The 144,179-nt window shown below is 38.3% G+C and overlaps 10 protein-coding genes, 3 long non-coding RNA genes and 1 pseudogene across 22 annotated transcripts in view; 6 read left to right on the top strand and 8 right to left on the bottom strand.

Annotated features, from left to right (window-relative positions):
* The window catches only part of LOC136259577 (uncharacterized), a 14,031-nt gene extending 3,352 nt beyond the window's left edge, over nucleotides 1-10,679 (bottom strand). For 3 of the 4 annotated variants that reach the window (XR_010703304.1, XM_066053054.1, XM_066053073.1), the window contains exons 1-4: nucleotides 10,590-10,679; nucleotides 2,200-2,304; nucleotides 251-1,458; nucleotides 1-46 (exon numbers count right to left, since the gene is read on the bottom strand). The exon at nucleotides 1-46 is cut by the window's left edge and continues 105 nt beyond it. Coding sequence is in view for 3 of the 4 variants with exons in the window: in XM_066053054.1 (XP_065909126.1) it covers nucleotides 1-46; nucleotides 251-1,458; nucleotides 2,200-2,304; nucleotide 10,590 (1,360 nt within the window). In the remaining variant the exon portion in view is untranslated. Of the gene's footprint in view, nucleotides 47-250; nucleotides 1,459-2,199; nucleotides 2,305-4,578; nucleotides 4,648-10,589 lie in introns of all 4 variants that reach the window. The other variant, XM_066053062.1, reaches the window with a different exon arrangement.
* A 728-nt stretch (nucleotides 10,680-11,407) lies between these two features.
* LOC136259567 (uncharacterized) lies at nucleotides 11,408-13,589 on the top strand. Its single transcript, XM_066053042.1, has 3 exons — nucleotides 11,408-12,487; nucleotides 12,535-12,661; nucleotides 12,712-13,589. Exons 1-3 carry the CDS (start codon nucleotides 12,072-12,074, stop codon nucleotides 13,579-13,581), a joined length of 1,413 nt encoding a protein of 470 aa, XP_065909114.1. The 5' UTR covers nucleotides 11,408-12,071; the 3' UTR covers nucleotides 13,582-13,589.
* LOC136268840 (inhibitor of growth protein 3-like) lies at nucleotides 13,588-14,436 on the top strand (annotated as a pseudogene).
* Nucleotides 14,437-24,136: 9,700 nt separating this feature from the next.
* On the bottom strand, nucleotides 24,137-44,311 carry LOC136259559 (ABC transporter G family member 20-like). Its single transcript, XM_066053032.1, has 22 exons — nucleotides 44,074-44,311; nucleotides 34,827-34,986; nucleotides 34,620-34,774; nucleotides 34,374-34,481; nucleotides 34,227-34,320; nucleotides 34,095-34,169; nucleotides 33,962-34,042; nucleotides 33,217-33,298; nucleotides 33,070-33,160; nucleotides 32,261-32,370; nucleotides 31,745-31,827; nucleotides 31,592-31,695; nucleotides 31,442-31,530; nucleotides 30,954-31,003; nucleotides 30,825-30,890; nucleotides 30,688-30,758; nucleotides 29,891-29,979; nucleotides 29,730-29,833; nucleotides 29,431-29,503; nucleotides 28,414-28,500; nucleotides 24,593-24,697; nucleotides 24,137-24,344 (listed from the first exon to the last, which is right to left on the bottom strand). The coding sequence occupies exons 1-22, from the start codon at nucleotides 44,226-44,228 to the stop codon at nucleotides 24,235-24,237; spliced, it is 2,142 nt and encodes a 713-aa protein (XP_065909104.1). The 5' UTR covers nucleotides 44,229-44,311; the 3' UTR covers nucleotides 24,137-24,234.
* Nucleotides 44,312-47,829: 3,518 nt separating this feature from the next.
* Nucleotides 47,830-51,297, bottom strand: LOC136249077 (uncharacterized). Its single transcript, XM_066040988.1, has 2 exons — nucleotides 51,066-51,297; nucleotides 47,830-49,338 (listed from the first exon to the last, which is right to left on the bottom strand). Exon 2 carries the CDS (start codon nucleotides 49,329-49,331, stop codon nucleotides 47,958-47,960), a length of 1,374 nt encoding a protein of 457 aa, XP_065897060.1. The 5' UTR covers nucleotides 49,332-49,338; nucleotides 51,066-51,297; the 3' UTR covers nucleotides 47,830-47,957.
* Nucleotides 51,298-57,024: 5,727 nt separating this feature from the next.
* Nucleotides 57,025-68,522, bottom strand: LOC136259541 (uncharacterized). 3 transcript variants are annotated; one of them, XM_066053009.1, is made up of 3 exons: nucleotides 68,360-68,522; nucleotides 66,899-67,041; nucleotides 57,025-58,572 (listed from the first exon to the last, which is right to left on the bottom strand). In XM_066053009.1, exon 3 carries the CDS (start codon nucleotides 58,559-58,561, stop codon nucleotides 57,197-57,199), a length of 1,365 nt encoding a protein of 454 aa, XP_065909081.1. In that variant the 5' UTR covers nucleotides 58,562-58,572; nucleotides 66,899-67,041; nucleotides 68,360-68,522; the 3' UTR covers nucleotides 57,025-57,196. The 3 variants fall into 3 exon arrangements, with proteins under 3 accessions (XP_065909081.1, XP_065909095.1, XP_065909086.1); XM_066053023.1 differs by having other exon boundaries at nucleotides 66,938-67,041; XM_066053014.1 differs by lacking the exon at nucleotides 66,899-67,041.
* A 2,428-nt stretch (nucleotides 68,523-70,950) lies between these two features.
* On the bottom strand, nucleotides 70,951-79,615 carry LOC136259536 (uncharacterized). The gene is made up of 4 exons (XR_010703280.1): nucleotides 79,241-79,615; nucleotides 71,729-71,884; nucleotides 71,378-71,617; nucleotides 70,951-71,256 (listed from the first exon to the last, which is right to left on the bottom strand). It is a non-coding gene; the product is annotated as an uncharacterized lncRNA (long non-coding RNA).
* Nucleotides 79,616-91,440: 11,825 nt separating this feature from the next.
* On the bottom strand, nucleotides 91,441-92,824 carry LOC136259492 (uncharacterized). The gene is made up of 2 exons (XM_066052988.1): nucleotides 91,902-92,824; nucleotides 91,441-91,844 (listed from the first exon to the last, which is right to left on the bottom strand). Exons 1-2 carry the CDS (start codon nucleotides 92,089-92,091, stop codon nucleotides 91,477-91,479), a joined length of 558 nt encoding a protein of 185 aa, XP_065909060.1. The 5' UTR covers nucleotides 92,092-92,824; the 3' UTR covers nucleotides 91,441-91,476.
* Nucleotides 91,492-95,574, top strand: LOC136268692 (uncharacterized). Its single transcript, XM_066064150.1, has 7 exons — nucleotides 91,492-92,830; nucleotides 93,460-93,832; nucleotides 93,898-93,995; nucleotides 94,251-94,449; nucleotides 94,530-94,818; nucleotides 95,040-95,074; nucleotides 95,132-95,574. The coding sequence occupies exons 2-7, from the start codon at nucleotides 93,499-93,501 to the stop codon at nucleotides 95,572-95,574; spliced, it is 1,398 nt and encodes a 465-aa protein (XP_065920222.1). The 5' UTR covers nucleotides 91,492-92,830; nucleotides 93,460-93,498.
* Nucleotides 95,575-98,322: 2,748 nt separating this feature from the next.
* LOC136259501 (uncharacterized) lies at nucleotides 98,323-109,210 on the bottom strand. The gene is made up of 2 exons (XM_066052993.1): nucleotides 109,086-109,210; nucleotides 98,323-99,779 (listed from the first exon to the last, which is right to left on the bottom strand). Exon 2 carries the CDS (start codon nucleotides 99,766-99,768, stop codon nucleotides 98,425-98,427), a length of 1,344 nt encoding a protein of 447 aa, XP_065909065.1. The 5' UTR covers nucleotides 99,769-99,779; nucleotides 109,086-109,210; the 3' UTR covers nucleotides 98,323-98,424.
* LOC136259517 (uncharacterized) lies at nucleotides 109,154-115,636 on the top strand. 3 transcript variants are annotated; one of them, XR_010703279.1, is made up of 5 exons: nucleotides 109,154-109,489; nucleotides 110,290-110,462; nucleotides 114,715-114,920; nucleotides 115,389-115,449; nucleotides 115,508-115,636. It is a non-coding gene; the product is annotated as an uncharacterized lncRNA (long non-coding RNA). The 3 variants fall into 3 exon arrangements; XR_010703278.1 differs by having other exon boundaries at nucleotides 109,159-109,489; nucleotides 114,715-114,777; XR_010703277.1 differs by lacking the exon at nucleotides 114,715-114,920 and having other exon boundaries at nucleotides 109,164-109,489.
* A 2,000-nt stretch (nucleotides 115,637-117,636) lies between these two features.
* LOC136259488 (uncharacterized) lies at nucleotides 117,637-123,329 on the bottom strand. Of its 3 annotated transcripts, XR_010703258.1 has the most exons (8): nucleotides 122,958-123,329; nucleotides 121,761-121,933; nucleotides 120,163-120,244; nucleotides 120,048-120,114; nucleotides 119,879-119,996; nucleotides 119,141-119,201; nucleotides 117,820-117,874; nucleotides 117,637-117,761 (listed from the first exon to the last, which is right to left on the bottom strand). It is a non-coding gene; the product is annotated as an uncharacterized lncRNA (long non-coding RNA). The 3 variants fall into 3 exon arrangements; XR_010703269.1 differs by lacking the exon at nucleotides 119,141-119,201 and having other exon boundaries at nucleotides 122,962-123,323; XR_010703257.1 differs by lacking the exon at nucleotides 119,141-119,201 and having other exon boundaries at nucleotides 122,958-123,320.
* A 626-nt stretch (nucleotides 123,330-123,955) lies between these two features.
* Nucleotides 123,956-129,144, top strand: LOC136249070 (uncharacterized). Its single transcript, XM_066040976.1, has 6 exons — nucleotides 123,956-124,330; nucleotides 126,580-126,678; nucleotides 127,629-127,700; nucleotides 128,103-128,161; nucleotides 128,836-128,911; nucleotides 128,977-129,144. The coding sequence occupies exons 1-6, from the start codon at nucleotides 124,082-124,084 to the stop codon at nucleotides 129,061-129,063; spliced, it is 642 nt and encodes a 213-aa protein (XP_065897048.1). The 5' UTR covers nucleotides 123,956-124,081; the 3' UTR covers nucleotides 129,064-129,144.
* Nucleotides 129,145-131,332: 2,188 nt separating this feature from the next.
* On the top strand, nucleotides 131,333-133,255 carry LOC136249060 (uncharacterized). Its single transcript, XM_066040966.1, has 4 exons — nucleotides 131,333-131,595; nucleotides 131,663-131,890; nucleotides 132,479-132,730; nucleotides 133,031-133,255. Exons 1-4 carry the CDS (start codon nucleotides 131,359-131,361, stop codon nucleotides 133,160-133,162), a joined length of 849 nt encoding a protein of 282 aa, XP_065897038.1. The 5' UTR covers nucleotides 131,333-131,358; the 3' UTR covers nucleotides 133,163-133,255.
* Nucleotides 133,256-144,179: the final 10,924 nt, after the last annotated feature.

Raw genomic sequence — 144,179 nt, 5'->3', positions numbered from 1 at the left:
GTGTTCTACGCTCTTCCTTTGTACACAGTAACATGTCAGTGTAGGACTACAAAAGCAAACAACAGACATTGCAATAATTGAAAGTTATCGTTAATGTGCAAAAGTGAGAAGGAAATCAAATTGTACATCAGGCTTCAGGACCACAGACATTCCATAATTAGCATATACAGTACGTATGTATGTGCATGCAGCAAGGTCTACAGGTTCTCCATTTAACCAGGCTAACTACAACAAGTAGTTATCTACAAACCTCATAGCATCCTTGGCTTGGTGAATAGGAAATATCACATGTTGGAGTTTGAGGAGCAATCTCGGCTGGATAGAGCTGTTGCACATCATCCAATACTGGGGGCCCACCCTTCATGGGTGAGGTTGCAGCAAATGCATAGGCTTCGGTACCAGATACCGGCAATGTGAATTCAACTGGACCATGGTTAAACAATCTCTCAGAAGTCTGGTTACTTGTTAAAGCACTTCCGGTTGAACTGATCTCATTGTGATCCTCAGTAGTGGAGTCCTCTTCATATTCTATAGCAGTTGGACAAGTATAAGCATATTCTGGTCTTTGGTTAGGGTTCTTATCACCATCATCATCACCATCATCCCCACCACAGCTGCCAATACGACCAGAGTTCCCTGCCAACCTGTTTCTACTGGTCCTGACACTGCCACCATTTGTACTAGATGTACATTTACCATTACCACTGGAGGAACCTCCTTTAGATCCATTTCCCTTGGCTGCACTATTTCCACTCTTGCTACATATTCGGTATCCGCCACTATTAATAAAATGTCCATATAGCCATGACCAGCGCATGAACGTGAATACTATGTTCTTGTAACTGTTACAAAGCAGATGCTTCAGTTTAGTACAGGCAGGACCACATGTCAACTGTTGTAGTAAGTAGTACCTGGAAAGACCTCTCCAAAATGTGCAAAATTCCTCACCACAGTACCAGTAGTACATCAAACAAGACACACAGTACCGGTAGTACATCAAACATAACATACAGCAGTGTAGAAGAAGCATGGAAACTGACGGAGCATATGCATTCTTCACACATGATGCCTCTGACATGAAAACGTCTTCTTTCACAGTCCAATATGACAATGCAACATCACAGGAAACAGCAAACACACCAAGCTCCAACTGAATCACATACCGGTAGGATTCTATCTTATTCAAAAGGACCGGCTCATGGCACGTAATGACCAAGGCAATCTCCTTCACACATGGTAAACGAGAGACAACCCAGTTGACAAAACACAGCAAAACACTGAGCAGGAAACGCTTCAGGCCATCACCACTGACAACAACACTGTTATAGTTTACATGTTTTAGTGAATACCTCTTGCACCAGATAGCACAATTATCTCCAGAAGTACTAGCACCACTCATAAGTTGAGAGGGAACAGGATGGTTGTTATGGTCATTAATGACCTCTGCTTGGCTCTTTCCTAACAACAGAGAACAACAGAAAGTAATAAAATTTATACACATATACGTATATTTATGTTCAAGTATAATTTATGTACTTTACCACACAGAACACAAAAGTGAATAAATTACTTTACTCTTCTATACAACACTCCAGGTATATTTATTAACAATACAACAGCTATTATGTTTGCTTGGCTGTAAGTTTCAAAGCATTATCCTATACCTTCTATAGGTACATTACTTTGTTTATGTTTCAGTAAGGAAGTAAATGACACATACTCGGGGTTTACTCTACAATGGAAATACAGTATAGGAAATCAACTTCGGATATACGCATAACTAGTAGCCAAACGTCCTAACAAGTCATTCAATTTTCTATTCAATGCATGGGCAGTTATATTATACACCCCTGTAGGTGTAAATTATAGTTCACATGAACCCAACCACATTATAGAATCTACAGTGTAACACCAGGAACATGATGGGGTTGGTCAACTGTCATATCCCTATGATACATAATTATACAACCAATAATAGTAGGTGTTAAGGATTCTCTTCAGCTATGGTGGGAAGCAAAGTGTTGCGTTAAAAAGGTTTGTAAAGGTCCCTGGACACATATGGCATGGTGCTGCATATGGTATTGATCCAAGGTGACATAGCTTAAGGTGACATAGCTTATGATGAATGACATATGACCAACCTCCTCTGGTGAATCGCACTACCATACTGTATGATGCTATTATAGTCAGTTTACTCACTTCCAAAAAACAAGTTTTCTCCAGAATCACTTGTAGGTTGAGCAGCAACAGGATCATCACTGTTGTTTAGGTCATTAATGATCTCTTGCTGGCTCTTACACAACACTAAAAACACAATACAATGTAAAATGTGTATACATTAATACCACAGGGGCCTGCCAAAGGCAAGGAGTCAGAAATACAACATTGAACACTTATTGAATACAGAAAAGAATCCCAGTCCAGGTGGTGGTCTGATTGCAAGACAACTTAAAATCTAGGAGCCACCACAAAGGTCCACAAAATCAAAGATACTTTATGCATAAAAGCAGCTAATAACATTACATGTTATTGCAATACTAATCAATATTTGTGACCGGGCCTGCGAAAATAGGGCATGTGGGCACAAACTACACCCTGTCACTGTACAGGTCATATCTCAGTACTGGAACAGAATATTTGTATTCTGTAACTTGCATCATAAAGCCAATTAAATGCTTACAAAGTGCTGAAAATTGCTTTGCCATAGCATAATGGTACAAAACGTTATGAACAATAAAAGTTTGAAAAAGTAGGCAAAAATCATGTGCCCACATGCCCTATTTTCGCAGGCCCAGTCACATTTATCACATAACTTCCATGGCCAGTCATAGATTAGCCATGGGCACAGGGTAGGTAAAAACAGTGGACCCAGGGACCCACGGAAATCCAACTCTGCTTGGAATTTTATACACCTCACAGTATTCTATACTTGTACTATGTACCTTTGCAAGTAGTCTTGCATGGCCAATCCACTTTATCTCCCCTCGCAGTGTCTCGCACGATGTTTACACCAATTAGAAATTATAAGCACCTCTAAAAAGTGTCTGAAGCTGACAGCATTTATAGTCCACTACCTGCTGCACAGTAAGCATACTAGTTTATTATGCCGCCTAGCTACTAGAGTAGTTGTGTAAATGCACCATGACGTATGAAGAGCTATTGGAACTTGCTTAGCTTGGCTTAGCTGGTAATTGTTCGCCTGCTGCACAATGAGCATGCTAGTCTATTATGTTACCTAGCTACTAAAGTTTAGAAACATTGTGCAAACAAATATTCTGGGAAAATAGCGAGTGACCTGTAATTAATGCAGTCAGCCTCAGGCACTTTTTTCAGAGGCACTTATAATTTCTAATTAGTGTAAACATCGTGCGAGACGCCGCGAGGGGGGAAAAAGTGGATTGGCCATGCAAGACTACTTGCAAAGGTACCTAGTACAAGTATAGAATACTGTGAGGTGTGTAAAATTCCAAGCAGTGTTGGATTTCTGTGGGTTCCTGGTCCCTGGTCCCCAGGTCCACTGTTTTTACCTACCCAGCTACAGTTGGTTGCAGAATAATTATTCTCTTGGTGTAAATATTCCATGGTTGGAAAACTTATTTGTAGTGACACTGGAACAGACAGACTGAGGAAAATTATTACTGTGATTCGATTATATGAAATCATCATGTGTCTGTACATACTGTACATGTCTGATGGTACCCAATGAGCAAAAACATTGAAACAATATATGTTTGATGTACATACCTGTTCTTGGAGCAGAACACCAGCACAACATTCTCAGAGCAGGCCACTAACACGACTTCTCAGAGCAGAACCTCACTATGACCTTCCCAGATCAAGCAAGACACCGTGACGTTCTTGGAGCAGAACACCTTCCCATTCTCGGAGCAGAACACCTAACTATTCTTGGAGCAGAACACCTACCCGTTCTCAGAGCAGAACACCAAGACACTCTCACATGCTAACACACTCAGCATGGGGGAGGTCCCCATCACCTACCTGGAGTCGCAGAAGGGAACAGTCCAGAAGTGGAACAAGATGCTCTACCTCCCATTGTGGAAGCCAATTCAAAGGGCAAGAAGGTGACTCACAATCAAGGCTACAACTGCAGCAGTGGAATCGGTAGGAAATGTAAGTGCTCACATATCTCAACATAGAAGGACAAAGATTGTCAACACCTTAAACAGAACACTGCTGCAACTGATAGATGAGGACAAAAGTTTTGAAGGTGCAGCACCATCGCTATTTGGATCTGGATTTGCATAACAGCCCAAGGACCTAGTTGACCAAGTCAAAGCAACAAGATCTTCAGCTGGATATCTCAACCCCCCCCCCCCCTCAATTCCAAACTGAACCTCCAAACAGCAGTGGAGGGTATAACTCTAGAAATGGGAGAGGCCATGGTTTCCAGAGAGGAAACTACTCAGGTCCGTCAGGATAGGGTGCCCACCGATACTCCCAGTGGAACAAAAGCTAAATTATGACTGCTAAATGTTTTAATAATACATTAACATGTAAGCTATGTTAACAGTTCACTCTCTAAGCAAGGTATTGCATTCCAGGAAGTATATTCCTCACTTCCAGTGAAAGGACTGGCCTAACACATATCCGCAGCACTGGTGGATCATCGCACCTGGGCCGGTGGTCCTAAACATATATAAACACAATAAGGTAAACAAAAAAGGTACCTACATGTTCCACCAACATACACACAAAGGTGGTATTTACAATCAGATCATTGCATAGGAACAAACCTCAAAGTGTAAGATTCAGACCCCTCCTCTTGACCCATACCTGGATTCACTCCATACCATTAGATATCCTTGGAGTCATAGAATAACTATGGTAAATCTCATAAGATGTTTGTGGGACGTATGTGGTACCCACTCGCCATTGTCTCAGAGAGAAGACGTTTCTCTTACCATGCCTTTGTAACCAAAGCCCTAGTTTAAACTACACTACCACATTCTAGGAACTGATATGTGTTCAAACAACTAATGCAACATCCTTGCTGCAGTAACACTTTCTGGCTTTTACAAGGACAAACATGACAAGGCTCCTTGGTAGGAAGCCACGTACCAAATACAAAGGATCAGAGCTACCTGAGAAGTTGGAATAAGATAGTCCAAACAGTACATAGCAAATGAGGAACCACACCACACACACAAGACACATTTATCTATGAACTTCAGGGGGAGTTCAACACTCCTCCTACAAACTTTATCTTGCCACAACCCTGCAGTGGCGTAGCCAAAGGGGGGCAAGGGGAGGCATTTGCCCCCCCCGTCACTAAGTGATGTTTTTTTTAAACTTCCGTCACAAGCTTTGCAGTAACTGACACGCATCCCAAATTACTGTTTGTGCACTACTACGCGAGTGCACACAACATTCAACTCGTTTGTGAATGGTGATAATAATACGATGATTTCTTGCACGTTACAAGCAATTAATAAAACGATGCGCTAAAAATAAGGTATTCCCGGATCCCCAGGGGTTCTCCGTATAGACACTAGGACTTCACCGAACGAAAATATTAGACACAATTCTATATTTAGCCTACACTACTCACGTGTTAGTGCATTTTTCGAATCTAAAGACAGATGACCCGCTCAAAGTGACTTCGCAAGAGTCGCAACTCAGAAGTGACAAGTGATATGCAATGATGCTACAAACCTACGAGGTAATAGTGTTAAGTGAACCAACTTTATTTTCCCGAGTTAATTACACTGGATCTTCTTACAGCGTAGTGGCATGCCAGTTTAATTTTTTTCACTTCAGTGTCAGCCAGTCAGATGATCCGTCACAAGCTTACAAATTCTGCTAACAGGAAAGGTTGGGATTTCGTGCCAATACCGGCATGGCGTTTGAATTTCGCCGGCTGAAGTGAGTGAGCTCGTCATACTATGCCAGTGTGCTAGCACAGACTGTGGGTACGTAAGTAACTGTGACACATTGTATTTGTACTAAAATATTAACAATATAGTTCTACTGGATTGTGGGCGAATTTGTTGGAGTACAGTTGTGGCATGTGCGACGAAAATATTTCCATTGATAAGTGATAACTGGTAGCAATCAGTAATGAAGTAGTTATGTAGCTAGTTAAATAAGCTGTAATAATACAACACCGTAAGTTTGGCTAGCCCATCATTGGGTCATTAGCCTTTTGTGCAATTACGAACAATGTCGAGTGTTTGTGGGGGATGCCCCCCCACCACCGTCTGGCTAGCTACGCCCCTGCAACCCTGGGTCAAGTATACTGTACATGGCTATAAGTACAAGATTGTTGTGTGATCCAAGGTACTCTTCAAACACCCCCTCAGTACTCAACACAATAGAATAACTTCTCATAACCTCAAGCTGTTACAGAAACAGCTGCAAGATATTACAATAGTGCTATTGCTGTAGCGCAAAGGTGGGGAGAGGATGACATCCTCATGGAAGCCTTGTGCGAAGTTGTTGTAATTAAACCTTATGGTCTAGTGTTGTACCTATCACTGCTCAGTCTCATGGGTACTTACAAATCCCTGAACTCAATAAGTATGTGTAACAACTTAGTGAATAGTAACACTTCTGCAGAGAAATCGAGAACTGAGATGACCACCTGGTTGGGTACAAATTAATAGGCATAACAGACACATCGAATATTCACAAATATAGCCAATGGGACATCTCATGTAATGGTAATCAGCGCCTAAACTCTCAGATGATCTTAACCTATCATTCAATACTCTGAATGTGGGCATATATAGCATAATCAACACCCTGAAAACAGCCAACTAGTCCTCAGAGTCAGAACTCCAAAAGGTTATCAGATTACTCAGTCTATGGTGGAAGGGTGCTCTCATCTGGCTGCAGCTACAAACCTCACCATTGATATGTGAGAGTGAGCTCTCTGAATTCATAAATAACTCAGACCACAAAGTGGTTGCAAGCTATTTAGAATTGTATGACGAGGGTGAGGTTGAGCATATCAATGGTCCCACCCTCCCACCCAAAGTAATGCACGAGTTCAAGCTACTCAAAGACCGAGGTGGGATTGATTGTGGGTTTCTTTTATACTACTGCACTGGGTGTGCAATAGTTTGAGCTGCAAATTTAGCTGTTTGAGAATTAAAACTGGCCATAGACCATTGATATGCTTGACCTCACCCTCTTCATACAATTCTAAATAGCTTGCAACCACTTCGTGGTCTGAGCTATTTATGAATTGTGCAACTTAATCACCACAGGTAAGTAGAAGGAAAAATTAGGAATTTTAGAGATCATAGCTATTAAAAGTAGTGAAACAAGAGAGGTTGCCTACACATGCAGATATACTAGCAGTGTGCGAAAATAGCACTCACCAACAGAAATACTGTCCTTTCAAGGTGTAGCAGAGTTTATAGTGGGCTAGGAGGGAGGATGGTATTGACATGTAATTAAGTTATGTGTTTTTGGTTTGTAGTGTCCACAAAGGCATGTCCAAGATAACCTCTGAGGTTAACAACTTCTTATGTGTGCCAGCCTACTTGCATCAGTCAATAGTAAAGTGTATTTATAACCTGATTGCTAGTACTGTAGCTTTTACTTGTGGTCACCTGTACAACTAGACCAAAAAGGAGGCTCTTACTCTAATAGAACACACAGGACAAACATACAGACTGCACCTAATTGCCCGCCCATGCCTGCCCTATACTTATCAAATGTGCTACTGTATACTTTTCCAACAGTCCATATGTGGTGTAGCAATACCAGGATGCTATGAACTTACTATGAGAAATAAAAGTTGAGTTAGAACATGTGTGCACCAAAAAGGTGTATAAAATGAAAAAAAAAGTTTTTGTCACTGGCGGGATTCGAACCCACACCCTACACAGCAGTAACCACAACTCAGGGAAGCTCTTTACCAGCTAAGGTGTTTATCGTGTGGTTAGAAATGGAATGCAGCTGAAGTTTTCTCTACATCATGATCTTCAACGTGCTGTAGCAGATGAAGGAACACATGTAGAAGCTTGCAATAAACTTTGGGACATAGCCAGATGGTGAGCATTTCATTTCGCATGTGAATCGTCTTGATACGTGCACAGATTGCCGAGTAATCATTGTCAATAGCTGAGATACGAAAAAGTATGCCACGAAAAGGTGGCACTGAAAATAAAAGTTGTCATGGGCTGGAATCAAACCCTGGACCTTTGGGTTAACAGTTCTATGCAAGGTTCTATGCGCTAACGCTTTGGCTGTTTGTTCGTGGTTTTGACAGGAATGTAGCTCAAGTTTTCCTCTACACCAATGCCTTCAGTGCTTTATAGAGAACGAACGGAAGCAGGTAGCGATTTGTAACAACAAACTTGGAGTCGCCGGATGATGAGCGCTTAGTTTCGTCAAAGTCCCATCTCGATACGTGCTTTGGTTGTCAAGTTAGTGGCGTTGAAGACGGACAGATAGACAGAGAGACAGTTTTTCAGCTATATATATAGAGCTACTATTACCCATGGCAGCATAAGCAACGTTTGACCATATACTGTAGCTATATCATTCCAAAGCAAGTAGAAGGCCTTGAGAGAAGTCCTTATGACTCCTTTCTCTTACAAAAGCCCTTGTAACAACAGTGATTCCATAAAAGTCCTTTCACGTGACCAGTAACTATACCTTAAATTGTTGCACTATCAGTGGTTGAGTAGTCTAATCAGCTGCATGTACAGTACATTGGTGGCCCCAATGTTTGAAACAAACATCCTAGTTAGTAGAAACACAGGAAAGGAGAAACAACAAAAGTTAAAACGTCCGGTAAAAATGCTAACTGTCCACTCAACTTTCACAATGTCCTGAAAGTACGTCAGCACATGTCTGAAAAGTTATTTCGCACACTGTACTAGTGGACATTTAATCCAAGAATGTGCACCCCAACTATCAGTTATTACTGAATAGTGAATATTATGCTTCATATTAGCTGTGTTCAGTCCATTACACAGTGTTACAAATGAAGAACACTACGTGAAGGACCTCTGCAATTAATCCAGCAGAAAACCTCATTATGTAGGAAAGCCATCATGCTACGTTACCGCAAATCGACACCTTTCATTATCAGCAATGATAATTGGGACACAAAGGAAAATCCATGATGTGTGCATTGTACGTACTGCAGTATGCCAAAACGCATCAGTCGGGCTGAAGTGAGTGAAAAAATCATGTCCGTAGCCTTAGCAGTAGTTGAGTTATGCTTGTCCGAAGGCACAGGCAGGCAGCTAGTCAGTCAGTAGAAAATTCTGCTAAATAAAGGCAGTGAATACCGATGGTTCAATAAGCCGTACTGGCTATTGAATTGACAGTAAAACTTGGACTAAAGGGTTACTAAAATGAAAAAAACCCACAAAACTCATTAAGGGCTCGAACCCTGGACTACCAGTGTGTTGGGCTGGTGTGCTAACCACTGTGTTACCTATCTTATAAATGTGACTCAAGAAGTAGTCTAAGCTGTATATAGTAAAAGAACATAACCTAAAGGTGAAGAATTAAGAAACCAAAGCTGAACCCGCCCCTAACCAACCCTAACACTAATACTACTTTAAAGTTGAATACTCGGGACAACTACAAGACGCATGCCCTAAACTGAAACACTCAACTCGGGGCAACTACTAGATGCGTGCCCTAAAGTTGAATACTGGGGTCATACCAACCCTAGTTGCTTGATACTCATGTAGATGGATGACTGTCAGTTATTGTGCTATCTGCACAAAAAAAACTTCCAGTTCAAAAAAATTTTTAGTTCCGTAGCAACTTATTGGAAGCTTTCCTGGCCACTCTGTAGACACTTTTGGGCTTGCTTATAACTCCCACGGCACCATGGAGGCTGGTTTTGGGATATTTTGGTCAGCAAAGCCCAAACCTTAATATACATGTACAGTACTACAGTACTGTATGATATGCCCAAGTTTACGTGCACCCCTTCCCATGTAATTGGCCACAGAAGCTAAGTTGTTATGAAGATCATTGAGTATTCTGTACTGCAAGAAACTTGGCAAGTTGAATTGACTTGACCTATGGCACAAAAACTTGTGTCCATTTGGTTCTACTTGGGGTACTTAGAGATAATGAGTTACTCTCTAGAATTCCTATGGATATAATTACATGAAAATAACAAGGAGAAAACATCCTGACTGCCTGGTAGACTCTTGTAAGCGTTCGAGCATAAATCGGATGGCTGCAGGTTCGAGGCCACCTAGGTCCAGTCATGGATTTTTTCTCCTTTCTCCAACTTTTCAAACAGCCCTTAAGTAGCTAAAGTCTTTGAGCAGGCAGACCTTCAGCATAAAGCATTAAAACAAAAAAACTGGGTATCTGTATCAGAATGTGGTGTAGACAGACCATGACCATAACACCATATAAAGGTGAAAATCAGGGAAACTCTGAATGGCTATGAAATCAGTCTGTTCAGTCGGGTAATCACGAGACCACGCCATGTATGACCAAGAGTACATAATAATAGAAGAGGGAGGCTCTTCTATTATTATGTACTCTTGGTATGACCTTGTGATAGACCTCGTGATAGACAGTTAGGCGGTATTACAACACGACACAATGTTATTACACAATATTAACAGTACACGTACTTGTAATGTACAGTGTCTAAACTGATGATTCACGTTCGATAAAGAAACTGCTGACGCTTCTCGAGTTGCCTGAAATCCCCTAATATGACGTAATATTCTATTAATAGGCATTCCAGTATCCGAGATTTTTTAATAAAAAAATTCTCCGTATATTCCCCAATAGAACCCTGGCACAAAATAATAACTCGTGTTTAACTTGGGATTGCTCCATCATCCGAGCTCCAATGAAGATGAAAATCGCTGTGGGGTTTGTCCACACGCTGATCATCATGAAATGTGTATGTATGTTTGTTTGTGTTTTTTTTTGTATATTATTAGTTATTGTATGTGTCTATTGTATGTTTGTTCAGGGCTCCACTGAAAATCAGTTTTACTGAGTGGACTCCCTGCTTAAAAATTACAATTACAATATACAATTACAAAAATACTTAGTTTCATCCTGCGCGTTACAGATAAGTAAGTTTTGTGTTGTTTTGTAATCTTTTCAAGCCTTGTAATGTATGTAGAATACTTTAAAACTTTTAAAAACGTACTGTCGGGTGGAAGGTAATCACTGGTGCTTACTTTAAAGTGCGTAGTTACTTCACTCGGGTTAGCGATTTTCAGCTCCAGAGCAATTTTCTGATGGCTGTGTCATCAGCTCAAAAGTATAAACCACTTCAAAGTCGGCATAACAATGCCATAATTGAAACCACAACTCCACCTTAGATATTGTGGCACCTCCACTTTAGTTGTTTACCTTTATAAGTTGTTAACTTGATGTTTTTGTTAACTTGATGTTTTTGCTAACTTGAGATAGCCACTTGCCTATGGGTATACACCATTGTGTCGAGAAGTGTGCAGTAGGTGAAGCGTATTTGCTCACCATAAAACATACAAAGATTGCTGAGATCCAATAAGACCTGAAGTTACTCTCATTACATGTACAAACTTGCAGCTAGAAGCAACTGCAGTTTCAAGATAGTCCAGATTGCTAGATGGCTTTCTGATTCAATTGTGCCATTTTCCCCTTTAAAATGTATGGGGAGCCCCGGAGAAAAAATGTACCTTTTTTCAGTTTTTAAGCACTGTGCATGCCAAAGTAGCTAATTCCAACCCAATAAACTATATATTTCTGAGATCGGCAATCAATACTCTATCTATTGAGCATATAAAAAGCCCATTTTTCCAAAATTTAAAAATCGGGCTGGAATGCCTACTATTAAATAGTTCAGGCCAGCTACTCTAATAGAATGTTCAAATTATTGTCCACTGTAAAACTAATAGTCTAACAAAGCTTGAATCTGCACTCAGCCGAATTCAGCTATACACAACATGCAGTCAACTTTTACCCTATAGCTATAGCCTGAGGGCTGTGCAAAGTCAATTAGCTATAGAGCATGTGCGCGCTAAGGCGTGGCACTTTATTACATCATCAAAATATTACAGGAAATACGCATCCGCCATTTTTTGAGGGCAAAAGACTTAGAAGGTGACTCGAGAATGTCTTCAGAATATTTCCATTCATTGGAATATTTAGCTCAAAGAGTATATTTAGAGAAACTTAAGATCGATGACGAAGTTCTCCCCAACCCGTTCTCCATTTCCCAGGATTTATGGAAGGATGACATGACGCAGTGGCCAGATTCGCTGTATGGAGGTGTGTACTCGTATTTGATAGAAATGAAAGAACCATATACCAAGGAGAAATTGAGAGCTTATAAGTCTCTTGATGCATTTAATTATTTCGTTTGTGGACACGTCCGCACAGTCTACTGCCATTGGTTGGAAAATTATGTTGTCCTAAAGGCCTTGGTGAATCCTAGTCAGAAGACCCCAGATAAACCCCACTCAGCCTGGCTGGTTGTGCATAAGGAAAGTGCTGAAGTAAAGATTGGTCACTACACATGTATGGCAGGGTAAGTTTTGCTTGTTGTGTTTACCATGAATCTAATAATTTTTGCAGTCAAGGTGAAGTGTGCAGCCATGTTGCTGCAATACTTTTTAAGATTGAAACTGCGTGCCGATTAGGACTTAATAAGCCATCTTGTACCTCTACAAGCTGTGGATGGAACAACTGGTATAAAGAAAATGTTAGTTTATAGTTTTAATATGTGTGCATTTTAAATTTTTGCAATTCCAGATTAATCCAGCTGAGGTCAGAAAAATTGATTTTGTTAAACCAAAACATGCGTCTAAAAGAAAAGGACAAGTCAACAGCCAGCCAGATGCTGTGGCTAAGCATATGAAAACAAATTCACCACAGATTCCCTCAGAAATTATGTACAATGCCGTGTATGCAGTACCTAATGCTTGCTTGTTTACAATTGTCCCTGAACCAGATCATATACTTGCTCAACCAGCTACCCTCTCTGTCACCCTGTCATCAACTGTAACAACACCATCATCACCGCTAGTCATTCAGTCAACTGTTGCTTCACTGCCCGTCACACAGTCAACTGATACTTCACTACCCTTCACTCAGTCAACTGTTACTTCACTGCCCGTCACTCAGTCGACTGTTACATCACTGCCCGTCACTCAGTCGACTGTTACATCACTGCCCGTCACTCAGTCGACTGTTACATCACTGCCTGTCACTCAGTCGACTGTAACATCACTGCCCGTCACTCAGTCAACTGATACTTTACCACCGGTCACTCAGTCAACTGATACTTTACCACCGGTCACTCAGTTGACTGTTACATCCCATGTATCTACTATGTCCAGCGTGTGCTTACTTCCCAAATGTCTTATAGATTTATATGATACACAATACAAAGTGCTGAATAAGGAGTTGTTGCTAAAGAAAAGCCAAGAAATATTTAGAAGTATTTCTTTTACTGTCAACCAATGTAAAATCATTGAGCAGGTGACAAGGTCTCAAAGGCAGAGCACCGAGTGGTACAACCAAAGAAGAGGCCGTATCACTGCTTCTTTATTTCATGACATTTTTGCTTTTAAAGAAAAAGAAGATCCTGTTAATCTTCTGAAGAGACTGCTTCAACCTTAGGACATTTCTCATGTCCCTGCTATCAAATGGGGAATCGAGAAAGAAGATCTTGCAAGGTCAGCATATGTTGCAAAGGTGTCACCATTGCATCAGGGCTTTGAATGTAGTTCTAGTGGATTGATTGTTAACTGTCGTTATCCACACTTGGGTGCAAGCCCTGATGCATTGGTTAGATGTGATTGTTGTGGTGAGAGTATACTTGAAATTAAGTGCCCATTTTCAGGCAGAGAATGCCATCCAACTGAGCTTCAAAACAGAAAGAATTCTTTCTTGACTGAGTTTGGACTTCTGCGTAGTCACAAATATTTTACACAAGTACAAGGGCAGCTTGCAATTTGTGGCAAACAATACTGTGACTTTACTGTGTGGACACCACATGGAATCTTGGTGCATAGAATAGAGGAAGATACTAACTTTACAGAAGGTTTGCTTTAAAAACTGACCAAGCTTTATGTTGAGCACATGCTACCAGAGATTATGACACACTCTATTGTGGATGTGGGTACTGATGAACCAAATAATTCCCAGTCTACTTTTGCAGCTAGTGGATCATCAGATGTAAAAGAAAAATATTGCTATTGTCGTAAGGGAGAAAAGGGAAGGATGACTTGTGAAAATGATGACTGCAAGATTTCTTGGTTTCATTTCAGTTGTCTTAAAATAAAGCGAGCTCCAAAGGGTGACTGGTTTTGTCCGGACTGCAGAAATTAATTACTTTACCATGGGTACAGTTTTTTGTATATACACACATTTTTGCTTACTGTAAGATTAGTTGTAGTACAGTATATAATTTATTTGCATTTCATTATTCTATGATTCAAACAGCATAAACAAATGTCAAACTAAAGGTGGCTGCATGTTGCAGAGTGCAGCACATACAAATAGAATATTGTCTATGGTAGCAAACTCATTGTCTTGATGTGCTTTAACCAAAGTGATAGGTAGTGTACATTGCAGTATCATGAAGTTCTTAAGTCTCCCTATTGTGCATTCTACATGGATTCTTACTCTTGATAGTGCTCTTGTTGTTTCAACTTCTGTGAAAGTTGTGACTTTCCTTTGGTAAAAGGGGGGATTGCCAGGGAAGCACCACGAATCAGTAATGTCGAATCCACGATCAGCAAGAATTAAATCACCATGCATTAGTTTATCAAGGAATCCACTATGTGCAGTAATTTGTTTATCACTGGTACGTCCTCCCCAACATCTTGAAACAAAAATAATTGCTCCTGTTGGACTGATTGCAATTAAAAACTTTACAGTGTTGTGATGTTTGTAGTTAGAGTAAGTCTCGGCTCTTGCTGACAATGCACTTGGATGCTGTATAAAAATTTCGGAGCAATCTATAATACACATGGTACGAGAGTACAATGGCTTAAAACAGTCTGGTAAAGTGCTCCGAATCATCCCTCGATCTGGCCATTTCACAAGTGGGATGAGCTGAGTGGCCATTGTGTCAATCCAAAGCTGAAAAGTTTTGGATACACGAGTCATGTCAATGTTAAATCTATATCCCAAATCTTGATTAGTCATTGCTTGCCTTAGCTTCATCAGAACCATCAAAAGTTGATCGCTTGGGTTTATCCCACGTTTCTCATAGGGTGGCATAACACTTGACAATAAGCTAAGCAAGGTGGTAAAGGCTACATATGATGGCAGACCAGTATAGAAATGTATTTGCTCATCATCGTCTTTCATCTGTAGAGAAGGGCTGTGTGCTCATGATGCAATTTTCAATTCTTCTTTTATCATTGCATTGATCTCCTGCTGCTTATGAAGACTATTCACAAGTGACTCATTCTGTTCCTTCAGTTCTTTTATTACCAGTTGGTGGTGGTGAAGACTATTTACTAGCAAATCATTCTGTTGCTCCAGTTCCTCAATAGTTTTCTGTTATTGACAAATGGTTGCTGCAAGCCTAGCTGGCTGATGTCTAAGATAATTCAGTGTTAATTCCGATAACTTCATTGGTTGATGTAAACAAGCAAGTTGGTTGCTGTCTTGAAGCACTTCAGTATCATAATCCACTACCATTTCATCTTGTGCCATATCTACTTGATTCTCCATTTCATTTGCAGCTGCACGTCCGCGCCTTGGATTCCTGCGTTTCCTCACCGTCTCAGCATTCCTTGGGATCTCATTATTTTGACTCTCTTTCATTTGCAACTGCACGTCTACGCCTTAGATTCCTTCGTTTCCTCACCGAAGCATTCCTTGAGATCTGGTTTCGTCTTTGCAGCCTCCTACTTCTAGCTTGCTTGCTGTTTTCTGTTGTAGTGTCTCTCTTTTTAGGCCCCTATTTGGTGATTATTAGTTTCTCATCCAGCCTTTCTAATTATTATGATGCGGGCGGGAGGGTATTACCATTATGCTATTATTTTATAATATTAACACACTGATGTACAAACCTTGTCCAAATTGTCTTTCTTTCTTACTACAAACATTTCCTTCAGTAGCTGCTTCTACTTTTTGTTATCACCAACTGTTTTTCGACAGTCAACTGAAAGCCTGCTTTGATGAAGTCGATAGAACACGATTGCAACTGGCACTGCAGCAATTTGCTAAGGAAAACAACAGTATACTGCGCATTGTAGCGTTCATCAACAAAAAATTATAACAGTTTGGTATCACGTGTTCTTCTAAGCATGCACAGAGTAAATAATGGCTTACAGGTGGTTTCTTTGTAGCTGAACTCTGTACAAGTCCAATTTTTTAGTAGAAAGTCCATTAGCTGTAGTTTACTAGAATACCACTAATAAGCGGGCGGTGGATGAGAAACTAATAATCACCAAATAGGGGCCTTAAAGGTAAATATAGATGGCACATAATCTGGATCCCATTTCAACCTGACAGGTTTTCCTGTAAAGGCAGAAGAATAAAACTACTTTCACAAAGATATAAAATGCTCCCCACAGAGACGGGAATGCTCAGTAGGCTGCCATGACTCACGACGAAGTGCTTGTATCCACAGGTTCCTCCGTTCTGAATTCTTAGGAAATGTGTAAAGTTTCACTTTCTTCAACCTACTACAACGATTAGTACAGTCTATAGCGCTGCAACTTGACAGTATTCTGCAGTATTACTCTAGTCTATTCGCCAATAAGTCTTTTGCCCTCAAAAAATGGCGGATGCGTATTTCACGTAATATTTTGATGATGTAATAAAGTGCCACGCCTTAGCGCACACATGGTCTATATGTTTCTGGTCCTACCAATTCCCCAAAACTTACCAGGTGACCAGGCTTTTTTTTTTGCAACTTTTTGATGTGGTAGCTACATTTGACATAGCAGTACATGAAATTTTATAGGAATAACAAAGTCAATATTAATGTATAAAGTTAGCAAATCTTTGAAAAGAGTGTGAAACTTTCAACATATATAAATTATTGTAGCTATGGTGATTGCACACTCTTCATTCAGCAAAAAATGACCAGGAAGGGAACCAGAAACATGAATCTAATTAATTTTTTGTGGCCTAGTCTGTTTTGTTATTATAGTATACATAGCTACTGTGCATGTAGTTGGTTTACGTCTGGAGGTACATATTAATGGTTTCACCAAAGTTTAATTGCAGAGACTGGAAAAAAATTTTTACTGATCCCATGATGAGTTAACTTTTTGTTTAATTCTCACTGCTAGGTAGTGTTTTGGGTCTTTAATTCTACCAAAGTTATTATTGTAAAAAAAAACGTGATTAGCTTAATTCATACAACAAGAGGTAGTGTTAAAGAACTTCTGAATGAGATGTGAAAGTCACTACTAAATGTAGTAAAGGTCACTACTACTATTATGAACTGAAATACCTCATTAATTCCTTTTTATTGTGGTGTATACCATGTTTCCCATTATGTTTTTATTAGCATTCAATCCTATACTGCTGAACTTATAAACCATGCATGGCCATGGAAATTCCAAAATTCAGGAGATATTTCCTCATATACAGATTCTGCAATGCATGTATAAATTGGGTGGAGCAGAGAGATGAACCCTCTGGTTGGTATCATGATACAATTTTGAGGATAATTTTGTTATGGTTCCATCTAGCTATCAGTGGATGCTATCACTAAAAATGCCATTAGTAAATTAGAAAATTGGGTGATTTTCATCACCTTTAATTAGAAGTTCCCAGAAGTTTGACCCATGCTATGTACTCTACTACCCTGCCCAAGTATCTCACAGGTGTCAATTGTGCCTCTTTCCTGTAACTGGATACCCCCAGCTCCAGCTGTTGGGCCTGTGGCTGTATTTGGGGGATGCATACATACAGATTTAGGTTTCAGATTATCACATTTTGACATATCATCCTGTCAGAAGATGTTATGATTAATGAACACTCTTGCTATAAAGACACTTTGTGTGTTCGGTGTAAACTCAAAGACTTGGTATGCTTGGAAACTTGCTGTGGTACTTGGTACAGTTGGGTTGTTATCCAAACCAATTCTTATTATTTTACGTATCTTTTGTGCTGTAGGCTAGCTGATACCCTCCCTACTGCATGCAGTGAACTTAAAACATAGGCATGTTCATTGTGATGCAAAGTGCTCTCTATACTCAATCTCTTTGTGGGTGTACTTGACCCACTACAGTTTATATCTTCTGAATCAGTGGCTGCACTGTTGCCTTGTTTAAAGATCGATTTGTGACCAGATTTTACAAGACCGATCCAAATCGCACATCAGGCAAAATCAAACTAACACCACCAGTGGATAGCTACACTATAGTAGTTTTGATACTCAGTACCACTCAAACTACTCGAGGCTGGTTTCAACAGATGGCTTTTCTGGGGAGTGTGTAGAGCTCGAATGGCAGTTTTAGGCCTTGTGGAGTACCTGGCTTGGCAAGAATCAGTGGTTTACTGGTGGACAGCCTGATAATGTAGACCAGACATTTTTTCTGTGGATTTTGCTACATATCAACCACTAAGGTTCCAGCACAGCCCTGTAGTCTCGTCTCTGGACTCCAATCGCGGTCTGCCTCCATTTTGAGGTCTAGCCCTTGCCCACCCCACCACCCCCCACCCCCCCACCCCGCTACCCCACCACCCCCCACCCCACCACCCTCCAACCCTTTGTGAGCACTCGTGATACTACTTCGCTCGTCCAACAGCTCAGATTTTCTATCTTATTTGGCGGGTAACTCTACAGGCAGCTACAAGTACTGGAAGTGGTCTGAAAGGTAACAGATTAATGCATCTCTATTGTAAGTTTCATATGCGTGCTTTGGAGAGTTATGCTGGCTTGAATTCTTTAAAACCGTTTATCTCGAAACTTCTAATGTGCGATTTGGATCGTTTCTCCAAAATCCAGTCACATTTACATATTGACATGATTAATTTTTTACATTTTCTGCATGGTTTCAGGAATCTCAAATAACATTGATATATGAGAGCTAGCGAGTCTGCAGTGGTTATACTATTGCTTCCTCTTTAATGATACACTTTACCATCCTGGCATATTGTTATCTACAATAAAATATGTAATTCTGTGGCATTACTTAATTTAACATTAATCTGTCCCCTGGATTCCTTGCACCTTGAATCTGCTAGAGATCACAAACAATCTAAGGAAGAATATTTTCAAATCTTGTCTGAATTTTTGTAATTATGAAGTTTGGTGTTCTGGGCCTCTTGACTCACAGCACTGTTTCACACTTTCATCAACCAGTCAGTTTCATAGTCACAGTACTGGAAACTTCTTGATGATTGATTGATTGTTAATTTATGCTCCACCAATCGGCCATGGCCATTCCTCCTTGGCAGAGACATACATACAATAGTAAACCACACAATACATACATACACAATACAATTTACAACAACAAAACTTGCATTTAATACACATACATAGCACTACAACGTTAAACAAGGGGAAAATAATACTAAGTACGTAGATGTCCATAAAGAGTATGTAAAGTCACCAGACAGAGTAAATAATACAGATGGCAAACTGTTCCACCACATGGTTGCTTTACAGTGGGAAAAACGTTGGCCAAAACTAGTCTTGTGATGAAAAATTTGGCAAACGTGTGGTGGTGTACAGGTCTCATATAAATAATTTGATCCAAACTCAAGTGGTGGCTCAAAAGAAATTGGAGTATGATTAAAACACTGGTGATGCATCATGATGAGTGCTCTTCTTTACTGCACTAGCAGGGTAAATAGTAACTACCACCCAAGATGATGGCAACTGTCAGAAACATGATCAAACTTCACAAGTAACTCTAACTGCCTGATTGCATGGACGTTGTAAGTGAGATATTAAATTACCTTTTACACAGGAAGACAGCATACAACTGAGAAAATACAAGAGCATCTTCCATCATCTTAAGGATATGTGATGGTAACAGATGATGGTGATAGTTCATTAAATACAAGTAATAGCTCATCTTCTTGCAAACATTAGCAAAATGAGCATCCCAGCCCAAGTGTGAATCAAACTAAATTCCTGAATACTTGTGATACTCTATACATTTTAAAGGAGCGTCATTTAAATATACTGGCATAAGTGGAACTCTAGGTTTTTGTTGTTTCATCTTAAACTTGACTTGTTCACATTAACCTGCATCCTACTTTCAGTGATCCATTTACAGTAGATAAGGATATAGGTCATCACTTAATAACTGGAGGACACTCTCAGTAGCAGACCCACAACATATTAAGCAAGTGTGTTTGCAAACTGTAACAAGGATCCATTCTGAACCACAGAAGGTATGTCATTAACATAAAGAATAACAAGGGACCCAGGGTGTGCTGCCTTGAGGAATACCTCCTCTAACAGCTCCCCACTCTGAAAACAAGGTACCACACTTTACTCGTTGATAACAATTGCTAAGATAATCTTGAAACCACTGCAATTCCCCACCATATACCCCCAGCTGCTGAAGCCTCCTAAAAATCACATGATCTAGAGTTATTCCTTAAGTTGAGGAAAGCAGCACAAACAACCAAACCTTGGTCCAGTGCATTAGCCATAGAATTAGTAGCAAGTAAAAGTATCTGATCAGATGATATACCACTGCAGTAAGCCCCTTGATGATCATGAAGTACATGACGACTCTCCAAATAATATTATGAGCTCAGTTGTTTAGCAATCAGCTTTCCCAAGACTTAGGCTACAATAGGCACAAATGAAATAGGACGAAAGTTGCCAGGATCCGCTTTGTCTCCTCCTTTATGTATTGGTGAGACATTTGAATGCTTCCACACTGATGAAACAATACCAGTACCAAGGGATTTATTATAGATAACAGTCAATGGACCACAAACTTCACTAGCCACATCTTTCAAAAAATGTGCAGAAATGCTATCAGGGCCAGTAGACTTGTGAGTGTCGAGATGTTGCAATGAGTAAAACACCACATCTGCAGTAATACCAATAATGGTCATCTGTAGTAGAGCTATCAGGACAAATGAAACTTGCTGGTTGATGATCTTCAGAACCAGCCACTGTACGAAAAAAGTTGTTGACACTTTCCAGAAATAGATCGTTGTCAACAAATGATGCTACATTATTCCTTTGCTGACCTATCATATCATTAATTTGAGACCACAATTTAACAGCCAAATGGGAGGATTGGTTCAGCAAAGTCTGGAGACAATGTAATCTAGCAGAACAAATAGTAGTCTTTAACTGATTCTTAAGCTGTTTATGTAATAGTTATACCACGGCTGGGAGGGATTTTGCTGATATATACACCCAAAACCCAAGGGCCGCAGGCCCGGGTGTATATGTCAGCAAAATCCTAAGCAGCTGTGGTATAAGTGATATATATCACTTGGTGCCTTCATTATCCTTTAGTAACAACCAACTAGTCTATCTTAGCAAATGTACTAAGCTTAGCAACCACTACAAAAATGAGTCCCACCATACAAAGCTCTATGTCGCTCAATATAACGAGTCAAAGCGCATCGATTCTTTGAACTGACTGAGTATCAAAGTCATTGGCAAACTGCTTTCCCATGATATTGCCCGGGCAATATGCGAGTTAACACCGAGCGGCGCCTTTGAACGCCCACGTTAAAGTGGTATATATCAAGATATATCCTCAGAACTTCCTAAATTTTCAGCAGCATGTTTAGCTCTTTGTTTGTCATGAATAGCAGATTTAATGTCGGGAGAGAGCCAAGGGGTATGGAATATTTACTACCTACGTATGCTTTCTTCAATGGCAAATACTTATCCAAACAAGTGCAGTTAATCTCATAAAAGAAACCCTACATATCATCAGGATCATCATAAATTTCCATAGCTGACCAAGGGGCATTTGACAAACAGTTTCCAATATCACTCCAACAATACTTATATGGTATGGACGCATCCAATGAAAATCAGTAGTGGGCTGCTGCACTATAACATCCAGATCAGCAATTTGTATACAATGATCACTAACTCCAACAGCCTGTCTCATACTCAATACTAAAATAGCTGGTGTACACACAATAATGATCTATTAACATAGAAGAGGTTTCTGATACTCTAGATGAACCAGTGACACACTGAACAAGATGAATATAGTCTGATAACTAGCACTAGCAACACAATTACTCATCATACTGATGTTACTGTAATATCACCAGCCAAAATAACATTGCATAAGAAGTTTAGATAACAATTGACCAAACTCATCCAGGCCCATAGAAACACTAGGTGAGGTTGGCCGATACACACTCACAACAGCCACCTTCTGCTGAGAACATGTACTGTAATAAAACAACAAGTAGCATTAATGGATACTAAAGAGGATTCAATCTCTTCCAGAAAAGAGGGTGTTCTGGCTTCAAAATATCTGAACAAACAAACAAGACCCAGGAAGTAACTGGTAGCTGCCACGACGCTTAATAAGCAGAGAATAAAATGCTTGATACCCTGACATGTGCAACCCATCATCTCAGAAATCAAATTCCTTATGATGCAGCAGGAATTTGATTTTCAAAGATATTACTATGTAGCTAGAAACTGTCCAGAATGGAATCACAATTTGTTGCATCTTGATTTTCTTTGCCACAACTGCTTTTGGCATACATATGTGGTCATATGAGTGTGAGGACACACCACATGTATTTATGTAAAATAATGATCCTGTTTGTTTAAATATCATCATGATGGTTTTCTCTAACGGTTCCTGTAACCCAGTAGTCATCAGGCACTAATCCAGCCATGGTCACAACACGAAACATGTCTAAAGACCTAACTATTATTTACACCCTCAATACCCCACCCCTTCTCCACAGCCATTTCAACCATCAGTTTCCAAATAGGGGAAGCCACAAGCCATACTATGTAGCCAATTCAATTGACTTGGCAGGGGTGGATCCAGAGTCTGGAAAGAGGGGGGGCACCTTGCTGAAAAAAGTTGAAGAGCAAAAAAAAAAAAAAAAAAAAAAAAGGGTCACAACAATAATAGCTAGTTATCTTTACCAAATATATTATATCACGTATGTTATGTAAAATAAAATCCTATTTATAGCTTCATAAGTAAGCTGCACTGCCTCATGAACATTGTGACTGCTTTATTAGAGTAATTGACTGCTCTATTAGAGTATCTCGATCTTGTATGCAATTTCTTGAAGGGGGGGGGGATGCCCCATCCTGGATCCGCCATTGCTTGGAACACTTAAAAACTAATATTTAAATAAAAAATATCTCTATAACTATGTACACTTTTGAGGCCTACTTTATTCCACGGACTGGACTGGACTGGACTGGACTCGTGGACTGCGCTGGAAACAGCTTTTAAACAATTATCCAGGAATTATCCATCTCTTGCAACATTGGAGACACCACTATCGAGCTACAACTGCTACTGCTGGCTCTTCCTTACAAATCAAGACACTAGCGCATGCACTAATTAATTAGAATACACTTACGATACATGCCGTACTAGCAGTGATACAGCGTGATAAAGGCTATTCTTGTAGCGTAGATGTTTTCCTTTGCCGTTTTAGCACTAGTGTTACAGCTGTAGAGATGAATCAGTAATTATTCTTAGCAGGTAGCGAGGTGGCACCACGGGGCGAGGTGCTGGGGCTATGAAAATAATCTGGCTCATCACTACAACCCTAACGCTAGTGTTAAGTACTGAAGCAACAAAGGAAAACATGTACGCTACAACAATAGCCTCTGTCACGCTTTATCACTGCGAGTACACGTGTATCGTAAGTGTATTCTAATTGATTAGTGCATGCGCTAGTGCCATCTGACTTGTAAGGAAGAGCAGTACCAGCAGTTATAGCTCGATAGTAGTGTCTCCAGTGTTGCAAGAGATGGATAATGCCTGGATTATTGTTTAAAGCTGTTTCCAGCTCAGTCCGCGAGTCCAGTCCAGTCCGTGAAATAAAGTAGACCCACTTTTGAAGCCTGTACAAAACAGATTAATTAATCAGATTGTTAGTAATTTCTGACACAATGTACATACAGTATAGTCAATACAGTCAGATGAAACTTTTAAAGTTCTTGCAAAGTAATAAAGCAAACTGAACAAATGTACTGACGTCATTATCCCAACACACAATAATTAGATATACATACCAGTATAGCTAAAGGGATTAGAACCACCTGCATAATAATTGATTGATAAAAAATATTTAATACATTTGGGTATACAGTTATTACAAAACAACATCATCTATGATATAAGAATTGATGTGTGGTCATCACTAGTATTTTTTAAAGTGTAATCCTAAACATGTCAAGGTCAGAAATACCACAATCCAGGGGATGAGGACAATTATCCCAAGGTAGACTGGCTCATCTCCTATTCCCCAACCTGTATAAGCACAAACACTATGACAATGTTGTTAGTCACAACTGATACACCAAAGCAAGAAAGGTACATATAAGATCTAAGTGGCAGAGAAACTGTATTACTAGTTGTGTAAGAGCATTTCAAACTTGAAGAAGAATAAAAACAAATTCAGATTTTGTTAAAAAATTTAAGATATATACATTGTTCTGAACAATATAGCTTTACGTAATATATGCATATAGACGATACATTGCACATATGCAACTTACCTTTCAATAGTATACTTCTAATACCCTCTATGGGGTAGGTAATTGGAGTTAAGTGGCTGACTATATCCAGCCATTCACTATATGACTCAATTGGCCACAGTGTTCCTATATAGAGGACAACTAATGATGAAAATATTCTGCATTTCATACAGTTATTGTTTGACTGATTTTGCTAATGTGCTGGTGGATATATTAGGACCATGCTTACTTGAAAATTGTCCAAAAAATGGGTTATAAATATACCAAGTTAACTTTCCATACACAGTCAAAATGAAGGGGACTTTACAAATATTCTTGCCTTTCCCAATATCAATCTAAAAATACTCAAGTCATAAAATTCATACAAAGTTTTTCAAATAAGTGTAACCCTTATAAGCATCAAATATATATAGTAAACTGTCCCATGTATCAAGACACATGGTAGTGTGATGTGTGGCCCAAAAAAGCCAAAATGCTAGGTACACAGTAGTGTGTCGTCAACCAACAAAGATGGTGTAATACATTGCGGACATTCTCCAAACAGCACCATTTTTACATAGTTGTTTGCCAGGTAGAGCAGGCCACACATCAAATTTGATTAAAATTGTTTTAGCCAAACCAAAGATATGTGGGGCCAAAGTTATAACAGACTTAAGGGGGGGGTATAAGGGACCAAGATTTCTTGTGCTTTTTGCTACAAAAAATTTTATAAGCACAAAATTATAATTCGAAATTTGGCACAGACAAAGAGTGTACAAAGGTAAATTCACATACATACAAATTCACCATGTTATGAAACTTATAATTATGTCATTACCACAGGGTAATTACATATGCATGGAAATTACTTGAAAAATAAGGAGCAACAGCTATACAGTTATAAAGTAAACAACAAACAAGTGCAAAATTGTGGGTTGGGATACCCTAATAGAACAGTCGCTGCAGGATTAAACAGTGCACAAAAAAACAAAACTTCCCAGGGTTCTAACCAGGGACCTCCACACCTAAACACCCAAATTATTAACCACTAAGGCACTGCTATCATGGCTGTTCACCTCACTTAAAATAAATTTTACAGTAGTTTAATTTTTAAAATTGTAAGCGTTTCGTTGTTGTAGTGTATGCTTAACTAAATTGTTTAATCTGTTCCTTGCTGTATTGGCATTTATTTGCTTTTGATTATTATAATAATAATATTGCTGATTGTAAAATTGTGTTTGCATTTATGCCTCTGGCAGGAAAGAATGGCTACTGCCGACTGTCTAGAGTTTAAATCATAAATCGAGTCTACCAATGCAAATTCGATCCAATGTGTATTCTATTACAAGTCCTCAAAAAAATGTGTGCTCTATTAAATTATTAAAACAATATTAACAAATACATAGTCAAATAACAATATTATGTCTTCAATAATCATTATTGTGTCTGTGGAAATAGAAATGCTGGTAATTACAAATCCCCTACATATAAAAAGTGAAATCTACACAAAAAGGAAAGTTGTTAAAAAATGTGCGGTCTTCAAAAACGTGGGTGAAAAAGGTTTTGAAATCAAAGATATATGGTGGCTTAGAAATGGCTGCAATAACGCACCAGAGGAGGTTGGTCATGTACCATCAAACATCTCATGATCGCAAAGAAAGTTTCAACCCATTCAACCCCAACACCTCGGTATCAATATAAAGTATTCTAATGGGCAAATTATAATATCGATAAATTACAGTTCTCAGAACCCTTTTTTCAACTGCGCAACACTTTGTGTGGCTTTTATAACCAAAAAACAAACACTACATTATGCATACTTTTTGTGAATGAGACAAAGGACTTCATAATACATAATAATGGTGCTAATTTCAGGAGCCATGTTTTATTGTGTAATCACACATAGTAGTACATCATCATAGGAGGTGGAAGGGTGCTAGAGTTTGGGGGTGCCCAAAATTTATGTTGGTTGTAGTAAGTTTCTAGGGGGTCTGGGGGCATGCCCCCCCAGAAAATTTTGAAAATTATGTATCAGGAGATTGAATTTGGGGGCATTTTTGGTGGATTTAGCTGTCAATATATTTTAATACACGCCTTGACGGTTGTATTAGGGTGACTGCTCTATTGGGGTGACTGCTCTATTAGAGTATCTCGATCGTGATTGACCAGTTTCTGGAACCTTGCAGGAGTTCACGTGATGACTATTGTGCAATACAGCTTTAAGTTGGGGGTGCAGGAGTACCCCCAGCACCCCCTTTCCGCCGCCTATGATCATAGGTGACCAACCTCCTCTGATAATGCACAAAGCCATTAGAATTTTGGTACAAGTAAAAGAAAATTTTGGAATTTTAAACTAGAGTAGGGACAATGCAGTACCACTGCAATAAAATACTGAAACAAGCTGGATCGGAGTACGCAGTATGTAATGTCAGGATACTGCAAAACAATAAGAAGTGATTATCCCTACTGTGCTATGGAGAATCAAAATGCACAGTAAGGACATTCATTTGTTATTGTTTTACAGTATCTGGACATTACATACTACCTCCAATCCAGTTTGTTTCATACTTTTTATTGTGGCAGTACTACATTGTCCCTTCTCCAGTTTAAAATTCTTTTCTTATACTTGTTTGTGAACTTTTTTGTCAATTCATGACCACTATTAAATAGCTAGCTACCCTCACACATGTATTACAATTCTAGCTTTAATCATATTCATGAGTGAGGTCATGACCTGCAGCAATCATGAATCTAATAATCCAATAGAGGATATGCATGCTATATTATTCGAACGAAAAATGATCAGCGGCGCGGCGCTTCCAAAAAAAGTTGATGGTGAACGACTATCAAAGATTTACGAAAATTCCATATAAAAGTACTAGGTAGTGAATGCGGCTCGAAGTATAACTCGCCTTTTAAGCTACAAGCAGGCTTTCTGTTGTCGTGAACGATTACCACAAGGTCACGAAAAACTCATATAAAAGTATGGGCAGTGAATGAATGTTCGAACTGGAACTCGCTACTAAAGCCACGGGCCAGCTTCTTCTCACTGGATGTACTACTTCTTAGGCAGAAGGATATGTCACTTAGTAAGAATTGCTCGTAACTGATCTACCGTCCATGTAATGAATCGATTCGCATTCCGTTCACCGTCATGACGTATGAAAAAATCACGTGTTCATTAGAATGTATTCGGCAGTGCATATCCTCTAATACACAAGGGGTGTTCACTTACATTACAGCTGCAATTATTCACACCAAGCACCTAGCAGCCAGACTAAAGCCACATACAATAGTAGTATACTTTTGTACATACGCTTTGTGCATTCCATTCTACAAGCAGTCCATTCCTGGTGGCAGGTGACACCTCGTCTACAATGGAGAACAGCTCATTGAACTACTGGCCTGGAACTGAGACATGTGTATCCCAATATGTTGGTGCAATAACACTGTGAAACATGCACACCTGGAGATCAAAGCTGTACTGAGCTATGATCGCTACAGTATATGGAAGGGTATAATAGTGCACGTATTGTATGGCCATCAATATGCCAAAGGTTTCTTCTTAAGTGAATTCGAAGTGTTTCTGTGAAAGAAGTAGGGAAGTAGCTGTAGCCACTTTTCTGCTACGCTTGACTGACTGCATCAGGCAGTCAGTAGAAAATTTCATTGCATAGATTCTTTTTAAAATCTGTATGATTAACGTCATTGCAGCCATTTCTTGGCTGCCATCACCTCTTTCACCCAGGAATTTGAAGGCCACATACTTGTTTTCACAGCTTGACTGTTTTGTGTGGAATTATAATTTACAGTACATCATAGCTATACACATTACACATCTTAACAAAAAATCAAGTATTCACCTCCAATTAACAGAAGAGGAAAACTTATCGCAATGTATAGTTGCAGTGCTGGTGCAACATTGGACACATATGTTGATATCACCAACCCTACATGGTAGTGGTATACAATGCATTATGAACAATCTTAATCACCACAAGAGAATGATCACCAAATTAGTGAACCCTAGAATCTCTTGAAAAGACTGGTAGATGTTTATATACGTACCCTTACTACTTATTACTAATACATTCTTTCAAGGGAAGCCAAATAATCTCCATCTACATAAACCCAATGAATCTCAGCCTTTTGTTTGAACAATGGGTCCTACTTGAGGCCAGGTTTAGTGCAGTAAATTTATTATTGTGTTTTGATTACAATGTACAGGTATATGCATATTAAAACAACATCAATATTGTATCCTGTATAAAAAACCCAATAGCAGCTTGTGGTATATTTTTGATATACTACAGCAAACTAGCCAATAGAATTAGTGTATCACTTGTACATTTGATATATGTATCTGATTGGTTAAAAATTTTTGATAGTATTTAGTTATTTTACCCATTAGGCATGTCCAACTTGATAACTACTGCTACCATAGTAACCAATACCCGTTACTTATCCTAGCAACCATTGCTAGGCAACCACTACTAACTTTAAAACTGATTTTTACACCATAGCAATGGTTGCTAAGCAACTACAACAGCTTGTAACTAGACCAGGTTTAAGTTTTGTTGCCTAGCAACAGTTGCTATGGATTATTGGAACAATTTTCAGGAAGATTGCAGACTGCAACACATGTGCACACTCCTCAAACATGTTAATAACAAATAATTACTAACCAGCACTAGTAATGGAATAAAACCATTAAAAATTGTTCTTACTGCTTCCAGGTGGGAAACGAGATGTTGTATTAACATAATTATTATACTACAGATATCATGGTATTCAAAATATATACCAAAATATATACATGATGTTATAGTGCGAGGCGATAGCACAGAGAAAAACACCATTAACATAATAACGTTACTTACCTATACTGATACCACAGATTCCTGCCAGATAACCTATGAGAACTACCAATACAATGCTCCCTTCTCTCTTTACCTGCAGAGTTAATGTTAGACAATAATACTATAATACTGTGTCTATAGCTTAAATTGGGTATCAGCTGCTTGACAAAGGAGCCACAATTGCTGGGATAAGTTTAAAAACACTATAGTTCTTATGCATAAATATAAAGCCTTTTAATTTTGAATGGAACTAATACAATTGAGTAGACATGTTATGTGGCAGTTATAAATTGCACACAGATATGTACATTAGAACTCACATCAAATACATAAATAGCACAAAATGTTTGTGGGATGACTTGTAATAATACCATAATGCTATAAGTAACCAGTTGTGAAGTGACTACATCTATCACACTGACACCTGCAGGTGAACAACAAGTGGCCATGGGTGGGGCTGGAATAAGATTAACTCACATACCTGCCACAAGTGTACGATCATATAATCCAGCCTTCCTATCTGTGATAAGATTTGTAGCTGTCAAAGTTATGGCCATAAATATCGTCATTCTGTATACAACAAGGCACTCATTACTATTGTATATGTACAAATTTTTGAGGTACATAATTTTTGTAGATTGAAGGATTTTCCCGGTTTTATGTGGATCACTCTGAGGTTAGCATAGAACTATCACTCTGATAATTGTTAATTTTCCAGGGTGAAAATTTTATGAACAGCCAAACAATTGCAAAATCCCACAAAAATTATATTCCTTAAATTTGTACATAATATATGGTATGTACTAGACCAAAAAAATCCCATGCATACTTACTCCACATTACTTTAGAAATACTTAGTAGCTAATACTGAATCAGAGCATTAAAAAGTACCAGTTATTTACAGTATCTACACAATACAACCTCTGTTATCAAACATACTGTTTGTGAGGACAACTAATATTTACATTCCCTTGGCTTTCAACAAATTTGCAGCCTTTTCTGCATGCTCACTAATGCCACAATGGTACAAAGCTAGTTATAAATTCAAGGGACCTTTGTAGAGTAATGTTTCAACACAGTATTGTATGACAGAGTACATTTCTGTACAAGTCAAATGGCAATATATGGTCAAGCGCCAATAGCACTCTATCAAATTTACATGTTGCATGCACTGTCAGTTACTACAAACAAAAGAAACCTTTGCTACACATGATAACAAACATGCAATGGATTATATTATAACTACACACCATACATACATTACATCACACAGCTTACGCTGCAATGAGCCCTGAACCAAAGTAGTCAGTATAGTCAAGATCAGGTCCTCCATACACATAGTTATTAATCTAATAAGTGCATGAGACATGTGCGATACAGTACTAAAATAAGTAGTCTACATCCTATAAACATACTTGTATTAATGGATTAAAATAGAACTCTGGAATTGAAGCGTTCCTCAGAAAATCCCTTCTCATCAGCTGGTGGTATAGTTATAATGAAGACATTTAATTGCTACTACATATATGACAATCAATACTCACCAAAATAGCATCATTGAGTGTATCATTGATTGTGTAGTACATTTGTGGAACTAGATAAACATAGTAGTTGACTCTATAATCTCAGATGAAATAGCTAGGATACTTAATTAAAAGTTTTCATACACAATTGTAGTACAAACTGGTGGTAGCTACTCAACATTTAGCTCCCAGTCATTTCACTATATGTGACCGGGCCTGCGAAAACTGGTCATGTGGGCACAAACTACACCTCGTTACACTACTGGTCATATCTCAGTACTGGAACAGAATATTTGCATCTTGTAATTTGCATCATAAAGCCAATTAAATGCTAACTAAAAGTGAAAAATTGCATTGCCATAGCATAATGGTACAAAACGTTATGAGTGGTGAAAGGTTGAAAAAGTAGGCAAAAATCATGTGCCCACATGCCCTATTTTTGCAGGCCCAGTCACATATATTAATTAAACTATAGTTATCCCACCACTATAAAGTTTCTCCCAACTTACTGGTCACATCCAGGATCAATTCAACAGCAGCTCCACTCACATCAGAAACAGGGCTACCATCTTCTATACTTTCACACACTATCACAAGCCTACATCACATTACATCACATTATCATTGCAATTGTGTCACTACATGTAACACTAACACACCTTTCTATGAAGTTCTTACTGTATTCTTTGGGAATGTTAAAGTACCCCCAGGCCTTTCCTTCCTCTATCTTCTCTATACCATCAGAAATATCACTTGCTAATTTCTACACATATGATACTTCATGCCACAATCAAGTGTTTCAGTGCACTCACAAGATCAATAGTATCACGATCAATGTGTGATAGGAATGATCTACCAAGATGATATGTTCCATTGAAGAAATCAGAATAGTAAGCTATATGTGATATTTAATGATGTTGTCAGTGCTCTGCTATGGTGTTCATACAAAGTGACATATCATTAGCTAAAGTACAGTACTGCAGACGTATGTAAGTATCACATTTTCCTGATGACTATAATCCTACAAGATTGCTTGGCAGTATTGATAGGGACATTTCAAGTTTTCAAACTAACTTAGAAAGCCTACAATGAGGTACTATAAATTTTAATATATTTAGAATTTTCCACTGACTGACTTACTAACTGACTGTTACTCAAACAATTTTTTTTCACAATTAGATGTTTGACAAGAGATGGGAGATACGTACTATTAACTTCCTCTGCTGATGGTACTGCAACCATGATGAGCAACGTATACCACATACAGTATGTCAGTGATGTATGCACAGTGGGTGTATGTACAGACATTTACAAAACACACAGCTTACGACTATCATAGTTGTTGTAGTAAATTTTAATGTCTCTGATGTCTTGTCCATATGTGAAACAGAACAAGGCAATATTTAAGGTTGACATGATGATTACACGGAAAAATAAACTGCAAGAAACAATTGTACAATCAAATAAAGTTTGCACTAAATGTGTCTTATAGTTATAGCTAATTCACTACTCCTAATACACATAACAACAGTAGTGCAATAAGTAGAGATCGCATTTTCTGCCAAAACAACAATCACATTGACAAATCAGCTTTAAAAAATTTATCAAGTAACAAGCTGCCTATCCCAGTTACAAATCGACCAATCAAACAAACTATTCTGTAGCTGATTATAGATATCAGAACTACAAATGGATTTCTAATTATATTTCTCATATGGCATGTGAGAGTCCTCCATTTTTTGGTTGCCACCTTTGATCTCACAACTTTTCCCCCTGTCTTTTAAAGACCACACTCTATTTACAGCTTGGCTGTTATACATGGCAGCGGCGGATCTAGAAATTTTCAGAGGGGTGTCAGATTCCACTCAGTTGATTTCAATCTAGCTGTAAGTTGAAGACAAAAAAAAAAAAAATGTCACACCTGCTGTTGTTGAATGCCAAAGTATGAAGTTTCGCCAGTAGAAAAAGTCCACTATGTATAACTCGTGGTGATTTTATCACCCACATGACAAGTCGTAAATAAATTAGGGGCGTGCGCCATTTTCCGAGGTGGTTTCAGCTGAAACCACTGCAGCCCCCCTGTATCCACCACTGCATGGATTTAATTAGCTACTACAAAAGACACAATAATACTTACCTTGGTTGACGTACAAATTTTAGACATTCTTTAAATGACAAGGCAATAACATTAGCTAATTTAGGAAGCTGTGGTATACCAAGGTCAATACCTGTCCATGAATAAAACATTTCTCAAATCAAACTTGAGGTGCATATCATCACTCACCAGAGAAATAAGAGGGGTACTTTACAGTTTCAATGTTGCTTAGCAATGGAGTGTGTTCTTTTGGCTCCTCATCACCTTGTTGCTATTGTTGCAATGAGAAGAAAAAACTTGGCTATATTTGTGGCTGTCACTGGCAAAATCAATCTATTGTTACTTATGTCTCAGGGGCAGTAGAGCATGTGCATGTGTGTGCGTATGTGCGTGCGTGTGTGTGCATGGGGGGAAGGTAACATATACATGATGCCATTCTAGGGGTAATGAGTCCCAATTGACTAACATAAGTGGGAGACTCTGGTCCCCCCATTTTCACCACCCATGTATACAAAATGCATGATGTTACATAGTGTAAATACAAACTTTCATGATTTGAAGCTTTTGCAACTCCACAAATTTTGTTTATCACCCACTTTAACAGGCATAATTTAATCACCACAAATAAATTTTGCAATTTTGTCCAGCTTACGAAAAACATTAAAGTTCATGTCATGTGAGCATTTCTGGATTTATAGTACTGTATTCAGAATATTTCAGAAGGCATATGGATGTATATATATATTAGAACAAGTTGGAGCTATGTAGCAGGGAGTTAAAATCTGAGTACAGGTCTTTAGCCTTCTCCAAAAAGTTGACTTGATTTGAATATGACCAGTGAAATTCTATAGTGCATCTAGGTGGAAAAACATATCTTGTGATAGGCTAAGAGCTTATGCAGTTTTGCAGAGCTGGTGTCATTTATTATCCTTACAATTGAAGCTCCCATTGAAGTGATCTTTTCCTTTTGAATATCTTGCTCCTCTGACATTTTCAAGAAAACCTCTTCCAAGGTCTGAAAAATATAATTTTTTACACAAACATCACCACATCATCAACTAACATACAGTCACACCATAAGTTGTAATAAGCCTTTCTGGTGGAGATTGTACTAGTAGTCTACCTGATCTCATCAGACCGACCTACATTAGGGTGTTACTGGTACCCAAATTATAGATGCACATATAATTGGAATTTACCATATTCGCTTGTCTGGCTTCCTCAATATAATGAGTAGTAATAATAATAGTAGTATCACTGAATGAAGTGATTTCTTGTAAGTGTATCCATATCCTGTAACACAGCATATCCCAGTTACTAGTTCCACTCAGTTGCAAAACACGCACTTTGCCCTCAATAAAGCATCCAGTCCAACAGTTGGTTCATCCAATATCAACAATGGTGGTTCATGGAGAAGAGCAATAGCTAGTGACACACGTCTCTTCTCACCACCACTGAAATGAGATGCACAAGGACATGCCTCCAAGCACTACACAAATGCTACATACCATACACACAGTACACTACACATCCACACTCAGTATACATGTATTCACACACTACATGCACAAGCACAGTTAATCTATGCTAACCTCAAGGTATTATATACAGCATTAGTTGTGGAGAGCTCAAGGAATTTTTTTAAACATTCTATCCGTTCCTTTATATGGTTTAACTTCATTTGATAGATAATTCCAAAGTAGTACATCAACTCTTTCATAGTGAGTTTTAATGCTAATTCTTCTTCCTATGATGCCATAATTGATAGAACACATCAACTTGAAATGATACCTGCTTACCTGAGGCATGTAACCTACTCCCTTTCCAGGTACACTGTGTCCCCTAGCACCAGGAGGTTTACCAAGGATGAGAATGTGACCAGATTGGATGGGTATGCGTCCCAGAACACACCGTAGCAATGTGGTCTTTCCACAACCACTAGGGCCAAGGAGACCATAACTAGAGGGAGACAAAAATCCATCACTTGCAACATAATCGTCAATATATGTACTACTGAAACGCACACAACAACTAACTTTCATCTAAATCTACGTACAAAATAATATATATATATGCATTTATTCTATATCTGTTAATTACGAAAGATTGAATTTGACTGGTTAATTTAGTCAACTACTTTGTGTTTACAATACAAAGTGTCTGCTCTATTAGAGAAATTCAATGGCACAATTTCGCATTTCACCATGAATTACGAAAGTGTGAACATCATTTCCATATCTAATGTTTTGAAGTGCAATTAGCTATTCACAGCTATAGGAGTAAGTTAACAGATGATACAGTGACTAAAAGGATCATAGTTGACATGGCTATACATAGAAATTTTAAAAATCATACCAAATTCATTCTGGTAATGATGTTGGTTAATGGTTTACATCCATATAAGGAGATGATGTTGACATACATGCAGTCCAAGCAAGCAGTCAAGCAAGAATCACAGCTAAGGATGTAGCCAGAAAATATGAGAAGGTAAGGGAGAGATGACTGCTTTATTAGAGTTAATTTAATTTGTAAATGTGACTGCTCTATTAGAATATTTCAAACTTTTGCTAGTTTTTTTTACCATTGTGGCTGCCTTGATTGCCTCAATGGTAGCTACATCTCTGAGACCGCTACTCGTACTCTCATCTGATAGGGGTATATGCAACTACGGCTTGCCCCAAATATCCTTGGAAACTATGGAGGTTATGGCCCAATTACATAGGATTTGGAGAACAATAATATAGGAATATAAAAACTGAGTTGAATGCAATTGATCTTTTGAATTCACAATAGTTTAAGTCTAATTTCTATAGCAACAGTTAATGGGCAGCTATCTGGATCAGGTACTCAGATTTGCTGGTGCCATGTGCAATTATCTTTCAAATGAAAGAGCAAGTACATGGAAGTACTTTATTGCTCAACAATAAAAGGTTGGTTATGGCATTAATAGAACATGTCCATGCCCAGGCAGGGACTACTTGTAATCATAAAATGGTTTGGCAGGTTCATTAGGTTGCACGAATTGTGGCCAGCTTAAAGAACGTCATGCACAAGGCAAAACAGCTATGAGAGCTGTGTGTGGGTGGGCAAGGGACTGTTAATGTTCAGTAAACTCTGTGAGCTTTGCTGCAGAACTTTAAAACAATGGTGAGGTCTCCCAGTTGGGATGCAAGTGTACTGGTGACCATGACAGGACTACTTACACACCACCAAGCATAAACCTCATATGTACAGGGTATCAAACCAGTTACATGGGTACCAAACTAATATCTGCCAAATCTTCCAAACTTTTCTCTCAACAAAATCCTACTATGTTAAAGTTTGCCCGTACCTCCTCCCCCAACTATTAATGTCCTATTGCAAATCATTTAACATCTCAAGCGCAATTGATACAGAGTGAACAGCTTTTGAATGATTCTGGGCAAACTGCCATTATATAATTTCTCCATGTAGGTCCACCCAACACAAATGATTCTGCCCCACTATATAATAGCTGTCCTATCAGAGCACGGATATTTCAAACTCCTTATACACATACTTAGAGAAAAATAAATCATTCCTTTTAATGGATGAGCACATGCACGTATGGTATGTGATACAATCTCAATCCATTGCACTAGCTACTGTCAAAGAAACAGTACAACCACAACAGAAGACATTAGCCATTGAATGGGAGAAACAAGATAGATTTCTATTACTAGTACTTTAGAGTGACCAGCACTGAAGGCCTTATGGCGAGCGGTTGCTCGCCGTTGAAGGAGTGTGTTCGATGACAGGACACTGAACCACTTAAGTATGTCTTGAGCACAACTGATAAAAGCACAAGGGTACAACATATTTATACAGAACAAGTTACTAAGCAACACAATACCAAAATGACCTAAAGTGATGTGTACACTGAGTTCATGTAATGACGTTAGTTTTTTGTTGTTGTTTTTTTGTAATGACGTTAGTTGGCTTCCTGCTTGGATGGCTTCTTGATCCATAGCAGGCTTCTGTAGTTAAGCAGTTGCTAAGCTTCCAGATGGTGCTGCTACAGCCTTGACAGTAATTTGTGCTGCAGCTTATAGTGAAGTGCAGATAATAAAGGTAAAACAGAAAGTAGGCCACAGAAAGGAAAAAAATATGGTTAAAGAAAGCAAAGCAAGTTACATTACATTGTTTTCAATGAATAAGCAGTAGCTACACAACCTGGCAATACTATTATGGTTTGTTACATATAAATAATTACAAGGTTGCTGGCTTTATTCATTTTCAGTAAGCAACCGAGTTATATTATGGAAATAAGTTTATGGCTACTGTGGAGACCGCAAAACCATGCATGTTTTCCAATGGCGCCAATGTATCTTTTTCTATGCATGTTACTCAGGCATAATGCGATTTATGACAGTCACATGTTGGTAGTTCATGCAGCCATATGAATAATTACTTACAAATGACATCATCTGTATGTGTAATCTATAAACAGGGAAGGACAAGTAAGGAATCCTACCAGAAACAATAATAGTACAAAGAAAACATTAATGCTACAAGGCCAGAAATCATTTTAAAACATCATTACTAAGTGCATGCCTCACAATAGTGGTCCCATTAACAAAGACCAATTAATGGAGTGGTTCTAGAAGCTTCCAAAATACCATATCACCAATACGGGATTAGAAGCTATTTCAAACTCCTTAGCCAATCACTTAATGGCAACAAGTTTAGCCCCAGATTCAGTGACTGAAGAAAACTATGATATAGCTACCTGGATAGCCCACACAGTTTAAGTGTGGACAAATACGCAAAAAAATTCCCCTTTCATTAATGGCAAGAGTCCATAATAGAAAATAGAGTGTCCAACTCGGTATTGATCCATGAAAAATGAGCCAGTAAGTACATAGTGGTAATTGTCCTGTGTGACCATAATAAGAAATCTGACAGAAGCCCTTTCAACACTTTGACATCCCTTCATAGCAATAGCAAATTTAAAAGTCACACTCAATCAATCAAGGTTGAAATTAACTTGAGGTAACTAGACAGCCATACAAGAAGCCACAAAGTGTGCTTGTGTATTTTTGCCCCATTGAAAATGGGCTTTTAAAACATGCTATAGCTTCTTGGATGGTTATCCAAGTCTTCAGTAAATAGTAAATAAGGTATATTGCTATGGTTATCATTTTGTTGGCTTGCACACACAACAAGCATACAATGCAGTCTAACTTTAAAGGGAAAGCATGCTTACATTCCATCAAACAGTGCTGTATTTTCCACACAAAGCGTGGTTTAATTTTTTTTGCAGCATCTGACTGAAGAAAAGCCATCACCAGCTACTCTATGGTAATGAAGCTCAAACTGCAGGTGTAATGTTGAGCTGGCTAATGTGACAATGGACCATATATTGATTGCATCTACAATGCATACCTTCATTTTTGTCATTAGCTTCATTGTAAACAACATCCGTTTATTGCGTTTGACGGTGTGAAAATGTTCTGACCATTCCAGTCATTGCCAAATACACTACTGTGGTTCCTTATGGTCACAACATCTGTTACCTACACCACTGCTGATGGCCATGCCAGAACATCATGACTTTGCTACTATAGGATCTCACTCACTATGTTATCAATACAAACCTCTGTAGGTGACCCAACTATGTTTCCAAGCACTACATGTCCTGATTATGGTGTAGCCACCATTCACCACACTTGTGATTGCAATGTCATGACAATTCACCAACACTCTTCCATGTGGTGACTAGACTTGAGAATCACATCTCACAGGTTGTCATTACAGCTCCTCACATTTAACATCATCATCACTGAAATCAATACCCAGCTACGTCATCATCTTCACACAACCCACCATCACCAACTCACAATAAGTCATTGGTCATTTTCATGTTATATATTGTAAACTGCAACTTTTGCCAGGTGTCTTACATTACTATCTTGCACATGCATGCTGGCCCTCTTTATGAACTATAGGACCATTCACTTATGTACACTTGAAGAACCAGCATCTCCAATACCACTCCTAAGTAGCAAACCATCCAACACTGACTATCATGGCCATCACAGCAAAGTCACTGCCACCCCATTTGTATACAACCTCTACCTCCAGACATCAGCAGCTATAATATGCAAGTCATCATGCAGCACCACTACTTCACTACCACGCTGATCGTGCTACAAAGATGTCCTTCCCAGTTTACGTCATTCATCTACGCTACTTACTAAGAATATCATGGCTATATACAGAAAAGTCACTGTACTGAAGCCCATATAACTGCTACATGTTGTCATTTGTTTTGTTGTAAACAATTGCAGTTGTATAAATTGTTAGCATGTTCAATTCCATATTTTTACTTGATAATGGACATATTTAGTACTGTGTAACATCAAGCACCACAAACACCTTTGTTTTGTAATCTGTTAATCATGTTATGCACAATTTCTCATACTACATGGATTCATAATAAGTACACAAACTATAACATTTTAAAAACATTAATAGATTAAAATACAAGAATAACAAAAGAAACTATAGTCAAACAAGTCAGCATGTTAAACCATTCTAAAACTATGATGGAGCATGTTTTAATTAAGCTTTTCTACTGTTATCTAATGATATAAGTATGTGACAAAACCAATCCAAATCAAACATCAGGTAAAATCAAACTAACACCACTAGTGGATAGCTACACTACTAGTCTATTGGTTTTGATCCTCAGCATTACTCAAACTACTGGAGGCTGGTTTTAACAGTCATTTTTCTGGGCAGTGTAGCAAGCTTGAATACTGGTTTCTGGTTTTGTGAAGGACCTTGCTTAATGAGAATCAGTGGTGCACAGGTGGATGGACTCATATAGTTGGACAAAGTGTGTGGTTTTACATCATATCAGCCACTAAGGAGCCTGTAATCTTGTGTCTGTACTTCAGTTGTGGTATACCTCCATTTTGAAGTCTAATCTCTTGACCACCACTCCGCCCCCACATCCCACCCCTTTGCAAGCACTACTTTACTCATCCAACTGCTCAGATTTTCTATCTTATTTGGTGGGTAACTCTACAAGCAGCTACAAGTACTGGAAGGCAGTGGTCCGAAAGTTAATAAATTGTTACATCTCTTGAGCAAACTTCACATGCACGCTCACTTCCCTAGGCAAGTTATAAAAGCTTAAAACCGTTTGTCTCAAAACTTCTAATGTGCAACTTGATTGGGTTTCTAAAATCCAGTCACATATGTATCATCATCAGACAGGGAATGTACCATATCCATTGAATCCAAATAAAGATCTGTGTGATAATTCCAAGTGATAGGTTTTAAATGGGTTTGACGTGCCATTTTTAGTTTTGAGGCAGTTATATAATTCCTTGTGGTTGTATAGTGGTAATTTTTCAAGCCTTTCTGATATATGTATCACAAGGTATGTATCATATCCATTGAGATTGAATAGAGATCTCTGTGTGATGATTAGGGTTTGACATACTCCATTGTACTTATAGAACAGTTTAATATACTGATTTGATTGACTCTTGGTTCACTTTTTTTCAGTGATCCGTAACTCTTTCCCATATTTGTGAGGCAATACTATAGTAAGTGTAGTGTTTACATAGATGCAGTGGCAGATCCAGGGAGGTTCCAAGGATTTCATGGAACCCTCCTTTTTGTGACGGGTCTTCAATTCATTGTACCTACATGCAACCAAATCAGTTTATTACTCAAGGCTTACAGTATACCATTCAGTGGTACAAATTAAAGCACTCAGTTCACCTCAAGGGGTCTACAGCAAGCTGTAAATCTCATAGGCAATGCTGAAAATCAGTACATAAATCTTTGCAAATCTTCATATAAAAAGTGGCATAAATTTCTTGTGAATTTTGTTACACTACACCATGATTACATCACGTTCTTGAAGGTGATACCATGCTAGCATTACATGTGAAGAATTTGCACATCACTTACTCTTACTCCATATTCAGTTGCAGTTGTTTATATATTATAGAGTAAATTGAGAAAATGCAATAAGTGATACAGTAAGAAGTCTCCAATTCCTGCAACACAGTTTGTCACAAGACTTTTAAAAGGGGGTCCCACTCTGGAACAGTTAATATACTAGTAGAAATATTTCATAGTAAATGATAACGCTCCAGCAATGTTTCGTTGTTATTTAGAAATTTGGTTTTAACATCAAAACAATAATTATTTCTAGAGGCACTTACTGCATAAAGGGGTGCTAATCATCAATGGCTACATTCAGCTACCAATGGTACAAAAACCCTTGATGCAACTGCCCAACACTTTGTAAGGCTTTTATAACCAAGAAACAAATGCTACATTATGCATACTTCTTGTATGTGACAAAGGGAGTGATGTTAATTTCAGGCACCATGTTTTATTGTGTAATCACATGTAGTAGTATGTCACAGGGCTATGACATGTGACCAACCTCCTCTGGTACGTATCATTGAATCTATCACTTTGGAGAAGCTCTTGTAACTGGCCTACTTTCTATGATTCGCATTTTCTACTCATAGCTACCTGCAATACATTCATTAACTATCGTGATGTATGAAAACATCACGTTTTATAGTTGGTCATAATATAAGTGGATATCAATATCTCCTTCAAAGACATTTATGGATGTTTAACAAATTAAAAGCTAAGAACTCAAATCATGACCACCGGTCTGGGATTCACATTTTAGTTACATGTTTCTGTATCCACAGGCTTTAAGCCTTCTCACAGGTCACTAGTGGAATAGTATTTACTGAATAGGTAGTTAAGATATAGCTATGATTTCTTGACATTAAATTCGTCAAAGCTGATGAAGTGTGGATTTGTCAACTCTCCTTCTTCAAAATTCCCTGTCGTACGGTAGCCAGCCATATACTTACAAATCTTAACAAAAATAATGTTTATAGCTGAATCTGTCTCAATAAATCTTTATAAAACAAATACACAAAAAAAAATTGGAATTTTCAGCTAACCATAGCACATTGATAAAAAGTACTGAAACAAGTTGGAGTAGTCCATGATATTAAATCAGAGTAAAACAATAAGAAGTACGTGTTATATCCCTACATGCACAGTAGGGATATAACACTTCTTATTGTTCTACTGTGATTTAATATCATGGACTACTCCAACTTGTTTCAGTACTTTTTATCAATGTGCTATGGTTAGCTGAAAATTCCAATTTTTTTTTGTGTATTTGTTTTATAAAGATTTATTGAGACAGATTCAGCTATAAACATTATTTTTGTTAAGATTTGTAAGCATATGGCTGGCTACCATGATATTAAATCAGAGTAAAACAATAAGAAGTACGTGTTATATCCCTACATGCACAGTAGGGATATAACACTTCTTATTGTTCTACTGTGATTTAATATCATGGACTACTCCAACTTGTTTCAGTACTTTTTATCAATGTGCTGTGGTCCCTATTTTAGTTGAAAATTCCGAATTTTTTGTGTGCTTGTTTGTTGACTTTTTTGTAAATAATATTATGACCGGTGAACCCCTGTATACTGCATCTGAAATAGTGCTGCGCACCCCAGCTATGTTAATCATCGTCTGCAAAGTGAAGTATCCATTACACTTCATTGTCAGCTATGTTCAACCCATTACACAGCATTTTGAATCAATAACTGTTCGAAAAGCACCTCTGCAATCCCCGCATACCGAAAGAAATGGTGCCTCGCGCCCCAGTTACACCTATATTGATTATCATCTGGATGAAAAGTGAAGTATCCACTATGCTTCATTGTTGGCTATGTTCAACCCATTACACAGCAGTACGAATCAAGAACTGTTCGAAAAGCATCTCTGCTAACAAAATAGCCACATAAAAAATACGGACAATTTCAGGGAAGACATCATGTGCTACCACCAAATCAACAGTTTTTGCTGTCTGCGAAGATGAATGGGACACAAAGGAGGACACTGGTAAAAGTCCATGAAGAATGCATTGTATGTACTGTGGTATTCCAAAAGGCACCTCTCAGGCCAAATCAACGTTGAACAGTTTAAAAACCAAGTCCGTAGCCTTAACCGTTATCGAGTTGCGCTTGTCTGAAGGCATCAATCAGTCAGGCAGTCAGCAGAAATTCCGTTAAATAATTTAAAAAAAATTCTGTAGCAACTTGTTGAAAGTATTTCAGGTCAATCTGAAAGCTTGTTTGGGCTTAGTTTTACCTAACCAACACCGCTTCATTGTCGTCAGGGGAAATTGAGGCCATTTTTGGGTGATGTTACTCCTTTGTGGTCCTTACTATACAGTACTATTGTACTGTATGATGAAATCTCCGTAAATCTTTTATCCCATTGCACTCAGTGATTGGCCCGGATCCCAGGACCAATCACTGAGTGCAATGCCATCAATCAAAAAAATCTGTGAATTTCTTAATGCCTAATACTACTGGGAAATTTGGCATTGAAAATCCAATGAAATTTTCAAAGAAACCTATGAAAAGTCAAAATTTCATAGGTATCCCCAATGAATTTTTATTTTCATAGGACAAATCAATGAATATTCAATGAAAATAACTAATGAAAATCCTATGAAAAAAAATTTCCTGGAGTAGTATTCATTGGTAAAGTTTCAATGGATTTTCATAGGTTTAGTATGTGAAAATGTAATGAAAATTCTTGGCCACCTATTGAAATTTTGACCTTTCAAAGGGTTTTCAACATTTTCAGAGGGTTTTCAAAATTGCTTTCATTGGGTTTTCACTCGGGTTTTCATGAGAACTTTTCCAGTAGTGATATTTCCGGATATTTTCGCCATAAATAATAACTTATTAATGGCGAAAATTAGCTATTATTAATATTATTATTAATAAATAAACAATAATAATAATAACTTAGTATAACAGTCATCAAGCGCAAGACTGATTGTTGGTGGCTTCTTTAGTAAAACGGAATTTTCACTGAGTACTGCCAACTTTCAAATATCCGGCATCGATGATTTTCTGAGTGATTGACCCCCCGCCACAGTGGTGGATAGATACAGGCACATGAAAGGCTGAAGTACTTACTACTGAGTAGCTAAAATCTTACATTGATCCGTTCTGTACTTCCATGTTGAGCGAACGCAACACATGATACGCACTGCGTCCTGTTCCATAGAACTTGTGTAAGGCTTTTACTTGTAGCGCCGCCAGTGAGCCGCTAGACTGAGGATCTCTGCCGAGGTTCTCTGATGTATCAGCCATGGCGTGCGTATATGAAGGATCGAGCTACCGGTATATATATTGTAGTAGCATTGCTATAGTCTTCGTACACGAAACCACCTAGCTGCTACCGCATAGCTGCGGTTAGCTACATGCCGACTAACGTGACAATCACTAGTCACAGTAGTCATCATGGGTGTATCCATTCACTGGACTGGATTCACTGGATTCGACTACTCTGGACTCACTTGACTCACATAAAATTTGCTCAAACACATTTTCCGACCAAACTGAACACGCCAGTAGTGACTTTTTCAGCCACTAAAAGTGTGATTACATAGAGCCTAGTATACCACACATGGGACTAGGGTTCCGGCTATATATAGCTATGTCTTGCGGCATATTTTAAAACAAAAAAAGAGGCACATACTGTAGTCTATAAAATGTGACACCACGAGTGCTGAAGATCGTAAGATACCTGGTCCTACAGCCTAGCTGTCACATTTAGATGTTAATATCTGATTACTAGAAGTATGTTTGAAAAAGGTACTATATAGTTTTGGTGATCAATTGAACTCTTGTTATACTCACTGTTACAGTGTATTATATGTGATGTTATAGATGTAAAATGGTGTGCTATTTTACAAAAGAATGCTAGAGAAGACAGTCATGCATTAGCAGCGTTAACAGTGCACAGTGCTTGAAACATTGCTAGCAGTAGGCAAATTATATTTGATAACGAGGCTCACTAAGGTTTTAGTGCAGTTTCTGTGATCATTGTACAAGTTTTATGTCTCATATGTGATGGTGTCAGTTTCTAAGAAGACACTTTTTTTTAGTTAAGTCTACATGGTGATAGCTAAAAGGCAGGAAAACAATAAGATAAACTTGAGTCCAGTAGTCCAGTCCAGTGAATTGATATACATGCAGTCATCATGCCATCCGGCTGGGTGAGCCTGCCGGGAGTGTATAAACAGTGGAATGGACTACTGGAATGGTGGAATACTGGAACGGTGGAATGGAAATTTTTAAAGTTCAATGTTATTTTTTACATCCGAATAAGTACAACTCCTCCCCTTAAGTATGCAAATAAATAGGATTCCCCATTGAAGTCAGCTCATTTAGCAAACTTCAATTTCCTCACCACAACACTTGTATGACTTAGCTAGAACTCAATACTTTATTACTTGTCTGAACTATCTTTCATAATGAAGGTTCAGTTCTGTGTGCAATGTGGCACTGCCACAGCCTGCAAGATAGTCCCGGCCCGTTTCGCTTTACTCAAAGATTTTTGCTTTTACTTCTAGGTTAGTGGTAGAAACCTCGTACAGGCTCTGCCTTCTGTGTTCACCAGAGCCTAACTGGTAAAGTTGATAATAAATAAATGAATACTGACTTCATTATACAGTGAATGCACTTTTACAATGCATACAGTAATCAGCTAGCTAGCTAACTTTTTATCATTTGGGAACAAGGATTAAGTCAGGAATCTTCTTGGTATTCTCAATAAACTGCTATTGTGCATGCTCATAACTGTACATTACATTGGTAAACTTTGTCTATGGTGAGGTGAATTATGCTAAAAGAGCTGACTTCAAGGGGAATCCTATTTATTTGCTTACGTAAGGGGAGGTGTTGTACTTATTTGGGTGTAAAAACTGATAATGAACTTTTAAAAATCCATTCCACCATTCCAGTAATCCATTCCACTGTTTATACACTTCCAAGCCCACCGGATGGGCACACTAGACACCGCTAATTAATTGTGGCATTGCTGTAGCTGTGTGGTTATGATCAATTTAGACAATTTATTGTCAACTAAGTGACTATATCAAAATAATGAAAACACAGCAACAGCACATCTATATGACGAAATACAATTTTACATATACTATTTGCATAACTATGTGAATGGTTCAAATACACTAAATGGAACATTATGTATCATGTGTAAAAACAGGAACTTATAAGCCCCTTCAGCGCTATAAGCTCCTGTTAAAAATCACACTGCATTGAAAAGTTTTAGCTACCAAAACAATTATAGCTAGTTACAAATCACTTTCTTGGAATTTCCATGTTAATTTCGGCAATAAAGCAAATATTTTCTGAGCATTCTACAACATAACTTGTGACAGTGTCCATTAAGTGTGAGGTAAAGATGCTATCTTACCATTAGTGTGACCAATGTTGGAGTATACTTGTGTAGCTATAGTTTAGTCACCCTGTACTCTGAGTAACTTTAGAAAAGGTGCAAAGAAAAGCAGCAAGGTTCGTGTGTAATGATTTCTCTAGTGTCACTCACATGTTAAACAATATGCACTGCATGGTCAGCACTTAAAGCTAGAAGGGACAACTTATGACTGACAATGATGTACAAAATTATTTAAAATCTTGTTTAAGTTGAAACAGGGAGCTCTCTCATCAGGAATAATTTACCAGAGGCAACACAAATAGATTCAAGCAACCATTTACAAGAGTCATTCAAATATTCCTTTTATATCCAGACACAATTAAATTGTGGAAACAGATAGCTGCATAATTAACTGCACAATACTGCACAATTTTAACCTTGTATGCTAGCTCTAGACCAACCAAAGTAAAAGTAATACAGTGGTCTAAGTCAGTCACTTTCAGGAAGGCAGGTGGTGGGTTGGTTAGCTGCTGGTATAAAATATCTTTTCATTTGGGGAAATGTCAGGAGATGGCTTTTCTATGCAGGTGGTTGCTAAGACAGGTTTCACTGTAGCAGCATCTTTTCACTCTACATACACCTGTAGCTACTCAGCTTATAGCTACAAGTACCACCATGCATGTACTGTGTCATCCTATTTCTGGATGGAGCCTAGTGTACATTGACACATTCTATAGTTATCTGTAGCCATAGATTTCAAATGTAGGCTGGGCCATATATTGTTTACTAAACTAGCTATATATATGTTGTATAGATGTGTCAAATTTGTCTACTGGAATCTTAAGCTAATCTTATATGATTAGAGATTGTGTGGTCAATCAAAGCGAGCCTAGTCAGTATACTCTTTACGCTTGTGCTAGAACAATGAGAAGATGCACGCATGCATGTCACACATGAATTTTTTTTGTTTAAATTCATGACGTTCAGCACATTGGCTATATACAATATATAAGAATTCAACTGCTGATGCACTTGTATGCTACAAAATACAGAGTCAAAAGTAAACCACTTTGACCTCAGTGCTGTATGTGGACATGCAATACATATACATGCAGAATGTTTCATAGCTAATGACTTATATATCAAACTCATAATATGAAGCTATAGCAAGCTACATAACTGACTTCTGCAATTACCCATGTATATATGGAATGAAGTGCTCAAATATTATTATTATTATTTGTAACATGCCCTATCTGCGTGCTTCAACCACCTTGACATTCTTGATTCATTTTGCAAACAGTGCATGGACTAATTCTGCACACAACCACTTCTCCAAGAAAGCTATTTACTGTGGTCATATATGCATGAGCATGCACCAATAGCTATAAGAAAATTATCTAAGTTCTTATACTGAATTCCTTGGCAGATATAGAAGACTTTTTCAGAAATCTATTGCTTCATTCATTCTGCCACATGGAGTGTCTTAGAGGTATGAACAGAAATCTCTAGACTGCACCTTATGCTTTTATTCTTTAAAATAACGAATTGTGTGTTTCTAAAAGAAAAGGAACTACATACTACAGGTACATATTGCTAACATGTGTCCAAAATAAATGTACAAAAGTACTGTGATATTTTTAGTTTGTCTTTTTATGATCTTCTAAACCATTCATCCATTCAATATATTTACTAAGCTTTTCCCTCAACTTCTTTTCATTCACTCCTAAACTTGCTAGACTTTTGCTGAATTTAGAATCATAACTAGCTTTGAGTTTAGTATAATCATGTGTGGTGCTTTGCTTTCTAACAGCATTAGACATCACATCATCTGGTATTGGGATATCACAAAATGAGTAAATACGTTGAAGAGTAGTACTCAAATTGTTCACATACATGGTGAATGGAATAACAAGCTTATTGTCTGCAGGCTCTTTGTAAAATGACATCTTTTGTTCACAAAAAGGAACTTGTGTACGTATCACATGATCACGAAGTACTTTCCATGTAGCAGGAGATAAGCCATATATTGTTTTGCCTGGTCCATCTTCAACACAAGCTTTCAGCAAATTAATATAACTAGGAATGCAATCTAATGGATTTCTTACCACAGCAAAAAATTTTCCTTTGGGGTATTGTTGCTCAAGGGTGCTGGCGTTTACTACAAAGTGTCCTTTTAATAATACCCGCTGTTTAGGATTACCACGATAGTACATCACCTTCTTCATCATACAATCAGTGAATGGCACAAGCCTCTGAAAAAAATCCTCATGATGACAGTTGGGTTCATCTAATTTAGAAAATGAAAAACCCCAACAGAAGAAGGATGCATCCAAGTACAAGCTAATGACACCAAAATGCCAAAATCGTAATAAAAAATCCCAAGTATCAGGTTTCAGAATCACAGCTACATGACGTTTGAATGATTCTTGGCCAAAAATACTAAAATTGAATAAACGTTTGTCCAGTCCTAATTGTACTGCAATTGGCACAAATATCTTCCACACCCAAATGTAAGGGAACATTGTTTCAGCTACTGTAGGAGCAATAAAGTTCTCTTTGTCATCTTGCAAGTAATCAGACAGCTGAGTTGATCCAGTACGAGGTGCCGTCATCATAAACACTGGATCCTCAATTTTAACCTTGTGGTACGAAAAATATACCAGTTCATCTACATACCAACACACTCCATTGACTGGTACTTTGATTAGAGTATCCAAAAACAGCAAAAACAGCAACACTCTATTAGTCCAAGGAATGTTATCTTCTGGCTTACCATCAGTGAATACAGCCACAAAACATTTGTAGAATGTTGACCAAGCTGGTATTATTGGAGGTAATCCCCATATGAAGAGACCCAATATAAATAATGGTAGACAAGGTACAGATATGACAAGCCACAAAGGTGTGGTAATGCACTGTAACATAATTGGCAAAAGTGCTAAAAACAACTTTGGACGTTTGTGATCATCTTTAATGTCAACCTCTTCTATCAGATCATCCATAGCTGCCATGTGTGTCCTGTATAGGTATAGTATATCATATTAACGTTCTACAACCACTACAATAAGCATATACTATTATTATAACACCTTGTATGGGCTCGGCAACCATTGCGAGCTACAGCAGTTAATTGGCTGAACTATGATGTTTTCTGGAAGTGTAATAAAAGATCTGTCAGTGAATATATTGATCTGCAATCACATTATTTCACTGTCCCTTTTTATTGCTTTAATTATAAACACTTCATCTACAAGCTTATCCACTGCCCCCTTACATATAGCTTTAACTTATATGCAGGACTGAAATATTCAACTTTTTAGATATCAGTGCATATAATTATGCACATTACTAAGAATGAGAACGGTTGTGCAAATGTCAATCCAAGGAGTGACCAATGACATCAGAAAACAGTTGTTAGCAAGCTAGCTATTGAATCTTTTACAAGGATTTATTTGTCATTGTCAATTCATCATTGCTTACTAACTGCTCAGTTGCAATAGTTTTTCATGTGATACATGAGAGTGGTTATAAAATACAGAACATGTACTTTACAAGTGATTTAAATTCAATATATGCATGGATAACTAGCTAACAAAGATTACCCTGAAAAAACAAAAAGAAATGAAAGTTAAACCAATTAACCCAAGAGTTCATAATATTTGAAAGAGGGAAGTGTCTAACTGCCAGTATGGTCTGTACAAACATACTGCTACAAGCTCACTTTTGATTATTATTATATATACAGTACTATTATACTGTACTGTATGATACATCTCTAGCCTGACATCAAAAGTTCATAATATATAAGGGCCTCATTATCAACTCTTGCTGGCATGATTCTACTGATGACAAAGAACTGTTGATAGGTGATGATTGGCGTTGATAAGGTCAAGCCTTTCTTATCACTGAGGTGTTACTTGCAGCAGTGCCTTTGCTAAATGTACTCCTGTTATACACTAAGTCTCCCCCATACAAATATTATAAACTAATCAGCATGTCATACAATGGAGCATGTCAAATGCTTTAAAGCCTAACATTTGAATTATTCGTCATACACACATGTCACAGATCTCAATGAACGTGGTAGCTAACAGCTATATATGTGAGTGGTACAAGTAAAATCCAAATATTATTTCTTTTGAACAAATCTAAAAAAATGCACCTTAAAATTTTGCATTATTTTTTATTTATTTTTTATTTATTAATGCTTTACAGCACAAGTGCTGAAGGTCTGTAGGACACCTGGTCCTACAGCCTGCTCAAAGACTTTAGCTACTTAGACTTTAACTACTTAAGATGCGTTTGAAAAGTTGGAGAAAGGAGAAAAAAATCCATGACTTATGACGGATGTCGTCATCATTATTCACCATACACAAAATAATTCTGTTGATATGACATTCATCACAAACTAAATTATGTATATATATATATATATCTTAAATACAGCAGTAATACCTAGAAATTTTTGAAGAGGCACCAAATAATACATGCTGATGATCCTAGCTGAACTTGATTTAAGTCTTAGCTACTAATAAAATCAGCTAGGGTGCATGGTCATCAGTACTAGCAAGAGTTCATGAACTCTTGGTACTAGCTAGTCTTACTGACACCCTCAGTGAACCACAATGCAATGTACTAAGCAAAGAGATTCCCCGTATAAACCGCTATCTCGACCGCTATAGTTAATATACCGGGGCCGCATTAATAGCCTGGCGGAACAACTAGCTATAACCTAGCTTGCTTACTTCAGAGAACACGAGCACTTTAACTTTGAAACGATGAGCAGGTCACTCGATCGGCTGCTCTTTCCCCGGGGCGGGTATAGCTATAATATCACTGCTGAGTCAGGTTGACCTTAGAGTGCCGTCAGATTTTGTTGAACTGAAACGGCGTAGCTAGGTTGTAGGTGACCAAAACAACTCAGTGAACACCAATTTTCACATTCCTCACATGCAGCCTTATATAGCTACCTCAATGATTGCTGAATCGGCTGATTAGATAAGTTTACAGCTATTAAATAACTGTCCATGCATGAATTACCTATAGCAACAGCACCTACACTTTACAGAAGCCATTGTATAATATAGCTACTGAATAGTTTCGCCCACACAGAACAACTAGGTCATTTTGCTCAACCGAAAAATTACGTAATACAGGAAACTGGTTTGTCACGTGATCATACTCTAAGAGAGAAGTCATAGTAATATACTCTAATAGAACATCCAGTACAGATTACATAGCCACTAGTGTTCTCATTACACTGCTTGGTCTAAATCATTTACATTTTATGTTAATCAATTGATATCGATCATGCATATCATGTATTAGCAGTTACAATAAAAAGCAGCCTCCACATTCCATTTCAAAGCATATATTTTCAAAATTTTCCTAAAGGGAGCATGTCCCTAGACTAGCTTGACATGCTTAGCACATGCAGTTGAACATCACATCAAAGATATAATCTGTAACTTAAAACATCACATCAGATCAATGCTGAAAAAAAGTAGTGTGCATGACTATGACACCCGTTGCAGTCCACGATGGCCTGATCACTCAAAGTATCTCCAGAGTAGTCTTATTCAGTTTTTGTGTTGAGTGCAATTACACTAGTCTAATAATTGAAGCATGATATGCATATACTGTAGTATTGACTAAGCTGGATCATTACTTATGACATGTAGAAAATGCTCAGAGTCTTCTGAAACAATTTCTTCCATCCAACCAGAGTCAACCTGCAAATGCCATACCATGCACCCATGCTTGAAAGTGTGTGTGAATCAGTTGAGTCAGAAGCTAACCCTTTCAATTATTTCAATGTATAAACTTTGCCTCGGTAAATTTTTTCCTGGCTACGCCACTGACTTGTAATATATATATATATATATAACTTTGGTTGTAAATTGTTATTGTTTTATTTTATACATATAAGCTACTTTCAGGTATATTAACATAGGCAGAAATGGGTAATGCTGATTACTATACACAAACCAGCACTATCCTCACCGGAGGTGTGTATTATGTGGGTCCAGTTCTGAACCCTGGGACCAAGGACCTGAGAGATCCAACTTTTCTTGGAATTTTATATACTTCCCTGTGTTTACACATTCAAGTCATGGCATTTCATCTCAAGTGGTCAGACCACTTCTATATCATCATTAATTACCTCACATAATGTCTATGATTAAAAGCATCTATGAACAGTCTGGACTGGCTGTTCACTGGTTTCCCTATGAGTGCTCTATTATTATTATTTAACTGGAGATAGTTTGTGTAAACCTTTTCACTGCTGGTTATACAAGTAGTTTGAAAAAACTAGGCTTGTGAAGGCTAAAACATTTAACTTTTTCTTTTTATAAAGATCACCATGTGGCTGGAGGTGTGAAAATCAGCATCCATCAGAATGGCCTGTGCTAACTACACTTTTCAAAGTAGGCACTAAATGCTAGGCATCATGTGAAGCATTGCAATGAAGAGTTATAAGTGATCTGGCCATGCAAGATGGATGCTGGCATGCTGGAATGTGACTTGGAGGTACCAATAAATATCATGTTGTGAGGTATATTTGCAACAAAAGTTGGATCCCCACTAAGGAGTCAGTAAGGACCCAACTTTTCTTTTCTGAGTACTGCTTGTATTATGTACACCTACTATTGTTTTTTAAATTTATCATTAGCATTTATATTCCAGGAGGCGAGAAGTCTACAGGGTGTATGTGATTGCAGGCGATGTTGGTGTGCTCATTCAGCACTGCAAGCCCCTGCCCGTTTTACAGTAAAGAACCTTTGGTGATCTGCGAATGTCCAGATAGGGTCTTCATACCAAGCTTGTAGCATACTACAGCACCAGTACATTATTGTTCTTTACTTGTACAATACAGAGATATTAATTTGTGGAATGGTCTATATAATGGATGTGGGATTTTAGTTTGCAACACGCACTCGAATATGTTGAACAATATACATACAGTAATATTTACCACAGCAAGAATATTGTTCCAATACTACCTATATACTAACCCTCATCTTAGTTGCTAGTATCTCTCAATACCAAAATATTACAAACACAGAAGCATATAGGTAAAAATTTTGGACTAGTGTGTAGCTCCAACACCAAAACATAGATGGAACAAATACAGTTGTGTATGATATGCTGTGTACGCGGTCAGAATTTTATGCCCTAAGTATTAAGGTTACACATCTGGTGAATGTGCTGATACCACCACATTAATTTTGATGAAATTACATATCTCGTCACTTAATATAATTGTGTTGCAAGTCTTGCCTATTCTACACCTCTCATGTCTTTTTACAAAGTCTACTAGAGTCAGTGTAGTCTTCATTCCATGCTCATCTTTTCAAGCTTACTCCGCCTACCAATCAGCCCCTCACAGACCAAGGCCTGCAGTCCATAGTCTGGGATGGGCATCCACCAGTCTTTATCTGACCTGGCTGCTGCGTACTACAGTATAGCCTGACAGACCAAATCTTAGAATCAATTCTTTTCCAACAATTATACACTTCTATTGCCGACTTATGCTGACTTTGCACTGCTTTGGATGTAGCATATCAATGGATAAAATCTTAATATTTACAGGCAAGATCAAAGGTAAAACTCTGATCCAATAATTAAATTACCATACAGTGCAACAGGAAAATTTTGAGGGGATAAAAATTTGCTTATTGAAATTCAACAAGTTATAGCACAGTATAGACTCACTTTACAACATGCAACAGGTGTGAACAAGTAATAAATATCCACAACTCATTTTTACAAGTGCCAAACAAACTATAAACTACTTACAGTGTAGGCAATTAAAATGTATACACACTTATAAACTAATTGTGCTGTGTCTCAGTTCCCATAACCTCCAGCACAGACAACATGCAGTAGTTGCTTCGAACAGTAGATGCCTGTAAGGAATGTAAAAGAGGATGGCAATTGCTAAGAAGTTTTTACAATTGGGTAGGGACAGGAGCTTATAAGTGCCAAAGGTACAAAACTCCTGGTAGGGATCACAGGAAAACAGACCACGAAACAAGTTACAGACAATGAAATCAGCAAAATAAGCCATAACCTCACTTCTCACAAACCCACAAATCAACAATTATAGATAAAAATAGGACAAATAAGTAAGTCAATGATGCATGTATTGCAGCTGTGACAGTTGGCAAAAGCACATTTTAGACCTAAATAATGTCTAACAGTAAAGAAATTATGTATATCACTAAAACTTTTAGACAATAGACTAACTTCAGTGGATCTTGTACATGTCACTCCAACAATACAAGCATCTCTGTGCCACTAACACCAACAGCAATATATGAAGAGGAACATTCACTACTTGTGAAAGCAGGTACTGCTTCTCTAAATTAAAAATCACACAATACGTGGGTGATGTGTGAACCAGACCCTCCAGTAATTAACATGCCGAGCTGTTGGAAACTAATGATTAATGGTACACTGTCTAAGATAACTTGAAACACTCCTTGCAATGAGTAATGGATGTATGCTAACTACTAATTATGATTGGACTTCTACTGTTTACTTGGATAATTTTAGCACCACAAAATTTGTCAATCTTTTCGATGAGTTTTGTATCCTAGCTGAGATATGGCTATAAATACCACAAAACAATGATCAAACCATTAAGGAGCAAAAAGTGGATTTCTGCATATATAGGGATTTTAAAGATGCTTTTTTGGTATTTTCATAACACAACTGTTAATGCAATTATTTTGTCAAAGGTTGAATTATAATGATTCAGTCACCCTATTTTTCTAGTATTATTGTGCTAGCTATATTATGATACCTGTATCAGCTCAGCATAAACAAACAGTATATATAGTGTAGTACTATTTAATATGTGATATACCATACACACAGTATGTACATGTCATGCTCTATGATTAAATTTTATCATTCATTTCACTAACAGCTTATATATAAATCAGTTTCACATTAAAAACAATTTTCAGTGTATAGATGCATGGTGCTAGTTGTGTATGCATACAATTGCATACTTACCACAGTGGTAATTAAGGTCTGCCTTGAAATCAACTTTTAGATTCTCTTTGGAAGCTATAATTTAATAGAGGCATTGTGCCATTTGTTCTTATTGTTAACTTGTCTCTATGTTAAGGGATTAAATAATTTACTCAGTGGTCTGAAGCCTAATTTATTACCACTATATTGTTGCAATACCTTGAAAGTTGCTTGTGACTGAGAAACATGTTAGTAGAAACAAGCTCAACTGCAATCCCACCTTACTTATCTTGTTCCAGGTTGTGACTTATACAAGATGTGATTATTATACTTTTCAGGTTAGCAGTTCCATTCGTAATAAACAGAAGAATTTGAAGGACAGGGAGGTAGTGGCGGATCTAGATGGGTTTCTGGGGTTTCCACAGAAACCCCCTTCTCAGTGGCAGTCTAAATACATAAACATTGTTGTACTGACAATTTGTCATAGCAAACAACTATATACTACTGTATTTCAGTAGCATGCATGCAGTTGCACTTCTCTAACACCATTTATAGCTATTATACCTTCAGCAACACTTCACGTTTCATCTCCCACTGCATTAAAAACGATCGAGATACTCTAATAGAGCAGTCATGTAACTACTCTAATAGAGCAATCAAAGCTACAGCTTGTAGTCACCATATTTGCCCTATACTTAGCTATAGTATTTACAGTTTAAAGCATTGAATTTATTGTAATTGGTAACTAAAAATAGCCTAAAATCCGATCACAGCACTTCTAAAATCTCAAAATGTTCCAGAGAAATGTCATCAGCTACACTAACTTTCAGAAACCCCCTTTTAAAAATTCTAGATACGCCACTGGGAGGACCAGAGCTAAATTTGCTGCAAAATGGAAGGAATTCCCTCCCTTCATTTTCTTAACAAGAAATTCTTATAGCACTTTTTAGAACTGGAAACAACAGTTACTACAATTTGTTGCTAGACGATAAAAACAATATTATTTTTGCACTTTTTATAACTCTGATTTCCTACAAAGCTGATTAATTTAACTGCAATATTAGAGCATCTAAGTAACATTATCATAATAATACTGTTACTGCTCCCACTATGGTGTAAACTTTTACACATCTTTACACTAGTGTGAGCATATAGTTGGAAACATATATTATATAGTTGCATTATTTTCTACTTGAATCGAGCACAAAAGAATACTAGTTCATGAAATATTATAGTATATATAGCTATACTTTTCCCACTAGTAGAAACTTTAATGACAGCTTTCCATTAGCAAGTAATGAAGTCATATCTATATAGCTATATATAAAACAAAGGTTCTCCTTGGTGGCACAGTAATCACCTATCATTACTGTCACCTGTGTTATTTACCCAAACCATGGAATCAATATTATAAACTTCATGCAAGTGTCTATGTATTATATAAATGCACTGTAACTGTCCACTTATCCTTGCATTGATTGTGTCCATTCTTATGGGTATCAGTGAGGTACATTTATAATCAGGTGACAATTATCTGCACATCCAAAGATGCATGTATTCATTAGTTGGAGCAGCTGCTCAGCATGCGTTAGCATTCTGAGTATATACACTAGTCACTATAGCATTGCATGTAATAACCACGTGGTAAGATATTAACCTATTATACGGTATGTAGGGTAATAATCAGGTAACTAACAAGTATTTACCTAGATGTTTCACAGTTAATTATATTCATTAAAATTAGCATTAATATTTTGATAAGTATACAACAACTGACAATTATTTACAGAGGTATTACATCATTATTTGGAGCTTGTATGCCAGTCAACACTACAACATTTTCACTTAACAAGGATCCTAAATTTAATAGTAAATGTAAATAAACATACACAAGTTAATCTGTCTTTTTATAATCTTCAACACTTTTAATCCACTCAATATATTCACGGAGCCTTTCCCTCAACTTCTTTTCATTCACTCCCAAATTTACTAGACTCTTGTTGAATTTAGGATCATAGTTGGCTCTGCGTCTGGTATAATCATGTGTGGTGTGTTGTATTCTAACAGCATTAGACATCACATCATCTGGTATTGGAATATCACAAAATGAGTAAATACGTTGAAGAGTAGCACTCAAATTGTTCACATACATGGTGAATGGAATAACAAACTTGTTATCTGCAGGCTCTTTGTAAAATAACATTTCTTGCTCACAGTAAGGAATTTGTGTACATATTACATAATCACGAATGACTCTCCATGTAGCAGGGAACAAGCCATACTGAGTATTGCCAGGCCCATCTTCAGCAACAGCTTTAACCATATTGATGCAACTACAAAAACGATCCACTGGATTTCGTACTACAGCAAAAAATTTACTTTTAGGATATTGGTGTTCAAGGATCTTAGCATTTAACAAAAAATGTCCTTTAATTAATATTCGCTGTTTGGGTTTACCACGATAGTACATCACTTTCTTCATCATACAGTTAGTGAAATGCACAAAACTCTGAAAAAATTCTCCATTATGATATTTTGGATTATCTGATTTGATAAATGAAAATCCCCAGCACATGAATGGTGAACCCAAGTACAAACTAAAAACACCAAAATGCCAAAACCGTGCTAAACTATCCCAAGTATCAGTTTTCAATATTACAGAATGATGACGCTTAATTGACTCTGGACCAAAAACACTGAAATTATGTAAACGTTTGTCCAGTCCTAATTGTAATGCAATTGGTGCAAATATCTTCCACACCCAAATGTAAGGGAACATTGCTTCAGCTACTGTGGGAGCAATAAAGTTCTCTTTATCATCTTGTAAGTAATTACAAAGCTGAGTAGAACCACTGCGATGTGCTGTAATCATGAACACTGGCTCCTCAATGTTAACTTTGTGGTATGAAGAATATAAAAATTCATCTATGTACCAACACAACCCATTAATGGGTACTTTAATCAGGACATCAAAAAACAGCAAAAACAGTAACACCCAATTAGTCCAAGGTATGTTATCTTTTGGCTCCCCCTCAGTAAACACAGCCATAAAAAACTTACAGAATGTTGACCAAGCTGGTATTATTGGAGGTAGTCCCCATATGAAGAGACCCAATACAAATAATGGTAGACAAGGTACAGATATGGCAAGCCACAAAAGTGTGGTAACGCACTGAAACAAAATAGCCATTAGTGCAGAAATCAACTTTGGTTGCTGATGGTCATCAGTGATGTCAACCTCTTCTATTAAATCATCCATAGCAGTGTGTCCTGTGTGAATAAGATTCCAGTAATGAACATTAAATGGCTACACACTAGCTATAATGAAGAGTTCATAATAATGGGAATGTATATCTATCTGCCACTATGTCAGTAAGTTTGACATGTAACATTGCTGTGATGTGTTACTTGTCACAATGCTTGGTGAATATATTTCAGTTTAATATAAAGTACACGACCGTCATAACATAAAGATCAACTGTTTAATACAGTGGACTGTCTGTTATCCAAACACTTTTGTTCCTAGGTTAGACAAAAGTGTTCAAAATAGTGAATTTGTTCAAAAAACTAATGCACAATACACAGAGTTCCTTTCAATTACTCTAATGGAATGCACAAAAACAACAAAATACTAGTCACTTATGGCATTCAGATAATCGAGATGTTTGGATAACTGGAAAACAAGATAGTACAGTGGCACAACGAAAAAATTGTGCACTTTTTCATAAAAGCATGAAACTTTCCACATAAGTATGTATAGTCAGGTGGCTTAGTGGAATTATTGTTACAGGGCAGATAAAAGCACCAATTCTTTTGTACAGCTAGTTTATGATGTACTTGTTAACATTAGCCTAGGAACCCACTGCAATTTTTTTGTTTACTCCGAGAATAACAAGATGGCCGCCATTATTAGACAGAAAAACGTTTTTTTCACTGTTGGAGTTTGAAAAAAACAAATATACTAAATTACTGACATTAGAATACTATAATAGATGTAACAATAGGTTAATAAGATACATATATAATTGTCACAATGGTACAAAATAACAAAAATAAATGCTAGCATGTAGTTCGTTCATTTTCGCTTCTGTGTTTATTGCATTTACAATTACAAAGTGGTGGGTAGACTAGATTAGCTTTTGCACATTTGCATGCTGTGCATTCTCCTTTGCAAAAACATTTAATGAGCTCACTGCATGCTTTAGATACCTCTGGAATAGTAAGCCAAACTGGCACCCAAGACTGTGACAGCGGATCCTTTGACCACCCAAAATCTTCTGGAGATGGAATCATCTGCTGCACTTGAGTTTGAGTGCTGGTAGTCCATACTTCAGCTTGGTAAACTGCTCGTTTAACATGTTGATGAAGTGCATCTTGCGTTGGTGGTATCATGTCCATTTTTCTGTTCTTATGACAAAATAATTCTTCTCTTGCATCATTAACAGACATTAGGTGGCAGGTTTTACTATATAGAACAACTATTAGCCTCTCTATTCTCTGGAAATGCTCCGAGTCAGAATCTAAATGCTCAAACGGGTGGGTAGCCAGAAACCCAAATGTCTCAGTGACTTCTTCATATGCCTGCCAAGCTTGCCATGCTGATTTCTTGCCTTTGCCTCTGAATGCAGATGTAGTAGTGTCGCAGCCAGTTAGAGCATGAAATATTGGTAGTGCTTGTGCTCTTTCCTCACCAAGGTAAGTACAGATGGCATTAATACTATATAATCTGAAATTCTTGCCTGTACCAAAGGTAACCCAGATATCAGCAAGAGGATTAGTTGCTGTCAGTTTGAAGAATACACCAGCAAGAATGACAATAACATCAGTGTCCACGGTACGTACTGCAATTGTCTTAAGTCCCTGCTCCAATGCATGTGATATGTGCACAACAACTCTGGTGTCTGCTTCCTCATGGTTGCAGTCTGGCATCACAGAGTTGGTTTGGCCCACAGATACTACAGATTCATCAGATGTCACATACACAACCTTGTTGGGTGGAAAAGTGGACTTAGCAACCCTAGATGTGAGGAAGGAGAACAGTTCCTTTTTGTTCCTTGGGTCACGTAGGAAATCTGCCCAATTGCCAGGTAGCTTAGTTTGACCAGATACCTTTCTTCGCACACCCTTGCCTCTCTTTTCCCTTGTAGACTCCTTTAAACTGTTTGGAAGGTATGTGTCCCACACAAGGTCTATTCTCATGAAATTTTGTAACTGTTTAGTCAAGTAAGGGATAAAAACCTGATCTGCATACTCTTCAAAGTTACTCACTAAATTGGTGGGAAGAAAGTGCACAATAACTGCACCATCTAGCACTGTGCATTCATATGTTTGAGGAGGATCAGATAGCCCTGACCGTCCAATGCAATTCAGCAAATCTGACTTAGAGTTTGATAAATGCAGCTTTCCCAAATCTGAGAGAGCAGGAGAAAAGGACTGAATTTCGTGGGCAAAGAACTCCTTTAAGTCTCCATCACGGCTTTGCATGGAGATGTACAACTGGCCAAATAGTGCTACATTATTCTGAAGCATTTTAAACTTCTTTCCTTGCTTAGAAATAGCTTTTGGCTGAGGTCTTTTGAAAAGTGCAAATGAGGTTTTCTTGATTGGTTGATGTATAGGCACAGAGCGACCTTCAATAACTTTTTTTACAAAGTCATGATACTGTGTGGTACCAGTATCTTCTAAGGCACGCAGGGCAGCTGTGACTGAATCATCTACACAGTTACGGTTATCAAGTGTTACTAGCTCTGGAAAATCATCTAGGAAAGGATTGCCCATTTTGATGAATGTATTAAAGAGGCTGTTAGCCTGCTTTTGAAAGGTTTTCTGAGCTGAGAGACCCTGCTCATGGTTTTGGAAATTCCTTGGGTGTTCTGGGTCAGCACCATACATGTACTTTTCTTCAAATTGTTTCTGCAACCTTGCCAACTCTGGTCCTGACAACATCCATCGCCTAAATGCAGCAGTATTTTCTGTGAGTCCAATACAACTGACAGAGCCTTTTATGTAGGCATTTTCTTGCTCATGTGCTTGGTCAACTGGAATTGCTGAAAATCTGTTATTGGTCTTTGATAGAACCCAATGGCACTGCTTTTCAAACTCATTTTTAATAGGACTTGGCAAGCACTTCATGTCTCTAATGTGGACAGGCAACCATCTTGCATAATTTACATGATCCAGTGCAAAGAAAAAAGGTGTCAGGTTCTCCAAGACTTCCACATACAAAGCAAAGTTCTTCTCTCTATGAGCCCGGACAAAGATCAAAATAAGAGTTTTGTACCTCAAGATAAAGTCCCAGTACATAAACGTAGGACTTCTCTTCTGCATGTCATCTTTCCAAGCTGCTTCAGATTGATTGCTTCCTGATTGCAAAAAGGCCACCTTTTGAAGTTTCTGGAGGGTTAAGAGAGTTACTTGGTGGGCATTCCTAGTTCGCGCAAGATGAGAAACCTTCAAAAAGGAGTCAGCTGTACCAGATAAGGCAACCTCTGATTCAGTTAATGCTAAAGTCCAGCCAGAACCTTCCAAGACATCTCTCAGTGTACTCCAGAGGGCCATCTCTATGTGCAAGCCACCAAGCATAACAACATGCATTGACTCACCATGAGTATCTGGCCACTTCCATTGTACAAGCTTTGCCAAGGCAAATAGTGGCTGATCAAAGGTAGCGACTGGAATTTGTCCAGAGTTTAGGTACTCAATTACCTGTCTTTGTACATTCATGCCATGCTTTACCATTGCAGCGGTAGCAGCCTGTTCATAGAAAAGTGGCAGTAGCATACACACAGCTGGAGGATCTTCTATGGGAGGTTGCTGTGAAGCATGATATGCAGCCCACACCAAACAATCTTCACTGGTTAGTTCTTCCTTCTCAACAAGGGTCAGTGCATTCTCACTCCAGCATTTCTCCTTGGATTGTTGTGCCTCACACAGGTAGGTTTGAAGCGGTTCTGTATTACTGTTCAGATGCATTGGTACATCAATAGTACTTCTACAGCTGGGACCATGGCATAATTATCAGGTAGGAAGTGCTGCTTGGGTCCAGAAGGTGGTATTGTTACAGGAGGTCTGCTTTCACCAGGGTTCGCCTTAGTTGGAAATTGGAAAAGAGTGATTCCAGTGCCATGAAAGGCATTGACAGCAGTGGTTGAGCTAGGGTTGTGGTCTATATTATCCTGTGCACAAACAGTAAATAAACCTTTCCGAAGACCAGTAGGAGCTACAACACCATCTTTTTCAAACTGTTCACAGACAGAGGTGGCAATCCATTCTTCAAGTTCCATAACTCTGTCATATGAAATGCTGATTCCCATCTGATATAATTGATCAATAAGCTTCTTACTTCTGGTCATTTGATGAATATTCAAGCCAGTATATACTGGGATAGGTGGCTCTCGCTGCAGAGTATGCCTTGTTATCACATCATTTCTAGAGGGTGATTTCCTTTTTACATTGTACAGTAGAACTTGGGCAGCAGTAAGACAAGCTTGTGTTTCATGTCTGTCCTGATCTTTCAAGTTGGGACCATTTAATATTAGTGAAACAAGTGATTTAAGGCTGGAGGGCAAAGAATCATCTTGAAAATTAGGCAGAAATACACCAGTGAAGCTAACACAATGGTGGTTAAAAATGTCATTCCGGACTATCACTGCTGCTTTAGCAAGTATCGCAGCATCTTCTGAGAAGTCTCGTTTCTTAAGGGCTTCCTTTAACATATTTTTCATTTCTTCCTTGAAAACAATGATGGTGTTTTTGCCATCATGCTGCTCTTGTGCTTCTGGAAAATGCTGCAACAAAGTATCTTTCAGTCTGGTTTTGTTGACCAGTTTGTTAATACCTAGATCTTCAAGACGATTCACATAGAAGGAGTGTATTTCAGAAAGCTTGAATATGAGAGTTCCAGAATCTACAGCTTTTTCAATGTAGTTTGTTAGTTCTAAAAATGTTCTTGACTCATTCAATTTTTCATCTATGTTTTGATGTTGCTGGCTTAACTTTCTGGTATGGCTTCTGAAACGATTCCTTAAATTAACCAAAAAGTGATACTTAGTTTCTTTTACAATTAGGTCTCCTCCATCAATTTGAGAAAGAAGGATAGTATCCTGTAGCTCAGTAATCATGGTTTGTATATTTGTGTCTGCATCAAATGTTAGAACCTGATGAAGATCGTCTTCCTCATTTCCTTTCTGACAAAACAAGCAAACATCCATATCAATTGCCTGTCTTTTATTAGTTCTTCTTTCATACTCATGCTCATCCATGCAAGATTTTCTTTTCATTGCCTTTTTAAGCTTAGAATTGTTGTACTTCAAGTGGAAACTTTTATGCCAAGATGCACTATGTGATAAAAAAATTTGCAGAACTTTAATTTTCAAAATAGATATTTGTTGGAAGTGCGCCAATGGCCTGAAACTGCTCTACATTGGCCAGAAAGGATCTGTAAGCTTCTGATTTATCTTCACTTGTTCCTGGACTTTGCAATGGGCATTTCAAAGGCTCAACAGTTTCCTGTTGGCAAATAATACACTTTTTCCAGTCTAGCTCCATATTGTTTGGAAATGTTGTCATCTACCAAGCAATGCATACTGCATGGGCGTAGGAACAGGGGGGGCCACAGGGGCCAGGGCCCCCCTAGTCTGTGGCCATGGATAGATAGAACAGGCCAGGGCCCCTCCAGTTTGCAGCAGGGATCATTTTTACAGTAATGCACCATGTGACACGTAATAATTATAAGATCATTGGCCTAGTTGGATGCTGATAAGCTATGTTCCTTTCTCACCGATTAAAATGTTGGTCCTGGCATAGTCCTGGTTTATTTGAAATAATATTAGAGGCGCTTAAAGTGATAATAAGCTACGTACACCTCACGTATAATTCGTGTTAGAAAATAATTAAAGAACTGTCCAGCTGTAGTGAGTTAACTTATGTCTCAGTCTCACTACCAGAAAACTCTGTTAGAATTAATTCGTAGTCGTGGTAGACCTATTTCAAAGAGTCCAGTTAGTGAAGGAGCTTCTAGCAGTTCCCAGAGCGGTTCTAGTGGAGGTAGCTTTGTTCTAGCCCTGGCTCTAGCCCTAATAATGAACCTTTGATGGAGCATAGATACTACACCCCCGTGGGTGTAGTATCTATGGATGGAGGAAGCTGAATCAGAGCAGTCCCACTTCCCAGAAGACCACGGATCTGCGAACTAACGCAGAATGTAGCTAATACTCAGGGGGGAAGACATTAATTCATTAATTCATCCCGCATACAAGTAATTTATAACTTCTGGGGGTATATTTAACAGCATGAAATTAGTTCAAGTAACAGCCCCTTATTAATTATGTTTTGTGATGTCATCAGTCCTATCACATCATTAACATGGTATACAAGGTTGCTATAAGATTACTTATCTAGCATAACTGTGATTATGATTATTGACTAAAATTTCCTCCAGATTCAACCTCATAGCACCTATTTTTCAAAATTTCCTTGGGGGGGCATGCCCACAGACCCCCCTAGAAGGAGAGTATGCTTGCTCTGAGTGTGCTACACGCACTGTGCATGTACCCACAAGTAGCTGCACCCTCCTCCACCACTGCTTTAGTTACCAATAGTGGCCCCCCTATAGTTTTTTGCTTTGCTACGCCCATACTGTACTGTACTTATTCTAATAAAAGTAAGGCATTAGGAACTCACCAAAAGAAAATTTGACACAATAGATTATAAAGAAATCTGACACTCTTTAAACAATTACAACTCCCCAAAACACATGGCTCAATTTTCCTTTTAATACACACTTTGAGAAAGTAATACAGAGATTAACACCACCTTTTAATTGTTTTCTATTTTAATAAACATCATGTTTTGTTGTCTGAAGCCATTCAAAACATACGTTCTGGAGAAGAAACATGCTTTTACTCTTGTATATTTAATTTACAGCAGATGGAATACAAATCATACAATAGTAGTATAAATTGCTAATTAATATAAAAATTAAAATTGGAAAATCAGGTGAATATCAATGATATGGTGAGGGCTCCTAGGCTAAAACCCATTAGTATGGTTTACAGAAGCTCTAAAAAAAATTTGGTGCTTTTATCCGCTCTGTAACAATAATGCATTTTAATGCTGCTAAGCCACTTGACTAGTAGTACTCCTCATGACATAAATATTTTAATTGTAGATTGGACCTTTGGTGACCTTTATGGCTATTTTTTTATCATTTCTGCCTATATCTCCCTGAGGCATCAATTAAAAACTTGATATCAAATAAAGTTATAGGTGATTTCACATGTTGCTGCCAGACCTTCAGTGCTGGTCACTGTAAAGCTTTAATAACAATAACAATAACATTCCAAAGTTATGATCACCCATGAATTTTGATAATGCTCACTTCCCACGGGTAATTTACACCCTAAGGGTAGGTAAATGCAAAGAATTTTGTAGCGAATAAAAGCTATCATAGCTTCAAAATGGAATTAAACCAAGTTGTTTTGTTCAACAAGACTTTCACTTTGGTACCATGTCAATTAATTAATTAATTAATGCCTCGGGGAGATAAAGACAGATATCTGTGCAAAAAGTGGCCACAATGGTCACCAAGGGTTGATGGCATTATATCAAAAAATACATGTTATGAGGAATACTATTTACGTATGCGGAACTTTTATGAAAAAGTGCATCATTTGGCTAATTTTGGGGGCTACGCCGCCATAAAGATCCACTGTGTTATGTATATAATTAAAAAATTGTAGTAAACAATGCACACAGTGATGTGGCATTGAGCGCGTACACAAAAAGCATGTTATACTGTATTACTACATCAATTGCCAACTCGCTTGATGTTATTTTGACAGCTGTTGATGGAGGCCCATCTTTAGGAAAAAAGCAAGCCATTAATTGCCTGAGAATCATGTAACTGCTGTTTCTGTACAGTATAGCAATATGACTAGATATACTCTATATGAGAATTTCTATAAGAAATGTGGAGAGGTGTTTTTTTTCACCATAACTAAAATAACTCATTATATGGATTATGGAGAAATCACTGTAAGTTGAACTGTCATCCAGTGGGACTTAAATAGTGCTTAGCGCAGTCTTCACAAACATTTTAACTTGAATTCTGAATCACTGCAGTTGTGGAGTTGTTCTTTGATAAAAGATCGGATTGTTCACTTACAGTAATTACAAAATTGGGTTGTCCTCATCACAAAATCACTATGAAAATTTGATTATGCATACCTGAACTGGTTACCCGAATCACACAACTACAATCTGTAGCCGCTGTTTCAACATTATGAGCAAAAAGAGACACTACATTGGATTGTCTTTGGTTGTCAGCACTCATACAATACAAGTTATGATACAGTGGAACCTCAGTTATCCAGACCCCACTTATCCGGATTCTCGGTTAAAAACCAAACTATGGAAATGACTGCTCTATTAGAGTAGCGACTGTTCTATTAAGGTAGTGTCTGATATTTTTACCAACGTTCTTAATGTTATTTTAAGGTTATTTACACACAGTTTCAGAGATACAGATTTTTCAGACTTATAAACCACTCCTGGTCCTAAGGGGTTCGGATAAATGAGGTTCCACTGTAATTATTACCTTTCAAAAATTGAAGTATTTTCACTGCAGTGCTCTTACTTGGCGGTTCAACAGTATTATGTCTTAAATAACTCGATCCTTCTATTGAATAGTACAGTAGTACTGTTTAAGTAGGAATCTTCACCGTATGATAACATATAGCTCTGTGGAAGAACATATACTGTGACATTGAACAAAACAATTATTATAACATAAACAGAGCTATGTTATAATACCATCATTATCTTGTTCCACTACTTTTTATCGCTTTGCCGGGATGCTTACTTTATTTCTAACTTAATACCAGTGTCAATACAGCAATAATAAGGCTTATCAGACTGCCACTGAGATGAATTTATAAGGTGGTTCTGCCGCTACATTGCCTAGTTTGCACAGAACCAAGTGACAAAAACACCAACTTTCTCCACATCTGTAGTACTACCTTAACTTTAACTTTTTGATAGGATTTATCTTATTCTTAAAAAGGCCTTTCCCCCCATCACATAAAGATCTAGGTGGACTAATAGCGATATTGTTCATACAGTACTAATTAGCTACATAACTATACTGTATGAGTCATACAAAACAGTTATACAGCTAATTGGGCACAGATACAGTACAGTTATGCAGAGAATATATTTAAGGAATGTTACAAAACAACCCCATGTGCGTTACACTGTAAATCACTTAAACTAGCCAAAATAATCCTACCACTTTGTTTACGGCTAGAAATAGATTGTATAAACACTGATCATCTGATCACGAAGCTAATTAAATTGGCTGCCTAGTGTATGAAAAATACAGCACTCAGCTTCGTCTTGTGCTGTATTAGCCTCTCGACACCCCTTCGCGCTGTATTTTCCGTACTGCACACACACGGCGGTGCTTTAACTATAACATATTATATACTGTAATTAAACATCAACTCCAAACTACAATGGATCATATGAAACCATCCAACCACATGAAACCATCCAACCATGTTAAATAAAATTCCAGCAAGTCTGGCTTTGCCCACATAACTCACCAGTGTTGTGGACATGCTTTACTTATTTGCATACCTTCATGACAATGCCCACTTCACTACTGAAGAAGCTAGCTACTCTCCTGGCTTAAACTGTATGGCTTAAAACTTAAGTACAGGCTGCTCCAGTGCCTATAACTGGTAAAGTAGATAATAACATAACAAGCAGCTATGACGTTTCCTTGTCCAGACCCTTTAATTTGCAAGCGCTTTGGAGTAAAATCAATGCACAACGCAGTTAAAGAGCTCAAGGGTGGCACTCTAGACAATCATATGATGTCCTGCACTTTACTGAGTTCCCTTTGCCGTCCTATGGCCTTCAGAGTTAGCTAGCATAGTGATGATAGATTCCTAGTCCTATATACTCCACGTGCTTCACGGCATTCAAGTGTGGTTTGGGTGGTCCCCTGGCCACTACGCCGGGTTGAAACCATGACTTATAAACAGTGATCACTTACGTAAGTATACTGTGACTGAGCCCTCGACTGAGCCACGCAAACACTGCCGGAGTAGAGTACAGCTGCTAACGGAGCCCTTAAGGATGAGACGAACCACTATTCGTTGTCAGTCAGTACCTGGTATCATTATCAAGCGGCCAGCAGCTGTGCTTTATGATATTATTTTTAAGGGGCGCTTTTAATCTTCAACAATTATTAACCACTACATGGCCCCTGAGCAAACTTTGAGTGTAGTAGCAGCAGCAGCAGCAGCAGCAGCAGCAGCAGCAGCAGCAGCAGCAGCAGCAGCAGCAGCAGCAGCAGCAGCAGCAGCAGCAGCAGCAGCAGCAGCAGCAGCAGCAGCAGCAGCAGCAGCAGCAGCAGCAGCAGCAGCAGCAGCAGCAGCAGCAGCAGCAGCAGCAGCAGCAGCAGCAGCAGCAGCAGCAGCAGCAGCAGCAGCAGCAGCAGCAGCAGCAGCAGCAGCAGCAGCAGCAGCAGCAGCAGCAGCAGCAGCAGCAGCAGCAGCAGCAGCAGCAGCAGCAGCAGCAGCAGCAGCAGCAGCAGCAGCAGCAGCAGCAGCAGCAGCAGCAGCAGCAGCAGCAGCAGCAGCAGCAGCAGCAGCAGCAGCAGCAGCAGCAGCAGCAGCAGCAGCAGCAGCAGCAGCAGCAGCAGCAGCAGCAGCAGCAGCAGCAGCAGCAGCAGCAGCAGCAGCAGCAGCAGCAGCAGCAGCAGCAGCAGCAGCAGCAGCAGCAGCAGCAGCAGCAGCAGCAGCAGCAGCAGCAGCAGCAGCAGCAGCAGCAGCAGCAGCAGCAGCAGCAGCAGCAGCAGCAGCAGCAGCAGCAGCAGCAGCAGCAGCAGCAGCAGCAGCAGCAGCAGCAGCAGCAGCAGCAGCAGCAGCAGCAGCAGCAGCAGCAGCAGCAGCAGCAGCAGCAGCAGCAGCAGCAGCAGCAGCAGCAGCAGCAGCAGCAGCAGCAGCAGCAGCAGCAGCAGCAGCAGCAGCAGCAGCAGCAGCAGCAGCAGCAGCAGCAGCAGCAGCAGCAGCAGCAGCAGCAGCAGCAGCAGCAGCAGCAGCAGCAGCAGCAGCAGCAGCAGCAGCAGCAGCAGCAGCAGCAGCAGCAGCAGCAGCAGCAGCAGCAGCAGCAGCAGCAGCAGCAGCAGCAGCAGCAGCAGCAGCAGCAGCAGCAGCAGCAGCAGCAGCAGCAGCAGCAGCAGCAGCAGCAGCAGCAGCAGCAGCAGCAGCAGCAGCAGCAGCAGCAGCAGCAGCAGCAGCAGCAGCAGCAGCAGCAGCAGCAGCAGCATCATCATCATCATCATCATCATCATCATCATCATCATCATCATCATCATCATCATCATCATCATCATCATCATCATCATCATCATCATCATCATCATCATCATCATCATCATCATCATCATCATCATCATCATCATCATCATCATCATCATCATCATCATCATCATCATCATCATCATCATCATCATCATCATCATCATCATCATCATCATCATCATCATCATCATCATCATCATCATCATCATCATCATCATCATCATCATCATCATCATCATCATCATCATCATCATCATCATCATCATCATCATCATCATCATCATCATCATCATCATCATCATCATCATCATCATCATCATCATCATCATCATCATCATCATCATCATCATCATCATCATCATGCATACTAATGCACAATATCGGTAAATTTATTAATATGAAAGGGTTTGGCTAGAGACTGAGATGCGCTAACAAAATATAGAGGGGGATGTACCCATTAAATATTCTAAAGATTAATACATTATTTTGTACAGTACATGGACTAACAACACAATCGACCTAGCAAGATGCTGTGGGCAGTGGGAGACACACCCTACTCTAATAGAAAAGTCACATGTTCTAGTGTATAGCTATAGCAGTCAAGTGAAGTGCATGGAAACGTTGTGTAATGTCAAGCTGCTATTTGCACACATTCTCTGTCAATAGTTTGCAAATGTGTATGTAAAATTTGTTAGTTATAACTTTTATCCAGCTGTGATTCTTACAGAATCCTTGTATATGTGTAACCATGCTTCTATACTCATTTGTTATTGCAAAGTCTCCATGGATATCAGTTTGCTCTTTTATAATCATTTTTATCTTGTACATTCATTTCTTTCCAAATTAAGTTTTATTATCTGTGGAAGCATGAGCATTGTTGAATGTTGATCTCATCCAGGTGTCAGCTATAGCAATTTAATTGCCATTCATACTAATCGGCTTAATATTTTATGCAATATACGTACCTAAAGAACTAATCACCTGGGTTTCATAGTAACCATTTGCAGCCATCTGTGCTAGATCTCTTAATTGCTGACCATTATCAGTATTAACATTTGTCCTATAGCTGTTTGTCTCCTAATACACAGTGGAATTCGTCTCTCCTTTGGGCCAATAGACAAATGATACGTACCATGCAGGTGGAGTACTATATAAATTGGAGAATTTAACTGAAAGGGTAACCTTTCCAAGCAGGTGGCAGCTTGAGGGATTCCACTGTGTTTGTGTGTGCTAATTGTTCCAGATTCCTGCAGCTACATAACTCTATGACAATGCATGCAATTTATAATATAACCAAATGAGTGTTGAGTACATTATACTAAACAATACATGTACTCTTAAAGAAAGTTTATAGCTATCTTTATAAACATATTTTTGTAGCTGACATCTCATTCAACAACTTCTGACAAAATGAACAAGTCTCTTCTTTGGTATTTATCGAAAAGCAAAAGTTTTTCTCTATATCACTATGCTTAATAACTACACCACCTAGTATAGCATTCTCTCCTGTGGCATACATTGCTGTATTACTTGAGGTTGAGCAATTAGTGTAATTCTTGCTACATTCATTTCTAGTTTTCAGCATCTGAGTGGAAGATGTATTACATTAATTATGTATGTATAGTCAAAACTTGTAGTATGGCCATAAGTTAGGGATGATCATGCAATGGGATAGGTGCGTGAATGTGCATGACTTAATTGCTAACCTCAATATTGTTGAACAACTCAGCCATCCTGTGTAATAAGCATAGACTTGTAGCAATATTGTGGACCAAATCTAGTTCAGTAGAGTCAGCAAGCACATCAACAGATGAGGTGATATTCTGCAGCTGGTTGTGCAAACATTGCTTCAAGTCCATAAGAATTGTATACCGATTGCAAGCAAAAGTCAAATTCTTTGATTCATTTCTTATGCAAAAACAACTTCCCAAACTCCTTGGTACCCTCTGTAAATTAACTTAACATTACATGCTTACAATTACATATTGTATGCCTTCTAAATAAATTGAATAGCAAGCTACTATAACTTACTGTTACAGTAACAGAATACTACTTACCGTTAGGATAGACTTTACACAGCTACTGGTGTCAGTTATATTCTGTAACACTTCATGCACATCAGCTGTAAAGGTATCATCATTGCACTGCAGCATACTATATATCATTGTGTGGAGCTGTCATGGCACTGTAACCACAGCTAATGACAGCTAAACCTAACACGAATATAGTAGAAGCCATGAGTCAAATTGAATGATTATTGGATGATTATTGAATAAGTTGGAGCATATTTATACTACAAAAGAGGAGCAGTTGTCAGGCAACTTACTTTGAGATTATAATATCTAATCCAAAACAGCCAAGCTGTAAAAAAAGTGTGCGACCCTCAGAAAGGCTATGGTGAAAAAAGATGTGAAATCCAAGGTGGCAGCCAAGAAATGGCTGTGATGGTAGGTTAATGGTAAAAATTTTAATAAAGACAATTCAGGTGAATTTTTGTGCCGCTTCACAAAATTTACCTAAATTGTCATTATTAAAATTTTTACCATTAACCTACCATCACAGCCATTTCTTGGCCGCCACCTTGGATTTCACATCTTTTTTCACCATAGCCTTTCTGAGGGCCGCACATTTTTTTTACAGCTTGGCTGTTTTGGATTAGATTTCATTTCTTTTTGTATTTGTATACCCCAAAGCCGGCCTATGGCCAGCTTTGGGACTTTTCTAACCTATGTTTTTTCTTTACTACAGGAAGAAGAAAAGATGAAGTAGATATACTTTAAATATTTTATCAGTAAATGTACAAATTATATATATAATACATATGCGACCGGATTTGCGAAATGGGGTCTTCCACACACATCCAATTTTCCAACTTTGACAATTGATAACTTCATATTGGAAAGAGCTATTGCCTTGAAATTTGGACAGTGGTGAGCACCACTATAGCTGAATATATGGTGAAATTTGCAGGTTAATATGTTACTTGAATACTGAGTTATGGTCTCCAACGTTTACGGAATTGGATGTGTGTGGAAGACTCCTTTTCGCAAATCCGGTCACATATATTGATTACAGAAATCTCCATGGTGGTTTCTTTGTAACTGAACACTCTACAAGGTGACTTCTTCTAATTGCTCTCTCTACAGGGTGAATTGTTTGTAGCTGAACGATCTACAAGGTAACATCTTCTAGCTGATCTCTCTACAGAGTGATATGTTTGTAGTTGAATTCTGTATAAGTGATTTGTTTGCAGCTGAGCTCTTTACAGAATGGCTTCTTTGTAGCTGAACTCTCTAAAAGGTAACTTCTTCTAACTGATCTTTCTACAGGGCAATTTGTTTCTGACAGAATTTTCTACTGGGTGATTTCTTTGCAGCTGAACTCTCTACATGGTGGTTTCTTTGTAGTTGAACTCTCTACAAGGTAATTTCTTCTAGCTGATCTCTCTACAGAGAGATTTGTTTGTAGCTGAACTATCTACAAGGTAACTTCTTATAGCTGATCTCTCTACAGGGTGATTTGTTCGTAGTTGAATTCTGTACAGGTGATTTGTTTGCAGCTGAGCTCTTTACAAAATGGTTTCTTTACAAAATGGTTTCTTTGTAGTTGAACTTTCTCCAAGGTAACTTCTTCTAACTGATCTTTCTACAGGGTGATTTGTTTGTAGCTGAACTATCTACAAGGTAATTTCTTCTAGCTGATATCTCTACCGGGTGATTTGTTTGTAGCTGAATTCTGTACAGGTGATTTGTTTGCAGCTGAGCTCTTTACAGAATGGTTTCTTTGTAGCTGAACTCTCTACAGGGTGATTTGTTTGTAGCTGAAATCCCTACAAGGTAACTTCTTCTAGCTGATCTTTCTACAGGGCGATTTGTTTGTAGCTGAGTTCTCTACATGGTGGTTTCTTTATAGCTGAACTCTCTACAAGGTGACTTCTTCTAGCTGATCTCTCTACAGGGTGATTTGTTTGTAGCTGAACTCTCTACAGGTGATTTGTTTGTAGCTGAACTCTCTACAAGGCGATACTTCTAGGTGATCTCTCTACAGGATTCCTTGTTTCTAACTGAACTCTCAACAGGGTGATCTGTTCATAGCTGAACTTTCTACTGGGTGATTTGTTTGCAGCTGAACTCTCTAAATGGTGGTTTCCTTGTAGCTGAACTCTCTACAAGGTAATTTCTTCTAGCTGAACTCTCTACAGGGTGACTTGTTTCTAGCTGATCTCTCTATAGGGTGATCTGTTCATAGCTGAACTTTCTACAGGGTGATTTGTTTGCAGCTGAACTCTCTACATGGTGGTTTCTTTGTAGCTGAACTCTCTACAATGTGACTTCTTCTAGCTGAACTCTCTACAAGGTGACTTGTTTCTTGCTGATCTCTCTACAGGGTGACTTGTTTCTAGCTGAACTCTCTACAGGTGATTTGTTTGTATCTGAACTCTCTACATGGTGGTTTCGTTGTAGCTTAACTCTCTACAAGGTAACTTCTTCTAGCTGATCTTTTTACACTGCATATTTGTTTGTAGCTGAGTTCTCTACAGGGTGATTTGTTTGCAACTGAACTCTCTACATGGGAGTTTCATTGTAGCTGAACTCTCTACAATGTGACTTCTTCTAGCTGAACTCTCTACAGGGTGACTTGTTTCTAGCTGAACTCTCTACAGGTGATTTGTTTGCAGCTGAACTCTCTACATGGTGGTTTCTTTGTAGCTAAACTCTCTACAAGGTAACTTCTTCTAGCCGATCTTTCTACAGGGTGATTGAGTTTTTTGCAGCTGAACTCTCTACATGGTGGTTTCTTTGTAGCTGAACTCTCTACAAGGTAACTTCTTCTAGCTGATCTTTCTACAAGGTGATTTGTTTGTAGCTGAATTCTCTACAGGGTGATTTATTTGCAGCTGAACTCTCTACATGGTGGTTTCTTTGTAGCTGAACTCTCTACAAGGTAACTTCTTCTAGCTGATCTTTTTACAGGGTGATTGATTTTTTTGTAGCTGAACTCTTTACATGGTGGTTGCTTTGTAGCTGAACTCTCTAAAAGGTGACTTCTTCTATCTACAGGATGATTTGTTTGCAGCTGAACTCTCTACATGATGATTTCTTTGTAGCTGAACTCTCTACAGGGTGATTTGTTTGTAGCTGAAATCCCTACAAGGTAACTTCTTCTAGCTGATCATTCTACAGGGTGATTTGTTTGTATAGCTGAGTTCTCTACAGGGTGATTTGTTTGCAGCTGAACTCTCTACGTGGTAGTTTCTTTGTAGCTGAACTCTCTACAATGTGACTTCTTCTAGCTGAACTCTCTACAGGGTGACTTGTTTTTAGCTGATCTCTCTACAGGGTGACTTGTTTTTAGCTGAACTCTCTACAGGTGATTTGTTTGCAGCTGAACTCTCTACATGGTGGTTTCTTTGTAGCTGAACTCTCTACAAGGTAACTTCTTCTAGCTGATCTTTCTACAGGGTGATTTGTTTGTAGTTGAATTCTCTACAGGGTGATTTATTTGCAGTTTAAATCTCTATAAGGTGACTTCTTCTAGCTGAACTCTCTACAGAGTGATTGATTTTTTTGCAGCTGAACTCTCTACATGGTGGTTTCTTTGTAACTGAACTCTCTACAGGGTGATTTGTTTGTAGCTGAACTCTCTACAGGGTGATCTGTTCGTAGCTGAACTCCCTATAAGGTAACTTCTTCTAGCTAATCTTTCTACAGGGCGATTTGTTTGTAGCTGAGTTCTCTACAGGGTGATTTGTTTGCAGCTGAACTCTCTACATGGTAGTTTCTTTGTAGCTGAACTCTCTACAATGTGACTTCTTCTAGCTGAACTCTCTACAAGGTGACTTGTTTCTAGCTGATCTCTCTACAGGGTGACTTGTTTCTAGCTGAACTCTCTACAGGTGATTCGTTTGCAGCTGAACTCTCTACATGGTTTATTTCTTTGTAACTGAACTCCCTGCAAGGTGACTTCTTCTAGCTGATCTCTCTACAGGGAGATTTGTTTATAGCTTAACTCTCTACAGGTGATTTGTTTGCAGCTGAACTCTCTACATGATGGTTTCTTTGTAGCTGAACTCTCTACAAGGTGATTTCTTCTATAGCTGATCTTTCTACAGGGTGATTTGTTTGTACCTGAACTATCTACATGATGGTTTCTTTGTAGCTGAACTCTCTACAAGGTAACTTCTTCTAGCTGATCTCTCTACAGGACAATTTGTTTGTACCTGAACTCTCACATGATTGTTTCTTTGAAGCTGAACTCTCTACAAGGTGATTTCTTCTAGCTGATCTTTCTACAGGGTGATTTGTTTGTAGCAGAACTCTCTACAAGGAAACTTCTTCTAGCTGATCTCTCTACAGGGAGATTTGTTTGTAGCTGAACTCTCTACACGTGATTTGTTTGCGGCTGAATTCTCTACATGATGGTTTCTTTGTAGCTGAACTCTCTACAAAGTAACTTCTTCTAGCTGATCTCTTTACAGGGTGAATTGTTTGTAGCTGAACAATCTACAAGGTAACTTCTTCTAATTGATCTCTCTACGGGTGATTTGTCTGTAGCTGAACTCTCTACAAGGAAATCTCTTTTAACTGAGCTCTGTACAGGGTGAATTGTTTGTAGCTGAACTATCTACAAGGTAACTTCTTCTAGCTGATCTCTCTACAGGGTGATTTGTTTGTAGCTGAATTCTGTATAGGTGATTTGTTTGCAGCTGAGCTCTTTACAGAATGGTTTCTTTGTAACTGAACTCTCTACAAGGTAACTTCTTCTAGCTGATGTATCTACAGGGTCACTAGTCTGTAGCTGAATTCTCTACATGGTGGTTTCTTTGTAACTGAACTATCTACAAGGTGACATCTTCTAGCTGATCTTTCAACAGGGTGATTTGTTTGGAACTGAACTCTCTAAAAGAAAACTTCTTCTAACTGATGTCTGAACAGGGTGAATTGTTTGTAGCTGAACTCTCTACAGGGTGATTTGTTTGTAGCTGATCTCTGTACAGCTTACTTATTTCTAACTGATCTCTTGAATTCTATTCAGGTTGACTGCTCTATTAGGATGACTGCTCTATTAGAGTATCTCGATCTCGCACTTGCTACACCAAGTTGGATTTCGTGTTATAACTCCGTGGCTTTAAGTCTGATTCTTCTACACCATTGAAGAGCCTTTCTAAGATGATAACTCCATCTGTACAGCGATTTTCAAAGCATTACCCTAAGCAGTTTATCTGGTAGGCGTGGAAAGCAGTCGTTTTTTATTAGCTAATCTCGATTGCATAATTGTTACACACTGTTGATTTTTTTGCTGTATCTTCCTGGTTTTTAGCTCGATTTCTTTAAAACCACAAAAGGTTTGATGTTCAATAGTTAACCTATTCACCCACCGATTTTCAGCTTCTTCCCATACGCGGTTTACCCTGTAGGCGTGACAACATTTTGGTGTTATTTTTCGTGCATAATCGCTCATAACGCTTTGCCTGTTTATGGTATTCCAGCCAAAGTTGGTACCGAGATGCGCCTTTATACCCCCCTTCTGTGTGCCAAATTTCAAGGCAATCAGATAACGCGTTCGCGTTTTATAGCAGTTTTTGTAAGTGTGCGAAAAGAGGAAGAAAAATAAGAAGAAAAAAAACGAAGAAACTAAGCCAATTTTGTAAGTCGCATATCTCCGGAATGCCTGAAGCGATTTCGCGCAAATTTGGAATGTGGAGTACTAAAGTTGGAGGGAATGTACACAGCAAAATTTGTCTTGTTTCATCAAGGCAGCACAGAGCTACGGAGGTGCGAAAATTGCGTTTTCGTTCTTCCTGTCAATATACTCACAGGGTTGCGCGCCGGCTTCTTGGGCCGCACGACATACTACCGTGTGTCTTGATTATATCATAATGAACTTCCTAGCTGAAAAGCTCATGACCAGGGAAATTTTGTGAAAGTTGAATAAAGAATTGTATGTTATAGCTTGTTTTAGTTTAGTTTAATAATTTTACTTTGTCATTCCATAACTTTAAACTCCATGCATACACTAAGTCGTTAGGACCAGAAGCAATCACATCAGAATACAGTGACAGCAATGCTAGGAGCCTGTCTTGCTGGGTCTGGCTAACATCATCTGGTAATTGATTGTGTAGACTGGTACAGAGGTATTACTGCTAGTAACATTTCCCACAACATTAACATTTCTTTCATCAACAGTTTCTGCATTTGCCAGCTTGGTTCCTCTGTACAGTGTCACTGGTATCAGGTATGTATTGATCAGCCTCACAGACACTAGCTTGGTTTGTGGTGTGACTACTGCCCTAGCTACAAATATTGTACTCTGCACCCCCTCCACCATCTAGGTAATGCCATTAACTTCTTGCTTCTCTGAACATTCAATTCGTCCCATGACCTCTAGCTCACTAGCAGGAGGTATGACAGTTGTATCTTGTAAGACTACTTTCCCCAGGAGTGAATCTTTGGGAGAGAGGCGTGGTACCAATGGAATACAGGTTTTGTTGTTGACACACAGCTTCCTTTGTCCCAGGTCAAGAACGCACTTGTGAGAATCTAAGAAATCTAGTCGGAGTATTGCATCTGCAGTGATGTTGTCAGCAATGATCAACCTGTGTTGGAATTCAAGGCCAGCAATAGTCAAAGGGAAGGTACTTGCTCCATGTACCTTGAGTGGTATTCCATCTACCCCAACTAGTTTCTGGTGAATTACCGGTTCCACAATGATTATCCTTATCCAAAACATCTCCACTCAGTAGGGACACTCCTGCACCAGTATCAACCAAACAGGATATTTCCATTCCAGCAACACAAACAGGCAAAAAAATAACTGGACACACTGTTTATTGTAATGGTTGCCACATCACTGCTCCTACTGTCTGTTTCACATATTGTCTTAGTGTTGGCCTGACTCTCAATCACACTATCAACACCCCGATTACACTTACTACAAATGCGCTTTGGACACTGCTCATTTGCATTAACACATTGTGGTGGCAAATGCTCTGTGTGTGATTCCTTTGAAAAATACTCCAGTCTTTCTACTTGGCTTGTAAGGTATTGGATCTGTTCGAGTATATTCACTTGGGAAGACTGGATTGTAGTCAGTAGTAATGGGACCTCTGTCTGTTGCCGGGTAGGCAGTTGTTTAGGCAAATATGATTCCAATTGCATGGTGATTCCTACTGCTTCAGCTACGGTTGTAGGGTGTGTTTGTTTTACTCCCACTGCTATTAAAGGTGATTTCAGCTGGTTCAAGTAGTGATGGAGTGTGAGATGCTCCTGCGCATTCGCTTGAAAGTCAGGATAAGCTCTTTGTACTAGCAATCGAATATCATCGCCATAATCAGCCCAATTTTCCGTGCCACATTTTAGTCAACCGACAAATTCTCGTTTGTACTACAACTCCCTTTTGCTAGGGTGTTCGAAACGATTACTAAGTGCCGCTTTTGTCAGTTCATAGGATGCCTTGGTCACGTGCGATAATTGCCTGAATGCGACTGCAGCTTTGTCAACGCGCATCCACATTAGTTTTTCATTATCGCTCCACCCATGTATCGCTGAAATACTTTCAAAATGGCTCACCCAGCTGTCCCAGTCTTCCATTCCAGTAAAGTTCTGTGGCAGTACTGTGACTCCATCGTCCAATGCTAGGTTCCGTGAGGTGTACATTTCTGTTCCTTCCGATTGTAGTCCCAACTCTCCTCCGGTCCTCTGTCCGGTCTCGGTCAACTCAAGCGTTAGAGACATCGTCAATCCTGCAAGAAGGGAACAGAGAACAACGCGTCCAATACATTCAGGCGGGTGACCTTATCGGGTACCGTTAATATATCCACGGTACCACGGTTTGTTGGTTCAGATGAGTAGTAATCCTGCCAACTACGCCAGTGTTGTAACGTTCAGTCTTGCAGTAGGTAAGCAGCACTCAGATACTTTAACAACAGCAATTACAACAATAACCAAAAAATATATCTTACAATACTACATGTGTCTCAAATGTCTACCCTAGCCTATTTACACTTAGCTATATCTGCTGTCCAAGCTATATTACGCTATAATACATGTACTACATTACACAAGCAGTGGGTGTCAGTGACCACAGAGTGCAGGTGGTTGATTTTGATATTCCTAGTCTGAGACCTTCTCATCATCAACGTTGGATCCAATCTTTTAGAAAGTGTGATTGGGATCAAGTACGGACAGTATTGCAAGCCATTCCTTGGCATTTTATGAATACATTTGATAGTGTTGATGATAAGTGTGATTTTTTTCATACTGTGTTATCTGAAGTACTTGACCTGTTTTTACCACTTCATAGTGTGCATTCTAGATGGTCTAAAACGACGTTCTCTGATGATATTCGTCAGCTCATAACATATAAGAATAAGGCTAAACATCAAGCTGACAGGTCTGGTGATCCTGATGACAAGCGTTGTTTTCAGTGGCTGAAAAATGAATTGAAGACTTCTGTAAGACAAGCCAAGGTTGATTATCTTCAGATGCTAATACAGAGGAGTAGAGCTAATCCTGCTGGTGTGTGGTCCCATGTTAACACTGTATTTGGAAGGAATATTCGTAATTGCACAGCACCAATGGATTCACTAGCTTTAAATCAGATTAATGATCATTTTCAGACTGTGGCCATTAGCTCTGATCATGAAAGTGCTGCCAGTTTTGTCATTCCATCTAGTTCTGTTGGAAGTAATCCATTCACATTTTCAGAGATTCCTGTCTCACTGGTGTGTTCTCATTTACAGCATTTGGATACTAAGAAATCTATAGGGCCTGATGGTCTGTCAGCCAGATTTTTAAAGTCAGTTATGTGTGAGATTGCTGTTCCCCTTACCAAGTTATTTAATGAATCTTTGAAGGCTGGTGTTTTCCCTTCCCAGTGGAAACGATCTCATATAACTCCTGTACACAAGGGTGGAGCAACCAGTGATCCTGGGAATTTTAGACCTATATCAGTGGTGCCTGTGCTGGCTAAGATTTTAGAAAAAATTGTGTCTTCCCAGTTAAGTGACTACTTTGAATAACATTCTCTTCTTCGTTCACACCAGGGTGCTTATCAGGTTGGCAAGTCAACCGAGGACATCCTGTTAGTGGCCATAGATTTTATTGTGCAATGTTTGGATGGGGGAAAAACAGTGTGTGCCTCCTTAGATTTTCGTAAGGCATTTGATTCACTGGACCCCATTATATCCTGTTTGATAAATTGTTCCAGTTGAATATAGGTCCAGCTGTGTTAATTAATTAAAGTGGTTCCAAAATTATCTGTCAGACCGTTCACATTGTGTTAAGGATGTGGACAATTTTTCAGAATGGAGGACCATGAAAGGGGGAATACCTCAAGGCAGTGCCCTTGGTCCCCTACTGTTTTTAGTATATGTTAATGACTTGCCATCTCAGGTTTTTGGTGGTATATTGTTGCAATATGCCGATGATACGACATCGATTTGTTCTGCCCCGGATATTCAGGGAGCTTCTTCATTGATGAACTCGCATCTTGAAGTTATTAGTCAGTGGACTGTAGTAAACAGAATGGCATTGAATCTGTCGAAGTTCTCTGTGATGTGGTTTAAAAGTCCAGGCCAGCGTAAACCTGTTCGCTTTCCTAAAATATTTGTCAACAACATACCTCTTAGTGTTGTATCCAAGTAGAAGTATTTGGGTCTTATATTTGATAACACTCTTTCTTGGTCTTCTCAAGTCTCCAAAGTATGTAGATCAATGTCATACTATTTATATTTGTTGAACAAACAGGGGTTGATCTTTAAGACAGATTTGTTTAAGATGCTTATTGAAAGTTTGGTATTTTCTCATGTTTTGTACTGTTTACCAGTTTGGGGTCCATCCCTCACAAATGCTAATGTCAATCGCTTGAAATGTCTACAACATCGAGCCATTCGTCTATGTTTGGGTCTTCGTAAGTATGACCATATATCCCATCATTTTCACACTTTACACTGGCTGCCAATAGGCAGTATGATACAACATCGCACACTCTGTCCAATGCACCATCAGTACTTTCAACCAAAACATATACCATTAGTTCCACCAATATCATTTGGACGTCAACATCAATATGCTACTTGTACTACACAGTTATTTGCACAGCCACCAAGATGTAGACTTTCTTTTACTCAAAAGCATTTTAGATCTCAAGCTGTCCACTGGTGGAATACAGTTCCTAACGACATGTTAACATCTCCAACTTTTCAGGACGATTTATTTTCTTATTTGTGTAAACATTGTTGATGATTTTTGTGTTTGTAAATTGTTTGCTTAATTGTTTTGTATGTGTTATGTGTGTGTTGTAATGTTTTGTTCAGTTATTGTGTGTGTGCTGTTGTAATTTATATGTATATATGTATGCTATTTTTGTGTTTCCTCCTCAGTCAGGGAAGAACGGCATTGCCGACTGACTTGAGGCTAATTTAAAAATCAATCAATCAAAATCTAGTGGTTTAAAAAAGAGCTTATATCCGGGACTGTTCTCATCAAATAAATCCATCGTCCAATTAATCCATGAGTGAAGGCACTATATAAGCAGCATGTGGACGACTGTTTGCAATTCCAGCCAAGGCAGAAACCTCAGAGACCCAGGACTGCACTTTGTCGGCCACATATTCCTCTGCGAACTCTCTTGATCCCAGCACAGCACCAAGATGTCTTTGGCCACGAGCAGTTATCTGAATGTTGGTATCAGCAAAAAACTTTTGTGCTTGAGTGAGGTGTTCTGGCTTGACAATTAGAATAGTTTTAACAGCATTTGTAAAATAGCCATAGGCTGGGCCATAAGATGAAAGTTGCCGCCACCAAGTCAGCAGTGAAGAGAGTGAACCAACAGCACTGGCATCATTAGCAAACCAAACCTGAGATACATCAGGCACTTCAGTACGTAAACGACGAATCAGAGGAACCATAGCCAGTGCATACATTCCTATAGCAAGGGGGTCACCTTGCGTTGTGCCCTCGGTAGATGAGATTAATACTTGGCTATAGTATATCACTTGGCTATGCATGTTTTGTAGTTACAATGTTTTGATTGTGAGTCATTCCAATTGTATCAGTGGATTCATGGTTCCAATACCAGTGGGATAACTACCAATTACAGATGTATATATATGTATATGTGTGTGTGTGTGTGTGTGTGTGTGTGTGTGTGTGTGTGTGTGTGTGTCTCTCTCTCTCTCTCTCTCTCTCTCTCTCTCTCTCTCTCTCTCTCTCTCTCTCTCTCTCTATGTGCATGTGTTATGCTGTCTGTTTCCATAAGGCATAGTGCAAACTTCATCCTAGGGGCACTTATATAGCTATGCATTATAATTAATGTACTATTTTTTGCATAAAATATAGAGTTTTGATTCATTAAAATATTGAAAGTCTCTCAGCAGCTGGGGGCTGTGCCCCCAGACCCCTGCTTCTGGTAACTCAATACTGCTGTTGGAACCCCCCTTCAAAAAATCCTGACTATGCCCCTGCACAACTTGATTGTGCCAAGCATCCTGCCACAGTTTTATATCATTTAATGTACTGAGTTATCAGTAATTCCCCTTGAAAACCTATTCTGAACACACCTTCTTTTGTTTAATATATAGTGTGCATTTTCATTTGTAGCTAAAAACTGGATACTTACATTGAAATGCTTCCTCTTGCAATCATAACAGTATAGATATTTTTGTGTAAAGTTAACAGGGCTACAGCATCTGGGAATTGCACACTTACTTGATAAGTTCTTTATCAATATAAGCTATGGATAATACACTGTGTACCATTCCTTTAAATTCCAAGGAAGATGCTCTACAACATGCATTAGTTAACCGTAGTATGAATCAAATATTCACCAAAAGTGATTCTAAAAGGGAAATTTACCCTTCCTGGTGGACATCAATTTTAAAATCTTTGAAACAGTTGCAACATAAATTCAGTGGGCCTGTGATTATGGTTTAGTGCTAATAAAATTATTGTATATGCAGCTTCTGGAGTTTGCATGCATTCCCAGATCCATTCAACTTCAATTTTAACAAACTCAAAATAATAATACTGCAGCATTTATACTGTGCTCAGGTGATAAAAAGGGGTGAATTTTAGCCACAAACTGTAGTTGTATACCATATGTAGAAGTGACTTGTAAATGGTGACAGGTCCACAGTAATTGAAATAGCAACCCACACCACAGAAAACGTAGCTATGAAGTCAATTGTGTAGCAACATGTGCATTTTAAACCTCTACCATATGATTAAAATGACCTCAAGATCCAATCCTGTGATACCCAAAATTTTCTTACAAATCAAAGTTATAACTACATATGCAGTATCTTTATTCTCTTTGAAAGTCAATTATTGTACTTTATCTTAAATCACATGCATAATGCAATACGCTGTATGTCACAGTTCTGTGTTCCAATTAAAATTGTTTCCATCTGACCCAATCTTTTATTTAGAATTTCTTCCTGAGTCCAGCTGTCAACCTGAGTCCATCTTTCAGTTCAACAATTATTTGGCAATTATGTGGTTAAAAATAGCTTCTAGATTCAATCTTGTGATAGCTATTTTTCAAAAATTTCCTAGGGAAGTATGCCCCTAGACCCCTTTAACATGCTAACTGTATTATGTACTCCACACACTGGTGAGTCAACTCCTCCACTGACACTCAAACCTCTAACTGTTTGGACAGTATAATAATGTAATCAAACTATTAAGACTGCAGAGCATGAGCACACCACTGGGTTAGTATTGCATGATCATGTATGTGTAGCTGATGCTTTCCATTCTTTAAGATGTAAAAATAGTTTTTATATAGCCACTGGCTGTGCCTTTTTAATGATAGCTACAAAAGTAGTATTACAACTGTTATATATTAATTGTTATGTTTATGTGGCTCAAAGGTACATACTGTGAGCCACTTGTACAAAATGACATCAGTTTTATTATCAAATTCAATCTCAGCAAGCTAAATTTGCAAAATTCTCAATGTCCCAGACCCCCTAGAAGAGCAGAGCACACTGTTCTACATAACTGTACCTATCAACCATTGCCACTTTTCTTAGCTTCACATAATTAATGCCCCTGTTAGCACCCTCTCTTCTGAAATCCTAAATCCACCCCTGTAATATTCTTGCTAAATAAATGATGAAAGTTGCAAAAAAATAATTAACCAGCGTGTTTTAGTGCTTAACCTGGATAACCGCTATCCATGTCTCCATAAAATTTCTGTAAAGAGTTTACATATATTCTGTAAAAGAATCAGTGAGGCAATGGAGAGTTGCACATACAATTGCTGAAGTAGAGTTTGCCAATATCATACAGTAGTACTATAGTACTGTATAGTAGGAACATCTAAGGTGTAGGGGCGATCCGTGATTTAATATAACCCAAAAACCTGCTGCGATTGTTCCTCACAACGACATGACAGTATTGGTTGGTAGTCCAGTCTCTTAATTATGTCAAATTTTAGGCAATATCGTGATTTTCCGGACCAAAGCTCAAAACTTGGTACAGTTATTCCTTAGGATGTACAAAGTGATTTTAGAAGGGGTGCCACCATGAACTCACCCTGCATCCCTTTGTACGACAACTATTTTCAACAATCTACGAAATTAAAACCCATCATATTTACTATATTGAATAACTCATGTTTTTCTAAACACATCTCGAAGTTTAATAATTCCTATTTGTGAGTGAGCACTCCATGACATCCCATTATAGTTTCATTGAAATATCATGGCTGTCTATAAAGATACATGGCTTACACAAAAATAAGTTTAGTGAAAATTAAAATCGCTAAAATTTGGTTTTGAGGATATTTCACGATATTAGCTTCTTATTAATTTTCTATCAAAAACCATGTCTATATTTCCACTACTTTGGTGGCCAATCACTGTACACAGAACATCTGATATTTTATCTCCGGGGCAAGTAAGGTCAACCTTATAGAATTAACAAGGTTTCAGAGAGGAATGATTGGTTGGCTTTAATCTTTGCCATGCAACTTATCTGTTTATGCTGTCTAGTAATTATGTACAGTTGTTGATCATAATTAGCTATGGATAAGCTGAATGTGTACATACAGGTTTATTTATTAGCCGTCTAGCACTATTATGTACAGATTTCAAATGATTTATAAAACTCTACAGTGTATACTGTGTAAGTTACTACTTGATGAAGAGTGTTGAATCTAAGTATTATAATGCTTTTAATCCTGCAACTATGTGTACTGTAACAGCTAGAGACTATAAAAGCAAAAATTAATGATCATTGACAATATGGGACAATACCAGCTGGAGATTACACAGCTCTGGAGGGATACTTAATCAGAGAATCTGTGTAGATTTTTAAAAATCATTAGCATTACAATGGACTCACCATTAACTGATTTTGTTACCTCTTGGAATCTGAGTAATGGTTAGCTGTGTATAAGGGTTCTAAGCCTTAAAAATGCATCTCTCAATTGGTTAAAAACATGAACTTACAAAAAGTTTTGCATAATTATGACAAACATTATTTTTTTAGATACAGCCACCTCAGGTTTGACCTTTGGTGACCTTTACAGGAATTTAGCATTCAAACACTGTCATTTCTGTCACTAAATCACATTTACATGATCCAAAATCCACAAAATTGGTTCCAAATTGAGGCTATTACCCCAAAGAATATTAAGCTGTTTTTACAGAAAGTCTGTACGTAGCTTATACTCTGTTTTAAAGTTACAGTGACTTCAATCATGAATCACAATTTTTCCCTTCCATGCACAAGCTTGAAATATGCACAGAATATGTTTACATTTCTAATAGAGTGTACTTAGCAACTTAGCACCTTAAATAGGCATTATATATACTTAGCAGAATAGATCAATGAAAAACAGTATTATTATGGGGTACATATCTCTTCTGATAGCAGGTTTATGTGTGAGGTTCAATTTCTGTGAATTTTGGCAAAATTTTACTGCTTTTGTACACATTTTGGTTAGACTGGATTCTATTTTTATTGAATCAACATAGCCAAGACAATTGCTTAGCTTGCAATTGTAGAATTTCTGATTTGCAAATGTTTACATGTACTCACAAACATAGGCTCAGACAATAATTATACACATATCACTGGAAAATATGTCACACCACCCTATAGAAATGCAATTATTTAGAGTAACCAAGAGTTCATAATAATATATATATATATTACAAGCGGGTGGAAATAGGGCTACTTTTGCTCTTATAACTTAGTGCAAGCAAGAGTTCATAAATATGTATATTATGAACTCTTGGTGCAACTAAAACATATCAAACAGTTCAATATATTTTTATGCATTCAGCTATAGTATGAAAATGTACTGTTTGTTCAATTAGAATTTTTAAAAAAAACTGTTTCTACAAAAGCCTGTTAATTTTAGCAACTTTTCTATGCTCACCTGTATAGTGCGTATACCATATAGGGGGTGGGTGGGAGGGTGCGTGTGTGTGTGTGTGCATGTTAACATTCACCAATTAAAATGTTACCTTTTTTCCACAGGTTTACAGGATGGAGGAGGTTACAGGTTGAAGACAAGCAACTAATTTTTGTGTAAGCTTGTGTAGTGAGTGTGAGTGTGTGTGTGTGTGTGTGTGTGTGTGTATGTGTGTGGTGTGTTCGTGATAAAGATTTTTTTTAATTCACCAATTAAAATTTGACCTTTTTCCCCTCAGGTTTACATGCTGGAGATGAGCAAACAGCTAACTTGAAAGTTTTGTAATGACCATTTATTTGCTAAATTCATGCTTCCAGAATAAATTGAGATGCATGGGCTGTAATTTTGAGGTTAAGGTGTGGTTTTTATACAGTACTGTAGTTAGATGGGACCATGTGATTACTATTACATTGTTATAAAAGGGTCCTTTAATTTTGGTCTTGTGCTACTGCTGCTCCCAGTACAGCATACAAAGTACAAAGTTGGATCACGTGATCAAAATAGTTTAAATGTGTTATTAGCATGATGTATAAGGCTTATTGACCATTGAAAAGTTGATGAATTAAACATTCACAAACAGAATGCTTCTCCATTGCAACTCACCCACGCAATATAGCACGCGCATCACTTATAATCAGTACTCAGCCGGGGTATGCAACTATTGGATTGAGATAGTGATTTTTATAAAATTATTTGTATCATCTGGATGGTTGCAGAAGAAAAGGTACAGATACACTTCACACAAAATCCAGGATGATTTTTTAGATTTAATGGAGAAGGATGTTTTAGGCAACATTTCGTCCCGTTTGATGTGTCAAATGCTTCTCAGGCAGTTGTTGTGTTACGATATGTGACAGATGTCTTTGATGTTTATGAAGAATTAATAGGTCTTTATTAAGTACCATCAACTGATGCAGCTACTCTTGTTGCTACAGCCAAGGATGCATTGAAAGATGCTGGTCTACCAATTAGTAAACTCTGTGGCCAATGTTATGATGGGGCTGCAGCTATGAGAGGAATAAGATCTGGTGTAGCCAAGTGAATTCTTGATGAAGAACCTAGGGCAGTGTATACTCATTGCTACGGCCATTCTATCAATCTTGCAATGAATGATTCAATAAAGGCCTGCAAGCCTGTCAAGAACTCCCTGGAAGTAACTCACGAAATTATGAAATTAATGAAGTACTCCCCACGCTGTGAAGGTATTTTTCAGGGATTTAAGGACACCCATGATCTCTCTGTAGGCCATCATACACCTGGGGTAAGAGTATTATGTCCAACAAGGTGGACAGTATGTGCCAATGCTCTGGCAAGTGTTATTTCAAATTATGAAGTTTTACTGAGCACATGGGATGAGGCTGTAGAAGTGATTTCAGACACAGAATGTAAAGCAAGGATTAATGGAGTAGCATCCCAAATGAAAAGATTTGAGTTTGCGTTTGGTGCCATTCTTGGTGAAATGGTCTTGCGTCATTCTGACAACCTCGGTCAGTGTCTTCAGAAGAAAACAATATCTGCTGCTGAACGTCAACATGTAGCAAAATGGTTACTGACACATTGTGAAGTATTAGGACTGAAGAGTCTTATGACTTGTTCTGGCAAAAGGTTGTTCATTTCTGTGAAGACAACAATGTGCAAGAAGCACAATTACCACGACCTAGAAAATTGCCAGCATGTTTTGATGATGGCTTGTCTAGGGGACACACTGCTCCTTCGCCTAAGGAACATTATTGACAAATGTACTATGCATGAGGCTATCGATACAGCAATTGGCTGTTTGTTGAACAGATTTGATCAGGAGGGATACAGGGTTTATCGCAACCTTGAGGATGTATTGATCAAGGCAAGTCTGCAGGAAAACTTTGACCAGCAGTTCTTATTTGTGTGCGAATTTTTCAAGGATGATCAGTGCTGATCACTGTAAAGTGCTAATAATAATAATAATAATAATAATGATATTGATTCCAGATGACTTGCATTCCCAACTTGTCATATTTGGTCACAGTTTTCAAAGTATCCCTGACAAGGAGAAACCTGCAACACCAACAATTTCTGACATCAAAGAATACTTTGTAAAACTATCTACTGCTTTACTTCTCAAGCTGATTTTAGTAATGCCAGCCACAAATGCAACATCTGAACGTTCTTTTAGTGCTTTACATCGAGTTAAAACATATTTGAGGAGCACAATGACACAGAATAGGCTGAACAACCTTTTGCTACTTCATGTCCACAAGGAGTATACAGACTCATTAGATTTAAAGAGTGCTATTAATAGGTTTATTGGTGATTGTCCTGTAAGGCGTATCATATTTTGTACAATGTAGCCAACATTGTGTACAAATATGATCTTGTGTTTGACTGTTTTCACATTATTCTCACAGTAATTTTAAACATAAAATTTGATGCTGAAAGTGCTCCAGATGCCATTTGAGAGCCCAAATTTTCAAAAATTTTCTGGGGGGCATGCCCCCAGACCCCCTAGGTTTGGCAACGGCTGAGTAGACTTTTATAGCCTACTCAGATGGCCTGACCACCATTCAAATGCTAGATCCGGCCCTGCAAAGAAACCATCATGTAGCGAGTTCAGCTGCAAACAAATCATTCTGTAGAGAGTTCAGCTAGAAGAAGACACCTTGTAGAGAGTTCAGCTACAAAGAAACCACCATGTAGAGAGTTCAGCCTCAAACAAATCATCCTGTAGAGAATTCAACTAGAAACAAATCGCCCTGTAGAGGGATCAGCTAGAAGAAGTTACCTTGTAGAGAGTTCAGCTACAAACAAATCACCCTGTAGAGAGTTCAGCTGGATAAAAGTCACCATGCAGAGAGATCAGCTAGAAGACGTCACATTATAGAGAGTTCAGCTCCAAAGAACCCACTCTGTTGAGAGATCAGCTATATACAAACAAATTACCCTATAATTATAGAGATTAGCTAGAAAGAAGCCTGTAGAAAGCTCGACTACAATCAAATTACCTTGCAGAGAGTTCAGCTACAAGCAAACCACTTTATAGAGAGATGAACTAGAAACAAGTCATCTTGTAGAGAGTTCAGCTACAAAGAAACCATCCTGTAGATAGTTCAGCTACATTTCAAGTCACCTAGTAGAGAGATCAGCTGCAAAGAAATTATCCTGTGGGGAATAATTGGCATTTAATAAATATATGTATATAATTTGTATAATTACTATATAATAAAATCAAAAATAGTTGAAGTATTAAAAATCTTCTTTTCTTCTTTCTGTTATAAATTTAGAAAAAAACAGATGGGTTAAAAAAGCCCCAAAGCCAGCCATAGGCTGGCTTTGCATTATACAAATACAAAAAGAAGTGATATCTAATCAAAAAACAGCCACGCTGCAAAAAAAGGTGCAGCCCCCAAAATGGCCATGGTGAAAAAAGATGAGAAATCCAAAGTGGTGGCCAAGAAATGGTAGGTTAATGGTAAAATTTTAATAATGACAATTCAGGTGAATTTTGTGCAACTTGGTCTTGGCACCAAATTCATGTGAATTGTCAGGTATGTTACAAGGCCAATTTTGGAAATTATTGGACAGCCTAAAAATTGCCAATTTTGGCTACTTCTTGCAAACAAAAGTTACCACTTTTGGCAACTTTACAAAGCAGTGTAATGCAAAGCTATAGGACTGCTAAGAATTTGCCAGTTTTGGTAACTAAGTTTCTATCTAACTTTGGCAACTTTTGGAAACCATCAAAAAGTTGCCAAGCCTGAAACTGCTGATGGTTTCCAAATTTGGCAGTTTAAGGTGGTGCTCAAAACTACCAATTCTGGCAATAAATGTACTCTTTTTTATGAAGACAAATGAATAAATCAATTGTGGAATCTAGTTTGCAAAAATGGCAAAATTTGATGCCCACTATTGGACTGTTCATGCATACTAAAATTACCACTTCTGGCAATTTCTTCCAAATAAACCCACTTTAGGCTACTTTTGGAAGCAAACCAAAAGTTGCCCCAAAACTGAAAACTATAGTCCAAATTTGGTAGCTTGGACATCCACAAACTGTGCTTGTACCTATCCATTCTGCATTCCAGCAATACAACTCAATTTTGACTTAATTGGCAACTGGATTAGCAGATTTTGTGATCTAGTTCATCAAAAAGATGGTGAAAGGTTTGACTCAATATTGCCAAATTTGGCAGCAAAATATACATAACACAAATTTAGAATACCCTATTCTGCATTATAATTATTGTAGTTTATGCCTGCTGGCTCAATGTATATCTAAACCGTACGATATATATGGTGATTACTGCTGCAATGTACTGTTCTACAATTTACGTATCTTTATAAGATTCAACAGAAATATTATTTACAACTACAGTTGATGTACATTTTCCAAACAGAATTATAATTAATGTTGTCCATATCTAATGCATTTTTTAATGGTCCTCTTACATTTACGTTTGGCCAATGGTGTGAAAGACTCTTGAGGAACCTCTTCTTGGGGATCATCAATCTTATATCGGGGATCACCATTCTTGTCTTGTGGATTACCTTGAACAAATTCATCATCTGATGATAAAGGAGATATAGTAGGCTCTCTTTGTCCAAGTTTCTCCCACTCTAGATCTTCATCTGCAGCTTCCTCTTCTGAATCATCACCTTCGGCATCATTGCTTTGCATGTTATTATGCTTCTGTTCAGACACAGAAACTCCTTCACTTTCAAACTTGTTATAAATTGTTTTTAGCACTTTCCTTAGACATTCAGACCATTTACCTATATACATATAATAATGCAACTAGAGTAAAATGATTAAAAATAATTGATGCTGACCTTTGTGCTGTGTCGGAGTTTCTCTAGGATAATTGAAAGGCACATTTCTCGGCCACCACTCAGGCTGTTCTCCTTTCCAATCTATGCCAAGGTCTTTTCCAATTCCAACAAGAATCGAACAAAGTGTCCTCCCATTCATTTCATCAATCAGCTGAGGTAAAGCAGGCAGAATCAATTTAGGAAGTAACATATCCTCTTATGGCTGGTGTTGCAGCACTTCAAGAAACTCTTGCTGGCTGTTCTTTACAATACTAGCCATCCGCTTATCTCCAACAACATAAAGGCCTCCAGTCCAAGGTGTGGCATAAACAAATAAGCTTGGTACTCCATATTTCTCAAGGTCTCCAATTTTCTTAGTAATAACATCAACTCTCCTTTTGGAGTCTCTTGAATTCATCTTGTTTTTGGAAGCCATTTTCTTAGCAGAAGTTATCAAGCAACATGCAGGTATTCAAAGGTGTTGACTATTTATATTCCTCAAACAGCTGATCCTTGCAAAACAGCGAGTTTAAACAGGTTTAACTGGTTCTGGGTAAAATCTAAAGTCCTTTGATTGTTATAAAATCTCTCAGCTGAGGAATTTCAAGGCAAAGTATCAGATGACTATATACTTTGAAGTTTGTGATCTAATCAACACCACTAGGCAGCACATCTTTATTTGTTGGACTTGATCATTATTTGAAGAGCCATGAAGATAGGTAGAAGCTATAAAGTGAAGAAAATTTCAGGAGCCAGATCTTTACAAAACTCAAAGCCTCAGTCATCTAAATCAATTCATCAAGAAAAGGTATGCATATTAGAACACTTCTATGGCATGTAGCTACTGGATTGATTTTAATTTTGACAGGTTTGTGTACTACCTAAGGAAATAGTATACTATCAAGCTGTACTGCAATCAGAGAGATTTGTACCACTAAACAAACAGTGCACTGTTAAAATGAGGTGTTACAGGTGCACCCATCGTAAAGGTGTTCATGTACACCCATGGTATTTACAACACCCTAAGGGAGTACTGTAGCACTACGGGTGTTATTGAACACCACAAATGTCACTTTATTCCCCATAATAGCTAAGCCACTGTAAGGGTGTTTGCCTACACCTTGGTATATTGAAACCCACAATCGGATGCTTCTATTAAAAATTAGGTTATAAATACATTTTGTTAACTTCTATAAGAGTGACTTGGAAACAACCATGTGATAAGTATAAAAGTGTTGCAAAAATACAATTGTGTACTGCTAATGTGGTTTGTTGTTGTTAATCATTGCGTATAAATTGAAATCAACATGAAGGTTACCGGAATGTTATAGCAAGCCTACATTTCTTTTCAACAAAATGCCACCATGGAGAGCACTAGAACACCTTTAAAGTGTACTGTGACGCCTTTTTAGCTATTCCTAGAACACCCTTAGGGAGTATTGTAACGCCTTTATAACGCCTTTTAGTTGCTCCTAGAGCACCCCTGGGGAGTACTACAACTCCCTTCAAAGGAGTTTAATTTACACAGCAGTTAGAACTCCTCTAAAGGTGATTGGATTACACCCTATTTTTAACAGTGTGGTATGCCATTGCAGATTGTTCTCAAAATGGACAGCTTATGTCAGAGTACTGTTTGATAAAGAAGTTGAATTTCCATTCCAGTCAATGTATATCAAGTACCTCATGCTTACTTACCTGTTCCTGCCAAGAATCACAAGTACAATGTGATAGATTAAAATCCATCTCTTCAACAATTATGGAGAACTACAGCACATTTCACTCAAGAGAAGAGTCACAATATTGTGTACATCGTTCAACCATCTGTAAGTTTCAGAGCGATCAGAGAGTTGCAGTGTATTTATCTCATGCTAATGATGAGGAAAGTGATGTAAAAGATGCTCAGCAAGTAATTGTATTAAGCATTAGTCCACCTTGTGTTGCCATTATATCAGGTACAATTTATAAGCGTATATATAGGTACTGGTGTTAATTGTTTATGCGCATTACTTTTGTATAGAAGATGAACAGAGTGCAGGCCTAATAATGAGGCACAAAAGAAATAATTCGATGTACAGGTGTACTGCATGTACTGATCTGCAGTGTGATCATGTAAAGGTATAAGATAGACAATGTAATGATATTATGTAGGTATTCGGGAGCTACATATGCACCTTACTGTAACATGTACTGTGTACAATGTGTATAACAAAAAAATGATAGATAATGAATGATGACTGGTCTAACAAATGTATCATATTTACATGTTATACATACCACACATTTTGGTATTAATATATGCTTCCAGCTGTCCACTTTAACCTTACTTACATAATAATATTACTATACGTTATTAAATGTACTGACATGCAGATGTTCCAAGAATTGTGTGAAAGATCTGAGTTCATGCCTGATGAAGACACTGATGATGCCAAGATTGATAAAGCACCCAATGCAGTACCATGGATCAAAATACCTTATCCACTATCAAAAGCACTACAGAACCGTGTGGCTGAACATGAGGAAGGACAGTGGACATTCCCGCTGCACTTAATTCCACCATTTAAGCCAGGTAAAATTAATTGCCTATACTCGAATAAAATAATTAGTAGTCACAGTAGTAGTTAGGTTTTAAATTGCTTGTTATTTTAGGTGAACATTGTGAACATGGAAATCCATGGAACAATGGTGATCCAATCCAAAACAATTGGGTTGCTGGTACAAGTGTTATGATTTATAAACAGAACTTTGCTTTACATGACAAGGCAAGAGAAGTGTACTACAGGCCAACTGTTGGAGATTGTTCATGCCAATACAATTTTGATGGACAAGATTATGTACTTTTTAATTTGGACAACAAAAGGTTTTTTTACTATGGATTGCTGTTCAATTATTTGCACCTCATGATTGAAGGGAGAAACCCATTGATAGCTTACCAAAGGTATGCAATGCACGCATGTATCCCTTAGTATAATTTCTACTTTGGAAATTTAGCTATCTCTTTTTGTTTCCATATATACATTTTATATTGATGTGTGGATTATCATAGGATGCTTTTATGTGTAATTGTATTAATGCCTCATAATAAAAGTTAAAGTCACACATAATTTCTAAAAATATATAGTGTCATTAATTTACAGTTGCTATACATTACCTTTTTAGAAGTCTTCATAGAACATACACATGCTTAGGAGAGAGCAAGACACCTTCAATACATTTTTGAAGAGCATGGTATGCATTTAGTCGACTTTTAGCCATACCAATTGATGATTCTGTTGCTTGTGAAAGTTGTGGACCCTGTCCAGAAATAATAGTATGTGATGGAACTATGATAGGCATGCGTAAAGATCTTATGATGCCCATGAATGATTTGGATGAGAGTAAATTAGTTCCTGTCAAGGGAAGTTTACATTCTGATAGAGTTTTGATCAAGACTGCACGAGCTCGATATTTGTTGTTGCAGTATTCTTGCTTTAAAAGAGATAGAAAGCCGGTTGCTTGTCCTCAAACGCTTACCGACAAAGAATTTAAGCAGCTCACTGAAATACTACATTCTGATGGTTTTGTGGCACTAGAAAAACTGTTGCTGAAAATAGAAGATCAACACCAAGAAAGATTAGCACCTGTGCCATACAGAAAGTTTCTCTCAGAAATTGCGAGAAATTTGCCAGCCTGTGGAATGGTACAGATTGCATGATGCAAACAAGCATGTGATGTACTGAAAAGAATTGCTAACAGATCAATAGATGTGTTTTTACCAGAAAATGCCTGCCACTGAAGTTTACTTTCAGAAAAGGCACCTGTTATTTCATCTTTCCTGTTGCTGTGCCAAAAGCATTGTTCTTCTGGGATTCCTCAGGAGGTTTTTGATTTACTGAGTCATATTTTGGTGACTATACAAGCTCCATTCAAGATCTCTGAACCAGACAAGTGCCATTATCCTGAGCCAAGCGAGGCAAATAAGTTTAGTTACTTTCCCAGCTTACCACAATTACATGGAAATGCTGTGTACCAGATTGACAAATCCAGGTTATCAACTGCCAATGATGTTTGTAATAAAAGAAGCTCTAAGCACGCTGCGCTTACACCAGGGATATTTACCATATATTGCCCCCATGCAATATGCTATGGTTTTGAAGTCCTGAAAGAATGTGAACCCCCACGACATCCATTTCAGATTTTTAAGACTCGTTTTCCAAAACCTCCTAAGATCATAGTATATGACAATGCATGTGGTCTTCATCAATATTGTCTAAATAGAGAACCAATTTTCTTTCAAAAGACTTCTTTTTTTGGGGAACCGATTTCATTGGAGAGGGCATATAGGCTGCCCATCTGGCTACTGTTTAGATGAATACAGCACACTGGATACAAAGAGCTTAAATTCACAAGTGAATGAGCAGGCAAATGCTGGTATGCAGCGAATCAAGGGACAACTTGCATACATGAGCCATTCCAACTTCTTTTTTCATTTGAAACTATTTCTTGCAATCAAAAACAGAGACCACAAGTTGAAACTTTGTGTGAGATAAAGTTCTGCCTACACCTAAATGCCTGTTTTACATAATAATGTTGGATTCTGCAATATCTGCATATCATTTGATTAATAAGTAAGCACATGTCATAGCGATTGACTATAGTGTAAATTTATTAATGTTCATGCCTTTTATGGTTATCTGATTATCACCATTACGATTATCATTATCGTAGAGTTGACAACCATGCCACGCCACAGAAAAAAAAAACAGGTGTAGCACACTGATGCTCCACAGAGAGCTGGTATTACAGAATTGCAGATGCATTTGCTGTATAGCAAATTTGGTTGATAAACTACAATGTGTAGGTATGTACAAAAGATAGAACTATGTTGGATTAATATAATGGAGGCTACAAAAATCATGAATGTATAATCATCACAGCATTTCGAACCTGAGTGAAGATGCCGATGAAAGTGCAATCTGCATGGACATGCATAAAATTAGCACCTTGATTTGTAGCTATATAGCATGATTTGTAGCAAGATATTCTTATGACTTTGTCCATTTTATCGCATTTTGGTCAATTCACATTCAAATCATAAGTTTGCTACATAGCTATATTCCTACTGCTGCTTTTTAAAGTGAATGTGTAGCTAGCTACCTGGCATCCACTGATAATATTGCTAGTAATCATATTTAAATACTTTCAGGCATCATTATAACAGTTCCTCTAAAGTAAGCATAGTTGCTTTGTGAACTTTAACACTGTAAACTGTAAGTGTCAAAGTTTCCAAAACTGGCAACTTTTAGACTGTTGTTATAATGCCAAAAACAGCAGCTACTGCACACGCTTTTATAAAATTGCCATTTTTGGTAATTCTAAGAATTAGTTACACAAAATTACCAATTGTGGATAACCGAATCCCACAATCAAATTCTCTATCATCTTTTATAAAAGAAAGTACATTTATTGCCAAGTTTGGATACTTTTGAGCATCATTTGTGGTTACGCAAAGAAACACAAAAGTTGCCAATATTGGCAATTTTGGGTTGCCTGAAGTTGCCAATATAGTCAACTTTGGGCAGCCTGAAGTTACCAATATTGGCAACTTTGGGTTGCCGAAGTTGGCAACTTTGGGTGGCCTGAAGTTGCCAATATTGGCAATTTGGGTGGCCTGAAGTTGCCAATATTGGCAATTTGGGTGGCCTGAAGTTGCCAATATTGGCAACTTTGGGTGGCCTGAAGTTGCCAATTTTGGCAACTTTTAGGCTGTCCAATTGTTGCCATAAACAGCTTGTAACATACCTCAAATTGTTGTTATTAAATTTTTACCATTAACCTACCATCACAGCCATTTCTTGGCCGCCACCTTGGATTTCACATCTTTTTTTCACCATGGCCTTTTTGGGGGCCGCACCTTTTTTTACAGCTTGGCTGATTTTGATTAGATAGACTTTACATGAAGTCTCACTCATGTATAACAGAGCACCAAATTGTGTATAAGCATTCACTGATATGCAATAGCAAAATATTATCATTTTGTATAATTATGATTTATCTCAGTTTCTATTACATCACTGTAACACCACCTCTTCAGTTTAAAATTTCATGAGTTGAGTATTCCTTTATAATATATGCTTTACTGTAACAACATGATAATAATTATACAGAGCATTAAAACCTGTAAATGTATATTGAAAGTAGAGGCGGTTTGCCCTAAATTCCTTTCCCTTGGGTTCTTGACCTCATTATGGACCCTATTCAATTAACTATTATATCAAGTAAGTCAATGGCTGTATAATGTTATTATAAGCCACTGCGCTAAAATACAGGCTACAATATGGATAATATCAAGAGTTATTATTAACTCTTGATAATATTAATAGTCATATCTTTCACTTTATGCATAGCTATCGATCTGCAACAACTAGCCAGTACACGATATACAAGTAGAGTAATTGCATAGGTAGTAATATAGATTTGAAGGGCAAAATCAATATTAATTTTTACAATATGACATAATATATAGCTGCATAATATAAAACTATACTATAATATAAAGTATAGTCTAATTATTATTTTCTACTTTGTTCATCCATTCAATGTATTCATTGAGATAATCCTTCAATTTCTCTTCTTCCACTCCCAAACTTGCTAGACTCTTGTTGAATTTAGGGTCATAGCTAGCTCTGCGTCTGGTATAATCATGTGTGGTGTGTTGTATTCTAACAGCATTAGAAATCACATCATCTGATATTGGAATATCACAAAATGAGTAAATACGTTGAAGAGTAGCACTCAAATTGTTCACATACATGGTGAATGGAATGACAAGCTTGTTGTCTGCAGGCTCCTTGTAAAATGACATTTCTTGTATGCAGTAAGGAACTTGTGTATGCACTACATAATCACGAATAACTCTCCATGTAGCAGGGAACAGGCCATTGTTTGTTTTAGTATCTTCAGCCACAAGTTTCATCAAATTAACAAAACTGCTCAAACGATCAACAGGATTTCTTACCACTGCTAAAAACTTAGCATGAGGATATTTTCGTTCAATATTTCTTGCATTTACCACAAAATGTCCTTTTAATAACATACGCTGTTTAGGCTTGCCACGGTAGTACATCACTTTCTTCATCACACAATCAGTAAACATCATGAAACTCCTAATAATATCTTCATTCATTGGTTGTCGTAGTCTAGCAAATGAATATCCCCAACACATAAAAGATGAACCCAAGCAAAAGTTACACAAGCCAAAATACCAAGACCGCAATATACCATCCCATGTCTCTGATTCTAAAATGGCAACGTGATGACGTTTAGTTGCTTCTGTTCCAAATAAACTGGTGTTGTAAAAATAGTTTTGTAATCCTAATTTTATAAGAGCAGATGTAAACAATTTCCAAACCCAAATATAAGGAATAATACCTTCAGCTAATGTGGGAGCAATAAAGTTCATTGTGTCATCTTGTAAGTAATTCTGTAACTGAGATGATCCACTACGGGGTGCTGTAACCATGAACACTGGCTTTTTAATTTTAACTTTGTGGTATGAAGAATATATCAGCTCATCTATGTACCAACACACTCCATGGATAGGTATTTTAATGAGAGAGCCCAGTACCATCAAAAACACCAACACTCGATTTGTAATAGGAATATTTTCTTCTGGCTTTCCCTCAGTAAAAGCAGCAATAAAATACCTAGAATATGATGGCCAAGTTGGTATCATAGGTGGCATTCCCCATATGAAGAGACCCATCACAAATAGTGGTAGACATGTTAATGAGATGAAAAGCCAAAAGAGTGTAGTAACACAGCAAAATAATATCCTCATCAAAGATGAGGAAAATTTTGGCTGCTGATGATCATCTAAAATGAAAATGTCTTGAATTAAACCATCCATAGCTTTGTGCTCTATATAAATGAAAGCATTACGATATCAGATTACAATATACAATATTGCTTAATGTACTTGCTCACATACATAACAAAAAGGACTGACACTAAGATAAAACGTTATGCCAGTCTGAAATACATGTAAAGGGATGCAAGCACTGAATAAATGTCCTCACTCTGAAAATTGTTGTGTATTGACATGCAGAGAAAGGCTATAGCTATAGCAAGGGTTCATAATATTATGAACTCTTGAAAGCAAGTTAGGTAGTCTAACACCCAAGCATGCACATGCATTGTGATTTGTTGCAGTCGTTATCACAAAACTTTAGCTTTGAGCTAACCATCAACAGATAGGCATGCTGTGACCAGTTCTGCAATAATCTCACATGTTCTTATAGGAGTAGCAGCCAATAACACAAAACTTCAAAAGTTTTAATCACAATCTTTGGTGAATAAGTGTTAGGCCTTGGTGATGCAAATATGAAATGATTTCTGGCCTTCCAGGATAAGGCATGACTGCAACTATATGACAATTCTCATTCTATAAGGACACAAAAGATTTTCACTTCATATAGCTAGCAAAGTTATATCAGTATAATATGTTGCTATATTTATATTGCCATTACTAATTCACTAATTAGGAATTAAATGTATTAATTTTATGAATACAGACTGCATTATGTGCACCTTTTTCTGCAAGACTAGTACTTTTTGTATGTTTGCACACCCAAAACACATAGTTTCGTGGTGTTATGTTGTACACAGACCTTCAGCACTTGTGCTGTAAAGCCTTAATAAACAAACTAAAGTCCACTTGGTTCCACATGGGGGTGATTTGAGATAATAAGTCACTCTCTAGAGTTCCTATAGATACAAATATTGACAAGGAGAAAACATCCTAACCACCTGGCAGACTCCTGTAAGCATTTGAGCATAAATAGGATGGCTGCAGGTTCAGGTCCAGTCATAAATTTTTTCTCCTTTCTGCACCTTTTCAAACATACTAATATAATATCTTTAAGCAAGCTGTAGGACTAGGAGTACTATAGACCTTCAGCACTTGTGCTGTAAAGCCTTAATAAATAAAAACAATAATTGAAAAAATGTACTAAGCTTACAACTTTCTTACAGAAAACTATTTCTTGCATATGAAAAACTTATTCTAGAACTTTTATTGCTGGAACTTTTACACAGTATGGGAATTAATTTTACATATTTTTAACCCTTATACTTTTTGGGGGCTGCACCCTTTTTAATAGCTTGGCTGTTTTGGTATAGAAATCACTTCTTTTTGTAATTGCATATCCCAAAGCTACTTCCTATTTAGTTGCGTTTCAGGTTTGTAGTTGAACTCTCTACATGTACAGCTGACTTGTTTGTAAATGAACTCCCTACTGGATGACTTTTAACATAGTTGAATTCTCCAGAAGGTGACTAATACTTGTTATGTAGCTGAACTCTCTACAGGGTGACTTGTAAATAGCTGACAGGGAGACTTGTTTGTAACTGAACTCACTAGTAGATAGTGTGAATTTGTTTCAAAGCTGAGCTATTATGGTGAATTTTTGTAGTTGTTCTCTGGGGTGTTATGTAGCTGAACTCTCCAAAGGGTGACATGTAACAGCTGAACTGTCTACATGTTGACTTGCTTGTAGCTACATGGTGATTTGTAATGTAGTTGAATTCTCTGCAGGGTGACGTGTTTGTAGCTGAAGTCTCTATAGGATGACTTGCAACATAACTGACCTCTCTACAGGGTGACTTGTAACGTAGTTGAACTCTCTACAGGGTGATGCTGCCTTGGTGACGTAATTTTAGATGATAAGGGCCCATTCTGAGTCTGATGTAAAAGCATATACAAGGAAAAATTAGGAATTTTAAGTTTGATTGGAGATCATAGAAATAAAGAGTAAACAAGAAAAGTCACCTACACCGGCTTGGATTTTTGCTGATAGATGCTGCTGCAAAAAAGAGAGCATAATGGCCACTTTACTTTGACAGTTGAGGCATGGTATATGTCTACTGCCATTCTTTCTTATGCAATAGTTGACATTTAATCCCTAATTCAGTCATGGCTATAGACTGAAGTAAGGACTAAATGTCCACTAATATGTCTGCAAGCAGCCTTAGACGTTATTAAGTTTTGTATTAGTAAGTCAGTCAGTTAGTAAGTCAGTCAGTTAGCAGAAAATTCCACTAAATAAAATCTTTAAGCTTTTTGTACTAGACACTTTTGTGCCTGGTTGTACCTAACCAAGGTACCATGAAAGCATTGTGAGGCTGCATGGTTTCTGTCAATATTATTTGTGAAAAAGTGGAAACCTCAAAATCCCTAGCAAGCACCACTGTGCTGTATGACATCACTCATATATATATGTAATGTAGTGCTGAGCGATAGTAAAAATTTTACTATCACGATAGTTACTCAATAAATATTGTGATAGTGAATACTATCCCGATAGTTTATGAAACACTTTGCTCTTAACAAAGAGTTAGTTGTATAGCTATGATTTATAGTCATATAGAAAGTTATTTTGCATGCACAGGACATTTGTTAATTAACTGCGTGGGTGGCTGATGGATATGGACTTTTGGTATAGCTTTTACAGGCCACTCCTTTGTAAGAAAGCTGGTAATACCAACTGTAAAACAGTATAGAAGGGTTGTTAATACCATTTTAATGCAGATCTGAGCTTATCACGATAGTGATATCCCTACTATCGCGATAATGATAGTGATTTACTATTGCACTATCGATACTATTGCTCAGGCCTAATGACATCCAAATATTCTTCTCCCACCCCTCCCTCCCTCCCCACCCCACCCTCTTCCCCCCACCCTTCCTCCCTCCACACATACATAAACACACACACAACACACGCACATGCATGCACACACACAACACACACATATGTACGCATGCGCACATGCATACACTTTGAAAGCTGCTCACAGCAACAGGTACCATGATAGGCGGAGTCTCAGGATGAATCCTGGGCTAGTTACGAACTATGACTGCACAAATATGATGATGTCTGGTTAGATCTCCTGATCATTTGAAACATCTTCCAATCATTGCGTTCCTAAGATGTGTCACAGTCATGTATGTAAACCTACTACCTAACAAAAAAACAAAGTAGGTCACTCTCTAGTGCAAAACAGGTGCTTTCTTTGGATTGAAAGCCCAAAGAAAGAGGAGTTACTCCACATGAACACCATGGCCAATTGGCTTTAGCCAGTATCTGCAATGTTGCAAAATACTGCGCCATGGGGAGGCGCCAACAAACATAGTCTTGATAAAGACTGACCCCTCCTCCCACATACAAACAGTCCAGCATGCTATTCTAGAGAACATCTCTCCCTGACCACTTGCTGGGTGAGCCCCTCCCTTTGCTGATACCAGGGTTGTGATTTTACGTAACTAAAAGACATTTGGATTCCAGCTGCATGCACACTGAGCTTGACACTGAGTTCAGTATGCTATATACTAATGTAGTCACCAGACCCCTGCTCCTGGTACAGCGGACTACTGAGTCAGTAATTAGGTGATTGCTTTCTCACATCTTTATACTATTGTAGCTAGCTGTTAACTAAATGTTTTTCCTTGCTGCATGTACTATATTACCCACACACATGCACACTAGGTTTTCATTTTGTAGAGCACTATAAAGACACATTGTAATCTTGTGTGATTTGCATCCTATTGATTATTGTGCTATTTAATGAAATTGAGACATTACATGGTGTCAGGAGTTTAAATGAACAGTTCTTTTCATCATGGACAACTTGAAACCTCCAAGATAATTAGCTAGTGGGTCCACCCCATTGCTGAGAAGTGGTATCAATGGAAACAACAATGCAATTGTTCATTGAACTAACCATGACAAAATCATCGGAAAGGAAAAATGTAGTGCGTTTCTATACATGATAGGGCAAGCCGACGGAGACATCTACAATACCATGCATGACTCAAAGGGAAGACATGAAACTGACAAGGTTCAAGGTTGATCTTCTGTTCGCCAAATTCAAAGTGTATTGCAAGCCGAAACAAAATGTAACTATCAAAAGATATCACAAGTGCAAAACCGGGGTGAAACCATTGATCAGTACATTACCAAACTCAGACTAATCACAAAGAACTGCAAATTTGGAAAAGGTAACTACCTGCTGATAATAGCTGCCCTACACCAACTATATCTCCTTATTTATAACTACACATATGTAGCTAAGTAGCTTGCTACACTGCTTCTCTGAATACTGTGACTGCTCTATTAGAATATCCAGATCCTGACTGTTCTACTAGAGTATCTCGAACTTTCTTGCAAACATTGTCCCATAAAAGTGGGGCCATTACCCCCCTGGTCCTTCCATCTCCACCACCTATGTGCTGAATCCAATCAAAGTTCATAATATCTAACAGAGAACAGTGATAGAGTCCATATGTTGAGGAAATAACACAGTAGTAGACCACTGAACAAAAGCACCAAGCAGCCCATAGCAGAACCTGTAAAACCTCAGCCTTGTGGTAGTTGTGACTTCTGGCATCCCAGAAAACAATATGGAAAGCAGTGCCGCAAATGCAACAAGTACAATCACTTTGCAAAGTATTATAGAAACTTCCACACAACTGATACAATAGAATAGAATTAGGATTCAGATTCTGGTGACAGTGGGCATTCAACTATTTATTGGAGCCATCACCAGTAAAAACAAAGATTATAGGGGATGAGTGTCACACATCCTTACAAGTTCAAAACCTCACAGTCCGATTCAAAGTTGACATGGGCTCACCTTTGACCAAACCAGTGACAAAATTGACCAGCTACAGTGGTGGAAACCTCAAGGTGGTAGGATGTAGCCGCCTACCCTGTGACCACCAACAATTGGAATTCTACATGGTAGATACAACACAGGATCCTATACTTGGTCTGTCTGCATCCCAAAAACTTCGAATTGTCAAAATAGTTCTCAAAATTGATTGTGACATGATTGACTCACCTCACCAAGATGTTGTTTGAAGGCCTTGGGTGCCTTAAGATTCCCAGATAGATTCATCTGTGGCTCCAGTTGTGTGTCCACAAAACCAACCAGTGGCATTACAAGAACGGCTCAAATACACACTGAATGAGATGGAGAACATGGGGGTAATAAGGAAGGTTGATGAACCTGCTGACTGGGTAAATTCATTAATGGTATTTGAAAAACCAAAGTCCAAGAAATTACACATCTGCCTTGACTCCAGGCCACTAAATAAAGCAATTCGATGAGAGCATTTTCAACTACCAACTCTAGAGGATCAAAAAAAAAACATTGTCAGCAGCACTGCCACGTCTACAAAGAATGCTCCTACAGTTGCAGCAGTACACATTCACACTGATATACAAGCCAGGCAAGGACATGACCCTAGCTGATATTCTGTCAAGTGCCTACCTTGACATTGACTCCACCTCACAGAATTTGAATGAAGACCTTGTATGTGCAGTAAGCTCAGTGATAAACAACTTGCCAATATCAGACCCCAAATTGGAAACTATACAGCTAGCCTGTACCAGTGATACCACAATAATCAACTTGCAGAGCACAATCATAGCAGTATGCTCTGAAAACCAATCAGAGATTCTTCAGGAACTTAGGCCCTATTGGAGCTTTTGTGATGAACTGAGTACAGCTGAAGGAATTGTTTTCAAGGGTGAGAACGAGGTGGTGATACCCCACAGTCTGCGAAAAGAAATGTTGCTAATTGGACAAGATCCACACAGCAATTTGCTAAGTTTTCAATGTCTTTACCCATTCCCAGCCAGAACAAAACACCTTTCGCATATATCTTACTTTTCACTATACCTAGATGTGCTGTGAAACTTGTTTACAGTACCAAGCATCAAACATCAAAGAAACCATGAATCAGATGAGCCACCAAAACGACCATGCATGGGAATTGGTATCCACAGATTTATTTTCTGTGGAGTACTTGTTAATTGTAGACAGTTGCTCGCAGGAAATTGCAAGATTACACAGCACCTCTAGTAAACTGGTAATTGAACACATCAAATCTGTGTTTGCCCGCCATGGCATACCAAGAATTGTCAAGAGTGACTATGGGCCACAGTACACATCTGAAGAGTACAAGAAGTTCAGTGAAGAGTGGGGTTTTACACATGTAACAACAAGTCTGTATCAACCACAGGCAAATAAACTGGCTGAAAAATCAGTACAGATAGTCAAGAGAATACTGAAAAAGATAAACGAGATCCTTATTTGAGTACCGTAATACTACGATAAATGTAATTGGCTCACCTGCACAACTCTCCGTGAGTTACAGACTATAAGCTCAGTATTACCCTACACACCAGAACAACTTTCTCCAAAAGTGACTCTAAGAAGGCTATGGAATCTATGAGGCAAGCACAAGAAAGGAACAAGAGGTACTAGCTATGACAGAGCCTGTGCAAATTGCAGCCCAATGACACTGTCAGAATACAAGTAGAGGATTAGTAGGTACCTGGAATAATGGTCAAGTTGGCAGATGCACCAAGACTACGTATATATAGTAAGAGGTCCAGGGTCGAGAGTATCATCACAATCACAAGCGTTGGAGAAAGGTTGATAGAACTGTAGTGACATTCTCAATAGATGATGATGAGGACGAAAGTGGACCAACAGAACAAGTACAGGAGACCAGCTGACATATCTGATAGCACATACACAGTGACATAAGAGCCAACCAGCAGACCTCTCAACTCTCACGATTTGGTCGTGAGACACACGATTTCAGCCTTCGTATCACGACCACTTGCTAATCTCACGATTTCTCACGATTTTCAATAAAATTTCCTAAGGCACGCTAAACCTCCTTGATTTAAGCCCCAAAACGTCTTTGTAGCAGGTATCATGTGATTAGTTAATTAGAAAAGTGGGGTGCCTCTTATTTTGAGCTGGAAATTTTGGCGGTTTCCCGTATTTTTGACTGTGTCACAAGTCACTACGCTGTCAAACTCAATGAACTGAGCATGCATTATTTGCAGGTGAAATCTCGGGTGAAATCCTTTGAGAAAAAGACTCAGCACACATGGAAGGTGAAGAATAAGGTGAAATCCTACCAGTTGTGTTATTACAAATGTTTATTGCTTAATGTTGGTTGTTGTGAGGTGTACTTGTGCAAAAAAAATCTGTGCTGAACACTAAATCCACTGCTGCATACTGATTACTCAAGAAATGATTTCAACGATGAATCACTGGTGAACCAGTACTACATCAACTGAGTTGAAAGACTGATTCAACGATGGAGTAAAGATAGGTTTTTGTCATATAACTAGTAGGCTACACTGTAGCATAGAGATATTATAAGCTGCGGTAAACAGCAGTATTGCACCCACATAGCTAGCTATAGTTGTGCTTTTAAAACATTTTTTTGTTAAAACAGATGTATGTGCATGAGCCCCATCACAAAGATGGTAGGCTTCACAGCTGCATGGGGTATGGGTGGTTGGCTTTCTCACAACCAGGCCTGCTTCCAGGTTGAGAGGTCTGAACCAGGACCTCTTGTGGTCGCATTGTCAAGGAACCAACCAGGTACCAGGACTTTGTAAAACATTAATGCATGCACATGCACAACATACACACATTGATTGTATTTTTAGGGGGAGTTGTATATATTTAATTAGAATCGATCTACATGCATGTGCACTTGGTTTTTGTTTTCTAGAGCACTATAAGGACAGGTGTAATCTTGTGTGATTTGTATCCTATTGATCATTGTGCTATTGAGATATTACAACCAACTGTATTGTATGTATGCAAAGACTCATTTAGCTAGCTAAGGTAAGTAAGGGGGTTTCCGGACAGCTGGGTATTCCGGACACTTCGATTTTAATCTGCTACTGAAGGACGGAATAGAAACCAATCAGGCTATGGTTTAAGTACTTAAGTACCCTACTTGTGTACTATAAAACACTAAAGTTTTGTTTCCATAGCTTAAAGGATTGCCGAGATACATCACAATTTGCTTGCGCGTGTAGAATATTTTTGTGTAAAAAACTTTTACTACGCATGTTAACAGGAGATTGAGGGCACCGTTCGTAATTCTAAGCGACCATAGGCAGCACAAATGATCAGTCACACTATTCAGTGAACGAATATATTATTTAGAGATAGTATAACAGGAATCCAAGTCCATTACCTGCGACGTGTTAACTGGCACGCGCAATCAACACAGTCAGAAGTCCCAAGCAAAGATCCGCGGGGCTACACTACTTAACTATGCCGTTTCAGTGTTAAGGCAAGGACTGATACAGATTTCCAAGCAGTAGATCAAATGTCGCATCTTCGAAAGCTCTGCAAGACATACGCACAGTGGCGGAGGAAGTAGATGATATGAGGGGGGGCTCCGCTGAGCTGAGCTGACCCAGACTTATTTCTATAGTTTTGTAAGGTGAGACCAAAAAAAAAAAAAAAAAAGGTCACAACCAACTGACAAGAGCTTTCCACCTCACCAGCTACCATTTCTAGCTGATAAACTACATAAAAATCCTTACATAGCTCGCTACACACTGACTACTTTATTAGAGTGACTGCTCTATTAGAGTATCTCGATCTTTATTACGGTTCTCAGCCCCACTCCAAGAAAGATAATTTCGGTGTGATGTCATTCTGAGGGGGGGGGGGGGCTTTAGCCCCCTAGCCCCCCCCCTTTCCGCCGCCTATGCATACGCACTTTCCGAGCAAGGCTGCAGCAGTTCTGCTACTTAAAAATCGCTGTCACCAACAAATTAACCAGACAAACAGAATGCTATCAGTCTCTGCTGGGCCATGACACTCAATAGAATGCAGGATTTTTCATAACAATGGCAGGTACGCCTTTTTTTAGTGGTGTCCGGAAACCACAGCCTCATAAATTTTTGGCAATTTCTCAAACTGCAAATTTAAACTGCTCTTTCGCCTAGCACCCTATACTTTACCACCCACAATTTACACCACCGATAGCCTAGTTCATTGGCTACAATTCAGTACTAAGCATTTTAAAATCTGTTTTTCTTTCGAGGAGAAATGAACAAATTTCTAATGCGTATGCAAACTTTGTCCGGAAACGCCCGCCCCTACCTTACTATAGCTAGTTGTTCGTCAATCACGGTTCTTCTCTCTTTGCAAAGCAAATAATCATGACTCTTCAGTTCTTAACACTGATCGCTACTTCTCTACTCGTGTGAACAAATTGATATTAAAATTAATACTTTAAACAGGCTGTAGGACCAGGAGTACCACAGACATTCAGCACTTGTGTTGTAAAGTCTTAATAAAAATAAATAAATATTAACTTTCATGACTCACCATGAGTGTGACCGATGTTTTATTGTTTATCGGTATTCAATATTCAATCAATAGCACCCCGAGCAACCTAGTATCGTACGTTAAAATGAGAAATACTCATAAACACCGGGAGCTGTAGTGTAACGTGAACAGTAGAATAGTATACTAGTCTAGGTTACTTATCCAGCGCTGGTCTCCCACAATCTTGCCCACAATCCGAGCCACAATCACTACTACTTTCTGTGAGAATTCTTTGTCGAGCTTCTCCCTAGTGGCTGAAATCACTGAGGCTGTTCTCTGGTTAGTTAATGCATAATAGCTTTCATCCCTAGACCAGAACACTCGGGCTGGTTTCAACCGACATCGAGTTTGCCAGGGAAGCTGATAGTCCAGCATCTGGTCTTCATGCAGACAGTTGATAGTACGTAAGTTAACCCATTTTTATGCTATACTAGTGTGCTAGTGTCATATACTGTATGCATAGAGCCCAGATAACACAGGGGGTACGTGGCATGAAGGATCCAGGTTTGATGCTTGCCCAGTTGCTGTTGTTAATAACAGTGGCAAAGCCAGCCAACATGAAACCCTAGGCTCTAACTTTAGTTATCCTATGCCACTGCTACCAATGGTGACCATGCATGCAAGTGTTAATGGGTAAGCAAATTTCCACTGTCGATGTCTCACCTAACGGGTGGGGCCCAGGTAAGATGACAGCCCATACTTAATCCTGTGAGACGTATATACTTGTGCTGATTCAATAGCACCTCATGACTGGCCATGGTCCAGTGATTCACCAGGTAATGTATCAATGGCGGCTGAGGGCTTTGTGCGCGCGCGCGTGTGTGTGTGTGTGTGTACCCAGCTGTTAAATGGGAACCTGCATGGTGACCTGGTGTCAACTGGGAAAGCAGCCCACCCATTTGTATATGGGTACTTGGTGTTTACTGGGGAAGCAAATACCCATCTCAAATAATAGGTGAAGTTCAGTTGGAACTTTGGGTACCCAGACCTTCACTCATGACACATGGCACAGCCTCCTGCAGGATACTAGTCCTGCTCCAGACGATTTGCCTGCACTGACTCAGCATCTCAGTAGTGCACAGATGTCCCAGTGCTGGTTCACTAGGTAGGCGTGATTGTGTATACAGTAGCTGAAGATTTTGCTTTTTGTGTGCATGCGTGTGGGTGTGGTGTGTGTGTACACTGCTTTACATTCTTTCACCAGGTCTATTAATGATCCAGGCCCCACTGTCATCCTAGAGGTTTGTCTGTTTCTTTGGAGGCTGCTCATCTGGACTAAATAGACAGTGCTGTAATTAGTTGGGTTATTCAGCATCCACTGGCCTGGTGGGTGGACTCCATGGGGGTCAGCAGGACTGATGGACAGGTGGCGAAGAGGTGTGCGTGTTGTGTGTTGTGGTGTGTGTGTGTGTGTGTGTGTGTGTTGTGGTGTGCGTGTGTGCGTGTGTGTTGTGGCGTGTGTGGGTGCGTGCGTGTGTGAATGAGTGAGAGAGACAAGATTTGGCAAATTGGTTTATCGAGCATTTAATTTGGTGGATAAAAGTTTGGCACCATGCAGTAATGCGAGGTATGGTTCGTTTCCATTTTTTGATGTTTATTGACCTCACATTTTCATCCACAATTGGATGATTATTGCAAAGGAACAAAATCATCCAAAAGTGGATGATTATTGCTCATATCTCTATATAGTGAGAGATTTATGCAACAATCATCCAAATTTGGATGTTTCTTGCCATCCAATATTGGAATACATTTGTCGCTATCCAAATTTGGATGTTTCTTGCCCTCCAATATTGGAATACATTTGTCGCCATCCAAATTTGGATGTTTCTAGCCATCCAATATTGGAATACATTTCTGGTCATCCAAATTCGGATGTTTCTTGCCATCCAATATTGGAATACATTTCTGGTCATCCGAATTTGGATGTTTCTTGCCATCCAATATTGGAATACATTTGTTGCCATCCAAATTTGGATGTTTCTTGCCATCCAATATTGGAATACATTTGTTGCCATCCAAATTTGGATGTTTCTTGCCATCCAATATTGGAATACATTCCTTGCCATCAAAATTTGGATGTTTCTTGCCATCCAATAATGGAATACATTTTATTTCACAACAGTTAGCTCACCGGTAGCATGTGCCTTTTCTGGTTACAAAGAATATCCACCTTCTGCACTTTGCTTCTCTTCTCCTCTTCAATCACATGGTTGTCTTCTTCAAGCAAGGAAACCATATTCATGCACTAATTTTCTGTATCGACACCTTCCTTAGAGGAGCGTTTTAGTTTTTGTCACCACAAAACCATTTCTCAAGTGTTTATATTCTACTAGTAGAATAAGAAGCAATATCATTAAGTGTGGTAGGGTCATGGATAGTAATTTTGCTGTTTTCGTTGCTTTCTATTGTTTGTTAATGCAAGAAACAGCTTGATATGAAACACAAAATTGTCTTTTTTCATGTAGGTTTATTAAGTGCGGTAGGTTCATGGCAGTGATTGTCAAGGTTCATGATTCTTGCCAAAAATACGCATCAAAAACAGACTTGCAAACTCATTGCGTCATTCCATTATGTAGTTCTAAAAGATAGTAAGTCACTCTTCTGAATGTAAATACATGAAATTAGCAGGGAGAAAGACATCTTGATTGCCTGTCTAGGCCTAATCATGGACTTTTTCACCTTTCTGTACTTTTTCAAAACATCTTTAACCAGGCTGTGGAGCCAGGTGTCTTACAGACCTTCAGCACTTGTTAAGTGCTGTAAAGCATTAAAATAAATAGATTCAGCAGCATTGTATGACTAAAGTTAAGCACGATTCCGCCCATATTTTGTGTACATGTGTGTGTGGCTATAATGGGAACTAAAATGTATGCACTCAGTGGCATTGTGCTACTACCAGTATCTTCTTGTTTCATTATTGTGATCCCTACTCATGGTGAAAAATTTCTAATCCAAAAAGTTGGAGAAACTCATAGGATGCTTTTTGGGCCATTTTGAAGTAGCAGTGGCACTGTGTTGCTATCTTCTTGTTTCAGTGCTTTTATTATTGTGATCCCTACACATACTGAAAATTCCACAGAAACTGATCATCTGCAGCTGTATGCTACCAATCTCACTTAAAATAATTGAGGTTTCAATAACCTCTATTTGGGGGACTCCAATGTTTTTGAGTACTGTTTCTATGGGCCGTAAATGGAGGTCGACTTGTTAGTGTACTACAGGAAGAAGATATCGAGCTAAAACTAACAGGTACAGCTATAAGGCAATAACACAATTTTTTTTACTCGGGTTTAAATTTTTCGCCTGTTTTTCCGAGTAGAGGTAAATTAGCATTTCTTTAACAATACCTGGTGATTTCATTTCGAAATTATCTCTAGAAGTCGCATGATAGGTCCTTAGAAGTATTCTTCGTGGGAAGCTGTACTCGAAAACGTAAGAGTCCCCTAAATAGAGTTTGCAAGACGTCATTTCGGAAATAGTCTATATTGGATGGCAAGAACCATCTAATTTTGGAAAGCAAAACTTACATTCCAATAATGGATAGTAAGAAACATCCATTTTTGGAAAGCAAAACTTATATTTCAATATTGGATGGCAAAAACCATGCGATTTTGGAAGGCGGAAGTTACATTCCAATATTGGATTGCAAGAAACATCCAATTTTGGACGACAGAAATTACATTCCAATATTGGATGGCAAGAAACATCCAATTTTGGAAGGCAGAAATTACATTCCAATATAGGATGGCAAGAAACATCCAATTTTGGACGACAGAAATTACATTCCAATATAGGATGGCAAGAAACATCCGATTTTGGACGACAGAAATTGCATTCCAATATTGGATGGCAAGAAACATCCAATTTTGGAAGGCTGAAGTTACATTCCAATATTGGATGGCAAGAAACATCCAATTTTGGACGACAGAAATTACATTCCAATATTGGATGGCAAGAAACATCCGATTTTGGAAGGCAAAGTTTACATTCCAATATTGGATGGTTAGAAACATCCGATTTTGGAAGGCTAAGTTTACATTCCAATATTGGATGGTTAGAAACATCCGATTTTGGATGCTTCTTGCATACATCTCTCACTATATAGTGAATCAAGCAAATATCATCCACTTTTGGATGATATTTGCTTACATAAGCACTCACTATATAGAGAATCAAGCAATAATCATCCACTTTTGGATGATGTTTGCTTATGTAACTATAAGAGAGATGAGTAATAATCATCCAAAATGGATGATTTAGTGAAGCATCATCCATATTTGGATGAAAATGTGAGGTCAAAAAGCATCCGATTTTGGAATTTGACTATACCTGATGCATGTAGAGTAGTACATCCTGTGGAAAGTTCTATTCATTTGGTGAGCTATTCACAATGTGTATGTGTTAATGTGGTATGTTAAAAAGCTTTCATTAAAATAATGTGTAACGTAATCGTGGGACTAGGGATCAAGTGTTTTAATGGTTTTACATTTTTAAAATGAAATCTCTTAATCATGAAAATTATGTTCTATTTAAGTCAAAATAGTAGGCTCAGTACTAATCAAATCTTCTGTGTATCCTTCAAAACATTTTCATGAAAGTTTAACAAATTAAAGTTGGACCTCAAGATACATTGAGCATGAACTCTGATTCATCAGGTGTTTACAACAGGTTCTGCTAGTAATTGTGAGCACCATGGACTAAATGGACATGTGCACATTCCACTGAGCATAGCACTAGTTGGCTGCAAATGTTCATCTCTTTGTCAACCCTGGCCCTGCTGCATTTTTTTTTTTTTTTGGTATTAGTGGTAGATATTAAAGTATATATAATTGTGAAGTGTATGAAATACAAGAAAACTTTAAATGTAGATAATTGGTGAAGAGTGCTTAGAATGTAGCAAGGAAAAAATTTGAACTCATGTACTCCTACTTTACTCTGAAGACACAATTTACTGTGATTCTTATTTCTCTGGTGTGCAATTGTATTGAGTTTTGCTATTGCATTTTATGCTTTCAGGCATCAAAACTAATGGTGTTGTGTCTTTATTAATACCTTGGTATTACGTTTGATTAAGGTACAGGGTAGAGGCACAGCCTGCATTACCGACATGTGTATGATGTGTAGGAGTTATTATATGCATTGCAGAGTCTTACCATTGTAGTGCTAGAGTTGCTTGATTCGTGCTCTTTGTAATTGTAGCATCACATGTGCCAGGACTTTGATAAATTTGAAGAGTGACGTACTGTCCACATTCATGCATGATGCAGCATGTATGCTAAGGATGGTACTTATTGTGAAAAAATTTTAATTACAATGCATCTCAATAAGTTTGTGAATATGGGGGCTTTGATTAATGTGCATTCCAGTAATCATGTGGGTGTGTGCTATCTTTCATGCCACAATAGTTTATTTTGAATGTAACATATATGTTGTGAGCAAGACTATGGAAATCAGTGTTTCCGATTTTGTCAGTCAATATTTAGATATGGCAATACTACAGTGTATTTTGTGTTATTAGTGTATATGTAGTAATACTGAAGTCAGATTCTTTTTGGCTTAATGTTGACTGGGTTAATTTTTATTCATGGTACGTTTGAACAAGAAACATAAATTCTATTTTATACAGTGACTTTACATTGGAAGATACCAAGCAATGGGAATCTTACACATCAAGTTCTAAATTCAAAGGGTGAATCATATCAACAGATACATTCTTCTTAATGTGTGACATCTGGTGGGAAGGGGTGCTAAAGGGTCATGTAAATTGATAGGTGTAGCATTGTTACCATAGCACCATGTTGCAACCTATCCTTTTACAAATAACTTGTGTATGTAAGTATGTATTTTGCATTTGGAAACATATTTTGTAAATACATACGTACGTTTACCTTTCAAAATTCAGAAAAGAGTAAACATAATGGAGTCAGGATTGCCAGTCAGAATAGTTTTACTTCTGTTCTGTTGTGTCTGACCCAGACAGTGTATGTTTGACTGGATTGTAATAATTAATGCATCAGGAATGTGCATAACGTACGTAAGTCCAGACTTACATAGTTTGATTAGGTCAACATAATAGTAGGCCAGATACTGTCTAATTGTGTTTAGATTTTCTAGTTATGTGGTTTCGTTGTAAAAGTGAATCAAGTAATATTTTAGTTGCTAACAATTAACTAAGTGTTATGGTATCATAATTATAACCATGCATGTCACTTTTCAAAACCTGTGTTTTTTTAAGTACTTGTAGAAATATACTGAAAGTGCCTCTAGTCAAAGTACATTGCTTTCCTTGTTTCTTTGCAGTTTAGTCTAGTTTGGTGACAAACTCAGAAGCAGTCATCACCTACTTACGGAAGTCACCTTGGTAAGCTGTAATAATTCAAACTGTATTAAGTTATAAATGGATAATTTTTCCCGTATAGAGAGAATGTGAAAAGGGAGTGCGACAGACTGTTAAACTTTTCATATTGTGTATTATGACAACTATGAAGATAGTATGTAAAGTTATTTGCTATAATATTATATTGAGAGTAAAATTTTACTCTACAAAGCTTCTTGTGGTAAATCTTCCAAAAGTTTGAAGCTTTACTTTGTTAAAGTCATGCCAATGATTAATGTATAATCAGTCAGTATACACTGATAAACATAATGCCTCGGTTGCAATGCAGGTCCTAAACAGCTGCATAGAATACAAATGTACTAAAATTACGTCCATAGCAGCTGCTATATAGCTACAAGGAGAACTGCATGGCTTTGCAGCTGAATCTACATACCAATATGTGACCAGATTTGCGAAAAGGTACCTTTTTCACACACAAAATTTGACCCATTTTGTGGATTTTACAGCTTCATAACTTTTTAATGATTGCATATAATCATCTGAAATTTTTCATGAGTGTAGCTACAGTATCTGGCAACATTGTGATGTAAAAAGAATCTTAATTAGTATAAGAAGTCAACAGTTATGACATTTTGTTTACTGGTATGTAAAATGTGTGGAAAAGGTACCTTTTCGCAAATCCGGTCACATATATATTATGAAGCTTTGGAGGTTTGAACCTTTTCCCCAGGCCTACTGTGTACATTTGTGTTTGATTTTTTTGTTCACATGTACTATAATTATTTTGACTGTATTGGGTTAGTTGGTAATGGTGAAGCACCAATTGTAAGGGGTGGAGGTACAGTGCAGTTAGTAGCTTAATTACTAGTAACATTCATGTAGGAATGTATTTTCTCTATAATTTGGTATGTATACTTTACTGACTAAAACACATGCAGCACCAATATATGCGGGATGTATATACGCATAATGTGATCTTGTGTCCACCAATCTGTTGCTAATGTGTTGAGCCTGTTGACCACTACAGAAAAAGATAAGTACTGGGCTATTGTGTTATGGGTGGTGCATTAGGGTTAAGTTTGCATTTACCATTTAAAAAGGAAAAGGTTGAATTTGTTTTTATGTTTGAGTACCTATTATTTGAATCATATTTAATGTCATAGATTTAATCAGTCTCTCAGCTCATACACTTATATGGCATATACATATCCATTCATACATGTAACATGTCAACAAGAAAATTCAATGGAATCTCTTCCCACTTCAGGAATTGCATTCTGTGATAGATCAGTTAAATACTCTAATAGAACAATCATTGAATTGATATACCTTAAGATGATAATTGTACCTATAACTGTGTAGTTCTTCTTGTGTTTGTACTGTACTATAATTATGTGAAATGTAATACTATTGTTAAAAGTATTTAGCATATTATGATCTTAATAATTACTAACTTTTAAAATGGAGCAGAAGCACAACAGAAAGAAATGTGAAATCTGAGTCTTGATCAGTGTATGTACATAGCATAGTATATTGGCACAAATATTATCAATGACGGGCATGACTGAATTTGTGAAAAGGTACCTTTTCCACACATTTTACATGTCAGCAAACAGAATGATGTAACATTTATCTCCTTATACTGATTATACTTGCTCTTAGTTTCAAAATGCAGTCTGATACTTTAGCTTGATTTAAAAAGTTATGGACGAAGCTTTGAAGTTAAAAAATGGGTCAAATTTTATGTGTGAAAAAGATATCTTTTTGCAAATCCGGTCACTATATAATTATGTTGTAAGGATTTTTGTCATATATATTTATAATGTGACTAGCTACGTATACATGTGTATGTATGTAATATAATGTATTTATTATTAGAGAGTATTTGATTACAACGGTTTTGACATTCATATAAATCTATAGCTATTTTTTGGCTAGTAATATGTATAGCAATGTCTCACATCATGTCTGCATGCTGAAGGCAACATCTTTTACGTGTTTGCATGTAATAATACAGTAATATGCAGCAGCAAGATCATTTGGCCATATATGTTACATGTACTATATAATAACACAGGCTAGGGTTGCAAAATATGTACAGGCTTGTATATGATCTCACTGAGTTAGTGAGTTATATGTGGTCTAGCATTAAGAGAATTCCTACGTATATGTTAATAAATGTCCCAAACATCACCCCATTCCTTCAGACCGTTTATAATGATGAAGAAAGCATTATTCTTTGTTCACGTAACATAAACAAATGATATTATACAACAATGAAATATGCATGCAATAATTGTACTTTACAGTCCTGGCAACTCATAACTGGGTAAAACCTGCAAAATATACAATCACGGTACACTGCATGTCTGTACATGTTTTGTACCAGCTCACCAAGATAAATGCAGTACTTCCATAAGTTGGAGTGTTTCAGTTTGTCACAAAAACACTGTATGGAAAAGAAATATATTGAATAAAGCGTACATGGCAGTAGCTCAATCCAATTAGAGTAGTGCTACCTCACAACAATTAGTTGACAGTATAATTATCACATCTACGTATGTAAGCGTGTACTACATGTTTAACCCATTAACACTGAGCTATGTACAAAGATGCAACGTGTGCTAGGACAGAGTTAAAGAAAAATACACATTAAAAGCATTGGCCACAAAGGAGAACAATTTATGTTAGAAATGGTATCCAGAGTTTGCTGTCCAGAGTCTCATTACTGGTCAAGTGGCACTAAGAAAGTTGTGGCTAACAAATTTCACCCACCATTTCCTAAGATAATGAGACAATGAAAGCTTCAGTAGTATGATGCAATAGAAACCTCAATCATTCTAATGCCTCCACTACAGGTATTTATACTTCAAAGATAGCTACTAGCTTCCAGTGTCTTAGTATACATATGTATAGCAAGAAACTTTTATCCCTGCCACATTATTACAATCCAGTCAAGCATACTCTGTCAGAAATGTAATAAAAAAGTGTGCAGAGGTACATATGTAGTACTATGTCAGACACAACAGAACAGAAGTAAAACTTGGACGTCAGCTATTCTGAATGGCCATCCTACTATACTATACTCTATGTACTTGTATGACAATTTTTTTCTTTTCTGAAAGGTATGTAATACATACATAAGAATACACACTATATGTTTTCCAAAAGGCAAATATTATACTTCCATGCACAATACATTGGGTTAAATTGTGAAAGGTATGTTGCTATGGTAACAATGTTATAGCCTCAATTTTTTACATATAAACATGACCCTTTAGACCCTTTTTGTGGTGGATTTTGGAGGTGTCTAAGTTACTTAGACCCTTTTCATGTTTACTTAGACCCTTTTCATGTTTATTACACGCACCTGTACTGGTAGCTTGGTGCCACCTGAAAATTAATTTTAAACCGTTAAGGGTGGAGTAATGGCTTGTTTCTACTAATGAACGCTACATTTCTCTGTTACAAGTAGCTGTCAACAATGTTAAGGTACAACAACTACATAAAGGGTCTAAATAACTTAGACTTCAGACCACAGGGGCCCAAGTAATTTAGTAACCCTCAACACAGGGCCATCAGGTTCGCTCAGGCACCACAACACAGGGCCTGAGGGTTACTAAATTACCTGTGGTCTGAAGTCTAACTATTACTTAGCATCCCTTCCCACCAGATGTCATACTTTAAGAAGAATGCAACTCTTGGCATGACCAACCTTTGAATTTTGAACTTTGATGCAAGATTACCATTGCTTGGTATCTTCCAATGTAAAGTCACTGTATATAATGTGAAAACAATAATCTATGTTTCTTGTTCAAACTTCCATATATATATATACAATGAAATTAACCCAGTCAGCCAAAAAATAATTTCATTTTAGTAAGTAGGTGGCTCCATCAGGCAGATTACTCTGGTGTATGACATAATACACATTCGTAATGTAAACATTGACTATATGACATAGTCATAAACACTGATTTGCATAGTCTTGCTCGTTACATGTGCTACACTCAAAATAAATTGTTATGACATGGTACACAGCACACCCCCACAAGGGCCAGGGTTGACAAAGAGATGAACATTCGCAACCAACTAGTGCTATGCTCAGTGGAATGTGCACATGTCCATTTAGTCCATGTTGCTCACAATTACTAGCAGAACCTGTTGTGAACACCTGATGAATCAGAGTACATGCTCAATGTATCTTGAGGTCCAACTTTAATTTGTTAAACTTTTCCGAAAATTTTTTGAAAGATACACAGAAGATTTGATTAGTACTGAGCCTACTATTTTGACTTAAATAGAACATAATTTTCATGATTAAGAGATTTCATTTTAAAAATGTAAAACCTTTAAAACAATTGATCCCTAGTCCCACAATTACATTACGCATTATTTTAATGAAAGCTTTTTAACACACCACATTAACACATACACATTGTGAATAGCTCACCAACTGAATAGAACTTTCCACAGGATGTACTACTCTACATGCATTACTGCATGATCACCAATCTCATATTGCTGAGGGAACCAATTCATTGCTAGATTTCTTCACATTCCTTGGACAACTATATAGAAAAAAAACATAAAATCACTGTGAATACACCTTATTTGTTTACCTGGAGCAGTCACTGTAAACTAGGCGCTGCGCTATAAATTGAATGTCACATACCATTCAGTTGCAAGCTATGCAAATTCAGTTTATAATGGTTACTATAGCAACAATACACCCACCTTACAGAGCTCACACTTGGTGATGATATGAAACACTGAATCATACCATAATGAAGGGCTGCTGGTGACTAAACTGTGGTTACTATAGTAATGTAACACACACACACAAAGCAAATAATTATTAGCTACCATTTTCACGGTCACATCATTAACCCAGGATACCTGCTCACTATAGAGGTATAACACATCGTACATGCAAAACCTCTGGTGCCCACAATGCTATATTTCATGGTTGACAAGTAAGCACCCAAATTCCCACCCAGTACTCTCGAGATATATTTTCATGACGTCAGATGAACGTAGCTATAGACACAACTGATTGGAATCATAATGGTATTTTCACAAACCATAATATTAACACTTTTTGTAACTCATGGAAATACATCCTGTGGAAACCAACCCATTATAAAAAAGGCAAAGGGCAAGGGCATTTGATCTATGCTGCCCGGTGAAAATAATCTGCATTTACAGATTATAGCAATTTCAGTTGAACTCCTCTGTCATTCAAGGGAACAACAGTAGTAGTTGAGTTTAGATCCTTACACATTATATTGCAAGACCAATGATTTGACTTCAATGCCACCTCACGCATACCACATACTGTAAATGGCAACAGTTTGGTGGGACTGAATGACGTTTAGCAAATTTGGTAATTTATAACTTAGCTATTGTGCTTATGATAACGTCCGGACACCAGACAAAATCCGGTCAAATTGCATAGATGTCTGACCATAATGCAATTTGTCCGGACACTGTGTCCCATCAAAGCACAAGGAAAGAGCCTAAGGGCTGAGCTGGCATGCTATCAACCATAACAGTCACTTGGTTGCCAGGAGATGGTATACATTCTTACAACCCAAGGGAGTGACCACAAATGTACCAATGCCAACCCTCTGGTGTACTGTAACCACATAACAGTTGCAGTAAGGCATGTGACATCTTACCACTATAATGTTTATTTGCTATGCTACAGTGGACATACTGGGCATTCATCTTCCACATGTCCAGTCAATTTTGGCAATTGTCCGGCCAATTTTGGTTTGCCAGGACATTGTGGCAGGACAACAGAGAATTCTTATCATAAGCTGTGGATCATCTGATATTGGCTATATAGCAAATGTGCCAAACTTTTATCCAGCAAATTAAAAGCTCATTAAACCAATTTGCCAAATCTTGTCTCTCTCACACTCACTCACTCATTCACACAAGTACGCACGCACGCACGCATGCACCCACACACGCCACAACATACGAACACACACCACAACACACACACACGCACACAACATAACACACACATACCACCACAACACACACGTGCACACACACACACACGTGCACGCACACACACGTGCACGCACACACACGTGCACGCACACACACACGTGCACGCACACACACGTGCACGCACACACACGTGCACGCACACACACGTGCGCGCACACACACGTGCACGCACACACACGTGCACGCACACACACGTGCACGCACACACACGTGCACACACACACACACACACACACACACACACACACACACACACACACACACACACACACACACACACTACAACCACAACACACACACAACACGCACACCTCTTCGCCACCTGTCCACCAGTCCTGCTGACCCCCATGGAGTCCACCCACCAGGCCAGTGGATGCTGAATAATCCAACTAATTACAGCACTGTCTATTTAGTCCAGATGAGCAACCTCCAGAGAAACAGACAAACCTCTAGGATGACAGTGGGGCCTGGATCATTAATAGACCTGGTGAAAAAAATGTAAAGCAGTGTACACGCACACCAAACCCACACGCATGCACACGTACACAAAAAGCAAAATCTTCAGCTACTGTATACACAATCACGCCTACCTAGTGAACCAGCACTGGGACATCTGTGCACTACTGAGATGCTGTTATTATCTACTTTACTAGTTAGGCACTGGAGGGTGTACACAGAAGGCAGAGCCTGTTCAAGGTGTTTACCCATAGCCTCGGAGTCTAAGCGAAAATCTTTGAGCTAAATATCCTAAAGTGAAACAGGACAAGTACCTAGAAGGGCTGAAAAAAGCCAACCCCATCGTGACTTGATCCGCAGACCACCCAGATTCCGGCCAAGGAGCCAACTTTGGGGAGGCCACCTAAGTAGGGAAATGTTGTTATTATTATGCTGAGTCAGTGCAGGCAAATCTTCTGGAGCAGGACTAGTATTCAGCAGGAGGCTGTGCCATGTGTCATGAGTGAAGGTCTGGGTACCCAAAGTTCCAACTGAACTTCACCTATTTTTTGAGATGGGTATTTGCTTCCCCAGTAAACACCAAGTACCTGTATACAAATGGGTGGGCTGCTTTCCCAGTTGACACCAGGTCACCATGCAGGTCCCCATTTAACAGCTGGGTACACACATACACACGCACGCACAAAGCCCTCAGCTACCATTGATATATTACCTGGTGAATTATCACTGGACCATGGCCAGTCATGAGGTGCTATTGAGTCAGCACAGGTATATACATCTCACAGGATTAAGTATGGGCTGTCATCTCACCTGGGCCCCACCCGTTAGGTGAGACATCGACAGTGGAAATTTGCTTACCCATTTAACACTTGCATGCATGGTCACCATTGGTAGCAGTGGCATAGGATAACTAAAGTTAGAGCCTAGTTGGTTGGCTTTGCAACTGGGCAAGCATCAAACCTGGATCCTTCATGCCACATACCCCGTATTATCTGGGTTCTATGCATACAGTATCTGACACTAGCACACTAGTATAAAATGTGTTAACTTACGTACTATCAACTGTCTGCAGGAAGACCGGATGCTGGACTATCAGCCTCCCTGATGTCGGTTGAAACCAGCCCGAGTGTTCTGGTCTAGGGATGAAAGCTATTATGCATTAACTAACCCGAGAACAGCCTCAGTGATTTCAGCCACTAGCGAGAAGCTCGACAAGGAAGTCTCACAGAAAGTAGTAGTGATTGTGGGAGACCAGCCCTGGATAAGTAACCTAGACTAGTATACTATTCTACTGTTCACGTTACACTACAGCTCCCGGTGTTTATGAGTATTTCTCCATTTTAAGGCACATTTGACAATATGAATATTTCTTCATTTTAACGTACGATACTACGTTGCCCCGAGGCACTGCGACATAGACATGTGACTAAACCACAGCTTAGAAGACTACGAGTACATACAGATATGCCAAGTCTCACGCATTGTGCGTGAGTCTCACTCATTTGTGTCGAATCTCACGCTCACACGCATGAAGCCATTAATCTCACGCATCGCACATTGGCTAGCTAGCTAGCTATCTCGAGGACCTTTACAGCTATCTGACCAGCCTTCTTGGTTATAAGAAAATACCTGAAGAGCTTATACACTTGTAGGTAATGGAAAATTATTGCAAAAACTAGCTATAATTTTTGAAGACTTTTTTTTTTTTTTTTTTTTGCTCTCAGCCTTTGAAAGTGCATGCGTAAGTGTGAATCACTTTTAGAAAATTTGGAGTTCTTGCCTGGTTTAGGCAATCTCACTCCTAAGTAATTCTGAACCTTGGCATCTCTGTACATATGACGTTTGTTGGCGTCAGGCAGTGTTGGCGTGTGGAATTGGGGCGGGCGGTGCGAGACTAAAATTAATTGCTGCAAGCTCAGAGCATGGCTCAGTCTGCTCAGAGTGGTGTGTGTCTAGGCCAGCTATAACGGGACTTCGTGATGGCGCGTTTGTTGCCTGCGGCACTGAAGGCCTTGACAGTGACGCTACTGATTTTGTCAGATAGCTATGTGACACCTCAAATAGTGTAAATTTGCAGTATCTAAGTGTGAGAAAATCAAGCCTTGGAGAAAGTAGCCAGCTTTCGGTTGATTGTCTAACCAGCTCTGTAGTCGTTGGGTGAGACGCTGATCGAGTCATGGCTTTACTAATCACAGCCGCCTTTACTTCAGTGATACTAGTCACGGTGGTTGAAGGTCAAGGGGAGTCTGCCGCTTGCCTTAGTGCACTGCAATCACTTGCAAGTAACGTAGGCTGCTTTACTTCCTTCGTGAACATCGGCAACGCCATTGACATGGGAACCAGGGTACCTGATGCTGACATCTCGACTGTATGTGCTACTTTCTGCAAAATGTTAATCCTTGAAATATCTACCGAGTGTGATACTGTAAGTTTTTATAGCTATAGGCATTATACCATGATAGGTGTAGCTACCGGGCCGGCTGTCAGCTCAAGGCCGATCAGCAGTTAATCATTACTGCAGTTAATTAACACTATATAGCTAAGAGTTCACCGAGGAGGTCACAACAGTGCTTTTTAGTGCTATTAAAAGTCCACGGACGAATCTCCAAACTGGGAGGGAGCCAAGGGACATATAGTGAGAGTTAAGAAAAGTAGCAATTGGTTGATACAACTATAGTAACTCAGCATGTGGAGCATGCTTTATCGGAGGACACCTGGCTGCTCTATTAGAGTACTGAGCTATCTCGATTAGTGAAGGTTTTTCAATAGTCAACTTACCCACTGCAATAATCGATCATGATGCCGGATTTACTAATAACTTACTAAAATTACTATAGACTCTTAAATCATTGTAGCTAGCTAATACTTTTAAATCTTTGTAAATTCTTTTTTTCCTCGGCACATCAGCAGAGCTACCTGCCCAGTGTAATAATAAATAAACAAATAAACCTTGTTTTCTCTGAGGAATTGTTATATAATTAAGGTTCCTACTGCACTGTAGCTATACACCCTGTTCCCATTGATTATATTATATATATATATATGTTTTTTTAAATTTATTATTAGCACTTTACAGTGACCAGCACTGAAGGTATATTGTGTGTATATGTACTAGTAATAACATGGGTAGCAGTGAAAATTGGGATAAATACCACGAGTGTTGTATTGGAAATGGGGCCAAATTTCACAAGGCGAAGCCGAGTGAAATTTACCATTTCCAATACAACAAGAGTGGTATTTATCCCAAATTTCACTGCTATACCCATGCTATTCCCAGTTAATACCATACTCGCTGCATATACGCATGCTGTGCATTAGCGTACGCAATTTGTCACTATGCGTCAACACTAATTGTCGCTACATTGTTAACATAAATTCTAGCCAATGAAATTGCAATTACAACTTTTTCACTGCTACCAGTGAAATACGGGATAAATTTCACTGCTGCTATTGAGACTTTTGTATGGGCAATGAAACAGGTATGGTATTAATATACATATATACACATATTCAGTTGTGCTATTATAAACTAAGATAGTCTGCCGGGTTCTCCTGCTGTAAGGCTATATACTAGTTAAAACTTCAGAAGGGGAAACAAATTTAAATGGCCTCCTAATTATGCCCCTGCACTGCATGTATTCAAACAATGCATGCATTGCAGGAATCAACATATATAACAAATATTAACCTGACTGGCTAGTGTGGCAGCATTACTTTTGTGATATATAGCTAGGTGCTAGTCGTCACTATTAGCAACCATAATACTATACAGTGCATACATGGAACCCCTGCTGCTCTAAGATGGATGACATTCTTGTCCTTTTTGTAAAAGGTGACCTCAGAGAGAGTACTACTGTTGATCTAGAACCTATAATAGATGGATGTCCTATATAGATGGATTGTCCAGATTTCAAGGGCTTATAGGTGTAGGGTTCCTCTGTATACGCTTTTCTTTGATTAGCTAGCTAGTCAGTATTGAAAGTTGCTAATAGCAAACTATTTGGGTAGTGAATTCATCACTCTGGCTGTAAAAAAAAATCTTGCTAAACAAATTGTATGGAATTTGAAGAGTGTCATCCTATCGTCCTTTCTGTCATGAATATGTACATGATCAGATTGATGAAGTTATATGTGCAAAAAGTAGTTTGGTATTTTTGCCCAAACCGTAAGCACTTTTGCATAACAAAGTGCATTTCCTTATTAAAGCTTACATGAAGAGTGATCTGAGTATTGAGTCCAACCCCATCATTTGCTTATTTTATATGTATTGCAAATACTGAGGGTCACATGAAATGCCAGCCAAATAAAACCATGCAATTAAGGACAACAGTTTTATTTAAGCATGTCCAACCTTCTCTGGCAGGTAATATTTGAGATCAAAAGAATGTGTCAATAAGGATAAGCACCACTTAACTACCTGCTAAATTTAAAGCTTTTGTTTAAAGGGCTTCCTGATTGTTGAATGTCTGAACTTTTACTGCTGCTATCTATGTACAAATGTAGTCTCGCGCAGAGGCTTATCAATTTGAGATGATATGCGGGTGCTTATCATCTCAAATCAATAAGCCCCAGCACAAAAATAGTGGTCTGGCAACATGAGACTAGTACAAATGTACTCAAGTTTTCCTTTAATACTTGCATGATTTATGACCATATATTTATGAATGTATACAGGAGGACTATGAGGGTATTGGACTTATTGTGGAAATTGGTTGTCTCTCAAATGGTGTGGACAGCTGCATACAGGTTCTTACACTGTTCAATGATGGATCTGTAAGTTACATTAAATAACAGCTACTGTATCCTGTTCATGTAGTGTTGTTAGCCAAATAGTATACATATAACTGTTCAACTAGCAAGTGTTATATACTTGTGCAGAATATAAGTTACGTGTAATTTATTTGTGTCTAGATTATTATACTTGTCCATAGCCTCAATTGTTGGCATCCTATACGACTATAATAACCTACAGTGCAAGTAGCTAGTAGTTACAAAGATGGTATATAGTCTATACAACAATCACGTTTTGAAATTGGTAGCTATATACTTGTTCTGGCTCAGCTACTGGCAAAAACTAGTACTGTCAGTAGCTACAGAATTGCTATAGCTCAGATTAGACTTTTCACCGGCTATATTATTAGAGCTACAATGATACATACATGGTTGAGTGAACATTTAACAGTAAAAGCAATGCAGTGGTGTATTTAGGGGGTTTCTCAGGGTTCAAGAAACCTCTTCTGAAACTTTAACTTGTAGGCTTTGCAGACTTACATTGATTCCTTAAAAGTGGAAAACAAAGGTATGTAAAGATTGACATACTCTAATAGAGCAGTCAAAACTACTTCAATAGAACTTTCAAAATTTCAAAATGGAAAACAATTTATAATATAAATATATGACTTAATAATTTTTCAATTGGAAAATTTGGACATGTATTTGGATGACCATTGTCAATGGTCATAATAATTGCTATATAAGACTTAAAGGGGTTCAACCAAGTGTATATTGAAATTTTAGTTTATAGCATAAAGTCATAAATTTTAATGTGCATAGCTTGTCAGCAGCTGGAGGCTGTGCACCCAGACCCCCTGCACCTATAACTCAATACCAAATATGGAAACTACCTTGGAAAAATCCTGATATTCCCCTGCAATGTGATAAAATTCAATAACAGTCAAAAGTGTGTCTTGTATTTGTAGCATCTTCGTGTACACACTATGTAGGGTGCATCAGGAGGCTCTGGTGGATCTGGTGTAATACCATGTGATACAGATGATTGTCCTACTTGTAGTGAGGTGTGCAGTGAATATGATGTTAAATAATCTGCAAACACATTGCAAACAAGCAGTGTCACAAACTTGGATTGATTGTATCTGTCCTTGATGTAAAAGTTGAGCTATACATGTATATCGTATAATACTACAGGTGTTGGCTGGTGGAAGAGAAATCAGGCTAATTACATGCACTATATAGTATTACAGCTGCATTACAGTATTACCTGTAAACTGTCAATCACCTATCATTGTACTGTGTGATAACAGCTAGGAGCCTATATACGTATAAGCATCTTTGCATTGCTTATGGGTTTGTGATTTTAATATATAGCTACCAAAAAATAGACCCATATATATTCTAATTTCCTATACAAGTTGTGGTACTTACATAATTACACTCTAGCTGTTGTCTACAAAATTTAGGTTGAAGATTTGGTAACCTATGGAGGATGCTGTGCATATGAATATGCTGTTGCTGCAAGGTAAACTGGAATACATGTACAGTAGATTTTGAACATAATGCTACACTGTGCATATAGCTATTAGCAAGAGTTCATAACAGTAGTGATAATACAAGTAAGGGAGAGAGTATCTAACTGGAATACATCCAGGAAAATCACTGAGTCAAGTAACACATTAAGCCGGTTCACAGAATAAAGTATCAACACCAATAAGCACCAATCAACAGTTCTCTATCACCAGAAGAGGTGTTAATTTGATCAAAGGTAAACTTGACGGAGCTTAACACAATGATTTTGTACAGGCTACGTATACTGGAAGCTGGGTACTCTCTCCTTTACTTATATTATGAATTCTTGCTATTAGGCTAACTATTTATAGAGCAAATTGGTGACAAAGCGTGTAGTGGCATGATTCACCAATAGTATAACCCATCTCAAAATGGTACCATTAATGGCTATTTCTTCTTCTACATGGTGTGACTCTATATGCAATTGATATCACTAGAACTGGTACTTGCCATATTGTGCTGGGATACATGGTAATAGTTTCCTTTATACGTAACAGTACATATTATGGCTTAATATGCAAGTGCACACTTGTGGCACCCAGGTTTACCATTGTTGTAAAATTAGATAAGTTTTAACTATGTATATACAATTATGTGTAAAACACATGTTGTTTTGTGTTTATACAGTAATTCACTGGGTGGGTTCACTGCTGATCAACTAATCGCATTTTGTGATGTTGCCAATCCTGGAAACTGTACAAGGGTGAGTCATAAAGAACCGGCTAATTCATATTATAGAGTACCTGGTATATTTACATATACTCACAGGTTTTTGGTGGTGGTGCTAAAATGGCTAAAGGAATAGGCATTTTCACCCTCTTCATCACTGCAGCTCTTATTTTAATAATAGCTTAATGAAATGGCACATGGTGACATGGACAGGACTATAAACACAAGCATTATATACTTTGATAGCCATGTATATGTAGTTATAAAACAAGCATTGTCCATATCGGAGTATATATGTCCTATATATTTGAGACATCTCAACTCCCACACATTATGAGTGAGATAAAGGGGTATATAGCTAGTGCATATTCATATTTTACCATGGAATACAAGTTCTGAAAAAAGTCAGTAAGGATTTATCCCAAGAGTAGGCAATGTCTGCAAGCTGTATAACTACCAGGAATTTCAGTTCCATTTGAAAACTGTTTACGATGACATCAACAAGTTTAAAATGACTGATTACTGATTATTTTCAAATGAATATAATCCTTGGTACAGACACTGTGTATAGACTTTATTACTGTATAAATTTTGTATAAACTTCCTTAATTACCCCCTGACCCCAGTGACCTCTGAACCCTGGAGCTTGAATGATATCACAACCAGTTTACTTGTCACAGTAGCCAGACTTTATTGTGGGTTCTTCTAAATACCATTCCTTTTGTATTCGCAAACACGCACGCACACGCACACATACCTTCAATTTGAACCATAGATACTTACAATATGGGAAACATATGGCTATACAGTTGGCTGCTCATGTACATAGTACCTATAATCGACTTACTGAGAGTATTACAAATCCCAAAGTTTCATGCTAATGGAGGACCAATGCATGATAAGATGTGACCAAATTTTGAAAAATCACCCTTATGGTCGTGCCTAAAACAATTAGAATTTTTAACTAGCATGGTGCTGTTAATAGCAGAAAACACTTTTTAAATATCTAAATTTTTCTTAATTCAAGGTATCTATGGTTTATTCTACCCTTAAATGGGCAGGGATTATAATGCTGTGTCTCAGAACTACATAAATATTTATACATCCATAACAGTGATTTTCCATAATTCAGTCACATAATATTATTATGTGTAATGATCTGTAAAAGTAAGTGCATGTGGATTGACCTATACAAACTGTATAGTTAGCTAGGCTTATTTTAATTGGATACTGCTTGTTTAGACCAACACTTATACTAATAAACTAATATCCATTTGGTTCCACATGGGGTACTTTAGAGATAATAAGTCACTCTCCAGAGTTCCTATGGATACACATGAAATTGACAAGGAGAAAATATCCTGACCGCCTAGCAGACTCCTGTAAGCGTTCAAGTGTTAATTGGATGGCTGCAGGTTTGAGGTTGCAGCCATGGATTCCTTTCTCCACCTTTTCAAACACACTTTATGTAACAACTATAAACAGGCAGTAGGACCAGGTGTCCTACAGATCTTCAGCACTTGTGCTGTAAAGCCAAATAAACTATATATATAATAGCTGTGTCCTTTCACATAGACTATATGACAGGCTAGATAATTTATCACATTAAACATTAATATTACTGCTATGGAAAGGAAATGCATGCACAACACATTCACAGGAATATATTACTTAGCTTTTAGCTATGTACATACTGTGAACTTAACTCACCTTTGTCTGACCCTTTGACCCAGTTTTAATGACATCACACCCACTGGCTACATGATATCTTTTAACAGTCACACTTTGCTGTAAAATTCCTTTAAACTACAGCACATACTAAAGGGTTTCTATGTTATATGTTAACAACATGAATGAGTACAATTAAAGGAAAAAACTGAACTACATTTTTAGTCTAACAGTGTTGTTACAATATTTACTTTATCATACATATCCTTCAGTATTGTTGTTGACTGCTTTTGGTAGTCTGGGTAGTGCATTACTTATATATATGGATGTATATGATTCTCTTACTTTTTAAGTCATGTGGTCTGCTATCTATGCACATCCAGACAATACCACAGTAACCACACCTGTTAAATTGTATTTATAGTGAAGACTGATGACAGAATGAGTGGATCACACATGCATGCAATGTAGCTACTGATGGTTCATGTGGCTAATGGTCTGTTTGTGTATCAGTTCTCAATTTTACATACATTAGATTTAGTGTGATTAACGCACCTATACTACTTTGTGACATCAATATACCTACTGTTAGTAGATACACATAAAATATACTCAAGATATATATATAGTCATACCAACAACTACCAAAGTACAACTTCATATGAGGATGCATACTTGCACTTTGCTGTGGCAAAGTACAAAGACATTAGTTCATCCAGGTCATATGATCCATCTCACAAGTATAAAAACAACAGTTGTTACACTGTACATAAACTGTGAACAGGAGTGGAGTTTTGTCTAACTATAATCAGCATGTTCAGTATTGCAGTAGTCTCTGCCTTGTGCTTCCTCAGTCTATACTTGGTTAACACTGTCACTGGACAAAGTCAAGCATGTATCAATGCTGAAGTAGCACTGAATCAAAACAGTGAGTGCCAACAAGCATTTATGTCTTTCAACATTGAAACTGACACTGGAGATGGTCCTCTTTGTAGTGGAACATGCAGGAATCTTTTGGACAATATTGCAAGCAACTGTCCACATCGTGCAGTGAGTAGAATTACATACGTATGCATGCATGCACATTATATTTATGTAGATTTCTTAATTTACACAGGAAGCTATAGGATTGACACTCAGCCTTGCTTGTACTAGTGTAACTGGACCTCCCACTTTACTACCAGACACACCTCAGTGTACACAAGCCACACTAGCACTAGCTACCAATGAACAATGCCGCAAAGGTTTCGTCAATATTAACAATCCTCAAGGAATTCAAATTCTGTGTGGCCATCAAACATGCAGGAATCTACTGCTTGACTTCTTAGCCAATTGTCCAAATCAGGTATAGGAGCACTATATAGTTAATAATTATAAACATCATGTGGCAATGTGCATGGTTACTGTATGACAAGCTATGTTATAGTAGTTTTAGTAGTATAGCAACAAATAAACCTAACATTCAGGACATCAGTAACATCACCACCAAACAACTGTATGAACATTGTGTAACTGCTACCAAAACAAGTAAAGTGACCTACATACAATGATGCAAAAAGTCTGATGCTAAAGTAATTTTCTTTACAGCAATAAAATGAATAAATATATATATATAGTAGCAAACAGCAAGCAGTTTTCGCTTCATCACTTGTAACTTGAGATACGTAACAGGCTGCTAGCATTAGACGGGTCACTGTGTGAAAGGCCACCTGTTTAAATTGGCCATTGAAATTACCCCCAAAGTGTGTCATGTGTTTACAAAGTGAGACATGCAGTTACCTGCATAAGAAATTTTGCCTTTAAGATGACTGGAAAAGAGATGTTTTACTGTGTATGTGCAATGAATTGATAACTATATATACTTTAATAGCCCATGCATGGAATGACCGGCTCTATGTGTACACACATATATGCATTCTCTTGTAACATGCAGTATTTTGATGGAGGAGAGGTTACTGAAAATTTAGATGCACTATGCAATGGAAACAGTGGTACAGCACCAGGAACAGCAGGAACTGAATCACCTGTTCGGATAGATTGTGGGACTGCTGTTCAACAATTTGAGGAAAATGAAGATTGTGATGTGCCTATGAATGATATAGAAGAAGTTACATCCAACAGTACAGTGTGTTCATTACCATGCAGGATGCTACTTTACACTGTAATAGATAGCTGTCCTGATGAGGTATACACATACTATACACCACATGCATGCATATAATGCGACCGAATAAAAAAATTTCCACGCAATCCACTTTTATGTCTTTGAAACATCATACTCAGTGTAGAAGTATGCCATAAGTTTCAAAGTTTGACCTGGGTATTTTACAATGCTGTGAAGAATTGTGTAGGTCAATAGCTTACTGAGTAGTCAAGTTAAATTTGTTTAAAGAAAATCGGATATGTGGGTGGTGGAAGCCTTGTTTTACCTCACTTGCTCATCTTTATGTGTAAAATTATTAGCTATTGGTGGGTTTCATTTTAGGAGATAACAAGAGAAGCAGTTAACAGAGTGTGTAGTGATGGAGGTACTGGTAGTGATGCTACAACAACTGGTTTCACAAAAGAGCTGATGATGTTTACTCTACTTTTAGCTCTTACAATTGCATTGCTGTAGGACTTAGATAACGATTGTTGTAGAGTTTACTGTTATCATTACACTACTGTATGTCATTATTGGATAACCTTGATTGATAAGAAAGATTTGATGTAGACGATAGCATTGAAATTTGCTCCATTGAAAAAGTTATGGTGGGTATATAGAGAAGTATGCCAAACCAATTTTGGTAGACTCAATACATAGTGAAGGCTTTAAGAATGTTATTGCATGTTCTTGCACAATTAAATATGTAGCACTGAGCACTAAACACTAGTGTGTTCATGGAACCAAGTACAGAATAGACACAAAAAACATACATGGCAACATTATACAAATTAAACCACATGTGCTCTGTAAAATGTGTGTAGTCTAGGCCTTTACTTCATTGTCATAACCTGTGAATTGAGTTATTAATGAGTGTGTGTGTGTGTGGCTTTAAAATGTAACCACATGACTTGGCTGAAAAAAGTGATACTCTTTGTTAAATTTTAAGGATTGAAGAATGATTGATATTATTGCATGTACGTACATACATTACTACAAATAAGTATAAACACCATCATACACGTGTACAGAAAATACAGTAACAGGTTGTGCGTCAAAAGACTAATTCTGTACACATGTGCACACTAAGTAGTGCTTTGGTTCATTACATTGTACCGTCTGTCTTGTCATCTTCTTTAGAGCATTTAGCTACAATCGTCATGAAGTGTAGCTACTGCATGAATGGCTAATTGCATAATTAGACTCCCAGTTAGCTAATAATGTACTCACACAAATGCACAACGTATAATATCATCATTATGCATGCAGCATCAATTCAGTTAGTTAGAAATGTGATAACTGATAGTGACACGTGTGCAGCTATACAGTATTCTGAACATTATAATTTATATGCATTTCATTTCTTCATAAAATTAAACAATCATTGTATATATATACATTGCTACCTTTTACAACAAATAACAACTAAATGTACCACTAAGATAAAGATAGTCATAGTTGTTACCTGTATCAGAAATACAGTGCCAATGGGAAAAGAATCCAAGGATACAGCACTATCATACAAAACCTTGTAGTAAATTGTATCATTTCTAAGATAGCTGTGACACAGTGCATGTGAAGATAGATATAAAATTTGTATCACCACAAAGTGCATTATCTAACATTGCATCTCTTTAACTCTTCTTTCCAGCATCACCATGTAAATCATAACTTTTTGTATAGTGACCAATGTTAGAGGTTTGATTGAGAATTTGTACTGTAATCACCCCATACAACCTAACTTCATAAAGTGAAAATATATAAATAGAAAATATACTGTCTACAAACTATGACACTGTGCATTGTCTTGCAAAAACAAAAAAAGTAGCTACTATTCCACTGCTCCAACTTGGGGATATTATATACTTTTGATAGTGTATTTCTATGATAGTTGGTAGCATCACAGTAGGCACCCTTCATTGAGGGTCCCTATAAAACACAGTATAGCGTGATAAGCATTGTAGCCACTTTCTTTTGACTGTTCTGCCTGCCCTACACATGGAGAATGAAGCTATAGCCTTACTTGAACAGTTGGAAAAATAATTTTCTGATGAGATAGGCAACATGAAGCCATGGTCAACTTTTTTCATCAACAACACAATGTATCCTGATACATTGTGTTGTTGATGAAAAAAGTTGACCCTGTAGCCTTAGAGCTGTTATTGAGTTATGGTTGTCTGAAGGCATTAGTTAGTTAATTACATGTAGATAAATTCATCAATAAAGTCCCTGTTCCTACAGATGCATTGGCCATAATAATCCTTTGCACAACACTGTGCAGGCAACTGTGGCAACTACTGCAATCTTTGTTTATAAAACGGCATGACTGTTACAGGATGCATTAAACTCCATCACATAAGATGTCTTTGTTATCAATCCAGAAACTAAAGAGGAAGGTACTTCTTCCGCTATGCACTCCAAATGCTTAGTTTGCAATAAGAAGTTGTGTGAATTGCTGTACTAGTTTATGAAGTATTCACATAGCTTAATGAGCACATGTTATGAGCACATGTCATAAAAATACTACCCTTCAGGTATCTCTCCTTATACAGTGCATAGCGTAAGTTGCCACTTATTGAACAGAAATACTTATATTTCCTCACCACATCGACACACAGACTTCCGGTTTGGACTATTCAATAGAGTGGCCTTCAGTCTTTGGCAGTGTTGGGGCAATTACTTTTTAAAAGTAGCTAACTTGTTACATATTACTATCACTTGCAACTGAACTATTTAGTTACAGTTACATATTACCCATATAATAAAGAAACTATAATAATAATTACATATTATATTACTTTGTGTCCAACAGCCTTAAACTGTCATGTGTGAAACTACCACCTTATCACGTGACATGATTGCATTGTTGGACAATGTGTAAATCTTGGTTATATGTAAGAAGCTGGTGAATAAGCTTTATTCAGTAGGCTCAATTTGTTACTTCATTGTGGCTAGGCATTACTCAGTGGATTACTAACGAGATTAGTAACTTTGTTACTTGTAGTAAGGTTTGAGAGATTTTGACGTCCTTAGCTATAGTGCATGGCTTAGCTATTAGTTTGAAAATATGCAATAGGTGCTACGTGCTTGAGAAATGGCAACTGCAGTTTAGCCCATAGGTGTAATTTACTTACAACTTGGTACCCAAAGACCAGTGTTGGGGTAACGCGTTACTGTGTAATAATGATTACTTTTATGGTAACAAAGTAATATAACGAACTACACTATAAAAAATAAATTAAAAAGTAATAATATTACATAACATTTAACTCGTTACAGTAACTTCATTACTTAGGTAACACATTACATTTGAAGTAAAGTAACTTGAGTTATATTACCAGTTTTTATAGTGTAGTTAGTTCGTTATATTACTTTGTTACCATAAAAGTAATAATTATTACATAACACGTTACCCCAACACTGGTCTTTGGGTACCAAGTTGTAAGTAAATTACACCTATGGGCTAAACTGCAGTTGCCATTTCTCAAGCACGTAGCACCTATTACGTATTTTCAAACTAATAGCTAAGCCATGCACTATACTGAGCTAAGGACGTCAAAATCTCTCAAACCTTATAGCTATTGCAGTTTAAAGGATAAAATACTTCAAAGCTAGCTACTTGCTATTTTTTTTCTTAGCCATACATATAAATTATATCCAAGATTCAATCTCTTCAGAGAAAATCGCTTACCGTAGGCGGGGAAAAGTTTCGCGAATTGCACTCTACTTTGTATACCGGTGTAAAAGTTTCGCGATGTCGGTTTTGCATACAAACAAATACAAGCATGTAGAAGCTAACCGGCGTAAAAGTTTCGCGATAGCTACTGCAATCGCGAAACGCTTCCCACACGTAACTTTCCCCGCCTACGGTATGTTATGATCACTATACACGATACTCTAACAACACATAGCTAACTAGCCAATTCATGAAGCTCTGGTCATAGCTGTAGTAGCTAAGTACACTGTAGATGAGCCCTTACGTCAGTGGCTGTCCCTGTCCCGGTTTTACTCTTGTTGGCCGTCCCCGTCCCGGTTTTACCCCACCCCCTTTAACGTAGGACGATAGACATCTGCCCGCGTCATGCGTTCTTCGTCGTCAACATAGATAGTCGGCTCACGTGTCAGTGTGCTCACGAGGAGCTACTACGCGAGCTACGTATGTCTAAAGTCCAGTATCGGACTGGACGGCAGTGGATGTACCTCGAGCTCTGTCCGAGCGGCTCAGTTTGATTCTTCACAGAAAGTGACTGGTCCCCTGGTATCTCTCCTTATTGAACAGATAACTGAGTTCACTGTCACTGAACTTGATAAGCAATTTGTTTTGAAGCAGGAAATCTATCTTAAGAACCGTCACAGCTGTGAAGAGTTGGCTTCTGCTCTTCATCCCCAGCTTTCTCTGGATCTGCAGCGTGCTAGGGAATTTGCTTGTTTGAAGGGAGCATCCAGCTGGTTGACTGCTTTACCGATTGATGAGCATGGGTTTGCTCTGCATAAGAGTGATTTCCGTGATGCTGTTTGCCTCCGTTATGGCTGGCCTCTACTCCATCTGCCTACTGAGTGTATCTGTGGGACTTCGTTTACAGTTGAACATGCTTTTACCTGTTCCCATAGTGGTTATCCAACATTACGCCATAACGAAGTTAGAGATATTACAGCCCAGTTAATGTCAGAAGTTTGTCCAAATGTAGCCACTGAGCCTACTTTGCAGCCTGTCTCTAGTGAACGATTTTTTCATCGCTCTGCAAATACTGAATGTGGTGCTCGTTTGGATGTGAGAGCTCAGGGATTCTGGGGTGTTCGTCATCAGCAAGCTTATTTTGATGTTCGTGTTTTTAATCCATAGGCCAACACAAATCGCTGCAATTCTCTTGCCAGTTGCGGAGTTTTCGGTCTCATGATCGAGAAAAGCGTAGGACTTACGAACAACGTGTGCGTGAAATTGAAAGGGCATCATTCACACCTCTTGTGTTCTCAGCTTTGGGAGGAATGAGCAAGCCTGCAGAAACCACCTACAAAAGATTAGCCTCACTCCTTGCTACAAAGAAGAATCAACAATATAATGTTATGATCACCTTTATTTGCTGCAGATTATCTTTTTCCCTACTACGTTCAGCTATCATTTGTCTTCGTGGAAGTCGTTCTGCTGCTGGTCGGCCTCATAAAGATCTCACTGACTTTTCTCTTGCTGTGAGCATAGATAATGTATGCGTTCTTAATGGATTGGAAACTCCCGTTAAATTATTTTCCTATCCTAGTTACGGTGCGCCAAAACATTGGGAAATTTGTTGAGTGGCTGTTTGGCTTTCTCTTGCTTGTTTGAAGGCCGGTTCGAAAGTGTGGACATTCCTTTTACATTGTTTATTGTGTTGCGTTGTGTACTGAACAAGAACACAGCGTGTCTGTGGGTACTGGGAGAAATATTGTTTGCGACAGGTGACAATGGCAGGTACGCACCAGCTAATAATTCAATAGCAGTACTATTAGCCAACTTCTCGTCACCGCATTTACACAACCAAAGAAATGTGTGATACATTGAAATAAATTTTAAGCTAGAGTATTGCTCAGCTTGGGCTAAACAATAGCACAAAGTAGTACCTGTTTTCTGAAGTTTTATCGAAGCAGTGGAAATATACAGCGAAGCAGTGAATATCTAGCTAGCCTATTACACTCTACCTGCTACAAGTGGTGTAAACAGCAGCAAAGAAACAATGCAACACTTTCTGTTTCTTCAGGAAATTTGCACAACCGTTTTGAAATGGAGGTTAATAGCTTAACTGTGGTTAGCACAAAAAGAATCACGCACGCCTCCAGCCAGTTACGCACGTGATGCAGAAGGCGCCATTTGCTGGCTCGTGTGATCGAACTTCAACTCGTCGTGCGTAAAAGTGCGAGACGGAGAGCAATGATATTTCATCTCTACCTCAAACGGAATGATATCGTGATGAACAGGGTATCAACTTCTACTTTTACCCCGCGAACCACAGTGATAACCGTCAGAATGTGACCAGGAAAATTTTCAAGAAAGTTTCCGGCACTAGTTTGATCAATAGTGCTCTAGCCGCGGTGGCACACACAGATCACAACTGATTCTATCGGTAGATGCTCCAGTATCGTCTCGCCGAGTGAGTTATCACCTACCACCGGAAGTCCCCACTAACCAGTCATCGATCATTCTCCTCCCTTCACACAGGAAGGGAGTGAAATATAGTGTACATCCTGGAGGTAGGCGTAGAGGGTACCTGGCCTTTTAGGGTAAAGTTGCTGGAATTTTCTTTTGAAAGGAATTTATGGATTGGTTGACCGCAAATTAAGCTGGTTGGATTCCACATTTTAAAGTATAGCCCCTAGGAGGGAGGGAGGGAAAAGGGGAATGATAGCTAGGCCTGGTCCAGTTGGGGACAGGTGGATTGGCAGCTACATCAGTAGCACTCAAACATCAGCTACGTCGGTAGCACTCACATCAGCTACGTCGGTAGCACTCGCATCAGCTACGTCGGTAGCACTCGCATCAGCTACATCGGTAGCACTCGCATCAGCTACGTCGGTAGCACTCACATCAGCTACGTCGGTAGCACTCACATCAGCTATGTCGGTAACACTCACATCAGCTACGTCGGTAGCACTCAAACATCAGCTACATCGGTAGCACTCAAACATCAGCTACATTGGTAGCACTCAAACATCAGCTACATTGGTAGCACTCAAACATCAGCTACACCTGCGGCCTAGCTTGACAGTCTTGTACTGCCAAGCAATTTTTGTCCATTAATAATAATAATACGTCAGTAGCACTCAAACACCAGCTACGTCGGTAGCACTCAAACATCAGCTACATTAATTGGTAGTAGCACTCAAACATCAGCTACATCAGTAGTAGCACTCAAACATCAGCTACGTTGGCAGCACTCACACTTGAGCTACATCGGTAGGACTCACGCATGAGCTATGTCAATAGTACTCGAACATGAGCTACATCAGTAGTACTCAAACCTGAGCTACATCAGTAGTACTCAATATGTCATTAACACCTAGATTTGAGCTGTCAGTAGCATTCAATTTGTTATTAACACCCAGACACGATCTGTCAGTAGCACTCAGACTTGGCAGTGCTCAAATGAGGCAAGTTGGTACTCAAACATCAGCTACATCCCACAATGTGAGCCATGTTGGTACCACTCACACATGAGCTACAATGGTAGCACTCAAACATGAGCTACATTGATAGCACTCAGTCAAACACTAGCTATGTTGCAAACATGAGCTATGTCAGTAGTAGTCAAACATGAGCTACGTCGGTAGTACCCAAACCTGAGTTACATCAGCAGCACTTAATATGTCACTAACACCCAGACATGAACTACATCATTAGTAGCCAGACACGTACAGCACCCAGAGATGAGCTATGTTGGTAGCACTCTAATGAGGTAAGTTGGTACTGAAACATGAGCTACATCTCACAGTATGAGCTATGTCAGTAGCACTTAAACATGTGCTATGTCAGTAGCACTCAAACTGAACTACTATACATCAGTGGCACTCAGACATAAGCTACATTGGTAATACCCAGACATAAGCTACATCAGTAGCACCCATACATGAGCTACATCGGTAGCACTCAAATGTGGTAAGTTAAAAGCATTTACACATGAGCTATGTCGGTAGCACTCAAACATGAGTCACAACTGTAGAAAAATACATTGGTAGCAGTCACATATGAACTACATTGGTAGCACTCAAACAAGAGGTACGTCGGTAGTAACCTGAGTGACATCGGTAGCACTCAATATGTCGGCAACACCCAGACATGAGCTGTCAGTAGCACCCAGACATGAGCTACATCAGTAGCTGTAGCCAGACATGAGCTATGTTGGTAGCACTCAAGTTGGTACTCAAACATGAGCTACATCTCACAACATGAGCCATGTCGGTAGCACTCACACAGCATAAGCTACGCCGGTAGCACTCAAACATGAGCTACATTGGTAGCACTCACACATAAGCTATGTCAGCAGCACTGAAACATGAGTTAAGACGATATAGCACTCAAACGAGCTATGTCAGCAGTTCTCAAACATGATCATGAGCTACATTGGTAGTACCCAAATCTGAGTTACATTGGTAGCACTCAATATGTTGGTAACACCCAAAATGAGCTGTCAGTTGCACTCAGACATGAGCTACATCACCAGTAGCCAGACATGAGCGGCTATAGCACCCAGAAATGAGCTATGTTGCTAGCAACCAAATGAGGTAAGTTGGTACTCAAACATGAGTCTACATCTCACAATACGAGCTATGTTGGTAGCACGTAAACACGAACTACTATACGTCGGTAGCACTCAGGCATGAGCTACATTGGTAGTGCCCAGACATGAGCTACATCGGTAGCACCCATACACGAGCTACATCGGTAGCACCCATAATTAATATGGTAAGTTAAAAGCTTTCACACATGAGCTATGTCGGTAGCATTCAAACATGAGTTACAACAGTAGAACTCCACCATAAACATATTGGTAGCACTCAAGCATGAACTACATCAGTAGCACTCAAAACATGAGCTACATTGCAAACAGTCAAGAGTGAGTAGCACTCAAACATGAGCTACATCAGTAGCACTCAAAAGAGGTACGCTGGTAGCATTCAAACACGAGCTATGTCAGTAGCAAGCAAACATGAGCTACAAACATCAGTAGCACTCAGTATCAGACATGAGCTATCTCGGTAGCACATAAACATGAGCAGTCAGTAGCACTCAAACATTAGCTATATCAATAGCACTCAGACAGGAGCTGTCAGTAGTACTCAAAAGAGGTAATTATACAAGTCGGTAACACGGGCTTCTACACTCAGACATGAGCTATGTTGGTAGCACTCAAACTCAAACATGAGCTACATCAGCAGTACTCAAACATGAGCTACATCAGTAGCATGCAAACATGAGCTACGAACATCAGTAGCACTCAATTTCAGACATGAGCTATGTTTGGTAGCACTCAAAATTAGTAGCACTCATACATGAGCTACTTGGTACATAGTACTCAAAGAGGTAAGCTGGTAACACGAGCTACATCAGTAGCACTCAGACATGAGCTGTGTTGGTAGCACTCAAACATGATCTACGTCCATGTAACACTCAAACATGGGCTATGTCAGTAACACTCAAACATGAGCTATATCATTAGCATTATGTGGACATGATCATGAGCCATGTTGGTAGTACTCAAACATGCTTACATGAGCTACATCACTGATGCTCAAACATAAACTACATTGGTAACACTCAGACATGAGTTATATTGATAGTACCCAGACAGGAGCTCCCAGACATGAGCTATGTAAGTTTGTAGCACTCAAATGAGGTAAGCTGGTAGCACTCAAACACGACCTGCACCAGACATGAACTACGTTAGTTGCAGCCATACATGAGCTATGTCAGTAGCACTCAGATGAGGTAAGTTGGCAGCTCTCAAACATGAGTGATGTCAGTAGCAATCACACATGAGCTACGCCAGTAACACTCAAATATGAGCTATGTCGATAGCACTCAACCATGAGCTACATCAGTACACGTGGGCTGCATCCATAGTACTCAAACATGAGTTACATTGGTAGCTCTCAAACATGAATGATGCAACATCAATTCTAGTAAAATTAATGTGATAACTATGTTGGTATCACAGTACAATCATACATACATCAGCTACCTGACTATCAATCACAGTGAACGTGACCTCTTGTCATCACACATTTACACGACAGCTATACTGCATGCATCAGCTGTAGTTGCTACGTCAACAACACTGTACAGTCATTATATTGCTAGCTTCTGACTACATCAGTGGTAAAAAAATAAGTAAAATGAAAAATGGGACAGCCATAGTACTGCTATACATTATTACCATGCACTGTAGCAACAGCCACACGTCAGCTATATTGTTACATAGGAACATGTCACAGCGGAGGTGGTAGAAACTTCAGCAGGGCAGCTACATATCAGCTTCACGATCAGGACAGCTACACCAGTAGCACTGTACAGTCTATACTGTTAGCATCAGACTATATCAATTACAATGGAGGTAGCAGAAACATCACCAGCGTAGCCACACACCCTCACTACATCAATTGCAGCTTCAGTGGACATGACAGCTACATCAGTAGCACTGTGCAGTCACATATATTAGGTATATTGTTACATCTGACTGCATCAATTGTAGTAGATGTGAGATCTGGCTTTGTCATGATCCTACATCCACACATCAGATAGATTGCTACGAATAATGTACAACAGAAGTGTCAGGAATTTCAACTGCATACTGAAAACACCTGACGCATTAGTTGCAGACGTAACAGCCATGCCAGGATAGATAATCCTGACCACATCACGATGGCGGCTACACATTAGTTGCACTATTTGTACCTGCACCATTGACAGATCTTACAGATAGTAACAGCACAGGGCAGCTATGAGCTTTCTCACCTGACTGCATCACTATCACTCAGTATCAGTCACAGTGGGTGAGACAACTATGTCAGTAACGCAGTACAGTGGCCATAGCAATCACATGAGGTTGGGCTTTGGTCTCTGCAAAATCTTACATACTTAGCATGTCCAACCATGTGCTCTAAAGACCCCTCTTCACCCACACTGATCATAACCCTTTTTTGTGCACCATACTCTTTTGAGGTCTGCACAACAATCAATAATAATAATAATAATAAAGGCCTAGTTCCTGCTTCAGCTATAACGATAGCACCTGACAGTGTCATTTGCAGTATATTTGACAGTTATACAGTGGTATAGCACAGTTCACTACAGATATGTATCAGCTATACATGACAACATCGATGGCAGTAAACAAAATGGCTACTCAGTTGCCTATACAGTAGCATATCAGAAGGCGCCATTTGCTGGCTCGTGTGATCGAACTTCAACTCGTCGTGCGTAAAAGTGCCCCACCACTCCCAATCCCGTTCTATGAATTCCACCACATACTCCCTTAATACTCCTAATAAACAAGGAATAAGGTGAAAGGTCAGATCCTTCTCCACAGCATGGGCTATGGAACTCTCGTCCAGATAGGCTCGAGTTAGCTGCAGGGGACAAAAATCCTACATCGAGCCATACAGATTACAACAAAGGCTCGAAAACGCAATAGCAGCTACGTGCTTGTCACCGACCTGCGTTGAGAGGGGATCACGTGCACCTGATCACGTGATTAAACAACCTGACCACCTGCCAAAAATATAGTTAATAGTGATACTACCAGCATCTACTAAATGTAATTCGATGAATACTTAATACCACCAACAACCACAATACGTGATTCGATAAATATGTGCTAAACACCATATTTCACCTTTGAACCTGAATTTTCTTACGCTATTGTTTACTGCTCTCCAGCGTCTCTACCCAGTCCAGCCTCCAATTAGTGTAGGTGGTGACTAACTCAGCTGTAAACAACAAACACTAATTTGCTGGTTACAAGTA

The sequence above is a fragment of the Dysidea avara genome, chromosome 1 (genome assembly GCF_963678975.1).
Source record: "Dysidea avara chromosome 1, odDysAvar1.4, whole genome shotgun sequence".
Classification (NCBI taxonomy): Eukaryota; Metazoa; Porifera; class Demospongiae; order Dictyoceratida; family Dysideidae; genus Dysidea; species Dysidea avara.
This window is presented reverse-complemented; position numbering and strand designations above follow the sequence as displayed.

Excerpts from the sequence above, each read along its gene's own strand:
- LOC136259567 (XM_066053042.1), top strand. The coding sequence starts at position 12,072 with ATGTCTTCAGAATATTTCCATTCATTGGAATATTTAGCTCAAAGAGTA. Across the intron at positions 12,488-12,534 it reads CACTACACATGTATGGCAGG|TCAAGGTGAAGTGTGCAGCC; the intron begins GTAAGTTTTGCT and ends TAATTTTTGCAG. Across the intron at positions 12,662-12,711 it reads ACAACTGGTATAAAGAAAAT|ATTAATCCAGCTGAGGTCAG; the intron begins GTTAGTTTATAG and ends TTGCAATTCCAG.
- LOC136259559 (XM_066053032.1), bottom strand. The coding sequence starts at position 44,228 with ATGGCTGATACATCAGAGAACCTCGGCAGAGATCCTCAGTCTAGCGGC. Across the intron at positions 34,987-44,073 it reads GAAGTACAGAACGGATCAAT|TTATGGTCTCCTTGGCCCTA; the intron begins GTAAGATTTTAG and ends GTCTCCCTCTAG. Across the intron at positions 34,775-34,826 it reads GAGTAGGTTACATGCCTCAG|GAAGAAGAATTAGCATTAAA; the intron begins GTAAGCAGGTAT and ends ATGGCATCATAG.
- LOC136249077 (XM_066040988.1), bottom strand. The coding sequence starts at position 49,331 with ATGGCAGCTATGGATGATCTGATAGAAGAGGTTGACATTAAAGATGAT.
- LOC136259541 (XM_066053009.1), bottom strand. The coding sequence starts at position 58,561 with ATGGATGATTTAATAGAAGAGGTTGACATCACTGATGACCATCAGCAA.
- LOC136259492 (XM_066052988.1), bottom strand. The coding sequence starts at position 92,091 with ATGTTACTTCCTAAATTGATTCTGCCTGCTTTACCTCAGCTGATTGAT. Across the intron at positions 91,845-91,901 it reads AACTCCGACACAGCACAAAG|GTAAATGGTCTGAATGTCTA; the intron begins GTCAGCATCAAT and ends ATATGTATATAG.
- LOC136268692 (XM_066064150.1), top strand. The coding sequence starts at position 93,499 with ATGTCAGAGTACTGTTTGATAAAGAAGTTGAATTTCCATTCCAGTCAA. Across the intron at positions 94,450-94,529 it reads AATTCCACCATTTAAGCCAG|GTGAACATTGTGAACATGGA; the intron begins GTAAAATTAATT and ends TTGTTATTTTAG. Across the intron at positions 94,819-95,039 it reads CCATTGATAGCTTACCAAAG|AAGTCTTCATAGAACATACA; the intron begins GTATGCAATGCA and ends TTACCTTTTTAG.
- LOC136259501 (XM_066052993.1), bottom strand. The coding sequence starts at position 99,768 with ATGGATGGTTTAATTCAAGACATTTTCATTTTAGATGATCATCAGCAG.
- LOC136249070 (XM_066040976.1), top strand. The coding sequence starts at position 124,082 with ATGGCTTTACTAATCACAGCCGCCTTTACTTCAGTGATACTAGTCACG. Across the intron at positions 126,679-127,628 it reads CACTGTTCAATGATGGATCT|GGTGCATCAGGAGGCTCTGG; the intron begins GTAAGTTACATT and ends CACACTATGTAG. Across the intron at positions 128,162-128,835 it reads GAATATGCTGTTGCTGCAAG|TAATTCACTGGGTGGGTTCA; the intron begins GTAAACTGGAAT and ends GTGTTTATACAG.
- LOC136249060 (XM_066040966.1), top strand. The coding sequence starts at position 131,359 with ATGTTCAGTATTGCAGTAGTCTCTGCCTTGTGCTTCCTCAGTCTATAC. Across the intron at positions 131,891-132,478 it reads TAGCCAATTGTCCAAATCAG|TATTTTGATGGAGGAGAGGT; the intron begins GTATAGGAGCAC and ends TGTAACATGCAG. Across the intron at positions 132,731-133,030 it reads TAGATAGCTGTCCTGATGAG|GAGATAACAAGAGAAGCAGT; the intron begins GTATACACATAC and ends GTTTCATTTTAG.